Here is a 144179-nt window from a genome sequence, read left to right on the forward strand (position 1 = left end):
TAGGTGGTATACATCTTGAACGTCATCATTTTCCCTTTCGCATCATCAGACTGCATTCATGCAGTATTCATTATGTATTGTAATAATAGAATATCTTTTAATTACCTGACCTCCACGATGACGTCATCACCTATCTGATTCTAACAAAGCGTATTTTCTTACCCAAGAGTTTTCAAATACTAACGATGAGGAGTGAAATAACTTGAGCGTAACTGCTTATTTAGAATGTAAATATATTGAATATTTGATAAATAGTACAAAATAATAAAGTATAAATATGTTTAGGGTGTCATAGTTTGTCGTAATGATGTTATATAATAATGCTTTCATAATATTCACTACTGGCACAACCATGCGCTTCTTAAAATACAAAGCTATAAAAAATGATTAAGTGGTTGCTTAAGCATTTACTAAACCAAGTGTTTCCAGTTACAAATTTAACTAACATGCTGCCTACAGTGTAGAGATTCTCACCTACGTATTCTTAAACGCGAGGAACAAAGGTAAACAATATACCAAACAAAATCTATGATTACTCATTCTACCGGGAAATTAGTGGTATGTAATTTTTAAAACAAAACAAGTATGGCTTCAATGGTTTAGGTTATTTTCGATATTGATGTCATATCCATATCTGGTCTAATTATAGTTACTGTACCGCATCATATCAAATCGTTTGTGATTGGTCGATATCTACTTACGTATGTAACCCTAACACACAGGTAATCCTTCTTCAGCCCAGCCGTATTTGATATATACACATACATGTCATTTATGTGAAGGATAGCACGTATTAGGGTAACGACCATTGTCACCGCTGTTGTAATTAATGAATGATAGATAGGTGCCTACGACTTCCTTCTCAAGGTATATGATATAAAGAGCCCGCTTTTAATACACACATATCAGTTTCACCATGTCTGTACATGTAAACTGGCTGACTTAGTGGCCTTTTTACATATGACTTTTATCTTGCAGTGATAGAAGAAAAAAGTGTTATCTAATAATTTATCTACTCATACTTTGCTACATTTATTTTAAAGGTAAGATTTGTAAAATATAATATGCATATAAAAGAAAGCATCAATCAAACTCGCATTTGCAAAATTTGTGAATATAAAATACAGAACGTCGTTTTATATATAATTGTAATGTATATGTAATGTTAAGCCTATGTTATTTTAATTATAACGTAGTGTTAAGTGACATATAATGTTAGTTGCTATCAAATGTGAAAGATAAGGGAAGAAAACCATTGATTACTTTAAAAAAAATAAAAGATAAAACAATATAACATTCATCAAAAGTGATGCCATATATTTATATATTGGAAGTAAAAAGACTCTGGTGCTGTTGTTTCTGACAATATTTTGATTTTTCATTGGTTTCAGATGCTGTGTTTAAGATGTGTGCTGCTTGTATTTATTGGATGTTTACCTTGTGTGATTGGCCAACAATTCCGAAGACTTCCGTTGGATCCATGGTTTGCGCAGTGCGCGAGAAAATTTTATAATAGATTTAACAATGTTGAGAACTGTGTAGGATTAACGATAAAACAATACTGTACCATGTCAGCAGAATGGAACAATATGCGAACAAGTAAACTGAGCAAAAAGTTTTTAATGCGTCATCCAAGGGCATTAGGCTACATTTCTAACATAAAGAAAGCAGTTGGTTCAGAAACAAGTAAAACACGAGTGAAGAGACAGGCCGAGGATATCCGTGTAAGGAAAGAATACAGGATGATGACAGATGAAGAGAGGAGTCGTTTCCATAGGGCTATATATAAGATGAAAACTACAATGGTAGGCCAAACAAAATTTACATTTTTCTTCTTCATATTGCTATATAAAATTCCTTTATATCGCCCCATTGGGACATATATATTTTTATCATTTAACGTTTAATGGCTGACTAAACCTAGCCGGGGTGTTATGTCCATTTATGCAAACCTTACTCTGTAAGATCACTTTACCATTTAACACGCACTTGACGTTTGTTATAGAAGAACTAAACAGCTGTATGATGCAGTTAAATTAATTCTGTCTCTATTGTATCAAACTCACAATTTGCATCGAAAGGTGATACTATTATGTCTTCTTTCAATCATTTTAAGAAAGTTCCATTAGAAAAATATTCAAATTCATTTATCTACCATTTTTCAGGAAGGAGATATAACACGATATGAAGCGTTTGCAGCTTATCACTCTGGGGACACTCAGTTTACTGCTCACGGAGGATGCAACTTCCCTGGGTGGCATAGGATTTACCTTCTCATGTACGTATTTAAGATTTATCTATCATGTACGTATTTAAATACTTCTTTAATTCATAAAGATACATTATTAATGAGTGTTCTTTTTATTAGGATCTTTTTAATAAAATCGAATGAGCTACAAGACGTCAGGTTATGACGTGATATTTAGATTGATCAGATGTTGTTTTATCATTTAAAGTACCTGCCTTATCTTCAGGAGAGAAACAAACGTATTTGTGGGTGACATCCAAAACAATGTTTATCTCTTATTTTTGTTTCTGACCATTGTGATTTTGTAGTAATATAAAACAATTGATTACAGGTTTGAAGAGGCGCTTAATATTGAGGAACCGGGGCTGGGTGGTATTCCTTACTGGGATTCAACGCTTGACTTCTATTTAGGCCCATTTGCGCGTAATTCCATTATGTGGTCAGGAGAATTCGCAGGAAACGGAAACGGAACCGTGACACAGGGATCGTTTGCCGGACCTACTTCCGAAAACGATCTTATGCGTAACGTAGGACTCTCAGGACAATTGCTTTCTGAAGACGATGTAAAAAACATTACAAGAAGAACAAGGTTTGGAGAAATCTGCGGAAACGCTGAACCTGAGTCTGATATCGAGTTTAAACATGGTCCGGTACATATCTTTGTAGATGGACAAATGGGGGTCATACGCACAGCTGCATTAGACCCTGTATTTTTTCTTCATCACGCATTTGTAGATTTTATTTGGGAAATGTTTAGAGAAAACTCAGAAAGCCATGGCGTAGATATTGAAACAGACTATCCACAAGAATTTGGAGATATATTCCATGCTCCGGATGTAAGACTTGATTTAGAGCCGTCTCTTTTTGTCATAGACTCACTGCAAAAGCGTTTTAAAGCCGGATATCGCTATGCTCCCCGACCAACTTGTGATGTTGAACTATGGACCTGTCATAGCAAATGGCTTAAATGCATTAACCATCCCACAGCTGGACCGAGATGTGTGCCAATTTTGATAGGAGAAGAACCAGTAGTAATTTCTACAACTACAACTACAACCACTACCACCACTACAACAACTACCACTCCAAGTACAACATCAACTACAACTACACCTTCCACCACGACCACTCCAACCACAACTACCCCCACAACCACAACGAAACGCCCAGATTGCCCCACTCTACCACCAAATCCTCATCCACCTTACCAGCCTCCTCGCCGTGATTATGACATTGATGATGGACTTAGAATCTTACCAACTCAGAACACATTCGGGGTCAATGGAGACTATGATACAGATCACTGGATGTACCTACCAGTAAGAATAACGGTTAGGAGGCCGAACGACTATAAAGCTTATCGCTCGTATCCAGTTAAAAAGGGCAAAGTTCAACAAGGTGGCAACGATGTATATTCTCCACAGCCACCACCGACTGAGGGAGAGAAAAAAGCATATAATAACATTGATCCAGGACAGCCAAAACGCTACGAACACTGTCAAACTTCCAAAAGTGGAGCTGGAGTTGTCTATGTTCAAACTGACGGCATTAGCTATGAGGGAAAATACATCGAATATGCTGTTGTTGATAATCGACTTGCAATTTCAGTGGCATTAGCCTATGTAGCAGTGAAAGATCCCAAACAAGGAATGTCAGAAGTCTTATTCACAGCTTACGATAACTGTGGAAGAGTTTGCCATCCATCGTGTTTAAATATGGACACGAGGCAGTATGAAAGATGTACCGGTGCAATGCGAATTACTAATCCAAGCTATATGTATACAAATGGCAGCTCTTATGGAGAATCGGTTGAGAAAGTTTGGAAGATTGGTAATGAATGTCCGCAGTTTAAAACTGACAATATCCACCTATCATTCTTCTGTGATTATAGTCCGAGATGGCCTTGGCCGGATGCTCTTCAACAGCCAGAAATCAGAATGAAAGTACCCCCAAGCATGAGGAGACCCCAGCAACAACCAGTGAATTTGATAAACCCTGCATTAAAACGTAAATATACAAATGAAATTACTGTAAACATTGATTACTTTTGATTCCATTTGAGTTCAAGAAATAAATGATGAAAAAATAAAATCAAAGAAAACAGATAATTTAAAAGTATGGACAAAATAACAGGGTTTTTTCATATCTTAAAGAAAAAAAATTCTTTTGATTCAAACTGCATTTTATAGAATTTCCAAAAAATGAAGTATTCAAGTCAAAACGATGTCTTATTAATCATATTTTAGTATATATAGAGTAAGGATACTAGTATCAATATTTCTGTAGTGACGTAGATCTTGTTAATTGATTATAACTAAGCAATGTGATTATTGTTTTATTTTTATTTTTCAGTCTGCAAACCCAGGGGAAGAAACACATTCACTTCGTGTCCAATCAGAAGGGAACAATGCAATGCGCCTTGTCATACTGGGGAAAGGTTTGCATGTACTGATAAATGCCATGTTTACTCGGAGTGCCAGGATAATGCCATATTTGTTCTGCGTTGCCAGAAGGGTTACAACTTCAATCCTGCGACCAAACGGTGCGATAAACATTACGTGTGCACCGTTCTCCCACCAAAACGGCAACCAACGTCATCAAGAAATCGTTTCCTTGGTAAATATCTCCCTCGTCTATAGTTTGTTGGCATGCTGTCGGTGTTCATGCTTTAGTGGACGTCTTATTTTAGAGTTGATGGTGTGGTGCATTTGAATTATGTATTAATCATTTCTGTTCCAATTCTTTGATGTAAAACGCTTTTCACGAGAAATTGTTTTTCTTGGTCAGGATTGCACAAATTTTGGTCGAGTATTTTAATTTTCTGAAACGGAATTTGACAACCTTTGGTTGACAGTAAGATTTAATTTAAATGAAAATTATTTTTATTCAAAAATAAAAATTATGTGTGTATCATGGGAAAATGTTTTACAATTTAACGGATTGACTTGTTGAATAACGGCTAAGTTCTACTAACAATTGGATATTTCTAGTAAATGCTAAAAAGCAATGGAACACCTCCTGACCGAGAAAATATCCTCGTGTTAAGGGTTAGTCACGTGACCCAATTGATAAGACGTATTGAGATTGTGACTCTCACCTGAATTCTAGAAAAGGTTTTATTGATATATGTAAAATAGCAAGCTTCTAATTCATATATGTATTGAAATCGATGTATCTTTGACACAAGATTTTAACTGTTTAATACAGTATTAAAACCTCGTGCAAAGCCATTTCAGAAAAAAAATATTTTCCTCCAATAAATGATGCCTTTTCTTTTAATCAGACCAAAATGTGTATTCTTGAAAAAATAACGATATCGTAGAATCACGGAGACATATTCAATGAAATTTATATCTAATAAGGTGTCCCATTCCATATGTATTTCAAAATATGACTATAGTGAGCCAAATTTGAACAGATGTTCTTCTTCTTGATCGAATAGAAACACGCATTTGATATAAAAGTAATAAGTGTTTTGCGAAATATTGATTCTTTTGGCTTCAGACATCTGGTAAAACAGTTAAAGTTTAAACCATCGAATAGCACCGTCTTTAAAGCAATGTCTTTAGATTTTCACAAGTCTATCTTTACATCTAATGTGTTAGTAACAAGAGATTAAGTTTGACGGTTAGTCTGAAAAGTAATGTGATATTTTACTTTTGTTTTCGTTGTCGAAAACATTGAAGAGTGATTGGATTTTTTCCTCTCTCTCTCTTACACGTATAACTTGAAATTTAAGTCGAAAAGTATAACATATATATTATAAGTATTATACATTGTGATATATTTCTTATATCAGTATAGAATATTGAATCATACGTTATACTACAGAGCATGATTTCCCCGCTGTGTTGATATGATATACAATTCATGTTTGTAATAGTACTCATGCTTGCTCTATGTATATCATAGTAACACCATAGTATATAAGTTAACGTTTCACTTCGTACAAATCATTTTACTTCAATCTATCAAACATAATTTTATTATTTCACTGAACATTACACGCTGATCGTAAACACTCGACCCTGAACTTAAATACTAGAACACGTTTACATTATAATACTGAACATTTTCACTAGAATACTAATTACTTTCACTAGAATACTGAACATTTTCACTAGAATACTGAATATTTTCACTAGAATACTGAACAATTTCACTAGAATACTGAATATTTTCACTAGAATACTGACTACTTTCATTAGAATATTGAACATTTTCACTAGAAAACAGATTACTTTCACTAGAATATTGAACATTTTCTCCAGAATAACAATTTTTTACACAAGAACATTGAATATTTTAACTAGAATATGAATATTTAGGCGAGGCGAGAACAAATTTCATAAACATATTAAAAACATGTAAGACCGAATGATATGAATACTTAATACTGACATGTAAGAAGATTTACTGGGTGGTCATTTAGTATCTACAATGAAGCAGAGTACCTGTTCTATTCAGCATAATTCATTGATTATGAGTAAAGGTACACTTATAGATAACATCATTTCATATTTATCTAGTCTTAACATGCTATTTTTATAGGTCCTCAAACTATCCGTTTAATATTCATATTTATATTTTTATTTTATTTTTTTAACTTTTTTTTTTCAACTTGGTATTATGTGATATTTAAACAATAGTAGCTAATGCGTATCCATGTTAACTTTCATCAGTATTTGTTGTTTCAAACTGTAGAAATTAACAGTATTTTCCTTGTGATAAACGTATATTTGCTTTTGTTGTAAAGTGCAATTTGACGATATCCAAAAAATCCTATACAATATAGAAGTGCAATGAATCCATGTATTTATGTGATTATTTATTGAATTAGATAATATGTATATATGCTCTGTAATTATAGCAATTTTCTTTGATATTTATATACACTTCAAACTAAAAAGTATTTGGATCTATGATTTGACTTATACAAATTTACCAAATTGTTGACTTTGTATAAAGTGTGCATGTAATGTCTATATGTATAAATATCAAACGAAAATTGCAAATAAAATTTACAAATGTAATTAAGTTCCTTCCTTGACTTTTTTTCGTCGCGGTAAGAAAAAAGAACAATTTTATTTTATTCTCTCAAATATACTATATTAGCGACAGGTTTATGCAGCTAAAGCAACATTTTTATACATGGATTGGTTTTTTTTTTTACCGAAAACAACATTTATGGGTTTAAGTAATACATAATGGTTTAGCGCAATCGATATTAACTTATTTAAATACATACTGTATCTTTTATCTTTGGTAATTTACATAAAATAAAGGTGGGTTACATGACAAATTGCGGTATAATGAGACAGTGATTAAGAGGCTTAAAGTATGTGAATACATTTTGAAAGACTACAATTTATAAACTGAACAATTGTCCTCCAAAAAATATGCAAATAACGGTAGAGTGACGTTTTTGCACATTACGTCAAACGTTCCATCAATCAAGTCAGCGTATTGTTTTGTCATGTTGCTCCTTAAGGCAATTCGTCTAGAAATAGATGGATAATATAATTCACGTACGCAATATCTCCTATTGTACTACGTGCGTCACAAGCTTACCACAAGGTATAGGGCACATCATATGCAGGAAACAGACGAATGTAGGCTATTGGTTAGCTTAGCAATGCGCATATATAGCATTGTGTAATCTGAATAATGTTATCAATAATATGCATCTATATTGTTTGCTAATAGTGCCTGACTTAAAGCAAAATAAATATTTGGAGATTAAAAGCAAATACCTGAAAATTATCCGTTTAAATTATAAGTTGAATATATATGTTGAAAGATGTAGCTGGGCTAACAAAACTAGGACCAATTGTCACTAGATCTATTTTTCTTGTCTTTACCAGGAAATTGGTGTTGGTTTTTCTAACTTTTTAACCGCAATTGTTACGTTTTTCTTACTTCCTTGAATTATTATTATGATTATTATTATTGTGTTTAAAAACAATTTCATTTTGAGCAACTCTTATTTAAGGAACGGAGCAGAAACATTTGATAAATGTTTTGCATTATTTGCCATTTATTATCATTAAAACCATATTGTTAGGTTTATATGTTACGAGAAATGCATATTCAAAGTAAAGAAGAGGAAATTGTCACACTCTGTATTGCGTATATATATAAGATGTGCATGAACTATCAATAATTACGTTACATTATAAAACTCTTTTTTTAAAGAAATCTAATTAGGATATAGTCATAGGAAATAGTGTAATGCTAACCGAGATATATACCTTTAAGTAATAAATATTAGTCAGTTTTAAAAAAATTTAAAAGAATGCTAACCGAGATGTATACATTTAGTCATTTTTAGAATCGTTTGAGGTAATAAATATTAGTCATTTTTGAAATAGTTTAATGCTAACCGAGATGTATACTTTTAAGTAATAAGTATTAGTCATTTTTAGAATCGTTTAAGTAATAAGTATTAGTCATCTTAAAAACAGTTTAACAATAATCGAGAGATAAACATTTTAGATATAGGTATTCAATGTGTTAACATAAATGAATATAAAATAACATCGTCTACTTTGTAGAAATCTCAAAAGCATAGTCCGTTGTTATGTAGCATCTACACCATTAAAACAAAGCATCCCCCACCACGTAAAGATAATACGACTCCATTGTTCTCACCAGATGTACAATGTAGGTTTGTGTTAATTATTCGACACATACATATGTACCTACTTATTAATTAATATCTCAATGTAGTTTTGGCATGTGTATCTTTTGTACCATCCTTCTATTATAGTACGTGAGCTTGAAATATTCTATAAAATGTGTCTTGCATGCATAACTAGGTATACAAAATACAATTGTCAATGACCTGGGCCGTTGGACTTCACTCTGACATATAAATTGATCATTAATTCAACATATAGTGACGTCATTCAAACACTTGACAAGATGTGTTTTTATGTATAATCCATTTGTCTGTCACGTAATCTGTCGTTTAAGGTCTTATGAAGTCCAGTGTCGTCATGCATGATTGTATACTAAAGAGGATACGGTTGTTTTGCTAAATTAATTGTGTTTACATCGCATTGTCCGCAATATACTAAGAAACCTTTTTTCCTGGTTGGGAATCGGGGTCATCATTATCAGTTTTATATTTCTTTAAAAATACTTACATAGAGTTTTATTTGTATTTTCTAGAACTCGCTCGACTCCGACGTCTCCGTCTTCGTCAGCAGATGAATAGATCTAACACTCAATCAGAACCCGACCCACATGCAGGCAATACTCGTGATCCACACCCAGGACTCGGCCGTCGTACACGTGAACAACTTAACCGTAGCAATCGCAGAGACTGGCGATCTAGAAGACAATGGGGATCGCGAAGTGGTTAACACTTTTCAACCAATGAAATCCAAAAAAAAACTTTAAAGTTTGTTGTTTGAGAAGATAAGTTCAAGTCTCAGAAAAATGCACTTTAACTACATTGGTTTTGTTTTTAAAGGGCATATTGTTTATCCATATGTTTAAATCAATTCCTGTTTTGGAAACGGCATGGTTTTATATGAAGCTTAGGTCAAGTTTGCTTTTATAGTAATTTAATCTTTGGGAGAGCTACTAGTCAACTTATGCTGTGTGGACTTTCATTCCGACACACTGTTTTAAAGTCACTTGAGTTTATTTCTTTACTTGCGCTGCTTCATTTCATATGTAAGTATGTATGTAATGGATTTTTTGAATAACAAGCTTTTTATACTCCCCAGTATGTTATATGGATTATTCGTGGTCACTATAATTGTTGATAAGGGGGAATCAAATGAGCATCTGTGATATATAATCTCACTTGCTGTAGTGCTGATCTATGTTAAGGATACAAAGAGCCGTACGGTGAAATATATCTCTTTAAAAAAGATTTCTAGACTACAGAATCCGGTGCAATATTTTCATAATTAAACGTGTCTGTGCTTTAATATGGCGAACTTAAATCCTTTATAATGCATCAGATGATATAAAACCAGGCAAATTATTATTTGATGTATAAGGTGATATTCATTAAGTCCTGTTTATTTGAGAAGTATTTTTGAGATTAGTACGTTTTGGAGCAATTCCTGTGAAATGCATGATTTAATAATACGACTGTTTGAAATTATATTGAAGTTGCACACATCTATAAATTAAGAAATAGACTATAGTGAAATAATGCAACTGTTTGAAATTATATTGAAGTTGCATACATTTTTCAATTAAGAGATAGACTATAGTGAAATAATGCAACTATTTGAAATTATATTGAAGTTGCATACATTTATCAATTAAGAAATAGACTATATTTTATAGTGAATAGACTATAGTGAAATAATGCAACTGTTTGAAATTGTATTGAAGTTGCATACATCTATCAATTAAGAGATAGACTATAGTGAAATAATGCAACTGTTTGAACTTGTATTGAAGTTGTATACATCTATCAATTAAGAAATAAATAGACTATAATGAAATGAATGGTTGAAACTGTCAAATACACGATATTATAATGCGACTGTTTGAAATTGTATTGAGGTTGCACGCATCTATAAATTAAGAAATAGACTATAGTGAAATAAATGGTTAAAACTTAAAAACGACCATTTACTCAAGATTTTATTTCCAATCTTGAGTTTAGTTCTAAGCTGCAATATATAGACTGTAGATGATTAAATAATGGTCCCATAAACCATATGTGCAATATTTTGTTTTTTCTTCTTATGTTGTAAGTGTGTTGTGTATATATGTGTACATATTATACGATGTAAGAATATTTCGTTTATGAAATAAAATGAAATTTTATTTTCTACAAATAAGTTGGTTGTTACGACAATATATGAACTGTTGAACACAATGAAAGGCGCTGGTCAGAGTGATGAAGATTGGTTTGAGGTTAAGTGAAAGCATAATGCCATTATATGTTCGTGCGTTTTGTTTAAAAAATCATTCTCACTAAAATGAGAAATATGTCTTTGATATGTGTAATTAGGTCAAATCATCAAATAAAAATATTTAAAAACAAAATGTTGTTTTCAATTCGATCCAGATCCTGTAAAGTATACGAATTTGACGGTATTGTTTTATTAACAATTTATAACGTTTGTTGCAAAATATTTATCTAAAAATGATAAAAAATTTAACAGTAACCTATTTTACTGTACAAGTAATATATTGTACGATCTTTTCCGCTCGATATATGTACATTTTATCTCGTTAAGGTTTTTTTTAATACACGAAACTTTGTCAATGTGTTTGATTTGTTGTGCAACTTTCCATGTGTAAGTTTTATTATAAAGTTGGAACGTTAACCTGTTTTTATGAGTTTTCTTTCTTTACCATGCACCTTTGTCTTAAAATATACATATTCTTGTCATATTCAAACAACTAAATATAAATATAATTGTTAATTTTACAATGCAATTTTCACCCAACTTACATACATTTTCCGTTCTAATCTGCAAAGAAAGCATGTCCTTGTGCAAATGGTTCGCTATCTTGCAATGATTACGTCATCAGCAATTAAAACAAGACAGAATATTGACATGGAAACGAAACTGTAAATCTAATTCAAAACCGATAACAAGATGGCAAATTGCGAACCAAAAATATAGATTGCGTGGAGACCCTTAAAAAGCTATTTTGCCATTTGGGTCCATAATGCACGAGTAGTTTTCTTTAATCACGGTTGCTACCTTGATCGCAGCAGTAAAATGGCACTGTCTCCCTAGCAAACCTCCCTAACGAGTCATAGAATCACATGACAGCTTTATGATGGAGGTCTATATTCATTTATACGCAAATATAGTGTATCTATTTCTGAATTATTATTATTTAAAGAAGCATTTCACTGGTATGTTTTTGTACACTCCTTGGAATTAATTTAATTGTTTTTATTATTTGAAATTAAAGATGAAACATCGCCGATAGCGTATACATGCCACAAAAATGTATACAATAGCACACATCGTATAGATATATTTCTTATTAAGGCTCATCAATCAAAAGTATCACAACGTCCTAAAATGGTCGCTTATAGCACCGAAAGATACATACGAAATACAGAGGAAAAGTACGATACAATATTCACTTTGGATTTAAAAAGAGGCTAAACCTTTTGGACGATGACAATAGCCTGAAGTAACTTTTGATGGTTTTGTATGTGTATATATATATATATATATATATATCGAGAAAAATGTTCGTGTCCTTGTAGATTTGAATATATAAAAAACAGGCAAAATTTAACGACAAGCTTTCTATCAAAAACACAAACAAAACTTAACGACAAAATTTCTATCAATAAAACAGACAAAACTTAACGACCAACTTTCTATCAAAAACACAAACAAAACTTAACGACAAACTTTCTATCAATAAAACAGACAAAACTTAACGACCAACTTTCTATAAATACAGACAAAACTTAACGACAAACTTTCTATAAAAAACAGACAAAACTTAACGACAAACTTTCTATCAAAAACACAAACAAAACTTAACGACAAACTTTCTATAAAAAAACAGACAAAACTTAACGACAAACTTTCTATAAAAAAAACAGACAAAACTTAACGACAAACTTTCTATAAAAAACAGGCAAAACTTAACGACAAACTTTCTATCAAAACAAAAAGCAAACAAACAAACAAACAAACAAACAAACAAACAAACAAACCAACAAACAAAAACAAACAAACAAAACTTAACAACAAACTATAATTGCTTACAATCGATCATAATTACTCTTTTTGTAGGCAATGTAACATCTTTAAGATCTGCCTATATAACCCTTATTAAAATTACGTACCGTATTCTTTTCAAGAAACACTCCTCTTAAGTGTCTCTAATACAATCAAGTACTCTCATAGAAATTATACGTAAGCGTACAATGTACGAGATTCGTTTATTACTGTGGCATTGAAATGTTGTCTTAGCGCTGTGATAGCATATCTGGCAAGATTTGGTGTGGAAGGGTTCGAGTTCGTGAGTTTAAGGCCCAAATGTGTACATGGCCTGATTCTTCTAGTTCACCATTTATTTCTAGGTAATGCATACAAATGTATATATGCCTTCCAGCTATAAACAATGTTATTTTTTTTAAATAAGCGTCAGTGTCGGTCATACGATCAATATGTGTTATTTGTTATGTTAATTAGTAACAGTGTTGATCCCATTCATTCAAAATGACGAAATATGATTAGTGACGTGGTGTTTCACATGAAATACATCTATCAATGTCAGTAACACTTCTAGGATGTAAATAATTTCGATCATTCTTTAAAATCGTAAATATGCATAGAGTAGCCAGACTCAATCAACAACATGTCCACATTTACCTAGAATGATGTATTGTTAGCGAATCATACATGACGAAAGTAGTGTATTTTAAGCAAACAAAAAATGTTCGCTTTTAAAATGACATATACATGTTCAAAGTATTACTATGGAGACCTTTTGATGACATAATTCTCATTCCGTTTTCATAAATTCCGAAACATAAAATATTAGCTTTAGGCTTGTGTTCCTATCCCAAACTACACGAATAAAAATGTATGTATACTAGAATGAATATTGAATAAAATATCGTTAAACTATTTTTTTAAGTTATTGATACTAATGGCATTCTTTAACGGACTCTTTCTTGTGATAGATCACTACGCTGTTATCATTACGCAGGTTTTAGCCAATCAAAAGCGACGTTACAAACAGTGACGTCATTTTCAGGTAATGAATAATTATGCTGCGTATAGGTCTTGGAAAGAGACAAGAATACACATATCCTATTACCTACAGTATAACGTAGAATCCCATGTCTGGTTTCGGATTTGCTTTTATGTCCACTATCATGGACATTGAACGTAGTACATTTGTGAACAGTATATACCGAACATACAATAATGTATCTAGAGCTGTCTTGTCCTTTTAGCACCCATCAGAATGAAAATCCAGAATGGAAGTCAACGAAATAGAAATTGATCTATATATAGTTTTCACTTCTTTCTTGTTGCACATTTCTTTCATATAGATATTTTTACTTCATGGAGCTAATATTTCGCGGTTATCCCAGTCGGAGTTTGTTGGCGGTATTAAATTTCGCGCAACACCGCCTTGTATACATTCTACAGTAAAAAGGAGAACACTTTTTTTTTTAGTCTGTGTTTTTATCTAATACAAATTTATGTATAAATACATGTACTAATATTTAATTCACGATATAAATTTTCGCTGGGTATTTATTTTCGTGCTGTATCTACTGACCACGAAATCAAATCTTAGCAAATATTATCAACTATACAGTACTTTGATTCTGGCAAAGTGTTTAGCGTCCAATATGCATGCATATGTTCGTATGTGCTTTTCGCCTAATAATACCTAGCGTCTTATTCGTGTTTGGTATACTGTTAGTATAGTGATGCATTATCACTGGTGTCTTGTGAAAATAAAGTTTGCTTTTCCTCAAGATCCAAGTCTTGTGATACAATAGTGCTTGGTCCGCCATAGCCCGAAGGTTTCATAGCATCAAAAGTTTTTTTTTTTTCAAATATAACGATGCTTGGCCCGTCTTAAGCCAAAGTAAATACAACAGTTTTTGGCCCGTCATAGGCCAAAGGAAATACAATGCAGTTTGGCCCGTCATAGTAATGCCCATAGAACTGGTATTTACGGGTTCAGCTTGAATTAAACGAATTGGCGTTAAGGGCTGATTTCGTTGTCAGTATAATGTGACAGATATGGTCATGTAACCGTGTCCATGCTTCGATATTTCAGTGAGATTGTGATATATAAGACGACGTTAGTGGGTTTCATCACCATAGATACCGTGTTCACCATGACCTTTACTGTTGTGAAGACGCAAATCCCCTAAAAACAAACAAGCTGTCATCGTTCTACAAATATTAGACAGAATACCATAATTACAACCAATGTTTAATGCAAACTTAGATTCTAATAAACTCTGGCGACGTATCTACATTAGTGTAATGTTACCAGTGCAAAATGCGGTGAATAAGATGAAATCAGAGTGCATGGAAAGCTACAATTACGGGCTTGTGAATTTAATGTTCTATTTTTGACAAGTTTTAACTTGTTTCACTAACCTAAGGAATGCTAAAGATTGATTCCTGGCAGCTAATATATGGGCTAGCTTGTTTCACAATCTGAAACTGGTGTAAGATTCTTATATAAGCATAAAGGAATAGCTTACCTGTTACCAGTCTTCGAGATCTTCATTTTGATATAGGTTTAGGGCTCCGCAGATCCATATGGCTCCGGTAGGCGGAAGAAACAACCAAGAGAGACTTTGATGACGTTGTCCTTCTAGTGTGAATTCCGTCTACTTTTAAATCGATTGGCAGATCATACGCCAGTAACACTGTCTGGCAGTTTTCCAAATTTTGACCACTCTTCTAGAGAAGCTTTATATTTCTATAGTGATGATCAGCCTTTAACTGTTGTCCGAAACAATTGTTCTTGGTCACAGTTGTCCATTCCATTGAGAACCATGTATAAATATTTACCATTGTATGGCACTGCCACTATATAACCCTACCAATTCAGTTGCGAGTTCACCAGCTTATGAACTGTCAACTGAAATTTGAATTTGAAAATTTCAAAAAAAAAAATCGCACGACAAATAAAAAATCGCAGATGGTAAATATAAGCATTGAACAGTTTTCAGTTGGCATTCATAGTCAATATGAATGCCAACTGAAAGCCGTTTAATGCTTAAGTATCCATACAATGTATTTTTTTTTTTTTTTTTTTTTTATTAGTTCCAGACAAACATATACATCAATACTCTCTTAATTATACAATGTATTTGATCAGCACGTTGCCCCCTCTAATCCAATGTTGGAAGACCCAACTCTCTCGGCCTGTTCGGGTAACTTCTTTTTCTTAAAACTTTTTACAATTTTGCTGTTCAACGCTGTATTTACGAGGGTTGTGCTATCTTCCTTGGTTGTTAGTGGTCATGCTGGAGAGGCATGCTCCAGATGAAATCTTACAACAGATTTATACAAATTTAGAAAATTGTTTTGTTCATATTTGATTGAACGCATGCTTACACCTAGAATACGGTTTGCCTTTTTGGTTGCAATATTGATATGTGAACATAGACGATAGTAACTCCTGTGTCCTTGTCCTCAATTTATTTCATTATTCCCGAAATTGTATTAACAATAGTGTGTGAATCAGAATTGGAGATATAGATATGTTTACGCTTGTTTGGGTTGATCTTCAGCAAATGCTTTTTTTTCAGTTTCTCAAAGTGCACCTGTAGTCATTTCATCTTCCTCGTTGTTACTCACTGCGCAAAGTTAGGAATAATCGTCAAAACAAGTGGAGTTGTTAACACGTTCTGGTTTGTACAAAGGACACATCAGATATCAGCACCTTTCAAAATGAAAAAGCTAGATACTGTTTATAGATAATTGAATTATACTCATATATTTACCATATGCCTATAACACCAAGTGCACTTCTTTTTTTCGTTTTTTTTTTTTTTTTTTTAATTTTCAAAATTGATGAAAATGGTAAGGCAATATAAATATAAGTATTGAACAGTGGATTTAATGTTGTTAAAGTCGATATGGCAGTAAGATGTATGGTGGACAAATGCAGCACAAGAACCCTAACGGGTTGCTATGCCATTTGCCCACCACGCATTGTTTAAATGAGTACTGGTCCCAGAATACTATCCGGGGGTATTCTACTTATGAATTCAGTCCAGTTGGAGGCCATACTGTTTTCCATAACTGGTCGCTTCCTATCTTTCAGAAAATTATCTTTCCATTTCAGTATATGGCCTGAAATGCCATAGCCTGGAATATGGTTATTCATCGCTGTTGGGGACCCAGATCAAACGCTGAAAGTCAACATATGTTACATCAACACTTCTTTTTTGTTCAACCCCTCGGTCCATTTAGCTTTTACGTCTCTAAGTTGGTGGCATATGGGAATCCCTTTCTGAAGCCATATTGGTGTTTCAAAAAAGTCTGCTGATTGGTTGATCAATCAAAACTTTATGTTTCTTTCCAGTGTATAACTGTAATGTTCGCCGACTTTCAGACTTTTGGTGTTCTTGATTCGATCATTTATATTGTTTGGAGAATTGTTGATTGATAAAGATATTGTCATAATTTCTTATGTTTCATGGAAAATTCGGGGTGAATTTGGTTTGGTTCTTGAAATTTGTTTGCTCTGGATTTGTTTTTCTCAAGAACATTTGCTCTCCATTCGGGTCGGTTCTTATAAGGATAAGGCTTAACATTGTGCTTGTTGGTTTCCTCGCGAATGTACAGGTATGGCAGATGTATTTTCTTTGATGAATACGCTAGAAAGAAATTGTTAAGATCCTCAGCTTTTATGATGTCACTCGAACAAATGTTACCCTCATCATCTTCCAGTTCTCAATGGTTTCTCTTATTTACGTTTCGATTGGACGTATTACAAAATGATATGTTGCCTTGTTGATAATTATTCTGTTTCCTAAATGTCTTTTCAGTCTGAATGACTGCAGTGATGGCTATTCTATTTAGCCTTGTTATAGCAATATTTATTTTTATATCAAATATATATTTCTAACTTACATGTAGCTAGATGTAACATTATAACAGGTATGTCCCTTAAGCTTATGTTCCCGTCCTTTTCGCACCGTCTCGGTGATACTAGCAACCTTTTGTTTCTAGATCTTCATTTCGCGGCTCAACTTTACTCTGTCCAACTCCTCTACAATTGCTATCCGGCGGACTCTCAACTTTCGATGTTGTTGGTAGTACGATAGGTCGAGATTTCTCCACAGTCGAACAATGGTACACCCGGTTACGTATAGTACGGGGACAGATAAACTGTTGTGGGTATCTTTTTGGTTTGTCGGTGCCAATTTTAATCGTGAACTCAACAACTCCTTCTCGTCTTTTCGGTATGATGTTTTTTTTTCGCCCACAGCTGCTACATAAGCATTTGCTCTGTCTTCCTTGTCAGATATAACACAAGCGTCACTGTATATTTCGAGCGACGCCAGCCGCATTGTCTGTAAAAGACACGCCCTATCAGGTAACATATTACAAGGAATATATATATGAAGTCAAGGTCACCAATGCGGTTATGATCTTGAGCAATCCATCTTCGTTGCTTCTTACGCCTTGCCGTCATGGTTCGTTTGCCTGGGGCGATGTTTATTACGCGTTCTTGCACATTTAATTCAGTCCTAGGAATGGTCAGAAAACTTTCACCGGTGCACTTTGTCTCGGCAGTAAAAAGAAAATGTCAATATTAATGTCTACTGTAAAGTGCATCTTAAATGAGATCTTTTGCTTCTGTTCGACAATTTTCAGGCAATTATCACGGGTGTTCATGGAACAGTAAATTCGGGTCGTGTAATTTCTTTTCGTATGTCACTTTTAACATAATTGATACTCCATGGAGCGTTTTACATTGGTGGCGCCAAAGGCTTGCAACAATTAAAAAAGAAACCAAACAAACAAACAAACTTCCGGGACTCGTTTTATAAAATCTCATATGGAATCACTGAATCACTGGATGACATCGATCTAAGTCTCGAGTGACTTCTGTGATGGAATGGAGACAAGTAGGGCAAGCCGTGTTAACAAAAAATGTAATCCCATATAACGTCATCGTCCATATTATGACGTCAAAATTGATTTCTGACTGGCGCAGCTAATGAAAATCGCTACATTGTAATACACTAGTGACAAAATTACATGGACGAATTCACTGTATAATATCTTGAAAACTCATTATAAGTGCCTGGTTCCAAAACGCAAAAAAAAATAAAAATATATCATCACCAAACACTCATGCCATCATTGCTTTAGCCATCATCGTCGACATATAGAAGAATTCAAAAAATATCCCTACAGTATGGCGCGGGAAGGATGTCATAATCAAATATGTTTGCCTATTTTTGCCTAGGCAGAAATAAAATATTGCCTAGGCAAAAATATTTCTGCTTAAGCAAAAATAATTTTGCCTAGGCAAAATTCGATTTCTATTCTATTTATAAAATTATTATTGCCTAGGCAATAATCGAAACAAAATCATTTTTGCCTAGGCAGAGATAATTTTGCCTAGGCAGAAATATTTTTGCCTAGGCAAAAATATTTAATTATGACATCCTTCCCGCGCCATACTACAGTGCTTACTACAAATAGGCCCATACAAGTTACCTCCCTTTGTTTGTATTTTGTCATTCCAGTAGCCCAACTAGAATCATAGTATAATGTAAAACTTCTTTTTTATAAGAAATTTATCATTAGTTTAACATTAAAAATCAATAAAACTGGAGTTGCGACAAATAAAATGGCTACCCATGTGACATATATGGTACCAGTAAGCTTATGGTCTCAAATTGCTGGTCGGCGCGATCAATTTGTCTCGCCCGGATATTAGGATGCAAAAGATGGCGTCTTCCATGAAGTTCTCATGCTGGATTTGGCATTGTTTGTGAATATTTAGACACTGTTTATGAACACATAACGATTATAAAGACGTCATTCGTGTCTCAAGAGCACAATTTCTCCAACAAACGACAAGGTAAGGATTTTAGTGCAAGTGGACACACATTTGCAAGAGCCGAATATTAGGTATCAAGTCTCATCATCTGATCATTGCATGCCGCCATCAGTCTCCGTTATGACAAATCAAACATTTTAACAACTAGACAATTTAACAACAAGAGTGTTGCATAAAAGTTCATTTCAGGGACACTTTTCATTGTTTCTTTCTAGAAAAAGTAACAATGGCAGGTTGAGAACTTCTCAGTTGAGAGGTCTGTCGGTCTCATTTCAGTCTGTCAGTCAGTGGCAGGGTGGCGGGTTTGATCTCTGATGGAGACACAATTCTCCTTTTCCTGTTGCCAATACAGGTCCAATGGTTTTTTTGCATCCTCTCAACATTTGTCTGCTGGTATGTCATCAATCAACAGCCACTGATCTTGATGAAAGGGCTCTATCAAGAGAACTGTAAATGTTTTGAATATATCCAGTATGAAGAAGAACATGTATCGCCATGCATCTGTATTGCCAACAAGAAACAGATAATGTATAAATGATATTGGATAATTAATTAATCTAACCAGACTGAACACACAAGTCTAATTTAAATCAAATCACAACTGCAGTTATCTGATTGTTTATACTGTATCTGCGACAACACAGAAGGTAAATAAAAAAAAAAATGAAATCAACACTTGTGCTTACATACAGAGTCCGGACAGAAGTATTCGGACAAAATGGCTGCCGTAACGCCATGTGCACATCTTGCTAGAAAAATAAAACTCTTTATAAAAATGATATGTGTTGTGATACTGACCTAATATTTGGTGATCTGACCCTTGGACTTCCGTACTTCCTTCAGACGCGCGGGAATCGATTGGTATAAGCCTTGAATGTATTCTACATCAATGCTTTGCGAACCAAGCCTCCGAACTGGATTTATCCATTTTTTTTTGCGCCGCGCGAAATTTAGCAGTAAATATTACGATGCGTTTGTCCGAATACTTCTGTCCGGTCTCTGTACATTAATCAAAATTATGTAGTCTTAATTAGAATGCATAACAATACATACTATCTGTACTATATAGGCTATCAATGGAGCTGTCTGGTTGCCAGCATTCATCAGTGATATCCCAGTCCAGTTCTGCTACAAATTTACAAATCTATGAAATTAATGACACTGAAATAATTATTTCAAAGTCTTGAATATTAGCTACATTGTTTAATTGTTAAAAAATGGTGCGTGCAAGGCCTATACTTTTGTTTTCACCAGAAAGTAAAAATCTTGGCTGTAGAATTTTTTTCTTCTTACAAATTCCAAAGATCATTCTTTCCAGGGGGTATATAATGATGTGCTTTTGATAAAAAAATGCTCATGTGAACAATTCAGTCTGATCTCATTTTGGTACTGAAATTCAGAAAAACCAGAAGAGCCCTGGTAATTGGTGACGTCAGGGTGTTCTTAGATAAGACAAAGTTCATATGAGCTTGGGTGATATTACCATAAATGGATCTACTTCATATTCTGAACTTTAAACAATGCTTATTTGATGATATAATTTGGATACAGTTAATTGTCACATTAAATATTTACTGTAACTTTTTAAGTGAAAATAATTTCACAAAAGTGAATTACATTTAAAGTGGAATTTACCCAAAAAGGAAATAGGAATAAATACTAAAGCAGCTTTGATTAAGCATCTTCTCTTTGAGTCAAAATTGAAGCGTTGGTCCCATGGCCATGGGTTAGCAGAAATTATATCTGGTTGATGTTGTACTTATACGTAGTTGTAATCTTTATTCATAACATGCTATATGTTCTTGGTAGGTATTGAGAGCAGTCATTGATGACATTTTGTTTTGTTTTTAGGATTAATGAAGACTTCCAGAGTGTGAGATGTATGCACTTTTCAAGCAGACGCACCCTCCCACGGGGATCGAACACTGCGTCTACTGTAACTTCTTCAACACATCTGAGAGAAATCTTGTCATAGCAGCTGTTAACCAGCTGGATGTCTACAGACTTATTCCAGAAGTTGATGTAAGCTTTTATTAGATTTTTATCAGTGAAATATCTAAAATTATTCATTCTATTAAAGTGATACTTTTCACTAGTTAAAAGTATCAGTTTTTCTGATGTTCTTCACATCGCTTTTTCTGATTTGGCCTATCAAAACACTGCTTACAAATAACAATTGGGAGTTTGCAGCTCGAGTGAAAAATATCAAATTATTAGCCTCACAAGTGAAATATATTTGGTATTACTGAAGACACTGTAAGATATCATCTATATATATTTATTGTAAAAAAAAGGGAATGAAATATATACAAAATCTTTGAAACTGTTCATAGTATATTCTTACTGTGAAATCATCATTGTAACAAAAAATATGTGTATATTTATATGTGTAGTGTGCACATAGTCATCAAAGTTATCAACTTGATATAAAGATATGCAATTATAATTTTTTTTTTAAACTTATATCGTATGAATGGAATTGAAGAATGAATGATGTGAGATAGAAAAAACAAATGAGATCAGATGAAAAGATAATGAATGAAATTTAATTCACATTAAGAGACCTCTTGTGAGAGGTTCCATTCAAAATTACTAGGAAAACATGTATGCTGTCATTGCTGTGATCATGATTCAGTCTGAAATCTAATATATTTGTACTTTTTGGAAATGCAACATGTGACAGAGATGCTATTTGATTTTCCTTTTTGTTGTTGATATTTGTGATTTGAATTTTAATTTAAGAAGACTATTGTTTGTATATATGTACAACAAGTTTCCATTATATAAGCTCTAAATTCAGTAACATACTCTTATGTTATTCTAATATTGATTTTTTTCCTGTATTTTAGGACAGTGAAAACCCTGAAAAATGGACAGGTTGGTAACATTGCATATATACAACATAATTCCTTAATATATGTATACTAGGTAGAACATTGGACTGATTTTGGTTCAATCTCTACCCAGTGTGTTTTTTGTTTTCCTGAAATCACAGTGCTAGCCATCAACTACTACACGGAGACTCAATTTCAAAATGGCTGTTGACTGTTGTCTAGCAAACAAATAAACAAGATTCTTTACCATGAGGACTTTTCATTCCTGTAAAGAATCTGCAACAAATATTTATGAAATTAAACATATGTCCTAATGCCTACAGGCTACAGATCCGGACATAGTTTGATAATGGTTGAGTATGATCAGGAGCTTTCTTATTAGTCCCCTACCAGTGAAACCAGGGGGACTATAGGTTTCCTGTCTGTCTGTCTTTTATGTATGTACATAATGCCAAAGTTTTTCAGCGCTCTCTCAGCGGATTTAGATCAAACTTCACACAATGATAAAGGACAATAATATCCATATATCCAATATGTATTCATGTTAAGTTTTACTTTGTAAGGGTATACTACCAAGGAAAATGAAAAGAAGACAATGCTGTTTTTCGTTAATTCATTTGTGTTCCACCATTTATGATCTTATTGCACCATGTATGCAGACTTTTATTTAATTTGATCTAGCCATATGTATCCCTTGTGATATCTAAGGTCTCACCTGGAAAGAGCTAGCAAGTACTGTAAGATCATGATTTCCTCGTCATTATCTAGCTTAAATTTGTTAACACTTTTAATGAAAATGAATGTTTTATTATCATACAGAGAGCAAGCGAAAACAGAAACTGGAGAGTGTGGCAACGTTCAGTCTGTTTGGAAATATTATGTCCATGCAGCATGTCAAACTTCCAGGAGCTCATCGAGATGCTCTGCTTCTCAGCTTCATGGATGCAAAGGTAAAGACTTGTCAACTGATAATACAACACATAAACGACTAATGTCAATAAGTCCCCTTCCCTAGCGTTTTTTTTTTTTTGCATTTAGTTTGGGGAGGGGTTATTTATTAAACCAACTTTAGCTTGCTATTTTAAAATTGATTGTTCTGTAAAAATGAAGAAGGGGCTTATTTGTGGGCAGGGGCCTATTGCCTGAATGGTACTCTTAATCAAGCATTAGGATGGTAGGTAATCCAGCTTCATAGGTAGATAAAGAAAGTAAATTGTTTATGTATTTTAGGTCGCTAATCTGAAGCGACTTATATATTCTTATCACTTCTTGTTTATCATCGGTAGTTGTGTGCAAACAATTTAACTGTTTTGACTCGAAAAATAATCTTCATATGTCATGGGAATTATATTGGCACACTCAAATTATAGTGCATTACCAAATTAATACAGATTGGTGCGAATATACTTGACACTTTTAGCAAAGATTTTCTTCACGAAAATCTCTAAAAGATGTAGATTTACAGTATACTGTGGTTATTTACAGCTTTCTGTGGTGGAGTACGATCCGGGGACACATGACCTCGTGACAACTTCCCTCCACTACTTTGAGGAATCTGTCATGAAGGTAGGTTGTGAGCTATATACCATATTCATCATTCATACAATAAGCCTTGGGGGAAGGGGGGTGGGGTCAACACATAACCTTTGTCACAAATACAAAATGTTGATTATAAGCTGCATGGCTTTTCCTGGGGGCCTTTAAGGACCATTAATGGGCCCAATTCCTCATTTAATTATTTCATATTTGACTAAAATTCCCAGTTTATCAGAACTTCAAATCATCATTTCTCAACAAACAAATGCAGTCATATTGGGTGTTTGTGTAGAATTTGATTGCACTGTATTAGACTAGTAAGTAAACCACATTATAAAACATTTTTGTAATTTTAGAATAATTATATGTAGCTAGTCAAAGGGTAAGGATGACCATAACAACATCATACTGGGTCGATCAGCTTTAATCAAGTAGTTGACTAGTTTTGACACTTAGGCGCGTCGTCTTACAAGTGTCAAAACTAGTCAACTATTTGGTTAAAGCTGATCCACCCAGCACAACGTTGTTATTGTCATCTTTACCCTTTGACTACGCAACTTTACAGCCAGACTCTTGTATTCCTTGTGAAATCCGTCGGCTGGGTAACACAGAACCACATAGAACTTTTTACGTGGACGTTGGATCTCCCATCTCCCGTATATATGTAGCTATGTTTAGTACTTTGAGATAACATTTTAACCTTCGGTATACAAATGTAGGATGGTTTCTCAACAAACTATGATATACCAACAATTCGTGTGGACCCTGATGGGCGATGTGCAGCCATGTTGATATATGGAAATCGCCTGGTAATTCTGCCATTCAGAAGAGATGCCTTGATGGAGGAGACAGACAATGTAGTTGGAGCAAGGTAAGTTATAGAAGTATATATCAATAATTAGAGAACCACAATGCATATGCCTAATTAAATAGAGCATTAGACTAATGCTACTGAAGATCAGAGTATGTGCTTCAGTCTTTGCGGAGGAATCTGTGTTTCTCAGGAAACTGAGTTCCTGGATCTGGACTGTCCTGAGATCCTGGACTGTCCTGAGATCCTGGACTGTCCTGAGATCCTGGACTGTCCTGTGATCCTGGACTGTCCTGAGATCCTGGACTGTCCTGAGATCCTGGACTGTCCTGTGATCCTGGACTGTCCTGAGATCCTGGACTGTCCTGAGATCCTGGACTATCCTGAGATCCTGGACTGTCTGAGATCCTGGACTGTCCTGAGTTCCTGGACTGTCCTGAGACCCTGGACTGTCCTGAGACCCTGGACTGTCCTGAGATCCTGGACTGTCCTGTGATCCTGGACTGTCCTGAGATCCTGGACTATCCTGAGATCCTGGACTGTCTGAGATCCTGGACTGTCCTGAGTTCCTGGACTGTCCTGAGACCCTGGACTGTCCTGAGATCCTGGACTGTCCTGTGTTGTTGTGGCAGTGTCCTGGAGACTCTTTATCCCATTTGTACTTGAAATCACGAGACTGACCTCGTGGGAGGTGTTGAAAAGGTAGCTACCAATTACTTCAGGAGACTCCGCCTCAAACTGACCCTAGATGTTCAGATGGGCAATAAACTCTTGACAGTTAAACCATGATGTAAAAATCTTTATAAAATATAATTTTGACTACCATTGCTGTCTCTGTGAGAATTTATTTGAAAAAAAATACGAATAATTGGTATATTGGAATTGAACCTTTGTACCTTATTCAAAAGTTTTTATTCCACTTTTATTGAATTGACCAAACAAAATTTAATTTAATTTTAATTGGCTTTTTGTATTTAAAACATTATAATGTGAACTTTTAATTGCATTTTATTTGGTTGTAGTGTAGTAATAAAATGTGCATTTAATAGCAGTGATTTGATTCCATTCTTAAAAGATATTTTCTCTGAATAAAAAATTGATCAATTTGGTCAAATGGGACCTGTTTATAAATAAATATCTGAAAAACAAACTACTTTACATTAAATATTCATTCCCTTATCTACACGCTAAAGTGAAATTTAATTTTTTTTTTTTTCTAGTAAATCACCTATCATGTCCTCCTACATCATTGACCTCCGACAATTCGACGAGAAGATACCCAATGTGAAGGATTTCCAATTTCTCCACGGTTACTACGAACCTACTGTCTTTATTTTATACGAACCTCTTCAGACTTGGGCTGGGTAAGTAACCAAGAAAGTATGAACAGATTTATCTGCAAAATATCCCCTTCACACAAAAAAAGCCCCTTCTTGATTTTTGCAGAATCAGCAACTTTACAATGGTTAGCTGAAAAATGATTCACAAGTAAACTCTCCCGAAATTTTAATATTGAGCTTTAACATTAGTGAGGGGCTTGTTTAAGGATGGGGCCGCGGTGGCCGAGTGGTTAAGGTGTCCCGACACTTTAACACTAGCCCTCCACCTCTGGGTTGCAAGTTCGAAACCTACGTGGGGCAGTTGCCAGGTACTGACCGTAGGCCGGTGGTTTTTCTCCGGGTACTCCGGCTTTCCACCACCTCCAAAACCTGGCACGTCCTTAAATGACCCTGGCTGTTAATAGGACGTTAAACAAAAACAAACAAACAAACAAACAAATGTTTAAGGATAAATATGGCAATATGTGTTTTTTTATAATTTGAATAATATTTGTTTATGTCTTATAGATTTCATAATAAATATTTTTCAGACATTGGGTCTATATAGCACTATTTTGATTTGTATTATGTTCGTGTTGAAGTCAGTAATGGTTGCCATCCATGTTTTATTGACCAATCAAATGCTGTGTTGCATCTCAAATTAACAGGAATATATAAAATGATTATTTTCAGACAGTATTATAAACAAACCTCAAGGTAAGTGTTAAGTATGAGGTCAGGAATACATGAGTCAAATTGTTTATATTCTGTTTTTGGTTTACAGTCGTATAGCGGTCCGAGCCGACAGTTGTAGCATCGTTGCTATCTCATTAAATATACAGGAACGAGTCCATCCCATCATCTGGTCGCTAGCTAGTCTACCCTTCGACTGTCACCATGTCATGCCGGTACCACGCCCCATTGGAGGGGTAATGGTAATGGCTGTCAATTCCCTGTTGTATCTTAACCAGAGCGTGCCACCGTATGGGGTGGCCCTCAATAGTATCGCACACTCCAGTACAGCATTTCCTCTCCGTAAGTATAAATCTTATTTCTGAATTCTAAAGAAACATCACGTTTATTTCTATGTAAGGCAGTTTTGATCCTGACAGTAATTCCAGAGGTCTCTGTCATTCCAAATGGGTTTCTAAGACACGTGACTTTACAGAAGACACACAAGTGATCATGTCAGTAGAAAGATTAAAATTTTAACTGGTGATTATTAATTCAGGAGTCTTAGACAAGAAGTTTGTAATGATAGTTCATGCAAGAAGTCTTGGTTTGCTGTCAACGTAATGGCTGTTGTATTACTGTATCGAAATGCTATCTTTATCAATTAGAGCCCTGCATTAGCATTGCGAGTTTTTTTTATAATTGTCATATTTGATGCGTGTTTCAGGACATTCTTTCAGATGTCCGAAATCTAAAAATCTTTCACATGGATTTTCATTTGTTTTGGGAATAACGTACTTGCAACCACAAAATTTACATAAAAAATAATGTCATTTTGCAGTACTTAATTTGTTTTCAGATAAATTCCAAATGGGATTCATAACAATATATCACATTTCACTACCATGCATTTCGTGAAATAAAAATCAATATTTTGTATACAAACAGGATCACAGGAGGGAGTAAGGATCACACTGGACTGTGCCGAGGCTGCTTTTATGTCCTATGATCGACTCATCCTGTCCTTAAAGGGAGGAGAATTGTAAGTTCTATGTTTAATAAAATATTCCTTCCAAGTTCATCCTCAGGGGAGGTAATGGTATAATATTACGTGAGAGTTAACTCGCTCTCTCAAGGAAGATAATAGTAGGATGTGACGTTGTTAACTCTCTTTCAAGGGAGATAATTGTCAGATTTGACATTGGTAACTCTCTCCCAAGGGAGATAATTGTCAGATTTGACATTGTTAACTCTCTTTCAAGGGAGATAATTGTCAGATTTAACATTGGTAACTCTCTCCCAAGGGAGATAATTGTCTGTTGGGATATTAGTTGACCCTCTCTCCCGAGGACGATAATTGTCGGATGTAATGTCAGTTAACCCTCTTTCTCAAGGGAGATATCTAAAACTTCAGTTTAATCATATTCCTCCCTAGTAAGGTTAATTGTGTGCTCAGCAATTACTGCATTATCTTTCTCAAGGGAAATAACTGTAGGTTATGAGTTTTATATATTCTCTCCATCTAGTGGAAAGATTTGTAAAACCTATATTTTGTTAGTCATCAGTCTGAAGTAAGATATGTTGGTTTCTTCCTCTCAATGTTGGATGTTGTTTGGAACAGGTATGTGCTGACGTTGGTCGTAGATGGAATGCGCAGCGTGAGAAGTTTCCACTTTGACAAAGCTGCAGCCAGTGTCTTAACTACATGTGTAAGTAAAAGAGAATTAAGATAGTCGTAACATTGATATAAAAGTGAGCAAGTTTTATATCTGGAAACATATTGTAAAAGCTGTCGATTATTATTTGGTTACTTTTGTATAACAGGATTGAAACTCGTCCTTGTTGACACGAAAACTATTCCATGATAAATGAACGCACATGTACCAGATATTGTTATGTTTAGAGTTAAATTTCAAAGTGTTGCATAAGGAGTTTAAATTTCAAAGTGTTGTATAAGGTACAAAATAAAAAATTTAACGTAAATCATCTCCCATTTTGATGTATTACAAATGTTATTTCCTGAAATGTGTGTGCATGGACTTTGTTTTTTGTTAAAATTCTGAGAGTAAAGAATAGTCAGCAATTTATTTTTAGATAGGTCTTACTGGATCCATTAATCTGCATGCCAAATATTACTCAAGGGCCGTACTTGGTCCTACAGTTACGACTGGTTATGTTAAAGCACTCATAGTTTGTCAAAGGTTTTATTTTCATGACAGAAAATACCTTCATTAATTTCATTACAGAAAATGATCAGACTTTCCCAATAGTTTGCTTTAAATATTTATATTACAGATCATATTCCTATTGACTACTCTAGGATGATTTCCTAATATCACAAATACATAAAAGGACAGGAATAAATGCTTTTTATGCTGTTGTTATTTTATTTATAAAGGAAATGAATAAAATTTGATAAATGACCAAATTTCATACAAACAGATGTGTGTTTTGGATGATGGTTACCTGTTACTGGGGTCACGTTTGGGGAACTCCCTACTACTACGATACACTGAGAAGGTGGCCGATAGTGACCAGACCGAGGGAGAAAACAAGGTAAGACACCGGAGATTAAATATTGGGTGATTGTAATTAGGATATCAATAATCTGGAGATTAAGTATTGGGTGACTGTAATTAGGATATCAATAATCTGGAGATTAAGTATTGGGTGACTGTAATTAGGATATCAATAATCTGGAGATTAAGTATTGGGTGATTGTAATTAGGATATTAACTCTGAAGAATTTTATTTTGATTATTAATTTATTGGTAGTGTTTCTAGGTATTAAGAATGATATGATAATATCATTTTTAGCTCACCTGGACCGAAGGTCCGGTGAGCTTATGCCATGGTGCAGCGTCCGTCGTCCGTCCGTCGTCCGTCGTCCGTTGTCCGTCCGTCAACATTTGCTTCAAATCGCTACTAGTCATCAAGTTCTTATTGGATTTTGACCAAATTTGGTCAGAAACATTCTTGGCAGAAGGGGATCAGATTTTGCATAAATGGTGACTCTGACCCCCAAGGGGCCTGAGGGGCGGGGCCCAATAGGGGAAATTGAGGCAATTCCTTTAAATCGCTACTAGTCATAAAGTTATGAATGGATTTGAACCCAATTTGGTCAGAAACATCCTTTGGGGAAGGGGAACAGATTTTGCATAAATGGTGACTCTGACCCCCAAGGGGCCAAAGGGGCGGGGCCTAATGGGGAAATAGAGGTAATTCCTTCAAATCGCTACTAGTCATAAAGTTATGAATGGATTTGAACCCAATTTGGTCAGAAACATCCTTTGGGGAAGGGGATCAGATTTTGCATAAATGGTGACTCTGACCCCCAAGGGGCCTGAGGGGCAGGGCCCAATAGGGGAAATTAAGGCAATTCCTTTAAATCGCTACTTGTCATAAAGTTATGAATGGATTTGAACCCAATTTGGTCAGAAACATCCTTTGGGGAAGGGGAACAGATTTTGCATAAATGGTGACTCTGACCCCCAAGGGGCCTGAGGGGCAGGGCCCAATAGGGGAAATTAAAGCAATTCCTTTAAATCGCTACTAGTCATAAAGTTATGAATGGATTTGAACCCAATTTGGTCAGAAACATCCTTTGGGGAAGGGGAACAGATTTTGCATAAATGGTGACTCTGACCCCCAAGGGGCCTGAGGGGCAGGGCCCAATAGGGGAAATTAAAGCAATTCCTTTAAATCGCTACTAGTCATAAAGTTATGAATGGATTTGAACCCAATTTGGTCAGAAACATCCTTTGGGGAAGGGGAACAGATTTTGCATAAATGGTGACTCTGACCCCCAAGGGGCCTGAGGGGCAGGGCCCAATAGGGGAAATTAAGGCAATTCCTTTAAATCGCTACTAGTCATAAAGTTATGAATGGATTTGAACCCAATTTGGTCAGAAACATACTTTGGGGAAGGGGAACAGATTTTGCATAAATGGTGACTCTGACCCCCAAGGGGCCAAAGGGGCGGGGCCTAATGGGGAAATAGAGGTAATTCCTTCAAATCGCTACTAGTCATAAAGTTATGAATGGATTTGAACCCAATTTGGTCAGAAACATCCTTTGGGGAAGGGGAACAGATTTTGCATAAATGGTTACTCTGACCCCCAAGGGGCCAAAAGGGCGGGGCCCATTAGGGGAAATAGAGGTAATTCCTTCAAATCGCTACTAGTCCTAAAGTTATGAATGGATTTGAACCCAATTTGGTCAGAAACATCCTTCAGGGAAGAAGAACAGATTTTGCATAAATGGTGACTCTGACCCCCAAGGGGCCAAAGGGGCGGGGCCTAATGGGGAAATAGAGGTAATTCCTTCAAATCGCTACTAGTCATAAAGTTATGAATGGATTTGAACCCAATTTGGTCAGAAACATTCTTGGGGGAAGGGGAACAGATTTTGCATAAATGGTGACTCTGACCCCCAAGGGGCCTGAGGGGCGGGGCCCAATAGGGGAAATTGAGGCAATTCCTTTAAATCGCTACTAGTCATTAAGTTATGAATGGATTTGAACCCAATTTAGTCAGAAGCATTCTTTGGGGAAGGGGAACAGATTTTGCATAAATGGTGACTTTGACCCCCAAGGGGCCAAAGGGGCGGGGCCCCATATGGTAAATAGAGGTAATTCCTTTAAATCACTACTAGTCATAAAGTTATAAATGCATGTTGTAAACTCAGAGAGTCTGGACTTCATTATTTCTTTAAAGCAGTTGGGATCCCCACGATATAACCATAAATAGCATTGTTTGAGGTTAACAAACAAAAGGAATTGAACATGAACATTATTTTGACATTTGGTCAAATCCAACCAGGTGAGCGATACAGGCCCCATGGGCCTCTTGTTCAAGAGGTTCAATGGCTTTATATATAAATTTACTGAAACTTTCTAAAAGGTTCAATGGCTCTGTATATAAATTTACTTACCGTAAATATTCGCGTATAGTGCGCACTTTTTTTCAAAAAGTGAAAAAGACCACTGCGCACTATACGCAAGTACAAGCCTTTTCCCAGTCAGAATGAATGTGATTTGACTGAGATTTGTGATCGTTTCCTTTCACAGCAGGATTGATTTAATACTTATATATATATATATAAAGCATTTAGAAAGTAATAGTTAACAAATAATCAAAGAAATGAATAGTTATTTTGATGTTTAATTCCTTGAAATTGTGTATTTATCAGCAATTACGTGGATTTATCTAAGTCGATCGCGATCGTGAGCCACACGTTCCGTACACATACGATCTCACTTGAGCATGTTCCCGTATTCAGGTCCAAAACGATGTATAACATCTCAATTAACATCAAACAAAACTTGAAATGATATAGCAGTACTTAGTTATTTCATACTTCTAAATTAATCATCTTATTAATCCAGAGTGCTGCCAGAAACTGATAACGTTCAACTTGTTTATTTACGGAAGCTGTAGCAGCACGCATGCGCAATTAGGCAAGGGTAACACTAATGCCTTGATCTCATGCGGCAGTCACTGACCAACTGGCCATATAAAATACGATCTGACTGTGAAAACTACCGGGGTACTCTTATTTATTGTCTGCACTGTAGATTTATCCATTACATATGTTAATTCATTGACATAAAAGTTGTGACCAGCACGACGACAGCAGACTTGTTTCCGTACTGTATACAAAATGGCGGCCTGTGTTACATTACGTAGCAGTCAGCTTACTAGTCAATCTTGTTATAATTGAGCTTAATTAGCTTTGTATGTTCGTGGACAGACAACACTTGTAAGAGATCATACCTGCGTGAAAATCACAAGGTAATTGAGGGTAGGATTAATTATTTTGTTTGTACAACACCGTAGATGGCACAACTACAATTTGCAAGCTGACTAGGCCTGTTGCGGTATAATGTAAACAACCTGTCAATCCAATGTGTCAAATCTGACCGGTGATTCCAATTAAATGTGGTAAATAAGCTTTCATAAGTTACAAATTCCTATCATCTCATGCTTTAGAATTCATCTAGATTTCTACCACTCAGTTGAATATTGAAAAAAAAAAATATTTTTTTTTGAAAATGAACCTCAAAAACGTACCTGCGCACTATACGCGAGTGCGCACTATACCCGAATATTTACGGTAAATGCTTTACAGAATTTGACTTTTGCTTTTTAAGACATCAGACAGCTTTAAAAAAAAGAAGGTTTTTGTTTGAGTATTGATTGACTTTGATATTTCTTTGTTATTTCATTGTTTGATGATATTTTTTTCCAGTCAGAGCCTCCAACAAAGAAAAAGAAAACAGATGGAACAACAGATATGGGTGTGTATATCATGAATTGAAATCCCAAAATATTATGTCATAAAGTACTGAGATACAAGGAACCATTATTGTCATAAATTGAGATATGAAAATAGAACATGGGGAATACTTTATGTCATAAACTGAGATCTCAAATAGAACACAGGGAATCCTTTATGTCATAAACTGAGATCCAAAAATAGAGCACAGGGAATCCTTTGTCACCAAATAGAATCTTTACCTATTATGTATGAAGGATATCTCATATCACCAAATTAAGAAACAAATTTTCAGGAAATTTATATAAATTTAAGAAAAACTTTCAAAATGGCTCTTGTTGAAAGATTAATTTAAGTAACTCGATGTCATGGTTTCCTGGTCCTACTTTAGATAGGTAAGTTTTACATCATCGGTGATACAGGCTGTTTTAGGTAAAATAATGATTTTGTAAACATTCTGACTCCATTGTTGATAGACTTCTAAACTACAGAGTAAAACATTATGATTACATGTTTCCTAAATTTATGATGAAAAATATATACTTTTCTTAAATCATTGTTTTGTATTTGGGCAGCTTCAGACGTGACCCAGATTGAGAACCTGTACGACCTTGAAGTGTACGGTAGTGCTGAAAACCCTTCTGGAACCATGATCACTAGCTACTCATTCGAGGTAAAATATTTAATTTCGTGATCAATGGACTTATCTCGTGAGCAGCATTTGAACAATTTTCTTTATGTTTCAGAGTTTAAGGTACCCCAGGTTGCCAGTGTTACATAATACATTGTATACCCCTTGACGTGAAGCAAATTCTTTCTAACTTTGCAAAATGCATCCTTATCTAGTATTATATGTTGTAGTTCCATTTCACATTTCATGAAATTTGGACAATTTTTTCTCATACTTGCATTCTTATGCAAAACTGCATTGTGAAAAAAGATTTTCTAACATTATGTCAAGTGTATGTGAGAAAGTACGCAACAGTTTCTTTCTGACTTTGCATAATACATCAATACCTTGTTTTGTTGTGCCAATTGCATTCTGTCAAATTTTGATTATTTTTTTCTTCTTTTTTTTTTCTGAGTTATTCCACTTTTTGTGAAAAACTTGAAATAATCTGTTGTGATAGGTGTGTGACAATATTTGGAACATTGCACCCTGTGGACAGATTGTGATGGGAGAACCAGCCTTCTTGTCTGAAGAGTTTGCAGGCAATCCTGATCCTGACCTTGAACTTGTGACCACATCTGGATATGGGAAAAATGGAGCCTTGTCTGTTCTTCAGGTAAAAATGGAGACGTTACATACATTTATATAAAACAAGATAGAATGTGTTTGTTATGAACCAGGAGAAATGGAATTTTATTTGGTATAGACATGATAAGAATTGTTGTATAATAACAACAGATAATACAGACATGCAAACAGAACCATATTTTTAACTCAAAATTAATATGAATGCAAAATATGAACAAAGTATAGATTTGCATGGAGATGCTTGAAGTAAGACCAGGTAGGCACCTTCTTCATCGACGACACCTTCCATACAAATCTAGGTCAGTTCTCGGTAAAGTCGCATTCTCAAAACCAGAACTGGGTAGGTGACAATGGAACCAACAAACATACAACATATTGTTAAAAGGACATTTCCTAATTCTTAGAACTAAATTGTGACTGTGTTACTTTACATAAGCATGGGTTTGTAACAAATGCATAGATATATTTTACTGTAAGTTTAATTTGTAATTTCCACAGAGGAGCATAAGACCCCAAGTTGTGACGACATTTGAGCTGCCAGGCTGTGTAAATATGTGGACGGTTAAGGGAACCCTTCCAAACGAGGCGCCGCTGAAGGTTAGTGAAGTGATCGAGTCATGAGATCAAAACGATCAAAACATTGAATGTTTGATAGTAAACACAATGACAGATCATACTGAATAATTATGGGTATTTCCAAAACATAACCATATTTATCCACAAATAATCCCTTGTCCAATAATCTCCTACTTAAATTCATCAGCTCTAGCTCATTCTGCATCTGTCACATTGTAATATATTTTGTTGTTTGTTTCTTAGAATTTCTCTTATCTGCAGAAGTGATTCATTTGGTACAAATGTGGTATAACACACGTCTGCCATGAAGTGGTCAGAGCCTTTGGCTCTGTTTAGCTCCATTTCCAATAATGGCTGTTATTGCATGTTTCAAATACTTATATTTTCAAATTCTATCTTATTTTGTAAGAAATTTATATCAAATCACCTGTTGAAGTCTTTCATTGAGAGTGAACAAATGTCCTAAATGTAAGATGTCCTTCATGCAATCCTTGTGTTTATCTGATAGACGTCATCAGCTGATCAGGAGGAAAAGACGGAAGAAAAGGAAGACGGGAAGGAGGAGAAGGAGGAAATACAGAATGGCCACGCCTTCCTCATCCTCAGTCGGTCTGACTCCAGCATGGTAAGGACACCAACTTGAAGTGTCCAATTTAAATCACTGATGTTGATTTAAACTGACTGTTGGTTTAATGAGCTATTTTATATTATTAGCTCACCTGGTCCGAAGGACCAAGGTGAGCTTATGCCATACCGTGGCGTCCGTCCGTCGTCCGTCGTCTGTCATCTGTCGTCCGTCTGTCCGTCAACAATAGTCGAGTTTCACAATACCGTATTTTTCCCCGCGAAAAAAAAATCGAAACCAAAACGAGGCTATACATTCCGGGTTTGGTAAACAAAGATGGCGTCGTCCACCGTCAAAGATACTATCTCTCCAAACTCCCTATCTGATTTCAAGACATTAACTGTCAAACAACTGAGGTCTTGGCTGAAGAATGAAAGAGCAAGCATAGACGGTAATAAGGCAACTTTAGTGTCAAGATCATTTGCTATTTTCTCTTCCAAGTCACTGAAAGCGGCGGAAAATCCTACCGGCACGACTTTTAACTCTGTCAGTAGCGATGTGATAGGCAACACGTTCTCAGATCTTATGTTATTTGCCGGCGACGTTGAGTGGAAGAATGACTTAAGGACATTACCAAACACAAATTTTCATCAGATTTATGAGTATCTGGTCGTTCAGACGAAGAAGTTCGGCAATTCCATCATGAAAGGAACGGCGTACAAGAAGGAGAGGGCGTATGGCTTCTTCAAAGAGGGGCATGTAAATGACGTCAAGATTGCACACCGAAATGATGGTATGGTTTTCATCAGGGCGAAGGTCGTTGCATCAATGAGAAAAGTCCGATACAACGTCATCACTGTGTTCTTGGCCAATGGAGATGTGAAGTATGCCGCTTGTGATTGTCCAGCAGGGTAAGTACATGTGTACACTACTACATTGTATACTAGATGCCCTCTTATGTAATAAGCTTAACGTTATACATGTGCATGTTATATTAAATAACTATCAGCTAGGGGGCATGAGTATGGTATATGTGCAACTATTCCAATTAGTTGTAATATATATTTTTTTAGAAACTGTATTGTTTCATTTTATTTGATTTACAAAATTTATACATGTATCTATCTTAAAGTGATTTGTTTTATGTACAGTACTATGGTAGCTAGTAATATATAGCCTTATACATGTGGGTAAGTTAGTATATGGGATGCTACAGTTTTCTTTTATCAAATTATAATCCTGAACTGATCTCTAATTTTTGTTTATTTTTGTTTCAAAAGGAGTGGTATCAATGCAGAAGGGAAATGTAATCATGCTGGTGGTGTTCTTTTCTATGTTGAGGACTTCTGTAGGAAAGGTTTTCATGAGGAGTCAGAGCCCCTTACCTGTACCTCAAAACTTAGCCAGTGGGTAGTACCAAGAAAACTTAATGTACAAGCCAGTGCCCTGAAAGACATGACCATCCACAAACACAGGCATGGGAATGATAACATTAATGATCAGATGTTAACTGTCTCCAGTTATGATCCACGTGCACCCAAGGACAGGACTCAGGATTTGCATGCATTCTGTACACTCTATGAAAATTTGGAGCAGGATTTTCCACATTCAGGTTTCTTTCTGTTTCATTCAAAACCAGATTCACAGAGTCAACTTGAAACTGAGGAAAGTATTCCAGTGTCAGAATTTGTGGATGTATATACAGAAAATACCTTTGTTCCAATTTACAATAACACTGACAGAAATAAAATAATGGATTACATTAGCTTTAAAAAGGGAATGCATAATGTTATTGGTGATGGTGAATCTGACTAAATGGAAAGAGCCGTGGACATATATATGGAAAAAGATGTGTCATATCTTAACTTGCATGAAAACATTATTTCTGCGATAGAAGTTGAAACAAGAAAACAGTCAAAGTCAGATATTTGGTGTAGTTTACATGATATTGTTCTCACATCTTCCAATTTTGGAAAAGCAGCTAAATGTTCCAAAAACCCAGAAAGTATTCTGCGTGCTATTTTGTATAGTAATATATCAGATTTACCTGCTGTGCGATATGGCCGTGACAATGAAGAAAATGCAATTAAATCATATATTGATAAAATGGAGAAAAGTAATAACCCAGTGACAGTAGAGAAGAGTGGTATTATAATTCATCGTGAAATACCGGGACTTGGAGCTAGCCCAGATGGAAAAGTATTTGATACAGTTTGTCAGGAGTTTGGTGGACTAGAGGTTAAATGTCCTGTGTCAAAGGCAGGTATGACAGTTGAAGAAGCTTGTGATCACAAGGGGTTTTATCTCAGAAATGACTGTGGTAAAATTCATTTGAAAAAAACTCATGATTACTTTTATCAAGTACAAGGGCAGATGTTTATTTCTAGCTTGGAATGGACAGACTTTGTAGTTTGGCTAGGAAAAGAAATATTTGTAGAGCGTGTGAAGTTTGACTCCAACCTCTGGCATTCTCACATCATGCCTAAAATACTTAACTTCTACACAAAAGTGTTTGTTCCTGAACTTCTCACACAACACGTGAAACACAGTATGCAAAGCTAGTGGTTTGATATTGCATGCCTTATTGTCATTACGTATACATTGATCACTTCTGATATATATATATATGTATCAACTCATTTTACTGCAACATGAAAATGTAGTATCAACAAGGTATTAACCTTGCATAGGCTAGAGACCAAAATATGTACATTGTACATCCGAAACATTTAGTCTTAGTGTTATTTTACAATCTGACTCAATATATATTTAGTAAGCATGGGTTCAGTTACATGGTAATTAATTAAATCACACATTACTTTGTGAAAGTAACATAATCGTAAAAAATATTTGTATTTTAGATCTGACATGATACATGTAGAGTGAATTAAAATATTTGTGCAGTTTAGATAATTTAGCACTAAATGTACCAGTGCAGTCAGTGCTTGTGTCTTTTGGTACCTCATGATGTTCAAAACTCCTGATTAGACCATAATTACACAGTCTTAAGTTTAATATTGAATTTTTGGGTCTGTCACACAAAGAATTCCTGGACAGACTATTTTGTCTAGGGAACAATATGAATTAATTAATTGTTCTCACATACATGTGTATGTACATGTAAAAGACTTGACCGTATAATTTTAGCTTTAATTATCTGGCCAGGTATATATATATATGTTACTTTCATATGCATATAGTAAGTAAGTCATTATAATTTTTCTCTCCATCGCCTTCCATTGTGCAATAACTAACACTTAAGTTACAGGTAAATTCTATAAATAAATTAAAAACCCTTTCAAGATTTTTAACATTCAAAGTAGAAGATAAGAGAATATGAGAAGTTTATATTAGATATTTATGAATTTGATTTGTTTTATTTAATATCAGTAAATAATGTAGAATGCAATTAAGTAATTAAATGTAATTGGGCTATATATCCATTTTGAATGTAATTAATTCAATTACAATTCCACGAATTTTCAATAACACATTACATTCAATTGCTTGAAAAAATTAATGCATTGCCATCAATTAGTAATTATTACCATATGCATTGCATTTTATAATTACCTGATGCTTGATACCTATACCGAGTACAAATTCATTAATTTTAATAAGAAATCCATTGTGTTACCAAATTAATATGACCAATCACCATTATATATATCTTGACCAAGTATACAGTTTTATAAAAATGAATACTCAAATATCCATGTGTCACAACTATTTCTTTGTGCAGTACTTGGTGATTACTTGAGGAGTCAAACATCTTTATCTCGATGTAACTCGAACTGATGAATGGGTTACATTTGAGAATGTGTTATGTAGCCAATATGCTGACTTATCATGATTGAAATACTAAGATAAAGAGGTTAAACTGTACTTAAAACATTTTGAAATGTAATAAAAGGACTAGTACAGAAAGTTTATCATGTTTTATTTCTTTAATACATATATATATCACTTAATTATGTAACAGATCAGCAGTGGTTTTGGTCTAGGTATGTAAATGTACACAACTGGAACTGGAAGACTATGTAGGAATGTTGGACACTATAACTGCCTGGCCACATAATATACTGTATTTGACCCAATAAGTGTCCAGTGCTTCCTAAAGACCCACCTTTTATATACAGTGACTATGGATTTATAATGGCAGAATAGCATAAAAAGTCGAGAGAATAATTCCTAATTTACATTTTAAATTCAAACTTTTCCTGAACCTATCAGCCATTTGTAACTCTCATGTGTGATGGAGGAAGCAAAGGAGGGAGAAAGTTGGTCAAAAATGCACACACTTTCACAATTTGTCCAGCAACATGAGCTAAACTGAGTGGCAATACACCGTCCAATAAATGATAATTTTTAATCCTCCCTATTTCTCTTTCTACATGGATTCGCAGAGAAGCTATTTTCATGGTTTTGTCCACTTCCTCAGCAGTAAACTGACTCCGTCCTCCTAGAAAAGGGGGTATATTTAAGGAAACGCCAGAGGGAAGAATGTTTTCTATGTCAAAACCCCTATCTGCCATGAGATTGTCACCTGGTTCAAGTAAATCTAGCAAACCAGACTTAATAGTTATCTCTTTGTCACTGACACGTCCTCCCCAAAGATCGGACACAAATGTACAACACCCATTAGGGTTCACTCCTATTAGAACTTTGAAAGTATTATGATGTTTGTACGATGACCATGTTTGCGACTGGGCAACCATGGATGATGGGACTTCTACATACATTTCTGTACAGTCTATAATCAATCTTGTTGTATCATAATCCTTGAACTCTGGTGGCATGTTTTGTCTGGTCATATTTTGGGATGGAAAGGGGAATAACTCCTGAAGTTCATACAGCAAAAAGTTTATCCAGGTTGTAAATAATTTGGACAAGTGTCCTTGAGAAAGGTGAAACCTGTCGGACAAATCCCTTACAAACAAACCAACTTTCAAACGCACTAAAACAATAAATAGTTCTTCTTTTCCAGTTAATGCACGCTTTTTCCCAGGTTTTCTTTTGTTTTCCTGATAAGCTGGAATAGAGTCATCCACTTCATTTCGGCCTCTCCAATAGTTCAATTTTTCAGTTTTCTTTAAGATATATGCATAAAAAGAGTTAAACACTTTAGCATCAGGAAAACCAGTATAAAATTGAACAGCATCCTTATCGTCCTCTATTTTTTCAAATGAAAACTTGTTGCCTTCAATTTCATTTTCAAGCTCTGCGATGTGCTCTTTTAAACAACATATTTGTTGATTTAATTTTAAAATTTCGTTCAATAAATTGGACTCGGACTGCTCATGATATTGATGATCAGCAACTGAACTGGGGAAATCCTGCTGGCTGGTCTGACAAGATTTGTCAAGTGATGTGTAATTATATGTTGCTTCTGTCTGACAGGCAATTGAGACTGAACATTCATGTTTTAGAACCTGTAAAAACAGTTAAAACTATATATATCATAAGTGCAAAAAAAAATACAGATGAACATGACCAACAGAACATGTAATTGGCATTACATACTAACATACTCTATCAAGTATATAATGTAATTTTAACTAGTTTAGTTGTTTTTTTCTTGGTTATACATGTAGATTCTATCATTGGAAGGTCATTTCATATAGAGTAAAAAAAACAATCTCATATAAACTTGCATGTATGCACAATACTATTTAGCTTTATTCATAACATGTAGTAATCAATTGATGATATTATAGGGTAACTTTATACTTTAATCATTAAACAATATTTACCTTATTATTTGTTTCATCTTCAGGTAAACTTGTACTTTCTTGCAATGGAAAGTAAAGCCGCTGCTTTGGTGGTTTTCTCTCGGATCTTTCCTCTTTCCATACAAATATAGATGGCTCAGATGTTTCTTTTAGGGTCCACTTCTTCGAAACAAGAGAAATATGAATGTCCTTAGCAGTAAAATGTTTATCACAGATAACAGTAGTTGGTTTTAAATTAAATCCATCACGACCATCCTGTCTTTTAATTAATGAACACCATCTATTCTTTAGTGCTGGAGATTTAAGGACACGAGAAGGAATGCGAAAAAAATGATGTTGTGAAAGTTCATTTTCCTTGGTATAAGTTCTATTAGAGCAACCAAATACACAACACATTGCCCCTCGCCCTTCCCAAGCCTTAGACTTCTTTGCTGAAGACCTGGAAGCCATGGAGATCTGTAATGAAATCATGGACAAAAATACAAATGAGGGTTAATTATTACCTTTTTAATTATTTTTAGATAAATTTATGATGATTCAATATCATATAATTTTTGTATAGAAATCTAATTATATAAGTGGTTAATCAGTTCAAACTTGTGTTTCCAGTGACTCACAGCTGACTGTCCAAATTTATTTAGAATTCTCTGACAGTTTATCTATTTTCAGATTATATACATACTTCTCCAGCGTTTTGTCTAATGTATTCAATGAAAACTTCATTTGAAGCGCATAACTTGCTTGAAGCATCGCAAGCTTTAGCGACAAATATAATGGCGAAAACGAAATTAGAAACCTCGTAGACTAGGCTATCTATTTTTAGATTAAAGTAAGTAAGTAATGCAATATCAAATTATCAATATTGTGTGATATTACACGAATAAGTTAATAACTTAATGGGAAAATAATCACTGACACACTGTAACAAATTAATGCTCAAGAATAAAAATGTTGCGTAAAAAATGTCGTATAACGAAGACATCAATACCACAACACAAGCCCCTGTGTCGACTAACGTCACGAAAGACTCTAGAAAGTTGAGTCGAATCACAGAAAAATACAATGAATAGACGTATAATGACCTTGTACATACCGTTAAACAAGTATCAGCACACAAAGATCGTAGATTATTACAGCATCTGTCACTAAAGTTGAACTGTCAAATTGTAGCTGGATCTTCATCAGCTGATCGACTATCAAACCCGGAATTGATAGCCTCGTTTTGATTTCAAATCAAGAACGATAACTCTGATTACTTCTATACAACCGGTATCGTGAAAGGGGACTATTGACTTCTTCTTCATAACCACTGATCAGAATTTGACCAAATTTGGTCAGAAGCATCCCTATGGGTAGGGGACTCAAAATTGTACAAATGATGGGGCTGACCCCCCAGGGGCCTGAGGGGCGGGGCCAAAAGGGGTCAATTTGGCTACATTGATATAAACGACTTCTTCTCTGAAACCGAGCAAAGGATATTGCTCCTATTTGTCTGGAAGTATCACTATGGGGTGGGGATTCAAAATTGTACAAATGGTGGTGCTGACCCCCAGGGGCCTGAGGGGCGGGGCCAAAAGGGGTCAATTTGGCTATATTGATATAAACGACTTCTTCTCTGAAACCGAGCAAAGGATATTGCTCCTATTTGTCTGGAAGCATCACTATGGAGTGGGGACTCAAAATTGTACAAATGGTGGTGCTGACCCCCTAGGGGCCTGAGGGGCGAGGCAAAAATGGGTCAATATAGCTATATTGATATTAACGACTTCTTCTCTGGAACCGAGCAATGGATATCACTCATATTTGCCTGGTAGCATCACTTTGGGGTGGGGATTCAAAATTGTACAAATGATGGGACTGACCCCCTAGGGGCCTGAGGGGTGGGGCCAAAATGGGTCAATATAGCTATATTGATGATACCGACTTCTTCTCTGAAACCGAGCAATGGATATCACTCATATTTGCCTGGTAGCATAACTTTGGGGTGGGGATTCAAAATTGTACAAATGATGGGGCTGACCCCCAGGGGCCGGAAGGGCGGGGCCAAATGTGGTCATTTGGGCTATATTTATAAAAACAACTTCTTCTCTGAAACCGAACAAACGATATTGCTCATATTTGCCTGGTAGCAACACTATGGGGCGGAGATTCAAAATTGTACAAATGGTGTGGCTGACCCCCGGGGGGCCTGAGGGGCGGTGCCAAGAGGGGTCAATTTGGCTAAATTGATATAAACAACTTCTTCTCTGAAACTAAGCAATGGATATCACTCATATTTGCCTGGTAGCAACCCCCTAGAGTAGGGATTCAAAATTGTACAAATGACAGGACTGACCCCCAAGGGGCCTGAGGGGCGGCGTCAAAAGGGGTCAATTTGGCTGTATTGATATAAGCGACTTCTTCTCTGAAACCGAGCAAAGGATATTGCTCCTATTTGCCTGGAAGCAATCACTATGGGGTGGGGATTCAAAGTTGTACAAATGGTGGTTCTGACCCCCTAGGGGCCTGAGAGGCGAGGCAAAAATGGGTCAATATAGCTATATTGATATTAACGACTTCTTCTCTGAAACTAAGCAATGGATATCACTCATATTTCCCTGGTAGCAACCCCCTAGGGTAGGGATTCAAAATTGTACAAATGACAGGGCTGACCCCAGGGGACCTAAGAGGCGGGGCCAAAAGGGGTTATTTTGGCAAAATTGATATAAACAACTTTTTCTCTGAAAATAAGCAATGGATATCTTTAATATGTGACTGGTAGCATTCACTTTGGTTAAGGATTCAAAATTGTACAAATGATGGAGCCAACCCCCTGGAGGCTGAGGGGCTGGGCCAAAAGGGGTCAATTTGGCTAAATTGATATGAACAACTTCTCTGAAACAGCTCATATTTTTACTATTAGCATCCTATTGGGGTAGGGATTCAAAATTGTATAAAGGAAGGAGCTGAACCCAGGGGGCAGAGGGCAGGGTCAAAAGGGGCCAATTGGTCTAAACAAGATCTTCTCTGAAACTAAGCAATGGATATCACTCACATTTGTGTGGTAGCATCCCTATGGGGTCGCGCCAAAAGTCAATTTCATTTCATGGATTAATGTACCTTTTGGCATTTTTAGTATTAAAATAAAACCAATGTACATGTACCCATATAAAATGCTTATGATATATATTGACATAGCAATACCAGCGACAAATATGCTTAAGCATCATTCTTGTTTCATATCTCATGAAACCAGGTGAGCGATACAGGCCCTCTGGGCCTCTTGTACATTAGGTAAATATCCATTCTGAGACGAACTTGGTTCTCTCAGCGATCAGATTCCTTGATCTTCATCTGCATAATGTCGTTGATATAAAAAAAAATCATAATATGTGCGTTATTCATTTCATGCGATGTATAAAATTACTTCCCATTTAAACTTTTGTAAATTTTAAGATGCTGTACTTGTTCATGATGTTATTTAATATCTAGGCTGTTCTACTCTGTCATAATTATTGTTTATTACATCTATATACATTCAGTAGGTCACATATATTGTATGGCCTGTATAGATATAAATAAATGGCATCACATGCTTATTTAGGTGATGATAAATGTATGCGGGTCAAAACTTGACTTTATTTTGTGGAAATGAGTAAAAAGCGTTTTATTGATTTCTACCTTTGCCTTCATGAGAAATAGATTCTTCACCCCTTTCTATGTCCAGCTGAGTTTATTAAACTTGTTTATTATCTAATATGACAGACACCTGAAGGCTTATATCACACCGAATTATTAAACAATTTTGGGTGATCGGGAGGCACAGTGGTAACACACTTGCCTTTCACCTAGGCGGCTGGGGTTCGATTCCCCGATCGGACGTGAAAAGATATAAGGTCACATGCCTGATCACGTGGGTTTTCCCCGGGTACTCCGGTTTCCTCCCACAGTAATACCCCTCGCCTGCTTACATCCGGGCAAACAAGCGTGAATAATATAAGTTGATATATAACTTGTTTTGCAATTGCTATAAAAATGAATAAAGTTTACATTTTTACACTTATCAAACATACTTAATGAATTGAGTATTACATGGAAACTTGTGTGAGATCCATCTGACTGTATATACAATACTGATAGATGGGAATTTCTCAGGCTAATCCATATCTGACTAATACTCTTCCTTCTCCCAGTATACTTCACAAATATTGAAAACATTTTTTTTTTATTTTAGATCCTTCAAACAGGCCAAGAAATCATGGAGCTGGACCATAGTGGTTTCAGTACACAGACGGCCACCATCTTCGCCGGTAACATCGGGAATGATAAATACATTATCCAGGTCTCTGCTACAGGCGTCCGACTGCTGGAGGGAGGTAAGTCCTTATTTGTAAATCTTTAATGTTCCAACTGATAAAACGATCATAAAGGATTGTTTCTTTAATGTTTTCTGTGATTCCAGTCTTCATTTATCACTATGCTTGGTTGAAATAATGGAGAAACCAAACTTCTGTTGGCAAAATTGTTAAAATACATGAGATACTTTAAAATGGCTGCTCATTCTCTGAAGTGAGGACAGCTAAATTTTTGGATAAGATTTAAAATGATGTATGAGTTGATAATGAAAAAGTGAATTTAAATAAATCCAATACTTATGTGATCACTATATGCTGTATATATTTTGTAATAAAGCACCCAACCCTTGTTATGAAACATTTTCTTCAGGTTTGTAAGTATGAGTGTGAATAGGCATATTGAATATATCATCAAAGTTTATTCTCATCTGACCTTTTCTGCCGCTCTGCTCTCCATATATACCATATACAATTAAATCATGTCCAGCTCCTGTGTTACCTGCTATATTTAAAACATGTCTAGCCTCTGTGTTAGCTACTGTATGAAATATGTCCAGCCCCTTGTGTCATTCTGTCGTGTATCTGTGTTTTACAGTAAAACAAATCCAGCACATCCCGGTCGACATCGGCTCGCCCCTCGTTCACTGTTCCCTAGCTGATCCGTATGTACTACTAATGGCGAGTTCAGGTCAGATTGCCATGCTGACTATGAAAGAGGACATCAATGGTGTCCGACTCGTCACCACTCGGCCATCAGTATCTCAGGTATGTTCATATTGGGTTAGAGAGAAGAATGGGAGAGTCGAGAGAAGGAGAGTTGAGAAACCACACATATTGATGTTTAGCCATATTAAATTTATTTCCTATTTATTCTGAACCCATTTCTGCTAAATAAGAAGTTCTAGGAGTTGTCACTGTCATTCAATTGTTAAAAAAAATTATGGATTGAAGAAAATTTCGATTAAATGCACTTTTTGAAAAATTTGATGATTGGGTGTATGGTATTTAAACAATTGATTTATTTATTATTTATTATACCCCTCCCCAACACACTAAAGGGTGGTATATAGCAATCACTTTGTCTGTGTGTACATCCAAAGGCATCCATCCATGCAAAGCATGTATACAAGATATCTTATGTACCTCTGGGCAGATTTAGTTCATATTCACCATCAAATTCTTCACCTGATTAGAATTTGGTGGTCATCGGTCAAGGTTAAAGGTCAAAAGTGCCACACATGACCACTTAGAATAAGCTTGTGTACAAGACGATCCTTGACAGATATTTTTTTTTTGTTGATGAAGGTGCTGAAGTAACTTCAATACCTCTAAAATGTTCTAGACTACTAATCCTGTTTTTGTATGAAGATCGCATTATTAATTGAAGCTGTCTTACTTCAGCACTCCCGACTCCTGACCCTGTGTTTGTATAAAGATCTCAGCGGAATGTTTACTACCATGACAACCAAGACAGATGATGAGGAGGAGACAATTACAGATACAAAAGACATGAAACCCTCAACAGAGAAGGCTTTCACACTGGACACAGAGTAAGGATAGACAATGAAGGAATTCAGGTGACCTTGACCACCAGCAGTAAGGTCATGGTCACAGTTCACAAGTTGGTGATCAGAATTCAGTCTAGTGGTGAAGGTCTTGATAGTCTGTGAAAGTGAGATAAAATAGTGAATAAAAATCAAGGTTACAGGTATCTCAAAGATAAGAAAGAGAGGCTTGGAAGTCCAGGTTAAGAATATTCAGTTGAAATGGAGTAGAATGTTGAATAATAAGGTCCCAGAGTTCAGTTTCATAAGTATTTCTTAACTTAAAATTGTCCATTGGAAACAATTACAGAATTTAAGCAAAGTTCCTTAACCAAGATGAAATCCAATAATTCTGTCTTGTGGACTATTTTAAGTGAAGGGATTTATGTAAGTGAAGGAACGTTACTGAAACCAGGGCCAGTTGTTTGACAACGTATCTGATTTCATTTCAATAAATGTTATTGTTTGGAAAACATTAGAACTACATGTATTTTACCAATAGACAACAAGTTTGGAATAATTCATCTGTGATTTTAATGGATTTGGTTTGGTTTTGATTTGTATTAGTTAATGTCCTATCAGTAGCTATGGTCATTTAATGATGGCCTCCCCTTCGTATAAAACGCATGAGTGTAGTGTATGTATGTGTGTTTTAATGGATTTAGAGTGATTGGTATTGAATTTTCTGCTTAATATTTCACTTTTTCTCTTCAAATTTATAGAAACATTGATGATGAAGATGAACTTTTATATGGGGAGACGGACACTTCCGTATTCACATCATCGTTTGACGTCAGCATGCGGTCGGAATCTGAGGGGTAAGAGGAGTGTATACTGTACATTTTATCTTATTACTGGCCCGTTCTACCATGTAATGTGGCTATGTCATAAATATCGTATGTGGAATACACTATTGTTATGTTACAAATTCTTTATGACATCACAACTAATATATGATGTTGCACAATTTTCCTTAAAAAACATACTGTATGATTATAATTTGAAATTCACCTAATATAGAAATTAATTAGAAAGTTTTCGCACAATGCATATTGTCATAAATATCAGTTTTGTGATAAACAGAATCTTAGACCCTTGTCTATGTCAAATGGAATTAATTAAATTAGTTCAATGATTTGATATGCCTTTTGAGCTATGTAATAAGCAGAATCATAGACTCTTGTCTATGTCATATGGAATAAATTAAATTAGTTCAATTATTTGATATGTCTTTTGAGCTATGTGATAAACAGAATCATAGACTCTTGTCTATGTCATATGGAATTAATTAAATTAGTTCAATAATTTGATATGTCTTGAGCCTTTATGACATAGTCACTTACGTAAATTCTTAATCTAATTGATGGAAACATCCAAAAAAAATCTTAATTTTTTGAAAATTAATAAGAAATATTGACTGAGAGAATGGCTCTAAGTATATACTGTATATATGGCACTTTGTCTTGTTCTTAATGCTTTCCATTTGTCAGTGAAATGTACGTATAAATCTGCTCTTGTCACCAACATTTTCACTGCTGTCAGAAGTAGTTCTAAAGCATTTAAATCTGTTAATTAAATATAAATTAACGTAATATAAATGTTATATTTAAAGGCCAAAAAGGGAGAATAAGAGCAGCAATATCAACCCCACCTACTGGGCACTTATGTGTCGGGAAAATGGTGTACTGGAGGTAGGTTATTACAGGAGTAATATCAGTCCCACTTACTGGGCACTCGTGTGTCGGGAAAATGGTGTACTGGAGGTAGGTTATTACAGGAGTAATATTAGCCCCACTTACTGGGCACTCATGTGTCGGGAAAACGGTGTACTGGAGGTAGGTTATTACAGGAGTAATATCAGCCCCACTTACTGGGCACTTATGTGTCAGGAAAATGGTGTACTGGAGGTAGGTTATTACAGGAGTAATATCAGCTCCACTTACTGGGCACTTGTGTGTCGGGGAAACGGTGTACTGGAGGTAGGTTATTACAGCATTGCTTCAAAACTCATAATAACTTTTTTATTAAGACAATTTTCAGTATTTTCTGAGATTTTGAAAGAAGAACTATCTTTGCATGTATGTTCATACTTCTGCCATTTTAGCATTTCTTCAAAAATTTCAGGGAAAATATCAACGAAAGATTATCTTTCAAAAGCATCAGACTAGTTTCACAGCATATAGCTTCCTGAGGTGATGATCTATCAAGTTTGTTCCAATAAATACTGATTACTCATATATTGGTCAAAATTGTTGAAAACTTCTCAGGAACCGTACTTACTAAAGTTGTGATACTTATAATTCAGCTTGCGGGATGAAATTATGTTATTTTACTTTTAGAAGTGACCTTGAACTACAATCATGCAATACAGGCCCCTTTGGCCTTTTCTATCTTGTTAAATGTGATGTGAATAGATCTGTATAATGGTTTCTGTTACAGATATACAGTGTGCCGGATTTTAAGATGAGCTACTATGTAAAGAATTTCCCAATGGGTCAAAAGATCTTAGTGGACAGTGTCCAGATGACAGATAAAGTCAGGTAAGCACTGGTCAGCGAGTCAGTTTGACCTACATTTTTATGTGAATTTAGGGAAGAGGTTTGTGATTTCTATTGAGATAATGGAACTTGATATTGTACCTTATTCATATGCTGTAAGCTTTTAGTCTATTTTCAAGACTTTTATTTACCACTGTCTATGTGTTTAGAATATAACCAAAACCTGGAAAATTTGTGGAGAACATCATAGTTTTTTTTTCATTATATCTGTAAAACAAATACATCCAGATACCTAGAAAATTGATGGAGAAAATTGTAGGTTGTTTAACAATTTAAAAAAAAAATATACACCCTTTTTGCTTCGAACTTTTGATAAAATCAAACAAGTTTATATCTTGCAATTTTTTTATACTAATTCAGTATTGGTGTCTCATTATAAAGTCAAAAATCTAAATAAAACATTTAAAATGTTGATTTAAGTTCAAATGATAAAACTTTGGTTATTGATGTTTGATATTATTTTCCTCAAGTTAATGATGATGATTGAACTGTAAATAGAATATTCTTGTCAACCTCATACAAGGTAGATAATTGTATATTGTTACCTCTGTCTATAGTACCAGTGGAATGGGAATGCCAGGAAGTGAGCGGCAGGAGAAAATTGTTGGCGACATGCCAAATATTAAAGAGCTGTTGATGGTCGGCCTGGGATACCGCAACTCTCGATCTTTCCTGTTTGTAAGTTGTTGTTTTTTTAAGGTTTTTCAGTTAATTTGGGCATAATTAAAAGAAAAAAAATTGCATTTAAATTTATTATTGTGTATTAAAATCAAAATTTGATAAGTTCGCTTTGTCTTTTTTATAACAGGCTAGAGTAGATGATGAGTTTTACATCTATGAAGCATTTCCTTTCCACCAAACTCCTGTGGAGAGCCACCTGAAGCTTCGTTTTAAAAAAGTCCAGCATAATGTGATTCTCCGGGAGCGACGAGCCGGAAAGTACAAACGTAAGACAGATCCAGATGACGGAGATGAATCTCAACAATCTACAGATACAACTATGCTTCATTACTTCAGCGATCTGGCAGGCTACAATGGGGTAAGTGAAAGTATACCAGTGGCATCTAGACAATAATGAGTTACATGAAAAAGGTATGGTAATATATATCAAGTGATTTGACAGGCTACAATAAAGTAAAAATGTACCACTGGCAGCTAGATGATGACCGAGGTTATGTCAGTAATATATCTATTTAACAGATCAGAGGACTGCAGGTTTAATTCATATTGTAACACATAATTAATAGACCTTATAATCTTCAGTACCCAGTATGGATGTAATTTCTTTATCATTTCTGGAATATATATGTATGATATAGATTTTACCTGAATAGCCCAGAGTTATATTAAAAGATAGGGAGATTTTTATCGGTGATCAAGGCAGGCTACATTCGACACGAGTGTGTTATCTATATTTTAATAACTAGAGGTATACTGTGTCAATGACGTAGTGTTTAGTGTATGTCTTCAAAATAAAGTTGGTAACTAACATATTTCTCTATACTGTATCACTAAGTATGGCATTTATGTCTTCTAAGTGATTGGTTTAACTGTGTATTGTTTGACATCCTGTAAAACAGCTATGGTTATTTAAGTTGGGAACTTAATTAGATTTCTTTCCTTTTAATTTGGTTCTTTGGTTCTTGGTTTCAAATCCAGCCTGGCTCATTGCATCAACACCTGTCCTGTAGAACTATATGACATTACTTGTAGCTGTTTCTACACCTGTCCTGTATAATTATGTTAATACATTACTTGTACCTTTCAGGTGTTTATTTGTGGAGCGTACCCTCATTGGATATTTATGACAACCCGAGGCTGTCTCCGTATCCATCCGATGGGAATTGATGGCAAGGTCACTTGTTTCTCACCTTTCCACAACATTAACTGTCCCAAGGGTTTCCTCTACTTCAATGGCCTGGTAAGCATAGACTAAAAACAGAAAAAAATTCTGAAATTTTCAAAATTAAGCTTATTGATGTATATTAAAGTGGATTTCCAATGGTTGTAAAATAAATCACTATAGTCTGTATTAAACTAAAATTAATGGTTTTTAACAGATTAGCTTGTTGAGTATAAGGGATAATATATACAATCCGTTTTTTCAAGCCAAAGAAATTTTACAGGGTGGTGGTAAAAATGTTTGTATTAAAGCATGCAGTGACGTTTACAATACTTGTATGTGACAAACTTGTTTTGATATATTGAAGTGTTTAAGTTCGTAAAAGTAGCTTTGGTGTATTTTCTGTTGTGGTTCAAAGGGAGAGCTGAGAATAAGTGTCCTACCCACCCATTTGACATATGACGCACCATGGCCAGTGAGAAAAGTTCCGCTACGCTGTACTCCTCATTTTATAGCCTACCATCCCGAGAGCAAGGTACAGTATATCATTAAATCTAGCCTGAACTGTAATTAGCCTAGTTCATATACATCATATGGCATGTCTAATAATACTATTTTTGTAACCCTGGTAAATACTAGCTGCAATATACAGCTTGGCTAGGGAGATCTTCTCTTTAGCTTGATCGGTTGAGCATAAGACTAGTAAGCCAGAGGTCCCGGGTTCGATCCCTAGCAGAGGCAGTGATTTCAATTTAATTAATCATGCGCTCTGTTACATTTTGATGCCATACAGATGTAACAAGATTTTCCTTGTGGTGTTGTCCAAGTTGAAATATGCTTGTCTTAAATGGAAATCAGTTTTGAAAGTTTTTAGTGAATTTCTCATAAATATGAGTTTTGTAATAATAGACTCTTTAATTTTTGTTCAGCTTATCTAGACTTAGAATCATTTGATATGGCACTTGCCGGAAGGTTTGTGTCGTATCAAATTATTGAAATCAGTATGACTTAGTGATATTCATGTTAGATCCTCTTCGTCTGAAATGTATGATATATACAAATTTACCAGCTCTAGAGGTAACCACTGAACAACAGAATCTGCCTATAGGACCACCTCATGAACTTCTACACAGATTTGTTTCCCTATGAGTAGGTACTGAACTTCTGTACAGATTTGATTTATCTAGGAGTTGGTACTGAACTTCTGTACAGATTTGATTTATCTAGGAGTTGGTACTTAACTTCTGTACAGATTTGATTTATCTAGGAGTTGGTACTGAACTTCTGTACAGATTTGATTTATCTAGGAGTTGGTACTGAACTTCTATAGAGATTTGATTTATCTGTGAGTAGGTACTGAAATTCTACACAGATTTGATTTATTTATCTTTGAGTAGGTACTGAACTTCTGTACAGATTTGATTTATCTGTGGGTAGGTAGTGAACTTCTAGACAGATTTGATTTATCTGTGGGTAGGTACTGAACTTCTGTACAAATTTGATTTATCTGTGAGGCCGGGATTACATGTATGTCTATGCAAGCCCAACTCTCTTTGCTTTTATTTAAAACAATTGTCACAATTTCAATGCCACATTTTATCAGTAATATTTTTTTTTTCAGATTTACTCAGTAGTCCACAGTGTACCGGAACTGTGTAATTTCCTGCCTAAAGCATCCGAGGAAAGAGAGTTTGATGTTGTGGAGAAAGGTTAGTATCCCAAAGATCAAAGTGAATAATCAGTAGTTTGGATTACTGTAATTGTACATATTTTAGTGGTAATCTTATTTTAGCGCTTTTCACATTGGAAGTATTCCGATAAATTATGACTGCACTAATTGCACTTTCTATACGCAATTTCTAAATAATATAGTTTTTTGCATGTCAAAACATCAATGCGCTAATCTATTAAAGTTCGGAAATGTGCTTCAATTTGAGTATGCCAAATAAAGTAAGTTTATGGTGTTAAACAAGGCTGTTTATAATTTAATACAGATGAGAGGTTTGTGTACCCCAACCTGAAGCGGTTCATTGTATGAATGTTGACTGTTTATAATAACAGATGAGAGGTTTGTGTACCCCAACCTGAAGCGGTTCATTGTATGAATGTTGACTGTTTATAATAACAGATGAGAGGTTTGTGTACCCCAACCTGAAGCGGTTCATTGTATGAATGTTGACTGTTTATAATTACAGATGAGAGGTTTGTCTACCCCAACCTGAAGCGGTTCATTGTACAGCTATATAGTCCCACATCCTGGGAAGTAGTACCCAACACCAAGTGAGTAATCTGTGCAGGGAATAAAGCAGATTTGAAAATGAACGCCAAAAGTGACATCACAAAACTGACATTTGATAAAAAGTCTTATGATTTTAAAACAGTGCTGGAATGTGGCAACAGAAAGAGAGAAAAATTCAGTAAATATAATTTATGTTCTTTGTATGCAATGGATATATTATCTTAATAATGAGTTGATTGTCTGAACACACATGTCTGAAGTCTCATCTTTGGATTTCTAAAGGATAATATAGAGCTTGTCTAGAGCTTGTCTAGAGCTTGTACTCTTGGGTTGTCTAAGGATAATCTAGAGCTTGTCTTTGGGTTGCATAAGGCTTGTCTAGAGCTTGTCACGGGGTTGACTAAAGGCTGTTTAGAGACCAACCAACCAATTGTTTTCCCATAGACCTTAGTGTTAACGTTTTGGATTATTTCATTCAAATTCTTGAATTGAATATGACGATTATGGTTTATAACAAAAGTTTAGGGTCTGATATAACACCTAATCAAAAAAAAAAGTTGGGTCCTTCAGCTCAAATTTTCTCCAGGGTAGCCATTTTGAAAATAAGTGAATTTCGCAGTAAAAATTCTCAAAAATTTTAAATGTTTACCTGTTTACTATTATTACGTGAACTTTTGGGAAAAAAACCAATCGGACTTAAGAAATTTATATCAACATTTCTTATTGATAGTTACCTTTCAGGCTACATATCTATTTTCTCACTTCATAACATACTGGCCAATCAGTGGCTGCCAGACATTTTATCCTTGGCTCAACGTTCTATACACAGGAGCTGTTTCAAAAATATATTTTTTCAATTGGTTGGTTGTTCCCTATAGAGCTTGTCCTGGGGTTGTCTAAGGCTTGTCTAGAGTTTGTCTAAGCCTTGGCAAGGAGTTCTCTAAGGTTTTTCTAGGACATTGAAATTTTCAAATACCATTCTTTAAAGACAAATCTTTTTCATTCTTTAAATGATTCTTGGTATATTTTGAAGGATTGAATTGGACCAATGGGAACATGCCACTATAATGAAGTGTGTGTCACTGAAGTCGGAGGGGACATTAACAGGTTACAAATCCTATGGTGTGATTGGGACGACCGTGTGTTATGGGGAGGAGGTGCAGTGTCGAGGCAGGGTAAGTGCTATAGGGAGGAGAGGTAGTCTAAATAACATAGCAATAACTGTAATGTGTTGAAGGATAATGGTTGACAATAAAATAGCAGATAAAATTGTATTCATTATGGTGGATAATTCAAATAAATTTTCAGCTGTCTGTCATTTGTCCATCCTAAACAATCCTTGTTACCGTATAGCCACTTATTTCTGCAGGGATGATATTTTCGCTATATTGTGAATCATTGATGTGGTCGCAAAAATTTGATCCATGGAATAATAAGACTCAGATTAATATTAGATATTCTCTTATAGCCAGATCACAAAATTTTGATTTGTTAAAATTATTTCATTTTGAATAAAAATCGCGACATTTTTATCCGTGAAAATAAGCAGCTAAGTGGTATCTCTATTTTTTCAAAAATACCAAAGCTTTATTATCAATTCTACCATGTTTGCTATGCAACGCCAGTTTTGATTGGTTTAAAACCATGTATTATTTTCCAATAACACACGCTGGTGCCAATAATACACACTGGTGCCAATAATACACGCTCGTGAGTCACGGCTGTTACAATTTTATATATCTAATATTCACACAATCCATATAGGGATACTATAGCCGAGTGGGCTAATGGGTTAGTCTTTCATTAAATTTTTATCGCGACGCGAGTTCGAATCCTACGGAGGCCCCCCCCCTTTTTTTTTTTCTTTTTTTTTTTTTAATTTTCAAAATCAATGCCATATGATAGATGCTCTTGATCGTAGTACTGTAGTGCCTGTAAAGAAATGTATATTTCATCAACAAATAATGCAATACTCAAGAAATGATTACAAGGTTTTCCCGGGTTTCTTTGCTGTTTTTCTATTAGAAAGAGGTTGATCTCGAAACTAAACAGTACATGGTAGAATAGAAATAAACTTTGACTCGTGTATTGTTGCAGGATATACAACTCGGACTCGGATATTTTGCAATTTTAATTAATAACTCAGGCCTGCGGCCTTCGTTATTAATTTAGTTGCAAAATATCCTCATCCTCGTTGTATATCCTGCAACAATACACGAATCATCGTTAATTATTTCTTAAATAATTAAGAGGAAAGAAGAAAAACGAAAATAAAAGATCAGTCTCGCATAGAACAAATTAAGATTTTTCATTGGCGGGCACCAAGATCCCTCCGGAATCTCTTGTTTTAGAAAATATAAGGTCGTTTTCATTAATCATGGTTCAAACTATTGGAACATTTACATCAGAAATGTTCCTTTATGAAATAAATATTGACATGGTGACCTTATTATACTTATTGCGAACATTGACAGATGAAAAAGACTTTCCAGACATGCATAACATTTGCTGGTCTGTAAGATTAAATTTTTGCATGGAATGTTTAAAATTGATAAACCAGTTGGTCAGCATAAACAAAGGTATCATGTATTGTAATTTTAAGCGATGCAAGGCTTGTTGACTTGCATACCAACAAATGTATATTTTATATATTTTAACAAGAGATTTGATTGGTTGTAGATATTGATCTATGACATCATCGAAGTCGTGCCAGAGCCAGGACAACCTCTCACCAAGAACAAAATCAAGGTAGGAAGTCGTTCCCGAACTTCTCATTTCGTATATCATCTATAAGGTTCAACAAATGTTAAAGAAAATCAGGAATTCCTCTTTTGGATACATTATGGAAACAACTGTATACAAGAGAAGTTGTATGATAATAGATTATATTATATTTCCTGGATTTTGTGTCAGGATAAGGAGATAAAGACTGCATCACTGTATAGTTGTACGGTAATGTTTTTGCATGGGATTAAATTTTGCTGTGTTCACGGTTATTAAATGTAGTTTAAATCCTCAGCTAATATCTATAGAAACAAATGTATAGAATTGTTAACTACAGAATTTTACAAGGTGCAAAATTTAACACCTGTAAACTAGTTTGGACTGGGACAAGCATGAAATGTAAGCCATATGAAATTTAACACCTATACAGTATTAATAGGTTAATATTTTCAATGTTATGAAAAAACACTGTATATTGTGAAGGTTGAATATTATATAAACCTTCATTTAACTTATATATCCATTTTCTAGGTTGTCTATGCTAAGGAACAGAAAGGACCAATCACAGCTCTTGCTCATATCTGTGGTCTCCTGGTCACTGCTATTGGCCAGAAGGTAAGTCATGTTGGACCAATCATAGCTCTAGCTCATATCTGTGGCCTCCTGGTCACTGCTATTGGCCAGAAGGTTAGTTATGTTGGACCAATCACAGCTCAAGCTCATATCTGTGGCCTCCTGGTCACTGCTATTGGCCAGAAGGTAAGTCATGTATGACCAATTGCAATTGTAGCTCTAGATCATATCTTGCCATCAAGGCATTGCTATTGGACAGAAGGTAGGAAATAATGGACCAATCGTAGCTCTAGATCATATACGTATCGGCCATTGCTGTTTTATCAACTACATTATTTTTGTTGTATGTATTGCTAATTTAAGACACGAAAAAATCCAATACAGAGAAGTGATAGATTTCAGCACCAAGAGTACATATTACCTTGGAGTAGGAATTCCTACTCACCATGGTTACTCTCTACGGGTCCTCTGTAAGGACGCAAGGGAGGTAACTGAGGAGTACCCGTCTACTATGTAACTCCAGTTATTGTTATACATATAAATGTACTGAATGAGAGGTTGAACCATATTAAGACATTGTCCTCTTTCCATGCATAAAAGATACACAAAAGTATGAAGTTGGGATACATACTGATTTCCTCTCTTTCTAGCTCTACATCTGGCAGTTTAAGAATGACGATTTGGAGGGTGTGGCTTTTATCGACTCCTACATCTACATCCACAACCTTGTTACCGCGAAAAACCTCATCATGGCATCCGATCTCCTAAAGAACATCAACATCTATCGGTACCAGGAGGACTTCAAGGTTCTATCACTGGTCAGCAGGGTAGGTGTCTAGGTCACAGGTTAAAGGTCAAATGTCAAGTCAAGTTCAAGGTCAAACATTCATACAGGTGTTTTGTGTATCATTTTCAGTGAATTTATTTATATTTTGGTCTTTTGGTTTTTGGTGTAAAGAGCGATTCATTCCGATTCATTTAATTTACTTTCGAATGATTTGGATTGTATTGATAATAATTTCAGGATGTGAAACAATCGGAAACTTACGCAACTCAGTTCCTCATCGACAACAACTTGCTGTCTTTTGTGGGTAAGTCACTAGTGGTCTCAGTGATTAGTATAAGTGGGTTTTTCTATCATAATTTACCTTATTTATCCTCAAATAAGCCCATCCTTTATTGTAAAAGTTAAGTGCCATATTTATCCTCAAATGAGAATCCTCCCCTAGTGTAAAAGTTGAGTACCATACTTATTCTCAAAAAAGCCCCCTCTGCAATGTAAAAGTTTGGTATTAAAAATTTCGAGAGGGATTATTTAAGATCGATGAATCTGTAAAAAAAATTAGATACAGTAAAAAATTTGGATAGAATTATGACCCAATTTATTTGATTTAAAATAATGACTTTACATTATACCAAGATTTAGATATTTTAATTCAATTGTGTATTATGTGAATATTTTGTGTAGATTTAAAAGGAATAGAATCTCTCACTCCTGTGAATTGTAGACAAGGAGACCCCTGGTGTGAGAATTTGTCATATTCAAAAACCCAGTTCCTAGGGTTGGAATTTCTCTGCCTGCATCACCCTAGAGTGATTTCTTTTTCCCACTTTTGATACCAAATGAGTGTATGACCCATGTTTAAATGGTGAAGCTAAGTCAACACCCATCAACATTGACACAGGAAACAATGAAATTAATGATCAATAAAAAAAAAGGCATGTATTAAGATATTTTTTTCATTCTGTCTAGTTAAAAGGTTGAAAACAATTCAAATATGAAACAGGTGATTATATTTTGGAATTCTGTTTAAAAAAAGAAATGTTTCTATTTTCAGTGACAGACAGCCTGAAGAATATTATAGTTTACACCTACCAGCCAGAAGGTAAGATACTCCATATTTTATATCATGTTATATTATTTTGTATAAAAGGACCTTGAGGTTTAGGGATTGTTAGACTTCCTTAAGGTTCAGTTTGCCTAATCAACATTGAGGGCTAGAGTTTGCTAAGTCGACCTTGAGGTTTAGAGGTTGCTAAGTTGACCTTGAGTTTTAGAGTTTGCTAAGTCGACCTTGTGGTTTAGGGTTTGCTAAGTTGACCTTGAGGTTTAGAGTTTGCTAAGTCGACTTTGAGGTTTAGAGTTTGCTTAGTTGACCTTGAGGTTTAGAGTTTGCTTAGTGGACCTTGTGGTTTAGGGTTTGTTAAGTCGACCTTGTGGTTTAGAGATTGCTGAGTTGACCTTGAGTTTTAGAGTTTGCTAAGTCGACCTTGTGGTTTAGAGTTTGCTAAGTCGACCTTGTGGTTGAGAGTTTGCTTAGTCGACCTTGTGGTGTAGAGTTTGCTAAGTCGACCTTCAGGTTTAGAGTTTGCTAAGTCAACCTTGTGGTTTAGAGTTTGCTAAGTTGACCTTGGGTTTTAGAGTTTGCTAAGTCGACCTTGTGGTTTAGGGTTTGCTAAGTTGACCTTGAGGTTTAGAGTTTGCTAAGTCGACTTTGACGTTTAGTTTGCTTAGTCGACCTTGTGGTTTAGAGTTTGCTAAGTTGACCTTGAAACTTAGAGTTTGATGAGTTGATCTTGAGATTATGTATAAGGAATATACATTAATTAATAATAACTGACTGTATCTGAGAGAAATTAATTTTTGATTCTATAACTTTTTAACAGCCAGAGAAAGCCATGGAGGCCATCGGTTGGTACGGAAAGCTGAGTTCAACGTGGGATCTCATATCAATACAATGTTCCGTGTACGATGTCGTCTCCGGGAACCAGGCACTGACAGGAGGATGACGGGAGCTTCAGAGAAAAGGAACATCACCTATTTTGGTAAGTACAGAATGACTGTGATGTTCAGTCCATCAAAACATTTGTCAACATCATATAAATTTTCATATTTTCTTTTTGTTTTTTTATACAGAGCCACTGACTGATATAACACTGCCATGTTGTCTATATTACATAGTGTTAGATATGGTCTCTGTCACTCAGCTGATGGAGTGGGTCAGTGTGACTTGTACATAGTGTTAGATATGGTTCCTTACACTCAGCTGATGGAGTGGGTCAGTGTGACTTGTACATAGTGTTAGATATGGTTCCTTACACTCAGCTGATGGAGTGGGTCAGTGTGTCTTGTACATAGTGTTAGATATGGTCTCTGTCACTCAGCTGATGGAGTGGGTCAGTGTGACTTGTACTTAGTGTTAGATATGGTTCCTTACAATAAGCTGATGGAGTGGGTCAGTGTGGCTTGTACATAGCGTTAGATATGGTTCCTTACAATCAGCTGATGGAGTGGGTCAGTGTGACTTGTACATAGTGTTAGATATGGTTCCTTACAATCAGCTGATGGAGTGGGTCAGTGTGACTTGTACATAGTGTTAGATATGGTTCCTTACACTAACAGCTGATAGAGTGGTCAGTGTGACTTGTACATAGTGTTAGATACAGTCTCTGTCACTCAGCTGATGGAGTGGGTCAGTATGACTTGTACATAGTGTTATATATGGTTCCTTACACTCAGCTGATGGATTGGGTCTGTGTGGCTTATACATAGTGTTAGATATGGTTCCTTACACTCAGCTGATGAAGCATGCTTCTATGCCTCAGTGTATAATAGCTGGGGCACTCGACAGGAATGTGTTTTCCATGTTCTTTCATATTCATGGTGCTCAGCAAATTGCAGTGGTGATTGTATAGAGAGAAAAGAAAAACAGAGGGAGCTGTGTAAATGTAATGATGTGGCTTGTACATAGTGATAACAGGGATTGTTTTGAGTTACCAAATGGATGGGTCATTTTCAAGAAAAAGAACTATCTGTAATATAATTTATTGGCCATTTATAGAAATTTAAAGGATTTTTCTGAATCATGTGGGTCATTCAGGAAAATTGTGGGCCAATGGCCCCATGGCCCCCTCCAAAATGATCCCTGTGATAGATTTGTTAAGTATGGTCTCTATCACTCATCTGACAGAGCATTCTTCTTGATTCAGTGAGTTAATCCCTGAGACAAAGGTATATTATTTCACCCTGCATGCAAACAAGGAATTTTTTTTTTTTTTTTTTTTTTCTGTTTTAACGGCATTTTTGGAATCTATTTGAATAATTTTGAGTTATCATTTTTTTCAGCCACATTGGACGGTGGTATGGGCTACCTACTCCCCGTGTCTGAGAAGGTGTACAGACGTTTGCTCATGTTACAGAATGCCCTCAATACACAGCTTCCACACCTGGCTGGCTTAAATCCTCGAGCCTACAGGTAAGAGGGAGAAAATGACGAGCAGTATAACTGGAATTACTGTGATCTGAAAGATCTTTCCTGCATAAAACTGTTGTTTTTTTTAAATTATTGATATGTTTGTGATGAATCCAGAGCATGAACTTTGAGATCGCTAAAAGTACATCAGATCAAACCTGAGAGTTACCTCCCTTTTTCATGGATTGTGTACTGCTTCAAAAATATACGTGTACTTATTACAGACAAATGATTTATATCACATGTAGAATATCTTATTTAGAATTCTACTACTGTATGTGCATTGAGATACAAGACAAAAGCTTTGGGAACTATCTGATGGACAGATATTTATTCTGGTAACAAGCTATTAAGAGCTGCACTATAGCTGAGAACTCAGAGAAGAGATATGATTTTTTTACCCATTTGGTTGAGAGAGGGGGTTTCTGATATCTGATAGATTCTTGAGACTCCAAGCAAGACTTTTCACTAGTGTTTGGCAATTCCATCTTTTCATAATACAGAGTTATATGCTGTTGTGAGCAGGTATTGGTAATTAGGTCATTATTTAGAGAGGAAGAAAAATTATGTCATTTTAACACAAATTGATGACATTACTCTCACAAACTGAGGGTAAGATAAAAAATTGTTTCACACAGGGGAATCTATGGATAGATCTGTTCAAGTTTACAGAAAAAAACTTTACTACTGGTTAAATACATCTCTAAATAATTCTGCAATGTGTCGTTTTCCGAGATTGGTACAATGACAGTTATGATTATCATGGGGAAAAATTGTGACACCAGTACGGTATAATAAAAATCGCCTTTTTCCTTCTGTTTTGTTAAGGACATTGAAGCAGTCATGTCCGGAGCTGAGAAACCTACAGAAAAATATCCTTGACGGAGAACTGTTATGGAAATATCCAAACTTGAGTGTCATGGAGAAAACAGAAATTGCCAAAAGAATCGGAACATCAGCTGATCAGGTAATTTGATGAAAATTTATTATCAACACTAATGGTGGATGTTTGATATCCCATCATACACTGCACAGTATGATAGATTTCACATACAGACTTTTTGAACTGAAAGTGAGCAACGTCGCAATACATTATTGGCTTCAGAATATATGATCGACATATCTCTCGCACATTTATCTCAATTGCCTTATCACCTTTATATGAATGTATTTTTTTCAAGGATATGAATCAAACAATTTGTTTAAAATTATAATGTTTAGTGTCTCCCTCAATTTGCGCAATATCTTCAGGATTTCCTTTGTAACAATCTCAATGTAAGGAAGGGAAATCCCAGAGTATCATTGTAAGACTAAATGAAGTATAATAATATTTCATTCAAGAGATAGATTTTGAAAATTAAAAAGAAATCTTTCTTTGTAGATTATTGAAGACTTAATGGAGTCCGACAGATTGACAGCACACTTCTGAGGATTAAATATGATAATTAAACTGATATGTCACAAGGACGAAGGAAGATCACCACAACCAAAATCTGGGATATAAAAAAAACCATTTCAGAAATATCATAAAGTACACAAACGAGTAAACAAACAGGGAATGAAACTGGAAAAAATTGTGATTGATAGGAATTAAGTTTACTATGTGAATGACGGGACTTGTTTATAAATTAGTATTGAAGTGAAAAATCTAAATCTCAGAATTGAGATAATCTCCAATTTTAAAGAAAACACTGATTTCAAAACATTTTGTAAAATCTGTTGTTATAGCAACAAATTCATTTCATTTTCATGCTGCATTTATTGATCTGCATCATCATCTGTCATGTATTTATCATTTCGTAGTGAAGGGTAGCCCGAGTTTTCTCTGGCCCTGTCACCATATCTGGTGTAGGTGACAGAGCCAGAGAAAACTCGGGCTAAGTGAAGGGGTGAATGTATGAATGACGAATAATTGAGAGTTGAATTATGTTCATCCATGTTTTTTTTTCCATATTCTAGTGCTATAGGAAGATGTTACTGTATATCACTTACATTTCAAGTGGGATTTATTTTCACTATAATACTTGAGGAGAGTCATTTGCAAATTCAAATCCTTTGCAATTATTTGTACGAAAATAACACCTTTGGATGGTGCCATATAGGAGTCTTATATATTCTGTGACTCAATATTCGCGAATTTAACATAATTTCTTTATCAGCATTCGCAAAATCATGTATTCGCGATTATGTCTGAAGAGATAAGTTTGCGAAATAAAGTATTCGCAAAATCTTAGGAATTTATAATGCTGTTTGAAATTTCAAACCTTCTTAATTAAAAAACTAATGAATTTTTATGGCATACCTAACAATTGTCATGGTATTTTTGTCATCTTGCTATGAATAATTCTATGGTCATGAAGATATTTTGTTGAAAATTTAAAAAGGAGACATGTTAATATTTATTATACATGAAAAATCTGTCTAAACATACAACATTCAGTAATGTCTTGTATGTGTTTGGTGAGAATTGTTAGACAATGTAAAAAGAGTCCATATTTTTTCTACAGAATGGAAAGAAAATGTTGGTATGGTGAGGTATACATGTACTTTGAATTCAAGGAATCATGCATTTGTTAGTAGATATCTGTACATAAAAATGTCAAGATTTTTATCAATCAAAGATTGATTCATGTATTTTACCATGTTGTTATACATTGTGCATGTAAATAGAAATAAATATGTCAAAGTATTGATGAGTTTGAGTTTTGTAACCATTTATGAAAACTTTAAGTGATACCTGTATCATATTCCACAGCACATGAAGTACTCCCCACTTGAAATGTTTGTCCGAGACTTGTGTGGTAGCTGGCCCTACGAACAAATAAGAGGCCAAGAGGGCCTGTATCACCTGGATATTTCAGCAATTGTGACAAAATTCTATAAATACTGTAATTATTTTTCCAATTTGAATTCTGCCTCCCAGTACTAAGAAGAACATATCTTGTCCTTTTTATAAAGTTCAACTTCTTGATTTTTAAAAATTATTTATAATGTGTTGATTTTAGATGTCAATTTGAAATGATATCCAAGGAGGATTTTAATGTTTGATCTCTGTGACCTTGAAAATAAGGCCAAGGTCTTTCATCTCAGCATGCTGCTTGCCCAATATCATGATCCTGATTTCTTTTGGCTATTGAAAAGAAGTTGTTTTTAACCTCTGACTGATAAAGCAAGTCAATGTCTGTCATTTGAACAAACTTGGTAGCCCTTCATCCCAGCATGCTGCTGGCCAAAGATCATGACATTGACCCTTGATTATTAAGAAGTTGTTTAAAGGCTTAACTCACATTTGCATCCGTGACCTTAGATAAAGTTCGAAGCCATTTATTTGAACAAACTAAGTCGCCCTTCATCCCAGCATGCTGCTGGCCCAATACCATACCATTCTAGCCTCTTGGCATTCAAAAGAAGTTGATAACATATTTGACCCCTGTGACCTTGAACAATTAGTCATTCATTTGAACAAACTTGGTTGCCCTTCATACCGGCATACAACAGGCCAACTACCACCATCTTAAGCTATTTGAGTTCTTAGAAGAAGTTGTTTGAAATATAAAGTTGACAATACACAGAACCAAATCTAGATATCTAGTGAAGATGACGGAACCATGGTATACGGTCAATTATGAGCTAATAAAATCACCATTTCAGCCCTTATTTCTTAAACCGTCCACATTTCTTAAAGAACAACTCTGATAAAACAAAAACAAAAAAACGGTAAAACTGTTTAACCGTAAAACCGAAACTGGTCCTGTTGGAGATATAAAAGGAACTACCATTATATCACAACCGGGGAGATAACTCGTGCCGTCTTGGAGAAAATGAAACGGCAAAAGTAAATTCAATTTATCATCGTCCAGTTGGCATTCCTTTTGATTATGAATACCAACTGAATTTAAGAGAAAACATACAGTTGCATTCACTTGATATCATTGGTATTTCACATATTTTACTAAGAGAATGCATGCAGATTTAGATATAATATAGATGTTTTTTCTAACATTATTCAAGGAACTTACATGGTCATTCAGTATTATTCTCACTCCGGCCACAGGGACATGTAACAAACGTATGGCTTTGTATATATGTTTGAGTTTTCTGTTTTTTATAAAGTCATACGTTAGTGACATGCCCCTGTGCTCCGACGTTGAAACGCGGGAATTCGTCAGTCATAACATCATTCATAAATAAAGAATCTCCATTCAGTTCGGGTTATGAAATTTGGGGTCTCAACTTTGACCTGCAAGTGAATATATCTTAAGATAATGATGCGAGACAGATGCACAGTTCGTTATAAACGTTACCGCGAATATCGGTGACGTCATTTCTGGAACAGTCTAACGTCATTTAAACGTTTGCTTCCTGCGATATTCTCACGTTATACGGGACGGGTAACATTGCACGAGTCAAATTTCAAAATAGTAATCCAATTGCGCCCTCAGACCCTAGCCCAAAGAATGCAATTTTATGAGGTTCAGTTTCATCATTATTCCCGAACTTACGGAAACTCCTTAACATAAAATTTTCCACAGAAATGCATTACAGAATTTAAGGAAAGTTCCTTAGCTAAGATCTTCTAGTTAAATCCAATGATGCTTTCTTATGGAAAATTTTAAGTTTGAGGAACGGTCCGTTTCCAAACTCTGTTGTATAGTTCATAAATTAAAGTTGTCGGTACGCATTGCTTCTCCCATTTCTAGAGAGATAGAAAGATTATAGGTTTTATGAAGTTGCAATACAATATTCTATATTGTAAGATGAGGATGCGACACCTGCTCACAACAATCAGGATAAACTAAGTTAGACCTATTTAGTCACACATATATATACATTTCCTTTCTGTTTAGCAGTTCAACCAACTTTCCATTCGATTTGAGATTCCCTGAAATACGGAAGATTCCATTTACCTTTAGCTTCGATATCATAAAGTGAAAAGTTGTTCCAAAGCTACAATACAGAAACTTGAGACAATTACATCACCATGAAAATTGCATTTCTGATTAAGATATAAGTTGGCAAAATGGGTTTTACTTAACCGAATTCCATTGTTCGTAATATTTCTGTCAAAAAGAATCAAAAGTGGGGCGATGGTTTCAAAATAGTCGATGTTTCATGGAGATTACAAAACATTTATAGCAATATATTTTATGACTTTTTCCAAGTAAGAAAGGCGACATTTTTCTGTTTTGAAAGCATGTTGCGCAACGGGGGTTGTTCCAAGCACATACATGAAAATTGCATGTACAATATAATTTTATCAATATCATAAGTTTCCAATTAACGGCTATATTTTATAGACTAGACAGGGAGAGCACTTGAGCTTGCAGACGTTTGAGACTAACATAATCTAGTTACATAAACATGGATTAATTCTCAATCAACTCAATTACGTTTAACTTTTAGTTTTTAATATGATACATTATTTACATACTCATCATTCAAATCAGACCAATTTTCTTCTGTACCCCATCTAAAATAGTTACTTCGTCTGCAAATTCGTCAAATGGAGTACAGATTTTCAACGAATTACAGGCATAAACAATCTTCATTCTTTCCATTTTTGTTGTCTGATAAACAGAAAAACATTGCATTCCGGAAATCTTCCTACCATGCACGCGCCGAAAATTAGTAATTACTTCACATGTTTTGCATGTCGGCCATGCCAACCGGCAGTGATCTCGAGACAGGAATAGTAAAAGCAGACATTTCGTGATAAATAACTGCAGTGCTATCGGGAAGTAAACTGGTTTAGGGAGGTATACGTGTAATTTTACAAAGAAACTAGACTTAGTGTTTACGATTATTATGTAATTGAACCAATAACTCCAATAAACTCTCCGTCAATGGAAACGTTGATGTCCTGTTGCGTCACACAAAAACCCGTTTACGTAACTCTCAACACGTGTAAAACGTAACAAATTATCGCAAATGTTTTTGTCTCCCTTTTTATCGAGATGTTATCGGTAATATAGAGGTGCTTAACTATAGTCTTGTTCCATTTGTACTTTTATAATAATACCTAGGAGCATGCACCAAACACGACAGTATGAATGTGACAGTTCACGGGGGCTTACACAGAACGTGACAGTCCGTAGGGGCTTACACTGAACGTGACAGTACATAGGGGCTTACACTGAACGTGGCAGTACGTAGGAGCTTACACTGAACGTGACAGTACGTAGGGGCTTACACTAAACGTGACAGTACGTAGGGGCTTACACTGAACATGAGAGTACGTAGCCCTGGCTTAAACTGAACATGAAATTACAAAGGGGCTTACACTGAACGTGACAGTCCGTAGGGGCTTACACTGAACGTGACAGTACGTAGGGGCTTACACTGAACGTGACAGTACGTAGAGGCTTACACTGAACGTGACAGTACGTAGGGGCTTACACTGAACGTGACATTCCGTAGGGGCTTACACTGAACGTGACAGTCCGTAGGGGCTTACACTGAACGTGACAGTACGTAGAGGCTTACACTGAACGTGACAGTACGTAGGGCTTGCACAGAACGTGACAGTCCGTAGGGGCTTACACTGAACGTGACAGTACAAAGGGGCTTACACTGAACGTGGCAGTACGTAGGAGCTTACACTGAACGTGACAGTACGTAGGGGCTTACACTAAACGTGACAGTACGTAGGGGCTTACACTGAACATGAGAGTACGTAGCCCTGGCTTAAACTGAACATGAAATTACAAAGGGGCTTACACTGAACGCGACAGTACGTAGGGGCTTACACTGAACGTGACAGTCCGTAGGGGCTTACACTGAACGTGACATTCCGTAGGGGCTTACACTGAACGTGACAAGCCGTAGGGGCTTACACTGAACGTGACAGTACGTAGGGGCTTACACTGAACGTGACAGTACATAGGGGCTTACACTGAACGTGACAGTACGTAGGGGCTTACACTGAACGTGACAGTACGTAGGGGCTTACACTGAACGTGACAGTACGTAGGGGCTTACACTGAACGTGACAGTACGTAGGGGCTTACACTGAACGTGACAGTACATAGGGGCTTACACTGAACGTGACAGTACGTAGGGGCTTACGCTGAACGTGACAGTAAGTATAGGGGCTTACACTGAACGTGACAGTACGTAGGAGCTTACACTGGACGTGACAGTACGTAGGAGCTTACACTGAACGTGACAGTACGTGGGGCTTACACCAAACCAAACCAAACAGTACGTAGGAGCTTACACTGAACGTGACAGTACGTAGGGGCTTACACTGAACGTGACAGTACATATGGGGCTTACAATGAACGTGACAGTACATAGGGGCTTACACTGAACGTGACAGTACGTAGGGGCTTACACTGAACGTGACAGTACGTAGGGGCTTACACTGAACGTGACAGTACATAGGGGCTTACACTGAACGTGACAGTACATAGGGGCTTACACTGAACGTGACAGTACATAGGGGCTTACACTGGACGTGACAGTACGTAGGGGCTTACACTGAACGTGACAGTACGTAGGGGCTTACACTGAACGTGACAGTACGTAGGGGATTACACTGAACGTGACAGTACGTAGGGGCTTACACTGAACGTGACAGTACGTAGGGGATTACACTGGACGTGACAGTACATAGGGGCTTACACTGAACGTGACAGTACGTAGGGGATTACACTGAACGTGACAGTACGTAGGGGATTACACTGAACGTGACAGTACATAGGGGCTTACACTGAACGTGACAGTCGGTTGGGGCTTACAATGAACGTGACAGTACATATGGGGCTTACATTGAACGTGACAGTACATAGGGGCTTACACTGAACGTGACAGTACATAGGGGATTACACTGAACGTGACAGTACATATGGGGCTTACAATGAACGTGACAGTACATAGGGGCTTACACTGAACGTGACAGTACGTAGGGGTTTACGCTGAACGTGACAGTAAGTATAGGGGCTTACACTGAACGTGACAGTACTTAAGGGCTTACACTGAACGTGACAGTACGTAGGAGCTTACACTGGACGTGACAGTACGTAGGAGCTTACACTGAACGTGACAGTACGTGGGGCTTACACCAAACCAAACCAAACAGTACGTAGGAGCTTACACTGAACGTGACAGTACGTAGGGGCTTACACTGAACGTGACAGTACATATGGGGCTTACAATGAACGTGACAGTACATAGGGGCTTACACTGAACGTGACAGTACGTAGGGGCTTAAACTGAACGTGACAGTACGTAGGGCTTACAATGAACGTGATAGTACGTAGGGGCTTACACTGAACGTGACAGTACATAGGGGTTTACACTGAACGTGACAGTACATAGGGGTTTACACTGAACGTGACAGTACATAGGGGTTTACACTGAACGTGACAGTACATAGGGGCTTACACTGAACGTGACAGTACGTAGTGACTTACACTGAACGTGACAGTACGTAGGGGATTACACTGAACGTGACAGTACATAGGGGCTTACACTGAACGTGACAGTCCGTAGGGGCTTAAACTGAACGTGACAGTCCATAGGGGCTTACACTGAACGTGACAGTCGGTTGGGGCTTACACTGAACGTGACAGTGTGTAGTGACTTACACTGAACGTGACAGTACGTAGGGGATTACACTGAACGTGACAGTACGTAGGGGCTTACACTGAACGTGACAGTACGTAGGGGATTACACTGGACGTGACAGTACATAGGGGCTTACACTGAACGTGACAGTCGGTTGGGGCTTACACTGAACGTGACAGTACGTAGGGGCTTACACTGAACGTGACAGTACATAGGGGATTACACTGAACGTGACAGTACGTAGGGGCTTACACTGAACGTGACAGTACGTAGGGGATTACACTGAACGTGACAGTACATAGGGGCTTACACTGAACGTGACAGTCGGTTGTGGCTTACACTGAACGTGACAGTACATAGGGGCTTACACTGAACGTGACAGTACGTAGGGGCTTACACTGGACGTGACAGTACATAGGGGATTACACTGAACGTGACAGTCGGTTGGGGCTTACACTGAACGTGACAGTGTGTAGTGACTTACACTGAACGTGACAGTACGTAGGGGATTACACTGAACGTGACCGTACATAGGGGCTTACACTGAACGTGACCGTACATAGGGGCTTACACTGAACGTGACAGTACGTAGGGGCTTACACTGAACGTAACAGTACGTAGGGGCTTACACTGAACGTGACAGTACGTAGGGGCTTACACTGAACGTGACCGTACATAGGGGCTTACACTGAACGTGACCGTACATAGGGGCTTACACTGAACGTGACAGTACATAGGGGATTACACTGAACGTGACAGTACGTAGGGGCTTACACTAAACGTGACAGTACGTAGGGGCTTACACTGAACATGAGAGTACGTAGCCCTGGCTTAAACTGAACATGAAATTACAAAGGGGCTTACACTGAACGCGACAGTACGTAGGGGCTTACACTGAACGTGACATTACGTAGGGGCTTACACTGAACGTGACAGTACGTAGGGGCTTACACTGAACGTGACAGTACGTAGGGGCTTACACTGAACGTGACATTACGTAGGGGCTTACACTGAACGTGACATTCCGTAGGGGCTTACACTGAACGTGACAGTCCGTAGGGGCTTACACTGAACGTGACAGTACGTAGGGGCTTACACTGAACGTGACATTACGTAGGGGCTTACACTGAACGTGACATTCCGTAGGGGCTTACACTGAACGTGACAGTCCGTAGGGGCTTACACTGAACGTGACAGTACGTAGAGGCTTACACTGAACGTGACAGTACGTAGGGGCTTACACTGAACGTGACATTCCGTAGGGGCTTACACTGAACGTGACAGTCCGTAGGGGCTTACACTGAACGTGACAGTACGTAGAGGCTTACACTGAACGTGACAGTACGTAGGGGCTTACACTTAACGTGACATTCCGTAGGGGCTTACACTGAACGTGACAGTCCGTAGGGGCTTACACTAAACGTGACAGTACGTAGGGGCTTACACTGAACATGAGAGTACGTAGCCCTGGCTTAAACTGAACATGAAATTACAAAGGGGCTTACACTGAACGTGACAAGCCGTAGGGGCTTACACTGAACGTGACAGTACGTAGGGGCTTACACTGAACGTGACAGTACATAGGGGCTTACACTGAACGTGACAGTACGTAGGGGCTTACACTGAACGTGACAGTACGTAGGGGCTTACACTGAACGTGACAGTACGTAGGGGCTTACACTGAACGTGACAGTACATAGGGGCTTACACTGAACGTGACAGTACATAGGGGCTTACACTGAACGTGACAGTACGTAGGGGCTTACGCTGAACGTGACAGTAAGTATAGGGGCTTACACTGAACGTGACAGTACTTAGGGGCTTACACTGAACGTGACAGTACGTAGGAGCTTACACTGAACGTGACAGTACGTGGGGCTTACACCAAACCAAACCAAACAGTACGTAGGAGCTTACACTGAACGTGACAGTACGTAGGGGCTTACACTGAACGTGACAGTACATATGGGGCTTACAATGAACGTGACAGTACATAGGGGCTTACACTGAACGTGACAGTACGTAGGGGCTTACACTGAACGTGACAGTACGTAGGGGCTTACACTGAACGTGACAGTACATAGGGGCTTACACTGAACGTGACAGTACGTAGGGGATTACACTGGACGTGACAGTACATAGGGGCTTACACTGAACGTGACAGTCGGTTGGGGCTTGCACTGAACGTGACAGTCGGTTGGGGCTTACACTGAACGTGACAGTACATAGGGGCTTACACTGAACGTGACAGTACATAGGGGATTACACTGAACGTGACCGTACATAGGGGCTTACACTGAATGTGATAGTACGTAGGGGCTTACACTGAACGAGACAGTACATAAGGGCTTACACTGAACGTGACAGTACATAGGGGATTACACTGAACGTGACCGTACATAGGGGATTACACTGAACGTGACAGTACGTAGGGGCTTACACTGAACGTGACAGTACGTAGGGGCTTACACTGAACGTGACAGTACGTAGGGGCTTACACTGAACGTGACAGTACATAGGGGCTTACACTGAACGTGACAGTCGGTTGGGGCTTACACTGAACGTGACAGTACATAGGGGCTTACACTGAACGTGACAGTACATAGGGGATTACACTGAACGTGACAGTACATAGGGGCTTACAATGAACGTGACAGTCGGTTGGGGCTTACACTGAACGTGACAGTACATAGGGGCTTACACTGAACGTGACAGTACGTAGGGGCTTACACTGAACATGAGAGTACGTAGCCCTGGCTTAAACTGAACATGAAATTACAAAGGGGCTTACACTGAACGCGACAGTACGTAGGGGCTTACACTGAACGTGACATTACGTAGGGGCTTACACTGAACGTGACATTCCGTAGGGGCTTACACTGAACGTGACAGTCCGTAGGGGCTTACACTGAACGTGACAGTACGTAGGGGCTTACACTGAACGTGACAGTACGTAGAGGCTTACACTGAACGTGACAGTACGTAGGGGCTTACACTGAACGTGACATTCCGTAGGGGCTTACACTGAACGTGACAGTCCGTAGGGGCTTACACTGAACGTGACAGTACGTAGAGGCTTACACTGAACGTGACAGTACAAAGGGGCTTACACTGAACGTGACATTCCGAAGGGGCTTACACTGAACGTGACAGTCCGTAGGGGCTTACACTAAACGTGACAGTACGTAGGGGCTTACACTGAACATGAGAGTACGTAGCCCTGGCTTAAACTGAACATGAGAGTACGTAGCCCTGGCTTAAACTGAACATGAAATTACAAAGGGGCTTACACTGAACGCGACAGTACGTAGGGGCTTACACTGAACGTGACATTCCGTAGGGGCTTACACTGAACGTGACAAGCCGTAGGGGCTTACACTGAACGTGACAGTACGTAGGGGCTTACACTGAACGTGACAGTACATAGGGGCTTACACTGAACGTGACAGTACGTAGGGGCTTACACTGAACGTGACAAGCCGTAGGGGCTTACACTGAACGTGACAGTACGTAGGGGCTTACACTGAACGTGACAGTACATAGGGGCTTACACTGAACGTGACAGTACGTAGGGGCTTACACTGAACGTGACAGTACGTAGGGGCTTACACTGAACGTGACAGTACGTAGGGGCTTACACTGAACGTGACAGTACGTAGGGGCTTACACTGAACGTGACAGTACATAGGGGCTTACACTGAACGTGACAGTACATAGGGGCTTACACTGAACGTGACAGTACGTAGGGGCTTACGCTGAACGTGACAGTAAGTATAGGGGCTTACACTGAACGTGACAGTACTTAGGGGCTTACACTGAACGTGACAGTACGTAGGAGCTTACACTGGACGTGACAGTACGTAGGAGCTTACACTGAACGTGACAGTACGTGGGGCTTACACCAAACCAAACCAAACAGTACGTAGGAGCTTACACTGAACGTGACAGTACGTAGGGGCTTACACTGAACGTGACAGTACATATGGGGCTTACAATGAACGTGACAGTACATAGGGGCTTACACTGAACGTGACAGTACGTAGGGGCTTACACTGAACGTGACAGTACGTAGGGGCTTACACTGAACGTGACAGTACATAGGGGCTTACACTGAACGTGACAGTACGTAGGGGATTACACTGGACGTGACAGTACATAGGGGCTTACACTGAACGTGACAGTCGGTTGGGGCTTGCACTGAACGTGACAGTCGGTTGGGGCTTACACTGAACGTGACAGTACATAGGGGCTTACACTGAACGTGACAGTACATAGGGGATTACACTGAACGTGACCGTACATAGGGGCTTACACTGAATGTGATAGTACGTAGGGGCTTACACTGAACGAGACAGTACATAAGGGCTTACACTGAACGTGACAGTACATAGGGGATTACACTGAACGTGACCGTACATAGGGGATTACACTGAACGTGACAGTACGTAGGGGCTTACACTGAACGTGACAGTACGTAGGGGCTTACACTGAACGTGACAGTACGTAGGGGATTACACTGAACGTGACAGTACATAGGGGCTTACACTGAACGTGACAGTCGGTTGGGGCTTACACTGAACGTGACAGTACATAGGGGCTTACACTGAACGTGACAGTACATAGGGGATTACACTGAACGTGACAGTACATAGGGGCTTACAATGAACGTGACAGTCGGTTGGGGCTTACACTGAACGTGACAGTACATAGGGGCTTACACTGAACGTGACAGTACGTAGGGGCTTACACTGAACGTGACAGTACGTAGGGGCTTACGCTGAACGTGACAGTACGTAGGAGCTTACACTGAACGTGACAGTACATAGGGGCTTACACTGAACGTGACAGTACATAGGGGCTTACACTGAACGTGACAGTACGTAGGGGCTTACGCTGAACGTGACAGTAAGTATAGGGGCTTACACTGAACGTGACAGTACTTAGGGGCTTACACTGAACGTGACAGTACGTAGGAGCTTACACTGGACGTGACAGTACGTAGGAGCTGACACTGAACGTGACAGTACGTGGGGCTTACACCAAACCAAACCAAACAGTACGTAGGAGCTTACACTGAACGTGACAGTACGTAGGGGCTTACACTGAACGTGACAGTACATATGGGGCTTACACTGAACGTGACAGTCGGTTGGGGCTTGCACTGAACGTGACAGTCGGTTGGGGCTTACACTGAACGTGAGAGTACATAGGGGCTTACACTGAACGTGACAGTACATAGGGGATTACACTGAACGTGACCGTACATAGGGGCTTACACTGAATGTGATAGTACGTAGGGGCTTACACTGAACGAGACAGTACATAAGGGCTTACACTGAACGTGACAGTACATAGGGGATTACACTGAACGTGACCGTACATAGGGGATTACACTGAACGTGACAGTACGTAGGGGCTTACACTGAACGTGACAGTACGTAGGGGCTTACACTGAACGTGACAGTACGTAGGGGATTACACTGAACGTGACAGTACATAGGGGCTTACACTGAACGTGACAGTCGGTTGGGGCTTACACTGAACGTGACAGTACATAGGGGCTTACACTGAACGTGACAGTACATAGGGGATTACACTGGACGTGACAGTACATAGGGGCTTACACTGAACGTGACAGTCGGTTGGGGCTTACACTGAACGTGACAGTACATAGGGGCTTACACTGAACGTGACAGTCGGTTGGGACTTACACTGAACGTGACAGTACGTATAGGGGCTTACACTGAACGTGACAGTACGTAGGGGCTTACACTGAACGTGACAGTACGTAGGGGCTTACACTGAACGTGACAGTACATAGGGGCTTACACTGAACATGACAGTACGTATAGGGGCTTACACTGGACGTGAGAGTCCGTAGGGGCTTACACTGAACGTGACAGTCCGTGGGGGCTTACACTGAACGTGACAGTACGTATAGGGGCTTACACTGGACGTGAGAGTCCGTAGGGGCTTACACTGAAGGTGACAGTACATAGGGGCTTACACTGAACGTGACAGTACGTATAGGGGCTTACACTGGACGTGAGAGTCCGTAGAGACTTACACTGAACGTGACAGTACATAGGGGCTTACACTGAACCTGACAGTACATAGGGGCTTACACTGAACGTGACAGTACGTAGGGGCTTACACTGAACGTGACAGTCCGTAGGGGCTTACACTGAACGTGACAGTACGTAGGGGCTTACACTGAACGTGACAGTATGTAGGGGTTTACACTGAACGTGACAGTACGTAGGGGCTTACACTGAACGTGACAGTACGTAGAGACTTACACTGAACGTGACAGTACATAGGGGCTTACACTGAACCTGACAGTACATAGGGGATTACACTGAACGTGACAGTACGTAAGGGTTTACACTGAACATGACCGTACATAGGGGATTACACTGAACGTGACAGTACGTAAGGGTTTACACTGAACATGACCGTACATAGGGGCTTACACTGAATGTGATAGTACATAGGGGCTTTAGCTGACACGCTACATCTCCTTGTGAAAGTCATAATGGATAAGTTGATTCATTACAAAAACCCAATAAAAGACCAAAAAATGTCCAAGATTCGGTTGCAAAAAGATCCCATTGTTGCGCTGCCTCCATAGATGTTTCTGTAGACAAAGGGTATGTATATAATGCGTGTATAATCATTATCATATTCTGTCTTTAATGCCACTTTAAAACCAGCAAATTTCAGTATCTGTAAACCGATATAGTTATGAATCTAAATTCAGGATGAGAGATGATAGGCCAACTCATTTCCGTTCATTTTTCTATTCCATGCATTATTTTTATGTAGATATCTATGATTTAAATTTCATGTTGATGAGGTCGTCAATGGAAATTTGACAGTTTAGTTTTTAAACTAACGTAATTCAAACCATACCAGCTGTGGATGTCATTTTTTAACATTTGAAAATCCGCCTTTTTCCCTTCACGGAATCGTCATGGATACCTCGACATTACAGGTGTGATATATTCATGATGTATTGGATGATTCCCACCTGAGCACACCTGGATGTCACACCTGGGTCAGGTTTATATACAACATTCGTGCCACACTTCAATTTTGTTGATGTTTATTTCAAGAAGAAAACTATGCTAATGTTGTCTGATTCGTTTGGACACGAACACAAAATTCACCACTTATACTTCAATTAGTTCTGTATACTTCAATTAGTTCTGTCTGAATGCTTCATTAACGTTGCATAAAATATGGAATATAAATATGAAGTATTGAAAATATGAATGGAATTATTGCATTTTGACGAACTTTCGGGAAAATACTACAATATAGGCGTTTTATGAAGTATTGAACATAAACATATGATATTCAAAATATGTTTGAAATTGTTGAATATTGACCCGCCATTGAGTCCCTTGTGCCTTTATCGCTAAACATAGACAATGCAATTTTAACTTATGACATTAATGAAAGATGAAAGATTGTTTATTTGATTATGCTTAGTAGGGGTATGGAAGAATCGAAGATGTAATTCATCCTCAGACAATTATCAGCAGACAAAGAATGGGTTTCTGTCAACAAAACGTTAAATTAGAACTATAATATGTAAACCAAAAATATATCAAGTCCCGGACTCAATGGAAACTCTAATCCTGATGTATAAAGTATAATCGGTAGTCTATCTAAATCTTGTTGGAAGATGTATAACTTTTTAAAACCAGAAATAGCAGTTTCCGATAAGTCGGTCGTTTATTCCTAGGAGGAAACATGTGATGTTTAGGATGAACGATAAGGAGATGTTCGTCAGATCAAATCTTTTGATATTTGGGGCATCGAGTCAAAATTCTGAATGAAAATGTGTACACGGCATCTCCTACTGTTAGGAGAACATTTTGCGATACCGGGGCAAAGGATCTACACCGCGAGAGAGGCTAGCTGTTCGCTGAAGCACTATTAGTATGTCTGGTTACTGCAGATCGTTTGCTTTTCGCGAGAGCTGTATATCTTCGCGTCACATTGTACCGAGAGCTTTAAAATACTTATTCAACAATTATGTGAATCATTATTTACGAACTTATAACCAAACAACATTCGTTCTTTTTGCTCATCAAAATAATTTGATCACAAAGAACTTGTATACACCATAAAAATGCAATCGCGAAAACTCACATACAGATAGTGTATTGGTAAGCGACGAACCGACAAAACTTACTATCACACAGACCACGTGTATACTAAAGTTTTTCTTTTTTTTTCTTTGAGTGACTCAATCTGTTCCCTTGTCAGGACAAAACTTTTGCCCTCAATTATGGGTATCGTTACACTCATTTTTGTAGGCGTTTATCAATTACATCTGGTCCATTTGATACAGTGCATTATTCATCATTTCCTATTTACAGCAGTGCATGTTGAGATAATTTTCCGTTTATAACTCAAAGCTTATTTCGCCCATAAGGTATATTTCATTTCCTTCCTGGTATAATGCATCGCCTCCCCAAAAGCATTTTGTCTCGCTTGGCAGGTCAGCGAGTTTATATTCATATAATTACGACGTATTAGCACAAATTAATGCTATTTATATACAAGCATTGTGTCTTATGCAAATTACGACGGGTTTATTTCATTTTTGAGATTGATAAAAATAAAATTGACGCATGTTTACGTTCACAACAGGAAATTGATTTTTTTTTTTATCTCATCCTCATTTTAATCTTTATAAGGACGTAATGCCAACTCAATATTGAATAAAACTGTTCAGTCACTTAATGATGATTCGATTGTTGTCACTAAAAATACGTTTGTCATTGAAAAATAGAAAATATGTGTTAATGAATTGGGGGAAAATTAACATTCATAAGTATCTTGAGCAATCGAGAAATTCCTTGCCAACCTGCACGTAATCTGCAATATATATATAGATAGTTAGTTGTGGGCACGTGAGTGTAAGTATAAATAGTGTCTCATAAGCCAAATATGGCTGGGTGTTGATGTATTTTAGTGTTTTAATGAAACCAGAGACGTATATACCTGATATACAAGTCTCTGGTGAAACTATGCTTGTTTTGAATGTATAGTGTATGTATCAATACGTGACACTTTAATAAACATATCTAAATCTATAAATAGTATTCCATTTATGCCAAGTTACGGTATAATTCAAAAATACCTCATCATAGAGTTTTACCCGACAGGTATATATTTTCTAATTTTATATGAAGTATATACCATATATATATTTTTATTTTAAAAGTAGTGTTTACAAAATCTTACATGCGTTACTTTATAATCTGTACTTGACAAACAGGTACATGTACAACTTATGGACTTTTACCTGCCTCGGTACAAAAGGCGGTAATCAATTTTTCACAGGTGAAGTCTCGAGTACTGTGTGTATTATTATCATCCGGGATATTCCACATCGACAACGAGGCGATTCGTATAACACAGACATGTTGTAAACGTCCTAGCTTGTAGTGTACACAGCCGTCTGCGAGCCAAAATTGCTGTGAATCATAACAGATTTGACTATGATGGCAGCGACTTCTCTCGTCTGTTCTGACAGCCCGTGAAGATGTACAGTATATGATGTGCTTCTATATAAGCAAGTGAATATTCATTTTCTCGGAGGGAATAGTTTTTAAAAGTGGACCGAGCTCACAGTCAAGCGTCTGAGGGATGTCGGTAAAATAAGCTCACCTGAGTTGATTAGACTTACACTCAAACTATGTAGACATGTATTTACCTGGATTTAAGGTGTGAAAATCTGAAATAAAGGAGGCAAAGATGTCGTCTAGACAGGTAAGTTACACTTAGATTAGACACAGCATGTCATGAATCTTTTACATGATTATGTGCATACCTCGGGGACGGTTTAAATGTATACCTGTTCATGTAATAGAAAAATGACCTTACAGTTTACACAGACAAGGAAGAGCACGAAGCATTCACACACTTCATATTTATAATGTGGAGGAGCACCTGTTTAATATCTTAAGGTCTTAAATTGATATTGAAACAAGGTATCAAATTATGAATCCAATTAAGAATTTAATTGGAAGATTCCATGGATGATATACTCTTTACAGCAAAACATTACACCATGTTTACCCAATTCAAAGTGTACACCCCCCCCCCCCCTCCCTCTCCCTCTGTTTTCAGATCTCTCCCCCTCCCCTTAACTTTGACTTGCGTTATAATGGGATATATAATTGGTAATGTGAGGACAGAAAGCTATGTTTTAACAATTTCCATTATAAAAGGTCAATAACATGTGCTTCAAATGTACTTTAAATGTGTTCATAATAAATATATATTGTTAAACCTTTTTATTTTAAGAATAGAATATCTATTAAGTGACAATTCTATAACACATGACATAAATACATATACATTTTTCTCTCAAAAAATGTCTTGTGTGATGTAAAAATTATAACAATATCCATTTTCTTTCAATTTGAACATCACAGGTATCTTTTTTATAAATGTCACTTAATAAGGGAAATGAAGAATGTCCTGATAGCCCCCCCCCCCCCCCCCCCCCCCCCCCCCCCCAAAAAAAAAGTTTAGCTTGACCACCAAACCAATGGGACTAAGAATATGACAAGTCAAGCTGACAATACTTGATGATAAAATATGTACATCAAGTAAGAACTCTTAGTGCATTCAAACTGACAATGCTTGGTACTGACTGCATGCTTACTAATACTTATATACACGATATAGTTACACTGTTCAGTGTGTGTTTACTAATACACAATCTGGGGCTTAATTCCAATTAAATCTGGCACAGACATTCAAGTGATGTGTCAAAGTTTAAAATGATTGCATTAATATGCTGAAAAATATTATAACCTTTTGTTGTACTGACAGTTGAACAAATTTCTTGAACAGATTGATAAAACAATTAACAATGTTGGTACAGTGAAATTTGTTTTTTATTTGTCAAAGTTTGTTAAAACTAGACTCTTTACCACTAAAGTAATTAGTCATATATTTGACACTGGACACCTTTTCACTCTTCCTAGATCATGCCTCTATGTCTCCCCTCAGGCGACATGTATAACATTACAGGGTTTGTAACGACTAACGAAAAGGCTTGTCACTTGTGTAACTGGTCCCATAGAAAATTGATAAGGATTGCCTATTAATATCAGTTGTAATGTGACATTAAATCATTATTATGGTCACTTCCAATTTACCATGTCCATCCTGGTGTGTGTATACCTGATAAGATTAAATGTCTGGACAGATTAATGGGATCCATGTACAGAACGTGATATACAGACACCAGTTCACAAGTTTAGATATACATTTGTATTTGTAACATTGTAGGACTGCTATTTTTCTCTCAAGTATAACTAATTTCTCAATATTTATGATGAAAAACTTCCTTACTGTACCTTAATATACCGGTATATCAAAAACAAATTCACAGATGAAGTATCACAGTTTTATATTCATGAATCAGTATACAGACACCAATATGTCCTGAGGAAGCCCAGTCATTGGGTGAAACTGGTTGACTTATAAATAGATGGACAACCAAGGTCTCCTTTGCCTGTTGAGATTGACCCCCACTTATCTGTTATTGTATATATTTATAAAATCAAATTTAAAGTTGCTATGATCTAGTGTATCTTATGTAGAATCCTTCAGACAAGAAAAATTTTTTGGAAATTTGATGTTTTTTCTAGGATTTTCAGTCTTATTTGTGGGGAAATTGTAACTTAAATGTTGTCAAATTGTTCTGTGCACAATACAAAAACAATTTGTTTATGAAATCTATGGATAACGATAGAACACCACCATTAGATGAATTAATATTCTATTTCTTGTTTCCTGGGAAAATTTGGAGAGTAAAATTGTCATGTTTGGTAAGCACTGCAGGTGGCTCTCTATAAATACTGCATACCAGGTATCTATCAGGGCTTCCTGTAGACCCTAATTATATGTAACTAATGTAAGTATTTTCTCCTCAAATGAATCCTGGGATTGAAAGGACATGTCTATTTGAATATATATATTGACTCCTCAGATTTCTTGAAAATGTGGTCTTAATTGACTCCTAAAATTGCTAAGAGTCAAGGGATGTCCTGTTTGTGTTTAGATTATTACATACGCATGATTCAATATTCATGTGCATGCTCATGGAAACATCCTGTACATTTTAAAAATTTCACAGAAAAAAATGCATTAGTCATGAAAATGTTCTTGATGTTTTTTCTCCAATTACGTCTACATTTAGTATTATACAACTGAAGAAGATGTTCCTACAAAATGTATATATATAAATATATATGTATCCTCAGAGGTTCTCGTTATTTTAGAAAAAAACCTTAGATAAAAAATCTTTTAAAAAAAAGACAAATTTATTTTTGAATTACATGGATGTAAAACGTCCTGTTTTCATCAAAGAGTACTATAAATATATCCGGTAACATTTCATTTTCGTGTAATGTTTGAGCTTTATATTTTTTTTATCAACATCAAAGAGAGGTCACTGATCAAATGGCAAATCAACTTTGACATAAAAGGAGGAAAATTTAACAATAAAGCTGTGAGGAATTAAATTTTGTATTGATGAAAATGAATTGAGAAGATATATTTATAAACATCTTTTCAGGAAATGATATATTGCAAAAATGTGTCTATTCAAATTTTTGATAGACGTGCAGAATTTTCATTAAGTTGGAGACCAATCAATTTGGCAGAATTTCAGTTTCCTTTCAAGAATGATGTGCTGCATATATATGTATTGCTAGAGCTACCATTTGAAACTGCCAAAAGTTATTTCAGAGTTTTTATTCGAAAAAGAAACATTTTGTGAAGTTAACTGATAAATTACAGTAAACAGTCTGAATGTTTTGCTGATAAAGAGATAACCAGGGAGACCGGAATGGTATTTAGTTACCGATGGAGATAGGGAAGATACAGACATATCCTTAAACCACTGGTTCTCCAACTCATCGGAGGAGCCACCATTGTACCAGTCAAGACAGGCTAATCATTAAACCAGAAAGCTCTACTATTTTTAAACCAGCAACTGCAGTTTTTTATAGCATTATAACTATATTTTTAGAAAAATTACATAACTAGGAAAATATTTTCAAGTTTTTGTTTTTTTATTTCTGTAAAGTACTTGGTTTCTGTTGGTAAGGAATGCAGAAGAAATAATTGTTTCTTTTGATTGTTGAGTGTAAAACTGTTTTTAATGGCGGAATGATGCTTCGCAGATGCCTAAATAATTAGGGTGGTTCACTGGAAAACTACTGATTTTTCACCAGGCTATAGGGTACCTGCTGCACAAGAGGTGTAAAAAGTAGTCGGGTTGATAGATCGTAGTACACAGCTGGGTATACGTAGTGCAGAGGGGTCCTATGTAAGGCCAATGAAAATATAGATCTGTTTCCTTTAACTTCTTCCCCTGCACTACATTTTGTGAGGTTTTCTTGAAGCAACTTTTTTGAAGTTTGTAAAAATTTCGTGATTAGGTAGATTAAAATTTGCCTACCTGTATAATTGATAGATTTTAGGGTCTTTTAGACTTCAATCGATATCATGACCTACAAAATAGTTCTGTGTAATTTTTACTTAAATTGTGTTCACAGAAACAAATATTTTTTTTGCATTAGTCTAGCATTTACACAAACCTCAGAGGGGCTACAGAATACATTCAGTACAAATGTCTTGAGGAACACTATATCTCAAGTCAGGTAACTCTGTTTACCTGTATATTGCATCAGATGTTTCCCATGTCCCAAAGGATCCAGGTGATATTACTAAGGTCATTAAGTACATTTAGGAGTCTGGAATAACAAAATCTCTCACAACCTACAGTATTTTAAGTAGAACTTATTTCAAAAAGTCTGATTTGATTTTTTAGGGTTATATACATTTTGGGACATTTTATAGATGTTGGTGAGTTGGATTGGAGATCCGAGATGCGTAGTTCGATATGCTCCCGACCTTCGACAGTTTGTGTTTTTCGGAAAGATGAAAAACAGGCCAGTCTGTGTTTTTTGTGTTTGTGTTCTTGGGCTAGATATTCTGCTCTGGATGGCATGCGACAGGCCTCCTGTATGTTGTTCATTGAGGTAGTCACCAACTACTACAAGGAGACCCTGCCTCAAAATGACCCTGGCTATTCATGGTACAATAAACCCAGCAAACAAACATACCTTGGATCATAATGTTGTTATTATTCCTTAATACATTATACTCAGTTACTAGTGCTCTAAAGTGTATGGGTTGAAAACAAGTGTCTCTTAAAAACTCATATGGTGGAAGGTTTTGCCCTAGAAGTACTATATATCATGTAACTTTACCTTTATACATTGTACCTAAAACCCTTTCTATAGAACCTAGTAAATCATGATCCCAGCCATAAGTACTTGTGACACATTGTCAGTGTTGTTTGTTTGTTTTTCGGAGCCAACAAAAGGCCCAATGTATATACAGGACTAGTACTGTGAGGTTGTCCAAGTGCCAAAGATATACACCTTAAAATTTCTATACTATATTATATTCTTGACATAGAGCTGGAAAAGCACCCAGGACATCAGGGAAATGTAATCAAAACTATTGAAAGAATGCTTTCCTCATCCATAATACATATTTTTTTTAATTTTCAATTCAGCACAGTATGTCGGATCTTTATTAATGGGTATTCATCAATTTCATTAATTGCCTATTTCAAGTTGACATTCATTTGCTCTATGAATGCCAAATGAAAACAGCACGTTGCTTGATAAATAGACTAAAAAACATAAAACATAAAGAATGATATTAGAATGAAAACAATTTAGGTTTCTATTTGTGTGTGGACTAGGTGCCCTAAATCGTTACTCAATTATGAAAAAACACCTACAGCCTGTTGCTTTATCAAATGCATATAATATCATATGCATTATGTTGTGGTATGTAGTTCAAAAAATTCCTATCAAAAATGGTTCATTGCAGCTTTTGTTCCATTCAAGCTTGAAATGATCAAGATTTATTCCTCAGGTTACTTTGGTGCAAGATAAGAACTAAGAAAGGTATACATGGCTTCGTTGTTCTCAAATAGGACATGTGACCCACGATGAACTGTAATTATCGTATCATCAACAACATGATTTTGTATATCTTCGACCAAAAAAAAATTAGAATTCTCATACCAAATATTTCATTCATTTTGGCCAGTAGTTATGTATGATTGTGTAAGTCTTAACTTATAAAGCTGTACAGAATACTGAATTGTTGGTAGCTATAGTAGGTCCTTAAAAGGGTGTGGTGAGTCAAAATGACCTTTTGCAGAGACCTACAGCTTCGTTTTGAGATTATGCACTGATAAGTGTAATCATAGGCCATATACTGTTATGTAGGTCTCGTAACTCAGCCAAAAATGTCTTGTGTACAGACTGTACGCAGTATCAGGTGTGCACAACAAACATCCACAATCTAAACTTTGCTTTGGCTCGGAAATCTTAGATGTTATGGATAAGATCGGGTAATCCATTGTTGTGTGTTTTTTTCGGTTTTTAGACTCGATAGTCTTATAATCTTACTGGCATTCCCATAACGGTCTGGTTTCTAACTGACCTGTCAATCGAATAATTTAATGATCGTATGGATTGTGCGGAGTGATCCGTGGTCAAAGTTAAGTCTTTGATATTGAAATTCAATTCTAAGTATTGAAGTCAAGGTTTTCGTAACATTATTTGTTCAGCCAATGAAAAAAAAGTAATAAATTTTTTTTTTTTTTTACTTTAAAAAGAATTCCAGTTTAACTTTGTGCTCTTTTAACAGTTTTAAATGTGGATCCATTAAACAGACAGGATAAAATCAAACAAATGTTTTTTTTGCATTTACAGATTTTCTCAGAACTTTATGGTTGTTATATCAAGGAGATTAAAGCCTGTCTGTCATAAAATAAACTTTATTTTAGGCTATTTAAGTTAAACTCTGCTCTGTAGGGTTGATTTTAAGGAAATTAAAGTCAGGATGAACATGTAGTTTTTATGTTTACGAGTAAAAGAAGACAATATTTTTTCAGGTTTAAGACATAATAAGAAACGTAATCCTGTATAAAGTCTCGCATGTTCACTGGCCATTTTACAGCTCACTGTTCATGTTGTGTGGTTTCCCTATGATCTCACGATGAGACAGTGGTTTTGTGAACCAAGTAGGTTAGACTTGGTCCTTGTAATGCGATGCTAACAATGCTTGATCAGATTAGAAATATAACCTGTGTCACAAATAAACAATATAAATGTTATTTATATATGAAAAAATTAAATAAATCTGGGGCTTAAAATGATCATGTCAGGATGACAAGGGACAAAATTTGTTTTGAGAAATTTATAAAATTAATTCAAGCTGCTCAACCCTTTTACAAATCAGAGCCCCGTAGTGCGCTAGACAGATGGTGACCCAGTGTAGCATCCCTCAACTGATTGTCCAAGGCCCCTAGGCATGGTCACTTACGATAGCATCACCATAATTGGTCAAAATCTGCCAGTCATCCCAGGGTATCAGTCCAAATCAAGTTAATGGCTTCTGTCCCCTATTCCGCTGTCACACAGGGTCATTCTGAGATTAGGGGGCTAGGATCTGGTCAAAGATAGCCTCTGATAAAGAACTCTATGATCGGTTTGATCTTTGATAGCATGATGCCATGGTCAGTCAAGTTTGAGATACAATACCAAGAATTAGCTGTAACAGTTATTAGGTTTGGAACACATGTAGTCTTTGTTTTGAGATGTTATGAGACAATGCATATACACGATGATCACAGATTAGAATGATTGAGAAGGTTGATTGTCTGATTAAGCCGATTGTGAAGGTTGATTTTCTGATTAAGCCTTGATAGTTTTGATCTCGGCTTTTAATACCCTGGTCCAGCAATCATAGAGATTTCCTAATAATCCAGCAACTAAATTCGTCTTTTTAAGAGCAGTTGTTAGGTTGGATGTAGCTACATATTTAGATTCATATCAGGTCCAGTTTGATATTAAAATTAATGATGGCCCAAGACAATTTGATTAGGGACTGACAATAGTTTTCATATCCTCAGCGTCGGTCAATCCAACAGCAGTAGAAAATACACTATAGTGCTGTATTAATTTTCTGATAACACAAGTTGCTAGTCTTGTTTGACGTTATATGACTGGTCATTGGTTTTGATTAAATCTGATAGTTTTGATGTTGGGCGTTCTGATTGTAGTGTTAACAATAAACTCCATCTCTCTCTATATATAACACTTCCATGGTTTGGGTGGGACACAGTATCCTTTGTTGTTTTCACGCCTGTTTTTCATTAAATCAAGATCTTTTGTTGTGAATGATCAATTTTATGGAAGCCCTGTTTTTTCAGATAATTGGCAGTACACTGTTGGAGTGGATAATATTGCCCACTGTCCAATAATCAATATTAAATCTGCCTCTGTTTATACATGCAGCTATGATTTGAACTACCCTAGACTTGTTAAACTATTACAGTGACCATGGCCCTTAAAGAGAAATTAAACATGCATGTGTTTTTCTAAAAAGTTACCCAATTGGATATTAGACAAAGTAATGATGTAAATTCTCTAATTGAAACATATTCCTTACCATCTTTACCTAGCAATAAGCCCATTCTTATAGAGCTATAGAGCATATAGTCTGAGCCATATGTTGTAAAAAATTTCAACTACTGTAGTTTTAATGTCCTTTAATAAGCCCAGCCCCTTAATTACTGTTGAGCCAGAAGATATGTGTTGGCCCCCTGGACTTGTATTTACAGAATAAATGCAATAATGTTAATACGTTAACTGCCAACTTTAAAAAAAAAACCTCATCTTTACAGACTTAGATGTATGGGAATGAGACAAAACACTTTCACTGTACAAATAAATTTAGTCCATCGTGATTGAAATTCAAATTTTGTTGAGACCAAACTCGACTGATTTTTTTTTACAATGTTATAAGTGTTTTGAACCATATAAGGTAAGGTTATTTGGGAGCGCTTCGCTCGGGAATGTAAATAAATGTAGTTGTCGTAAAGGGCACCACTTACACACACTTGAATTACGAGCGGCCGACTTCCTGATGGGCTCGTATATATTTGCTGTTGTTTTTCAGTCTGTGACAAACTAGCTTCCTGTCATTTCACACCAGATAGATGCGAGTTTAGGTAGAGATTTCACACGCATCCAACATTTTATAATTTGTGTCTAAATTATCTCCCTTTCCTCTGTCTGATTTACGAATAAATTGTGCTCTAATTATCTTCTCTTTTCTCTCTTGTTTCTGCACGTTATAGTACTCTTTTCTCTCTTGTTTCTGCACGTTATTACTATACACATCATGAATCATAATGAAATTTCATTTTAAATGTTCTCGGATGATTTATTGCGAATGTCGAATATTTCTGCCCATGATTCAAATTTAGTAGATTGTTGCTGTATATAGAAGAATGGTTTCTATATATTGTGAGGTTTCTTTAGTCTACATACATCATATAGAGCTAGACACCTACTATAGGTGTATATCTATATGCATGCATAAGCATGAATTAGTATGAAAAGATATATTTCCCGAGTTACTTCTGCGACATTGAAGGTTTTCCAGATATTTCAACAAGAAATGCAGATCAAATAAGAAATTTTGAATAATGCATATATATATATATATGCAAATGCAAAATACACTTCTGCAATGCACATTATAGAAGTTAAAAGATATGGACAAATTACCTGTGAATTCCATGAAAGTGACTCATAATTATTAGTAACATGTAAGATTATAGTATATTTGTATAGACGAATATGACTAAGTGGAATATTCAATGGCGGGATGTAAACTGATTTTTCAAGGCAGATCATCTGATGTAGTCATATGTACCTGTAAACAAAAACATTCTATATGGGTGGTACTGTCCTGTTGACATATGTCCAAATATTTCATAAGTGTATGTTGTTGTTGTATGATAATATTATCTCTAAATCACTAAGTTTCCCCACAAATCGTTCTAAATTTGAGTCATTAAAACAACATTTTTAAAAAGAATTTGAAAAGTTTATATGAGAAGGATATGTGGAAATGTACCAGAACAAAATGTCACCTAGGTACAAATGTATGAGTACCTGGTGTGAGACAAAAGATCGGATATAGGTGTCTTACCACGGACAGTTTGTTTCAGACGGAGGAACATTGTCACGCAAGAAATACAATACACAACTACTCGTACATACACACCAGTACATTATCAAAAAGAATTTCATAAACAATTTTTTTTCGAGTTGACAATCAAACTATTGTTTATCTGTCTTATGGGTGACCTGACAATTATCGGTGGTTTGAATATTGTGACTGTTCAGATTGTGTGTTTTGGAGGACTTCAGACTCTTTTCTGTTAGGTGGCCGGGGACTTTAAGGTGTGTGTAAAGTTGTCAAATCTGACACTGTTTTTTCTGTTGCCTCAGTACTGTGTACACCTTGAGACCTTTTGGCAGATAATCGAAACAAAAACAAAAAATATGTCCAAACTGGGTCAGAAAAACATCAACAAAATTGATTGATATGGTTTTAAATGTTTACAAGGAAATCCTTGACATTTGTAAAATATAAGTATGAAATGTCAACAAATTTTGCGCCATATTGTGTGACTTTGAAAGAGTAGTTGGTTGTATGTAACCAACCTTTTGCCAGTTGACGTGACTTTAATGTCAATAGAAGATTTATAGCGTTGGATAATTCTCCAGATCAGTCGAGGGGAGAATCTCACACCAGGTGTACACAATCGTGTGAATAGAATCATTCATCATTTTTTCGGGGGATTTGATGTCTGGTAATATAAGGATGGACAGTAGATTCATTCAGGCTTTTAATAGCTAACACTGAATACTGTGTAGGCGAATAATACTCAACAGATGTGGATCACAAGCAGCGTTCATTCAAGATATGGTCAGTCTGTATAAAATAGGTGAACACTTTATAGTATTGTGGGGGGATGTTTAAATTCCAGGTCTAACCACAAGAAGATTGCACAGAGATTTTGCGGAGATTTTGAGATTTTGCGTGGTTTGTCCTGATATACACAGGAGGAAATCAAACACATGCGCCAGACAAGTACTTTCTATATTTATATCCGCACTTGACTACTATACAGTATCACATTCTTCTTATATCATTGTTGTATCTGTTGGCCCTGTTAAGTGCATGTACTTTTTATAAGTCGTTGGCACTGGACTTGCGTTAAAAAAAATAAAGAACTGCGGTGAGCATGTCAGGAAGTTTGTCTGAAGTACCAGTACATAAATATAATACGCACTACGGACAATTTATCCTGACATATGGACGTCCAGACTTGTTGAAGACAACTTGTGTATGCATGAAAAAAACCTGAAGAAGTTCAGAAGTCTTGATGTATACCAGCGAGTATTCTTATCCACACTGTGTAAAAAATAAGGAATACCAGAACAGTTGGTTAGGGTCTTATCGTGTCAGGACCGATGGTTCTATCCCAAGGATAACTTCCGTAGGAGTTCGCTTGCCACTTTGATGGTCACAGGTGCCTTGTCGGATTGAACAGGGATGGTGAGAGCTAAGATGGGCAAAAGTACCCAGAGCAGAACACTTTTCCAGGTGGGTTCTATAATACAATATATCTCAACTTAAATACCTTTCCAAGTTTGCCTGGTCCTAGGATTGCCAATCATTCATATGTTGAGAGTTATATTGTATGCACTTTTCCAAGTGCTATTTTGTAGATGCATTTTGAAAATTGACAGGTGTGTTTGAAATTTAGTATTTATTTTTAAACTAAAAAAAAAAAAGAAAAAATACGAAAACAAATAAAACTGGGGGAGTCGACGGAAACAATATAATCCACTGTCAGTGTTGAGATGAGGTAAATACAATAAGCATTTTGGTGGAAAATTATAAATCTAAATCAATATCTTTTATGACTGAAGAGTTGGGTTATAATAGTCAAAGTAAACAAAAAAAGGAAGACAAATACTGCGGTCTGCAGATATCCGACCTAAGTTACAAATAGCTTAAGTTTGTTGATTGTGCATGTGGTAGAGGGGTGGTCAAGTTTATATTTGGGGACACCCATCCCTGGTTTATAGGGCGGTGAAAGTCATGAGGTTAAGTAGGTGTAATGGTCAGTATTTGTGGCCCGAGCCTTACACGAAGATCTAGGTGTACTAAGGCTTCTTATCCTAAGTGGCAACCAATACTTTTGTATCCTTCAACTTCCAAATGTCTGTCCAGCTAAGTACTTATAAGAGGCTTTGCGATATCTGTTACGCTATTTTGTACCCGTGTTAGATTTTTATACCTGTCTGGTAATGGCCATGATTGGTATACAGGTAAATAGCAAAGAAACAATGCTATCTTGGGATTATGAATAAATAATCTACAGTAATCAGATTGTGTCTGTTATATACACAGTAAGCACTTAATACCAGTATAAATTTTCTGGGTTCACCAGAGGTACGAGGCAGGGTGAGGTGTTTGGGTCCACTATATGTAGGCTATGATTATGTATACAAATGTACATGAGTCGATGGCATGTTGAGGTATTTTGATCCAGTCTCCTTATATACTCAGCTTAGGAGTATTATATATATATATACATCTTGGATACATTTAGTGGAGTCCTGCCATTTGTAACTTCACAAATTTAAGACCTATAAAAAGGATATTCTTGACCATTATGATTGAAATAAAAAATGAAACTATGGATATATATATGAAAAATGTTCTGGGATAAAATTGAAATCAGTCAGAAAAATGTTTCAATGTTAGACATTGATACAGAAAAAAATTCATGGAATATTGTCTTAATTTTTGTTTGAAATATTTATATGTATACAAAAATTTAGTTTGAAATACAAGTGCATTTTAGTTTAAACCATATTTCATTACATTTCTTTACATTTCATACATTATATACAGGAATATTAATCGGATTCAGAAAAAAGTATATGAATGTATACTAATGTTAATCCGTCTCCTTGATTTTACACGAATACAAAATATTTGATGCTGTCATGATGTAATAAACTTCCCATATATGCCTTTACCCATTTGTACAGCTGTGAACCATATAATTAACATCCATGTTACTATAGTTCCAACATACAGCACCACAAGGTTCTATTTCTGTACCTTCAAATTTGACACCATGTGAACAAAATGTATGAGGTAAGTTTGGAAACTGATGTGTATGGTGATAACGACTACTGTTTATCGTTCTAAATATGGGAGCACAAGTTCAAGGGTGACTGGGTGGAGACATTTAGATGTGTCCATGTACCTGTACCTACCAGGTATACACATGCCCCCATACTGTGACTTGGAGTGTGTGTTTATCTAAGCTATGTGTGTTGTTTGATTTTGATATCCTCACTCATAAAACAAAGTTCATGTTTCCAGACAAACTGTTGGCGGTTTTCTTAATATCGGTGTTTATTGACATAACCCTAAATTCTGAGGGCGGTTTACGTCACACAACCCTGAAAATTCCGGAGCGTATTTACATCGTAGGTTTACGTAAACACCAGATGTCCAGTGTACATGCTTAACACGAGCTTGCTGACAAAAATAGAAAATGTCAGTAATCTAGTTTTTGTAGAACATGCTGTTTTCATGTTTCAGCTGGTTGTAAAGGTGTACATGATAATATTTGTCAATTTTTTATGATAAATTGACAATATTATAATCACATGAGTGGTTTTTATTATATGGACACTTCGGATGATTGGTTTATTTGTTTTGTGTTTGTCACCTGAAAGGAGGCCGAGTTCTAACTTGCACCTGTGATTATAGTGGTCAGTCCAACACACCTGTGGTCAGTTAATGGTCACTCAATCAATAATTAACCTGTCAATTCTATCAAGAAGAGTAGGTTTACCTGTGATTACCGATTTTCTTAACATTTTTCCTGAAATAAAAGTAATTAGGATCTATTGACAAGTGGGATCAATTGAGTTGATTTCCTCCGTTATCAGTTTGACCATCAGATGAATTACTACAGGTCATTTGAATGTTTAGCTGTTACAGATAACAAATGGTCATTTTGAACTGGACATTGATTTTTCAAGATCTCAGGAGTTACCTGTGCGTTAAGTCTGGTTCCCTTTCAGGGTCTCAAAGGTTACCTGTGGTTAGTTCAGCTGCCCAGGTGACACAGCGATTTCCCTTAGGCTGTTGATTGGATAAATGGTGATGTGTATAGTTAGACACATGCTTGAGTCCCTAGGGAGTCGGTTTAGAACAGAAATACCACTGGTAACAGACAGGGACCCTAGCTACCTCCTTATTTATTCATTATATGTGTGTCATATGGTGAATCAGATGTTTGCACCTTTGATATCCTACATACTACCTGTTAACAGGTACATTTTATCCACTGTTGTTTACCTGTGGTATGTAACGACACGGGAAAGTAAAATATTGTGCTGGCGTTGCTTAAATATCTATGTGAATATTAATGTACATGTGCAGCAGCTTATTTGATAAAAAAAAAGAAAAAAAATAGAAATAATAATTTGTGTAACATGATATGTGTACTTAAAATATGATGTATGTATGTAGAATGTCGTCAGAAACTCTTACACATATATCATATGTTGAATTTATGTTTTCTCATTACAAATATTATGGAAATGGGAAATATTAATCAAGTTTTTTGAGAGAAAAAAAAATTGATGTTTTGCATTAGCATTTTTGGCAGGTTTTCTTACATTAAAAATAGGTCTAGAAAACTATATATTGATGAAGATTGATATTAATTTGATAGGGAGTCCAGGAACTTTAAATTATATGGATAATAAACAAATAATTGTTGTGTAAATTATTTATTGTCCTTGAAAGATTCACTTTTTTGCCTCATGAATGCAGCATAAAATCATCAAAAGCATAATGAGGATTAGTCGTGGAACTTCGTTAAAAGTTACATACATTAAATTTTCTTAAAAAGAAAGTGCTTACTTTGTGCAATTTAGAAAATCCTGTCAATGTAAGGAATGTTTAGTTTGTTGGCATGATGTAGGATTAAGTGATAAAAACTTTAGAGAAGACCTGCCGGCTTATCTTGACATGCAGTCACACATGCAGGCCGAATTTTCTTCCCGATATTCTATTTACATTATTATCTATCTGAATCTTTGAAGTATACAAATATTTGTTAAGTTAATCTCTTCTGCATTCACATAAAAACATTCTGACTTTATATTTTGAAGTGTTTTTGAGTTTTGGACAATTGAAAAAATTGATGGCATGTTTTTGGTTAGATGTACTTCTCAGGAGGTAGAGAGGATTTTAAGAGGATATAGAAAAGAACAAAAGAATATGTATTTTTAAGTCGACAGATATTTTTGGAGGTCGAACGGGACAACTGCATGTTGCTGTGGTTGGATGCATCAGAAGAGGAAGAGCAGACAACCCTGATGATTACTCTTGCCGAGGCATATCAGGCATATCATTCGGCTGGGCTGTCAATGAACCAGAACATGCCAGTACGGAATTTAGGCGAGGTTTTTATTAGCTGCCATTGATTATGAGGTTGTCTTAAGGTGGTTGTGCGTGTAATTCAAAGCCACCTGTATCACAGCAAAATTTTTTTAGCTCTGCTATCTTTTATGACGCCATTGTATTTTATATATTTATATCGCCATTGTATTTTATATATTTATATCGTGATATGGTTATCAATTATGGAGGACTGGAGGGATCTTATGATGAATTGTGCACACTTAGTTCTTTCATGTTTTACAGATCAATATTTCTGGCATGTTAAGCATGATCAGTATATACACAGGAGTAATAAACTTCATATATACTTACATAGTGGTACCAGGACAGATACTATACCAGTCAACCTTAAAGCACTTTCACTTTTTACCAAAAACTACAGACAATTATCAATTGTCATTTAAGGAATGACTATAATTGGTACTACAGTACAGCTCTGGCAGAGGCATGGTGGGGGTTATATTGGCAAACCATATCCCTTATGAATTTGCAGCATGAATGCAGTATGAATACAGTATGAATGCAGCTTGATTGAAGCATATGCAGCATCAAGTCTTAAAATCATCACCTTACCAAGTAATGGTTTTCCAATTGGCAGATTAGTGATGGATATCTATCTCTTTGAGGTAGCACACATTTAAAGAAATCAGCATTTCACAGGTAGAGCTGTCTTATAATGCAACAATATATATGCTCTTGCCTGCCACATCTGGGTGACAGTCAGGGAGATGAACAACTACATGTATTATATTTATTGGCCAGTCCTGAAGTAAGTTTTTTAATGAGATTGTCCATGTGAGTTCTCGTCTAGATTACCCCCCCCCCCCCCCCCCCCCCCTCCCCCTTATAGATAGGATAGAACTTTGTCATATGCATGAGGTTAAATTTAAATCTTAGTTCTTATTTGTAAGTACAAGGTTATGGAGGCAAGTACAACAAGTCTCTTACTCTGTACCTGCAGGGGTATGGTCTGCATCTTTCAGTGTTAGAATTAGGAATTAAGAACTGAAGTGTAATGTGCTATATATGATATGCTAGCACGGGTGTTGATTTTTAATACATAATTTGTAATATAATGTCTTGTGCTTTCCTTTTATGAGCGATTTTAGTAATGCATATTTCTGACGTGACTTGCAAATCTTTCTACTTGTGTATACAAATTTATACATGACAGAACAATAAAAGAAGTAATATGAGAAATTTAATGTTATCTGTTTATAATGTGGAGTATGTGGCAGCATATGCGTAGATGTAAAATAAATACAACATTATATGAACATGACGACTTAATTAATTTAATTCTATCATCAATATGCGCCACACAAATGTATTTTGTTACATGCACTGTTATGCTAAATTAATGGATTTGATATCGATAATATGCAAATGAATATGCAAATAAGATTGATCACTCATGATTATAATTACAAAGAGGTATTCTTAGGAAGAGGCTGTCTAACACTTTAGATTAATAGACGACTTCCTGTTATCCAATACAGCCTCTTTTTGTCGCTTTGTATAGATTAATGAAAGCTAAATAGAGATTCTGAGCCATATACAGTCATAGTTAAAAAGTTTGTTTTTATTCAAATGGTTCACAACTGATTCTTTCATTGGTAAACTTTTGAAAAAAAAAGTTTTGATTTAAACGAATTTACAACAGATTTTTTCACAGGTCAATTATTTAAAAAAAAAATGTGCAAAGTGAATGATACAGTATCTGTATAGATATATGTTGGTCTGCAAGGACATAGACTGGCCCCCTGTCTCTATAAAAAAAGAATATCAAAATTATAAATAAATTTAAAGAACTTTATGATTTTGGTCCTATAGCTAGGATATGTCTGAGTCTTAGTTTCAAACTAGGAGATAATCTAGTATAAGAATTTAGCTTGGCAATTCTTAACAAAAAAACTTGGGTCTGGTGGCCAGTCCGGCAAGGAAACTGCTTGATAGAAGTCAAACCATTGTACACTGCAAAAAATAATAAAAAGTCCTCATGTAATTGGTTTTGGTTTATTTTGTTTAACATCCTATTAACAGCCAGGGTCATGTAATTATGCACAGGCCAAAATTAGTATAAATATATATGTACACAGGTCATAAGATATATCAGTCCTTAGTGCCATTTGTACCTGTTAACCATTTTTCTGGACTTCAAGCAATATAGTACTGTAGGGCAAAATCCATTAAATTTCACTGCATGTATATAACAGGGCTGGTTTAGTAATACTGATAAACCTGCTGTCTGGCAAGTGAGCTGCAGGTAATGTCTTAGCTGATAAATATATACCTGTAGAGCGTTTACCTGTACAAATGACCTTGTCTATATAGAGTAAATACTGGAGACAGCTCTAGAAGGTATAAATTATATGTCAGAACAAAAGATTCAGGTTGTTCATTTTCTGTTGGAGTGGCAATGTAGATCAGACCGTTTGGCTGTTTTTGTATAAATAGGGGTATGTTTACCTGGTGTAGGTATGAATTTAGGTCAAATCAATAGTTCACAAGTTTATATACCTATATATGAACACAAAAATAATTAACAGAGAGTTGAAACACTGTTGTCTTTTATTTTATTTCCACGATTAATGACTAATGCAAGCTTGCCAACTTTTTGGAATTTCCTTAGGGGAAGATAGTTGCAGGTGTTCAAAACGTCAAGCTCCTGAACAGTACATTCATCGCCATCTTTTTGACAAACTGACTCCATAAAACTACATATTTAAAGCCGCTCTGTCTGATAGACTAACTGAAGATGATAAATTATGAATAATTAAGAATTTATAATGGTAATTAATTCATATGTCCCAAAATTAGGATAAAAATTGTGAGTCTCCCTCCTTAGGCGAGTTGACAATTTTGGACATTGACCTCAACAGGAGATGTTAAAACAACAACCAACAAGAGAATTGTTTTCTTCCTGACGTTTTGTATTTCTGGTACATATTAATTCTGATGAATGTGGTATTATAACACTTTATCATTTTGATCCTGAAGAAATATTCAAATCCGGTCCGACTCCAGGGATTGAAGCAAGGAATCGTTGATCTAAGAGGTGATTGATCTTTCCAGAAAAAGCCTACATGTATTTAAGTTACCAAATTGACCTAGTCAGATTGTAATAACATGATTTCTCAAATTTCCACTGAAAACCAGTCTATTATCTCAAAGTTATCATGTGGTTGTCTCAACTATGAAATATAGACAAAGATAAAAATAATGTGAAGTTTGGAAGGATTCAACCCCCTGCTAATTCTATGAATCTACAGGATATCAGTGCTGTTCATCTAGGAAAGAAGCATCCAAATAACCATCTGACAGCTGTATGCCGGTTAGATTCGTCCAGGTCATACTGTTCGTACTATAGTATGGTTGATTTACCTGTTATAAACCATTTTTAGGAAATTTTATTAATGTGTATATAGTAGGTGGGAGATCCAATGTCCGTGTAAAAAGTTTGGTGTACATGCTTCTGTGTTATCCTGCCGACGGATTCCACAAGGAATACAAGAGTCCGGCCGTAAAGTTTAGTAGTCAAAGAGTAAAGATGACCATAACAGCATTGTTCTTGGTAGATCAGCAGTTGACTAGTTTTGACACTTAGGTGAAACTTACAACTATTTGATTAAAGCCAATCAAACCAGCATGACGTTGTTATGGTAATCTTTACTCTTTGTATATTCATTTGATGTATGGTGTAATGAAGACAATCGGTTATTCCCGAAAATGATACTTTATGCTGTCATCATCAGCCTTATTTTAGTGAACAGTAAAATTTCTAGAGGTTTAAGAAATGAATAATTCACACAAGAATAATATTTGCAGTAGAAAACAATACAGAACTGAAATTAGCATTATACTTAAATAAGTTCACCACTAAAAAAGGCACACTTGCAGTATGATTAAAAACGGAATGAGATTATACAAAATTTGTACAATAAAAACAGTTTGAAAATCGTCAAAAAATGGTAATAAAATGGTTACATTTATCTATATCTGTTTCAAGAAAAACATCCCGCTGTGATGTCGGAGTCGATAACTTTTGCTGATTAATTTATGTGAATAAAATCCTAAAAGTTCCAAGTCAATAAAATGTTCACATGGTATGTTGTCATCGTGACGTTGATCCATTGTAAACATATAATGAGACAATAACTAAGGCCATCAGTCCATTTGGTCTAATGAGTGCATTGAAATAGGGTCATTAGTATGTTTGAATGGTCAGTCACAGTTGCACAGAAGCTTGAATTAGTCCATGATACAAAAGCATTTTTACGTCAGAACTACTGCTGTGGTGACGGCAGGGTCCCTTTAGGAGAACTCGGGGATGTTGGAAGGTGTGAAAGCAGGATGGCTTGTCTTCTCTCATCAATTTCCTGACGGTGGAAGCCATATATGACTAATAGGGCGACTAATTGAGGATCAGCGGGAGGGCGATGCTCGTAACAGGGCACTAACAAGTCTGTTATTAGCAGCTAATTGATTAGCATAAATTACAGGTGTGAAGATTATGAGGCCATGATGAAATCCCTGTTGACTTTCATTGTAACACACATGAAATGATGTTTTTGTTATATTTACCTCAGGAAAATTCACTCCTGTCATGTTGGTATGTACCTGAAGTGACCTTTATGTGGTAAAGGAATGTCTGTATGCAGATTAGAGAAGTTCTGTCCTAATTAATACTCCAGAGTAATAGCTGGAGTAAGTTGATAGTTGATACCGAGAATATTTTTTCTCAAGTAGCATTAAGAGTTTATGATTTCACTGATCTTTATCTGCAGAGAAAATAGTTAAAGCCACAAAAATGTGATACAGAGTTCTTTAAGAATTTGATATATAATGTATATGTCTTCAAGATGCTCCGTTCATAATCTTGAGATAGTGTATATGTCTTCAAGATGCGTTCATAATCTTGTTGTATTGGTCCGTAATTTGAATATCTAGATTATCTGGGATTTGAATATCTAGCTGGTCTGGGATATTTGAATATCTAGATGGTCTGAGATTTGAATGTCTAGATGACCATGGATTTGAATGTCTAGATGGCTAAATACAATTTTTGATGAACAGTCACCAAACCTAGCAAACTTTAACTTAAGAAGGTTTCAATGTATTGTCTGTGTCGATAAGTGTTTTAGGCCTATACAGACCAGATTGTCTTTATACACATGTAGGAATGCAAGCACATGTTGTATTCACACAAGTTTTTAGACAGGGATGTATAATGTTTCAGGGTTAAAACATTTTACAAGAAGCCACATCAAAGGACACACAAAGACAGCACATTCTGCCCTGAGGCACATTTAACACAGAAACGTTTGTGAATTAAAGAAAAACGCAAAAATGTTATGGATTGACTCCTGTGGCAGATACGTCTGCTCATACTTCTGTCGCCTAGATAATCGAGGACGGAGATAAGACCGCTAAATACATCATTTGTTACAATAGGCATAAAAATGTCTTGACTTACAGCCATATATGGGCCATGTATACTTTGTGCAAGTCTCCAAACTTCACAACTCCACATAACACACCCTTGAAGTGTGGAAGTTCTCTGTCAGCTTAAGGGTGACCTACTGAAGACGTTTGACAGGGTGATCTGTTTTGACACTATACACCTGGAATCTTGTAGGAATAAGGTCAGAATCGGTGATAAAAACTCCAACAAACATCAAGTTTATAATGTCGTTGGATTCATGTTTCTTCTCTTTTCGTTAAAAGTTAGAAAGAATCAAGGTTAATGGTATGAATGTCGACAATTAAGATCTAGAGATCTTAACGAAATTTTATTGAAATGTGATTTGAATTCATTTTCTGATTCTTTGCTCATCAACAGCAAAATTGATTCTAAATCCTTCCTAGACAAACTATAAAAAGAAATATAACAATATATGCAATGTAATTGGAGAACCTTGCTTAACACCATGGCTCAATTGGTAATGATGAGAGAGAATAGTTTGATTTGTTTACTTTTAATCATTGAGAATATATAGATATGACTTAATTTCTTTTAAGTTTTCTTTTTTTACTCTTTGACCGTTATATCAATTACATTTTCAACTGATATTGATTCTATAAAAGAAGATTTTTTTTTGTGGTTGATTCATGGGTTTTTTTCCCCCCAGAGGTCTTTTAGTCCTACATCAGAGTTTATTAAGTGCCTTTGTGGAGAAACATCGATGTCTATCATTTCTAATGTAACTGAAATATGTTACATCTTTATACATAAAAGAAATTACGTACACATCTTTATTTGTCGTATTAATGGTGAAGATATTAACGGTAAACATTTTTTCCATTGATGGTGTAGACGGCAGTAGGTGCAGAATTTGTATAGCACCTATATGCAGTGAAACAACCATCATATAGTTTGGGGGATGGGTTAGGGAACATCACAAATACCTAGGTTATTTATATGTGCCCTAAAAATATTTGTATTTGTTCATTAAAAAAATTTAAATTGAATTCTTTTTAGAAAAATTGCTGAATGTCTAAGAGACATGCCATAGGTGATGCCAAAAATGATTTAAGACTTAAAAGTTAGAAGTGGTTGCAGTTTTGGAGCGATTTTTTGTTGTTTTTAATGTCTTATCTTTTGACGTTTGAGTTCTGGCCCAAAGAACTTGTAGCAGAGCATGAAGCTCTGAAATTATCTGTTTCAATATACACTAATTGGATTCTTATGTTCCAGAGATGACTCATCCATCTTCTCAGTGAAATGTTCATTAGATTTCTGCACACAAAAAAGCAGTTATACCTATATACATACATATCGGGTTGAGGCATGCTAACATTGGAATGCTTATGTTTTCTTAACACAATCCAAAGTATTGTAGTTTTATTAATTGTTCTACACTCAATATGGCATGGCGCCTAAAATTGTCTTGGAGTAAACCGCCTTTGTTACATAAGTGTGAAATACAAGTGGTTGTGCTGAGTGCAGAGTTTCCAGTATCTATATACAATGTATATAAAAAGTTATTTTTGTTTTCCTTTGTGCTGTGGCTATGTATAGAACAAGTTATTATAGATCTTTGCTATTTTCGGCTGATGATGCTGAAACAGATTTTGTGCGGTAAAGAACAACTGTGTTGAAAAAAGAAAACCTGGTGTTGATTGTTGAAGCAACTGTTGAACGCAAATCTCTCTCCACAAGCATATGATCTAAACACATGATCTAACTTGTATATCTCGTGATGAAAAGTTTTCATTTTTGATAGAAAGTCGTTAAGTAGATGTTGGGTATGCATATGGTGCAGAAAATTAAAAAAAAAAAAAAAAATGCCAGTGCTAATGGGGATACATAATTATATATTCGATAGTGTAGAAAATAAGGAAAATCATTTCATATCAATATTATATCTGAGTGTGTTTATTTTGGTGTAGATATATATAGTTCATTTCAAACTTTTAATTTTCATTGTAAAATCCATAATTTGATTTATTTAGGTCTTTTCTGTATCAGTAATGTCTGCAGTAATTGCACTTTTGAGTAAAAAGCAACTTCAGCTAGGTGAAGACTTAAAAGAATGTTGGGGAACTTGACCTACCTTTTCTGAAATGTCAATGTTAATTTTAGTGTACAACTGTTGTGAAGTAAACTATTTCGGTGTAACTAAATAGCTTAATTGCAGTTTTTTGGTCTATTTAAAAGTGGTGTAGCTAGGCCACTTGGTGTGAGTGGCAGATAATTACAAGGTAGCTCGCTGCACATGTCTGCGAAGTAAAGAATGTAACGTAAACATGGACATGTCCGATGATTGACAGCTACGCGTGTTTACACATGACAGATGGGTACGGTATAGCTACGCTGGCTGAAGCATTGTTGTATAGAGGCTGTTATGGACGTCTCTTTGTGATAGGTGTACGGAAATACCCATGCCATTGCCTGAAAGTTTCAATGCATGCAGGCATATCAGTGATGCAGTTCTCCATTGCTGTTTGTAGTTTGAGAGGATTCGCTGCGCCTTAATCAAAGACAAAGCATTATAATTCTAAGCCATTTCCTTTACTAAGTGCTTCATTTAGTTGCCATTTTGAAAACAAAAATTAATAAAAAGTTCTCCTTTTAACATCAAAAACAATATCACAATTTTTCTATAAAATGTTTTTGAAAAGTTGATTGAGAGAAATTTTTACTCACGCAAACCTTGTCCAATCTGTTTATAATAATTTCAGTTAAAGTGTTAAGAGAAAATATTTTCTCTGGTAAAAAGTGGTAAAAAGTATGTGATGATATTTCAATTAACATCCATGACGAACCATGTTTCCACACATTTGACATTTGTAATTTGGCCTTAGTAATTCAGTAACCCATTCTGTGGGGTGTTGTATGATGGCATTATCTGATTCATACAAAGCTTTTGTCCTGTCAGAACTAACATACCAATGTTAGAACTGACCATTCAGTCACATAGAGAAGACAGGTACACCATACAATCTCTGTTCTGTCGGGGAATAAGTGTACGTCAATTGACCAAATTTCTTCCTCTGGTCCTTTCTATTATCCATGTTTTATTACCTTTTAGTCAATTTTGTTTCAGTTATAATCCTGATAATTGGACGAAAATTGTTCTAAGGAATTCTGAATCTGTGATCCATTGTCTATCATTAAGAGATTTTGACCAATGCAGATTATTGTGTTGTGATATTTCTCGGTGAAATTCAATCTTGTGTTATATCCGTACTGCCAGTGACATTTACTATTTTCACATAAAAAACGGCAGGTTGTCATTTTAATAACCAGGATCGTCCCATTTATGACTGTTATCAGCATTCAGTGATGTAGTTATAGAATCCCACCGCAGCCACCGATTATACTTCCTTTAAATGGGCCTTATTGAGGAAATGGTGAATTACATTCTGTTGGACAGATGGCCATACTATAGGAGTACATTATTGGTGGGAGGAAAAGAGGAAACAAAACACTGCACAATTAATGTAAATATACCAAACTGGCCCAGTTATGTTATCTGTAGGCATTCCCCAAAAGTTGCAAGCAGGCGGTCCATATCGCTCCTGCCCCTGACCCAGTGTTGGATGAAGTTCTTATCAAAAGTTTGTTCTGGTGATGAGGTGCTGTAACAAAACCCTTCTCCAGTTACTAAATCATTTAGACAAAAACCCCTAAAGCTTTTCTTTCGGGATGTTTAATGTCAGACTCGGTAGGTCAGAATGTTTATGGAATTCATATTAGTTCTTATTTAGGTTCAGGGTTCATTGTACCATGTACATGTTCATCCTAGGATGATATAGGTAGGCTAATAAAATCATTTTTGCATTTATTAGAACTAAACCGCATCTCAATTATAAAATCATGAAGAGGCCTATGGACCCAAGATTAAATATTACATAAATTCAGGAAGAAATCAAATTGTTCAAAAAACAACAACAAAAATTAAAAAATCAGAATTTGTCAGACAAAAACAATACAAATATGATTTAGTTAATGTGTTATTTGGGGAGGTAGAAACTTTCGGTAAAGTAGACAATTTCAAGATCAGCTGTTGTACATGTGCAGGCCTTGAGATGTATCTGCTATAATGTGGCCATATGGACTGTAAGCTATAGATTCCATGGACACTGCTTGGTGCCTGTGTTTGCTTCTATATTCATCTTACCCCAACAGTTGTTGCTGGCCAGACTTTAAACACAGAAACCATCTTAAGACTTTAAACGTGGAATCCATCTTTGGAATCATTTGTCTCTATATGCGTCATTATCTCTCCAGCATGAGTTTGAAGAGGCTGCACAGACATTTTCTGCTGCTGTTCTCTGTGAAATGACACCCATCTTGACTTGCTTCCTGTTTTTTATTGCCCATGCTTCCTCTTCATCATTCCTCCCCTGAGCAACCTCATCACCCCAAATAAAATGTCTCTCCCTGATATTCCCTCCCCTGAGCAACCTCATCTCAATAAAATGTCTCTCCCTGATATTCCCTCCCCTGAGCAACCTCATCTCCTCAATTACATGTCTCTCCCTGATATCCCCTCCCCAGAGCAACCTTATATCCTCAATTACATGTCTCTCCAGGGGATCCCCTCAAATATCCCCTCCCCTGAGCAACCTCCCCTCCTCAATAAAATGTCTCTCTCCCAGATATCCCCTCCCCTGAGCAACCTCACCCCCTCAATAAAATGTCTCCCTCCCTGATATCCCCACCCCAGAGTCAACCTTATATCCTCAATTACATGTCTCTCCGGGGGATCCCTTCAAATATACCCTCCCCTGAGCCACCTCATCTCCTCAATAAAATGTCTCCCCCTGATATACCCTCCCCTGATGTTTAATGTGTGTGCTCATTAAAATCAGACTTCTATCTCTTTAAACCTCTGTCCTGTTCAATATTGAGTCTATAAGCACCCTTCTCCATTCAAAACCATTAGCTTCAGTATGTAAGATTATTAACACCCTGCCTCAAACACTTCTACAGACACCTCCACTAATACACCAAACTATGGGAGCCTTCACATGACTTTCCTAGGCTTTCTCTGTTGCCAAGTTTCTGTTGTATCTGATCTGAACAGTAAAATATTCAAAAATAAAAATGTCCAACCAATTTCTTTTTCCCTATATAAAACATGTTCATCCTTCTATACAGCTTACCTATGTATTTACCTATGTATGCACTCCTCCCCTATTTTCTACCAATATAACCATGTAAATTAACATCCATCCGAGTCCTATTCAGGGTGAAGCACCCTTCCTATTTAGATATATTCAACCTATTTCTCTGTATTTCCAACATCAGCCTATTGAAAAACACATCTCCATAATAACACCCCTCCCCATTCAAAAACACTTAATTCTGACCATATACAAACATCCTTCATCCACTTCCAGCCCATCTTACCGGCAGACACCCTGTTTCACCCTCCCTGCAAACACTCCTGCTTTATAATTATCTCCCTCCTGTACCGCCTGTCAAAACTCTGTGTAACCCCTTACCTACAGGTATTCATCCCACTTCAAAGCCCCTCGGATCTCTCTCCTGCGGACCCCCTTGCACGTGTGTTAAGTACAGGTCTTATGGTGAAGGTTTATACAGATTGGACCAAATTAAATTGTGTATTGGTTCCATTTTCCAATATGTGTGTTAATCTCTACTGAAGACTTAAACAGAGTCGACAGACCACTATTACTCTGTATAACATCTGGAACAGACTGCTGACAGATGCAACACAGAATGATGCTGTTGTAATGTTAGATATATGGGTTAAACCTCCCAATTTTGATCTGGAAAACAAGCGTTTAATTTTGTCTAAGTGGAAGAAATCTTTTGCAGAATCTAAAAGTACCTATGATAAACTAAGTCAGTGTGTAAATCTTGACTATATTTTAAGCTGGTTGTTCGTAAAACGAAATTGTGCAAAATTTGAATATTGAATTCAAAAGTAAATCCTCTGGATGAAAACTCATTTAAAGTTGAGTCGACTTGAACAGGACGCACGTGTGGCGCGCCCGTACCGGGAATAGAAAACCCATCTGTCGCATAGCCCAGTGCATCCTACCAATAGACCACCGTGTCGCTATTTTAGGCAAATACTATATATCTATTTTTTCATTCATAATTATTCTATGAAATATAACCCCCAATTAGAGCAGAAGTCAAAAAGCATATATTAGACTGAATTTAGTAGGTAAGGCTTATTATACTCTCTGGACAGGTAAATAAAGTTCGGATTTTTACTGAATTCTAATAGACATGGGAAGGCATATTAGCAGGCATGAGTAGACTGGCATGGTTTTATTGTTTGATAAATATGGTATATATATTTATAGCATGGTTATTCTTGTCATTTACAGTAAGTTTGACCTATTATAAGTGATATGTTTTGTTGACCTCTTCCAAGTGGCATTTTTAGGTCATTGCCCCAAATTTCCCATGCCCTCCTCAATTTCTATATCTTGAAAATTGAGGTGACTTGGTATATGATTAAGATAACATCTAATCACTGTTGTACACCAAACACACTGCACAAACTCATAATTATCGGAGTTAACAAACCAACATAGTCCCGAAATTCGCCACGCACCAGAGACTTTCGGTGTCATCTGGTATTGACTGAGAAAAAAAGAAAGATAGATTATTAAAATCCAATTACCACCATTTAGCAAATGGTTGAACTTTGACAATGTTAAATAGTGGTTTAATGTTTTGTGTACAAATACCTAATTTACGAAAATGGAATAATTTGTGTTTTGCGGGTCAGATGATGTAAGCAATCAGCATTTTATTTACCGCATGTACATGTGTATGTAGTGCTAAAATGATATGAACACCTGAGCATGCTCAGAATATGGCTTAATTTGACAAAGAAAACTGGAAAACATTCCACAGCTTTCAAAAATGGCCCCCGAAGAGTATTTGAAATGTTTAAAAATCTGTCAAACTTGCCTGTTATTGTGGATGTCAACCCAGGCATATGGTGTTTTTGAAATGTTGTTGGAACTATTAGGAGGTTTTATTTGACCAGAGTTAAATATTCAAGTTATAACCAGCTTAATGAAATTCTTGGAATTTTAACAAACAGTTTGTGTCTTATTAATACGTTGTGAAGTAAAATTAATAGAAATTATTGAATATTTCCAATTGAAAAGGTATGATTATATTAAAAGAACTACAGAAAATGAAATTTAAAAATTTTCACCAGTTGAAAAAAAAAGATTATAAAAATCGGACTCAGACTTGCAAGCTAACCAAGCTTTGGGCAGTGTTGACCTTGGTCATTTGTCACTGATGGCTGGACTTATCACAGTATTGGTCAGTCTGTATTTGACCACAGGCTGTGTTGTCTAGTCCAGACAATAACAAGGTGTGTATTCACGACCAGTTGGATGTCTCTGAAGCAGAAAGTCTATTTTCATTATAACTTACTGTAGTGGGGTTTCTACTGATTTCTGGTCGTAAATATTGTGTTTTTAATGTTGCATCATGAATGGTGTAAACCGGTCCTGAGGGTGTTTATCGGTAGTCTTTACCTGATTACATGTTATTTTTTAACAATTTCAATGTTGATTGTACACATCCATATACAGTATTCTGTCTGTGATTGTACCCATCCAATATATACAGTATTCTGTCTGTGAAAGAAAATGTGTTAGTGGATCTTTATGTAATGTAAAAACCTTTGAAATATTAAATTATAAAAAAAATTCAATGTTGATGTTTTAAAAGTTTCAAACTCCTTTGATTTACTGAAACTGAAGAAAAAAGGTAAAAAGTTTGATCTAATAAAAAGCAATGTCTATATAACTGTCTGATGAGAAATTGTCAAATTACTAACTGTTGGACCAAATATTGAGTAGGTATACAATACGTATTGACTGGATACATGAAAGTCTCCAGAGGCTGTGTAACCACAAGTTATATAATAAAAGAATTGTCATCTTTATCTCAAGCAGTATACACTGTCTGAATACCAGTTCATACACAAGTATGTCAACAAATTGAATCTCCAAAGAGCTATGGTAGCAGTTGTAAATGATGTTATCTACATCAGCCCTGCACATATCAGCCTTTGACAGGAAGTTGAATGCTGTGATTGAATTAATGAATGTAATTAATGAGATACATGAATTAATCTGGTTTACAAGGCTGGTATATGGTTATGATTTAAATCTGGTTTACAAGGCTCCTATCCCGACCACATCTCATCTAGATTGATATGCGTGCAGATACTTCATTGTTCATTAACACCTGACAAATTTGTCAGTAAATTTTATAATCCTATGGCAATTGACAGACTGGCATTTACTACTTAATAAAATGTTCTCAAGATATGAGATATGAACTGAAAGCAGAGTCTTTTTTTTTAAACTGCAGATCAGTCTTTAGATATAGCTCTCTGATGAAAATTGGGTGAATGTGTCAATCACGCCAATGATCTTCGATCCAAAAATAGTAACCTAATTGTCATGTACCTTCATCAGAAATGATGTCGCACAGTAATTAATTATAAATCACAGACAAACATTCTGGCACATTCGGTACAGAATGTCATGTCATATGTAATATTGTTTCTAGGCAACATAGCTAATGTATACTCTTCCCTATTATACTTACAGAGATAAGAGTCGTTAAAAATAATATTTGTTGATAAGTAAGTTTTGAACTGATCCCTAAAGCTGATTAGGGGTCAACTCTGAGTAGTATCCCGTGACCTAATTGAGAGTATAGTTCTAGACCCAGATTTTTAGGGGAGATTCGGGTTGATGTATCCTTATTGAGAGTATAGTTCTAGACCCAGATTTATAGGGGAGACTCGGAGTTGACGGTTGGTAATCACTCAGCTAGTCGAGTGTAAAGGTTGAATCATCCACAAATATAATTATATTGTTTAGGTGTCAGGATCATCAGTTTAGGCCCGACAGGGAAAGCAAGATATGTCACAACTGTCCAACTGTCCATAATTATCTTGTACACTATGTAGGCCAACTGGGGCCAAATGTGGAAGGATCAGAGCTGGAGAAGGTTGACCGCTTCCTAACTGAGTCAGTGGGACACCCATCGAGAAGATAAGGGGAACACAAAGGGTGGGTGTATCACAACACTAGCCGAGCTTTCAGTGTGTGGGTCTAGGCAAGGTATTCCAGACAGCCGTCACAATGTATAGTCTCACTATAATGGAAACAGGCTTCAATCCGAGGGATATGTTAACACTTCTGATTCATAAGCTATGAAATACATGGGATGTGGATAGCGGTGATTTTACTATTTCTGTTTGGTTCTTGATTTACGTGGTTTAATTGTCATAACTTGATCGGAGCTGGTCTGTTATGTGGAAGTGTTCATAGTTGTCGCAGAGAGAAAAATCTGATTGGAAACAATCGTTCAGTTACAAACATGGATTTGGAAGATGGATTCAACAAACAGATTGGGAAGTTCTTATTTAAGCCTTGTCATATGTCTTGATATTTGGATTTAATTAAATGGAGAGTGTAAGTATGATTTTTTTAATCGTATTATATGATATTTAAGCACAGGACACATTAAAAGACAGTTGTTTACATATTTTACAGGGTTTTAAGATTGCATTACTATAGATATATAAGCTATATCAAAAAAGATACAATTATATATAGAAATTGAATATATTCATAGATGGCAAGAGCCACAATTGTCCTTTTAAACGCTAGACATCATGTCTTCAGGCAACCAAGGAAAACATCTTAACAAGTGTATCAGGATTAATAGACAAGTTTGATCTTGGATCAACAAATATGTTTTTATGCTTGTGTGAATGTGATATATAAGCTTTGATACTATCGTATAGATACCTGTAGTCATCAGAAACCTTATGTGAGAGATTCTACGTACACATAACGATTTACCTTCGACCAATTATCTCTTAAGTCAATATTATATTATCAAAATAAGTGTCATGTTTGTGTAGCGTTGGTAATATATTTCCCAAGTCATTGATCCCTGCTAAATTACTAGGGCATTGTACTTTGTAGGCAAAAATAGCTTTATCATGCGGCTAATGTCCATATTTCAGGTAAATATTGAGTAGTACGCCATCGGAAAAATCTATCAATTACCAGGCAGTGACGACATAGCTAGTCCTTTACTGTTTTTGTGTAATTATAGGTGGCTGTAAGGTATAGCTAACGATATTGATTGGAAATTGATGAATATGACTAACAGTTCTATAAATAATCTAGATATGATGTATTATGTTGTTTTTTCTTGTGCAAATTTGGATTAGTTACTGTACAAAAGGATATTTAGAGGTGGAAACATTTTGTAGATTCCTCTGTTCTAAATTTATTTTTTCATATTTTTGTTTTGATTGGATATCATTTAAAGATCTGATAGATGCAGCATGCTTATTTAATCGGGCAATAAGCGCATGCCTGGAAATAAGCTCACTCCTGTCTCTTGCAGTTCAATGACATTGTAAACAAATAGTATATGTAGCCCTACCCTAATCTGAGTAAAGCTTCCCACTGGGTTTACTACAGTATAAATACAGGTAAATCATTTTCAGCCCTGTATTACATCCTCAAAGTAATGTTATAGACGCCCTTATGATATCATAGGGAGTCGTCTCCTCACAGTTAGGCTGTGGGACGATGAGTCTGGTACTTGTTATCTGTGTGCTAGTCTTTATTTAGTCAAGTGCAGTTAGGGAATCGTGATGGCTGCTTTATATAATCTCATACAAACTCGTCCCAACCTTCAACTCAACTTAGACAACATGACAACATCTATCAGACAGTGGTTGGTGTTTGAAGGGCGTTTTATTACAAATTACTTGTTTTGATGTTTGCCATGTTCAAAGCCACCCATTAAAGATTTCTGTCGCTTTTATGCTGTAAAGGGTGCGGAATTTATGGTTACGTCCACTATTGGTATCAGAGAGACTACAAAAAGGAAAATGGCTGGACTATGATTTTTGTTGAGTCCAACGTCCTTAGATGTAGATTATGATCTAAAAGATGTCGCCATTCCCTGCAGACACAAATTCTGTATGAGTGTATTTTTTTTTTATAAATAATCAAAAAGTGCTTATTCTTGTTTGTGTAAGGACATACAAGCCTAAACCTCCTTAGGCAATATATTTTGAATAAATGAACAAATTCAATCGATCATGATCACGGTTTGTTTTGTTATGTCATTTGGAAGACGCAGAATAAAGTTCATGGTGCCAAAAGTTGGGCAGTCACCTTTGAATGAGTTCAACAGGAGACAGTGTTATTTAGGAACACCTAGGAATTTTAGTTTTATTACCAGTGATTAAGGAGTCAATTTCTGACCTTTACTAAAATCAAATATTTTATTGATTAATGTGCCAATCAATTCGTTAGGGGCAGTAACTCTTGTAAATTATGTCAGATCCACATTGCCAAATTCTGTATGCAAGTAATTTTTTGATGGTGGACTGTCCAAATAGACAGAGTTAAAGCCCTTTGTTCTTTTTGATTACAAAAATTAATTATGACTAGAGTTATGACCCTTAGTTGAGTTTGATAATAAAGTTTGTTATATACAGAATAAAGGCTCTTAGTTCAATTTAGTATAAATGTTTGTTAAATACAGAGTTATGACCCTTAGTTGAGTTTGACAACAAAGTTTGTTATATACAGAGTAAAACCCTTAGTTCAATTTAGTATACATTTTTTTTTGAATACAGAGTTATGGCCCTTAGTTAAGGTTTGATGACAAAGTCTGTTGGAATATGACGGTGTTAGTATTTCTCATAACACTTCAAATTATGTATAAGTGTTTGAAGTATTTGTGATCAAATGGTCACAGGCTATTAGTTATATACTTCTGTAACGAATATCATGTTGTCTTCCCTGTCAGTTTGGTGTGTCCTTGGTTTCTGATAAGACTGGAAATGCACAATAACATCATTTTTAGAATTTTTTAATTTTCTTCACCATTATGTGCTAATCATGTAAAAGTTGTTTAAATACAGAAGCCATTTAAGTAGTATAAAGATAAACATGTCACGACGAGATTTATTGGTGAACAATATATTCCTTGTAAATAAAATTCTGTTTTGAGAAATGAATGATGAAATTATGATATACATGTTGCTCTATCCATTCATGTCGAGTGACACATGCTGCCTACTGATGGGAGCGTGTGACCACCGCCAGCTGTAGAAGCATACGTGATCCATACATATGGGACCACTTCACGTCACAGTCAGCACAAATATCTATTTTATCACCAACCTATTCCATCACAGCTCTTCATATTAACTCTATGATAGCTTAGCTACATAATATTTTTTTCTCATTTTCAACCACTTGTTGGTCCATGCTATCTATGCGGGATTCTTCTAACATTACTCCATATGTTATGTTTTGATTTTTTTAAAGAAAAGGGGGGGGGGTGGGGGGTGGGGGCAGGGTATTATGATAAATGGTGATAAGTACACACATCTCAGTATTCACCATCTGTTCAATGGATCTTTTTATCAATCCATCCGAAAGATAATACATTTTTTGAAAAAGATGGAAATTTATGCCGGTATTTGTCTAAATAATACATATGATACATTTCATAAACTGACATAATGACATAATTAGTATTTGAAATCACAACATACATCTTGATATATAAACTACTCAATTTCAATCTGACACAGATAATTTTATATAGAAATTCTGTTTATCTTGTGGTATATATCTAACAGTGGAAGCATATACTTTCATTAATGATATCAATCACAATTTAGATATTTATACTATTGTGTTTCAACGTGACATATGTTATTATATATAATTTGCCCACTTATTCCATTCTATATCATTCTGTATAGATACATTATGAGGGCGGTATATTTGATCCTGTAACCTCAGTTATCTGCCCCTGCTATTATGTTTAATTGAAAACTTAATTCAAAGCTCTGTTAGCTTAAAGAATATTTTCATGTTTCTGTTTTCAAAAATATTGAATCACGCATTAGATAACAAGAAAAGGGAATTAAAACAGAAAATTAAAATGCAACAAGCTAATACAGAAATAAAATATTTCTACATTTTTCCCATTTCAAAAAAATATTGAGTCAATTGTCTTTCAGACTGACATAAAGTTTAGTTACATTAACTTGAATCGTTAAAAACATGAAATGAAAAAAACCAACAACATATTTTTAACATTTCATATCATTACCCTCTTCATTTTACATGTTAAATTCCTGAAGAGATTAAATTTCAAGTGAATTTCGTAACTTATTATTTTCTTGTTTTATTCATTAAGATGACAAGGCTTGGAGTGTTTTAGCCTACCATTGCCACAATAATTCAGTTCCTGTGTAGGGGGTCTAACTATACATTCAGTTTAGTAGATAAGAACTCTACACTCTCTGATAAGCACAATCAAACTGTCCTCTAGATTTATGCTTTTGTTGAGATATTTTAGGAGTTCTGATAAAAAGATAAAAAAAATGTCAGAAAGGCTGACAAATTTATGCTTCTCTTTGGTATTTTTGGAAGACCTAATAAGTTAATTGATGATGAGACAGAAAAGTTGTAGATTTATTTCAGTTTCATTTGGAAATCCACAAATAAAATGTGAATGATAAGGTATAATTAAGTAAAATTTGTGGATGTAAGAATTGGGCCACTTGTTGTAGTTTGTATTTGTGTTTTGGTTTTAGCGATGTATAATGATATATAGGTATAGGGTGTGTGTTTAGGTTGGAGTGTAGTCAACTCATTATACACAGGAGTACTATGGAGTGCTCATTTGTCAGCCAGATATAGAACATAACATTCTCCTTCCTGATATACATTATTAAATAATTGACATTTCTTCAGTGCAACTTTACCAAAATAGCTATCTGATGTTTATAACAGTCAACTGCTTCTTCACTAATGTCAGTTATATATATAATAATTCTTGTCTAGATGCCAAAGTCACATGTCATTACATCAGCAATATTTCCTTTCATAAAATAATTAAACTTTCATATTTTTTCAAATTGCAGGAGAAGTATTTTTGTTTTGTTTTTAAAGACTTAATGGCACCTTTATAAATTTATAGAATAATTCAAACAATTAACCTGTCAAAATTAAAAAAAAAATTACTCCTATTGCAACCTACCATGATTAAGTTGTCGGCTGTATTGTACACGAGCCTGAACGTCTGGCTCCAGACGAAAGTCTTTTTACTGTTTTTATGCTATCAAGTTAACCTTGTAATAAGATAATTGTAAAATGAGTGGATTTTATGGTGTATGGATTTGATCCAATTAATCAGGATGGTCCCAACAGTGGGAGATACGTGTGTAGAATATATTGGCTGTCTGAGACGATAATTAAAACCACTTTTTCTACATACCCCTAAATTGAATTACCACTTGAACAGACTTGATGTGTAACAGAGTATGAGAGCATTCTCTTTGAGATTGGAGCTTTATAAGTAATCAGTAGGCGACCAGTACGTGTTTTCCTCTTTAGAAGTCACATTGACATTATAGATAGTATCGCTTATCCACAGAATTTTACAGTTGTATTTATTTCATAAACATTAAACCGATTCCGTGCGTTTAAAACACAGTCATATTATTAGGAATAAGATTCAAGAGTTTGGTATGAATGATGTCTAACAAGTCTGTTTTGAAAACTTCGTTCGGGAGGTTTCGAAAATGTCTGTTTCTTTTGTCAAGCAAAAAGTACAATAGCTAAGGGTCGGAGTTCTGACCGCTGAAATCGGCTCACTACCCAAAATAAGCAGAGTTAAGTTTTCTATTAGCCTTTAATTGATTCCTTTCCAAAATTTCCAATCATATCACTTATAAAGGGCCTAATTATGGTTACTGGCACTCGGCTGATGGAGCATATGGATCAGTTGGAATTGGTGTGTATTATTAATACTTGATGACCTGGGCTTGATTCCTGTCAGGGCGTTGGCCAGGATTTTGTTTTCCACTGTTGTTCATCACTGTTAAATTGATATAAAATTGCACGGAAACTTTTGTTACTTTAAGAAATAAACATATTGCAAGTGAAATTGTACTCTACATAATTACAGTACACTAATGAATTAATTTAGGCGTAAATAACTTTAAAAAAGAGAAAATCTAAAAGTCATTATTACTAGCCTTCATACCAGACTTATGTTGTCGGAAAAACTTATCCAAGATTTTCACATGACCTTGAGTTTGATACATATGACTCGGAACTGTGACCTTGATTTGATCATATGACTTGCCAGTTGTTGTTCACGCCCAGTCTTGTGTATAACATTAATTATTTGTAACATATCACATGTTGACTGTATAGATATCGTGGTATCAAACTATTACATATCTTACTTACAGCAGCCTTAGAGTAAACCCTCCCTGGAGGGCATTTATAACCATATGGCTATACCCTCTCTCTCCAATAGACCCTCACTGACCTCAAAGGCCAGTCTATAGATAAGTAATCTATGTCTGGGATGAAATCCCTATGGACCACATCCAGGGACCCAGAAAGGTCTCTTGTGGCCCCCTCCCATCAATGATAAGAGGAACAGACATTAGAAAAGCTGAGCTAATTATTTAGTCAACAGGACCAATATTTGTATACCCCCTAGCCAGCTGAGTTAGGTCAGAAAGACTAATATTTAGTTAGCCTCCACTGGGAGGTCAGGTGCGGATATGCACCCGTCTCCCTGTAGTACACACATAGTAAATCGTATGGATCACTTCCAGGACAGTCAGCTGAAAAATATTTCTTTTTTCTGTTTTCGTATATAGTAATGACGTAACATGTTAATTACACCAATATACCAAGAACTGCTATCACAGCTTCTAATTGTTACACGCATTTAGAAAGGAATGCACGTGGATATATACCTGTAAAAAGTGGATGCGTAAAATGCGAACGAGCAGAGCGTAGAATGCAGTTATTTTTGGCAGCGATGCCATGTTTATAAAGTGATGTAACTTACGAAGCCAAGTATTCATTGGTGTTAATCGGACAAATACACCTGACAATTTTGTCTGTCATCATCGTCATTTATGCCCACAATCCAGCGCCCTCCCATTTCACCTCATTAGTGCTCCACTCTTCCTTCTCAGTCTCGCTTTCCAGCCTCCTTCCTATAAGACTTCCTACCAATATGAACCTCAAGCCTTCAGCTTCCTACAACTCTGTTTGTTGGAACACACAGCACGCTTCCTACACTCACTCCAACTTTCATATATATAACATATGTACAAAATATTGTACCAGGTTAAATAAAACGAGTTGATGTTATTCAAAGTTTCATTGCAGCATTACTATCCTATCATAAAAACACACACCACATACATGCAACTTGCAGACAAGGGAGGCCGTCCTTAAATGACCGTAGCTGTTGATAGGTCGTTAAACAATTCTAATTAAACCAAACCTAAACAAAAATCACAAAAAGCAATTTTCATTAAAAAGAGATAAAGAGCAAAGCTGGTGTTTTAAAAGTGTGTTGAAGTAAATTCAGGTGTACTTTCGAATTTTGTCACAAATTAGAACATCTGTAACAGTATAAATAGAATTCATTTGTAATCACAGAATTGGTATACATGATTTATTTTTCCATTGATGAGTTACCTCAAGCGTAATGTATGTAATTATAACTGATTTAACGAAACATAATTGAGACATTGTAGAAGACCTCTTCAAGTTGAATATGTTTATTTATAGTACCCCCCTGTATGTTATGGATTGTAGGCCATTTATCTTGTTTAGACTTTATCATAATTAGTTATAGATGTAGTTCGCCTTTTGATTTTGTCCCCGTTTATGTCTTGCAGATATTAGCTAAGGCTGTTTACGACAACTATGCCGAAACACCCGATGAGGTGGCATTTCGTCGAGGCGACGTCCTAACGGTGTTGGAACAGGACACCGGGAGGATTGGAAGGATGGTGGCTATGTTCCTTCCGTGGAAAACAGGGCATCGCCCCGGGCAACCGATTGAAGCTGATCACGGGGATGCATGATAAAGGAGATGTAACTCTGGATAACAGTCTGACAGACAATTCAAGCTTCGATACTGGCAAAAAGGTAAATACTTTACTTTCAATATTCTAGAAGTATTGTAAAAGGATTGGGTCAGTGTGGCTTGTACATATAGCATTAAATACGATCCCTGTCACTCAGTTTTCATGGAATGTTGCTTATTTTGGCTTTATTGATAGTGCCGGGGATTAATTATCACTAGTTTCACTTCCTGTTTTGGCAATCCACATGAATATACTGAGGGTCTGTTTACGTTTGAACTATTTTGATAATATGCGTGTTATCATTATGTTAAAACGTATTACAAAATTCATAGCCACCCATCCTCTAAGTCTAGTTTTGTTGTCTTAGAAGTACTGTACCACATATATAGAGATTACAGACCTTATAAGGTATTACGGGGGTGTGACACGGCAGCATAAAACCACACTCAATAGTTAGAAAGTTGTTAGGAGCACTGATCACTGTAGTGTATTTACATTTACCTGTCAGGTAAGTCGTTAACAAGCTCAGGTACGGACTTCTTATTCCAGGTGCGTAGTAAGATTGTCATACACACCTTTAGGAAGACCCACAATGTACATGTTGACATCGTCGTGTCACCTGGAACCCATCCTTACACATTCTCAAAATTTATGTAATACAACTGCTCCTTTATTGGGCAGACAGTTTCATGTTTCATTAAAGAAAAAGACGCAGATGTTTTAAAAAAATCTATGAAAATATTATTTTATGGATTATTAATATGGCGTAGGTGTATTGTTAAATTTCATTGATTGCATAATTTTTATGAAATCTGAAGTTCTTTTATCTGTTTTTCTACAAATGCGCCAACAACCATATGAAAAGTAATTTTTCAAGATTTCATATTCTTTATAATTTGTTATTTAAAGAAAGTACTGAATTAATTATTGCATTTATCAATCCAGCAGAAAAGTAAAATATGTATTGGAAAAAAAAAACACCCCATTTTCCATGGAAAATTTTCCATAACCTTTTCTCTGCCATTTGTAATCCTAACAATGTCTTTGTATCCTTCATCAATATTTGGATAAGGATGGCGGGGCTATTTGTTGTGCAGATTGATTAGTTCTGTAATTCCATCTTAAGTCTTAGGACCCCCACATGTCCTGGTGTGTCAGAGGTTCCAGACCTTTCAGACTACAGTTCAGTCACAATGCACATGCAGACAACAGATAAGCAGATTATTAATTTGTTTTCTGGTCCGATTATCAGGTATTTCACTTCCTACTCAAACACAGCTTCACTCTGTTAAAGCTGGTACAAGAGTTCATGATTCTGAAAAGTGCATGACGGTCGAAGAGACAATGAGGTAGTTACAAACGACACATAACATCAGGTTTTACCTTTACAAGATGGTGCTAGATTATTTCTGATGAAGATGAAGGCCATCAAGCAAAGTATCGGCCATAAAAAGGTCGCGAGATGTCGTAGATCACAAAGATTACCAGCTTCTTTCTGAGGCTGTCATTATACAGATATGACAAAAGATACTTTTAAGACTTGTACAATAAGACAGACGTAACCTTGCTCTTCACACACATTAAAGATAACATGTGTAAAATAGAAAGGCGACCAGTTCATCTGTGGTTTAAGTTTATTTTACAGCAGTTTGATCAAGGCAGGAACCTATAAATTTTTGACTGTTATGAAACTCATAAACAGTTGATCTGCCTGCCGAGTATTCGAGTATTCACCAACTGTTTTAGATGTATCAATGAGGTTTAGGAGGTGTTAGGAGAACAGCTGTTCTAGGTCATTTAAGGACATTTTCTGTTGTCAGACCTTGAGTACTGTACAGATGTCACACAGATACTGTTTTACCTGTTAGTAGATCTTTGACACAGATATCACGCGCTATACCCTTCGGGCAAAGCAATGAACAAAATCAGGGAATGAAACACTAGATTTTTTTACCTCATTTTTTATCACAGATGAAAATCTGTTTCCATATGCCTTCAAGGCGCAAAATGTTGGGATAAGAATTAAGTTTCTATTCAGTTTTCATCACAGGTAAATTTTGTGTCCGAGACTGTCGGCCATGATTTGTTTGATGTGGTCACATATTTTTACTATAAATAGATGTATCGAATTAAAAACAAAAATGAAAAGTTGATGGTATCATATACAAAAATTGTCCATTATGACAAGACAAACTTTGGGTTCAATTGATACAACTGATGGTTTATGCCAGACAGTGTGTAGATTCCAAAATTATGAAAAAAAATCATTAATACCCAGTAGTTCATTCTTTTAAATTTCACTCAAATCTGAAATGATGATTTTTTTTGTTAAACAGGGCATGTTATTCTGGTTTCATCATGCAGGTAATTGTTTCTTGTGTTGTGGTCGATCTGGAAATAAACATTGCTGTGTATGCAGAATTTGGCTGCAAAATAAAATCTCAACCAGTTTTCTCGCAAAATCTGTTATGTAATACACATTCTTTCGAGAGAAGATGTCAGAATGATCCCTTTCAAATAAGACAGCGAGTGATTTATTTCGTGTGCTATCTTTCCAAGTGCTGTCAAGGTGGAAGTTTATGGTATATTGAATTTTGTCCAAAATTTCCTAAAAGCAACAGGACAACACCTTTGTGAGATATTTAAAACGGAGATAAGGGTTTGGGTATTACCAGTGATATTTTGTCAGTATGCAGTGATATGACAGATCGACCTTCCATTGTGGGCAGGGTTCCGGGTGGGCTTTGTATTTGATTGTTGGTTGTAATGTACCCAGTAATTTGAAGCCTTGAGGAAGGGATCTACAATACGTATGTCACATTGTGACAGTCGGTCTTCTTTAGCCTGCTGAGAAGCTTAATAATATACACCTTGGAAGTTCGAGCGACAAAACACACCTCAGTAATGTTGACTGGGTGTAGTGAATCTACCCATACATATACACCCGGAATTCTGTAGAGGTAGACAGTACAACAAGTGTTTAAATACTATCTACTGGTCAGACATTTTCCTTATCATAACCGCCAGTCAAATTGAAATTTAATACTACGTTTGCCTTTGTGTACAATTTGTATTGTAATAAACTTATCAGCTTTGTGTGTTTTGTAGGGAATTTTGACTTAGTGCTCCAAAGATCTGATTAGGGTTCACTGGGACAATCGTGTCTATAGTGATATACTATATGGCCTAGTTAATACTACATTACACTCAATACATAGTCAGTTCCTCAGAATATTTCTTATTCGAAAGCTAACTAAAAAATGTTTCTCATAATTTTTTACCTCTGACTTTAATTGTTTTGAATCCAAACCGTCTAGGCTGTTGTAGCAATTTTCAATACTTAAGAAAATTTATCTTTTTAAACATTTCTTTTTTTAGTTTAATTGACATGTTCTCATCATGATCAGCGATCGTTCAAAACAGACAAATTTATAATCATTCGTTAGACTGTATATATACCAAAGTAGACTGCAAAAACAAATTATCTTTAAATAACCTTAATGAAAACAGGAAACTTGAAATTTTGTCAGTGTTGTAAATCTCCAGAAAACCAAAATCTTTCCAGAATTTATCTGTAGAGATAAAATGGAAATTGAAATCCTGTGCTCTGGCAGAAAACTTAAATAAAAATAATCATTTTGGCTACATAACATTATACATGCATATGGAAATAAGGACATTTTATGAACCTGTTTTTAAATTTTATATATTTGCCTGTCTGGGTTGAAAATAGAATTTGGATAGATCAACCTTTCACAGGTGGAATGCAGCTGTTTGCTCTTTGGATAAAGATTTAAGTGCTATGAAAATCTCTAGCTCATCCACCCATCTGACTAGAAATGGATATTTTATAAACCTAAACATATTCCTGTTGGATTTCAAATGCAAACACAATTTGTTCTCGATGATAAAAAGCTACCCCGCTCCTTTACTGATAAGAATATGATCTCAGTATCTGAGTATGGAAAACAAACATGCACACCTGTTGCAAAAAGGCTTGATATTTCACAGATCTAGTTTATTTATGATAGACATCATTTAATCATTTGAGTTCAGGGTTTATAAAAGAAACTTAATTGTGCATAATTCATCCTTATTTTATAAAATCGCCATCTTGTATGATTGGATGGCCCAGCTGGTAACACACTCTCCATTCACCTGACGGCCAGGGTGTGATTCCCTCATCGATCCATGGTAACCGGCCTGACCGTGTGGGTTGTCTCTGGATATTCTGTTTTCCTCCCACAGTAAGATCCATCATGCACTTTTCCATCCAAGGCAAACATAGTGCTTGTTTTGTAATTGTTGCAAATTTTAAAGTTTTCTGAAGATTATGAACTGTATGTATTGTATATAAACGTAGGTAAATATAAAGCAGAATATATTTGTAGGTCAAACACCTGGACATTTAAATGAAAGAGATCATACTAAGGAAATCCATCGCCTATCATAATCAGGGAGTCTTATGGGGCATTATCCCTTCACACTGGCAACATATAGGTCAAGTATAGGACAGTTTAAAACAGGAACGGTTTGTGACATAAATACTGATAATGTCCACCCTTTACACTGTCAATATATAGGTCAAGTATAGGACAGTTTAAAATAGGAGCGGTTTGTGACATAAATACTGACAATGTCCACCCTTTACACTGGCAATATATAGGTCAAATATACGGACAGTTTAAAACAGCAACGGTTTGAGATATAGGTCAAGTATATACGGACAGTTTAAAACAGCAACGGTTTGTGACATAAATACTGATAATGTCCACCCTTTACACTGTCAATATATAGGTCAAATATACCGACAGTTTAAAACAGCAACGGTTCGAGATATAGGTCAAGTATATACGGACAGTTTAAAACAGCAACGGTTTGTGACATAAATACTGATAATGTCCACCCTTTACACTGTCAATATATAGGTCAAGTATACGGACAGTTTAAAATAGGAACGGTTTGTGACATAGATACTGGTAATGTCCTTTACACTGTCAATCAATATAGGTCAAGTATATATATAGACAATTTTACTAATTAAGTATGGCGATATAGATTTTAATTCCAGCAATAAGCCAATGCCTGGTAATAAGCCCACCATTGTCTATCATGTAGTTTACCGTAGTTAAAATGCGAACAAAACAAAAAATATTTCATGTTCTGTGTTTAAGCTCACCCGATCAAAGTTAATATGTTGGCCCAGTCAGGGGTTATTTTAGGATAGGTACGGTATTGGTAAACGGATACAGACCAAGCAACCCGGAAAAAACCCTGATGATATCCTGATGTAACTTCTATGGTGTAGTCCGTACTTCTCATTCTGTGATAGCAGACACTCCTACATATCTTATATGGTAATTCTATAGGATTAACATATGTGACACACCTGGACTACACAATATTAATATGAATTTTGTAAAGCTCTATACAGCTGGTATTTGTCTGAATATGTAACAAATTTAATTCATACAGATATGAGAGCTATACCTATAGACATTTATCTCAGCAAAACAAGTTAAGGGTTAAAATTTCATGCAGGTTTTCGTGAACATTTGTCATTTTGGTGGTTTTTTTTATGTATCCTCATGTTGCTTGTCTACAATGGGAGTTTAGAGTCAAAAGAACGCATATATCTTATGGTAATTCATGGTGGCGTCTCATGCTTGTTAGAGAAAGCTGTCAAGTCGGTTTGAAATGTATTGCAGAAAGCGTTTGGAGCTATTCTTTGCACCACATTCTTTACTATGTGTGAGTGAAGCAAACATTTTTGGTTTGTTTTCTGGTATAGTATTTTCATGCTCACAAAAGTGGAAAAATGGTGTCAGGGCCGTAATATAAAAGCTCTTGGATGTCAGAGATGATCACCTCACCTCACAGTAGTTTCTAGTTCTGTTTTGTGGTATTGAAGTCAAGGCAATGTGATGTAACATGGCCAAACCTTTGTATCATTGTAGTGTACAAGGTCTCGGGGCAGTAATGGATGTTTCCTGTCTATTGCGAGGCATTCACTGTTCACAATGGCTGCTGTTGTACTTTCTCTTCAATGTCGGAATAAATTTTGTGAATCATGATCTGTAGTGTGTTTGCCTCTAATGTCTCATGTACACAATGCTCATTATTATTTAGTAAAAAAGCTTGGAAAGCATGGAGTGATAATAGGCGTTGAGTGTGTTAAGATATAAGTCGGTTACAAAACAAGATTACATGGGGTTATTTAGAGGTTGGACGTCAATAGAAATGATAAAATGAGACAACAATATGGATGAGAGTCAAGAGCTTCCTTTCTTTCTGACCCGTTTCTTTCATTCTGCTCTTTGCTTTCTTGTATTGAGTCTGTCAGTCACTTGTCCTCTTATGACCTTGGCTGGTCAGTCACTTGTCCTCTTATGACCTTGGCTGTTGGAAGACCTACCTCCTTCTTTCTGAAGAAAAAAAATCAGATTTGAAAGCCAAGGATTACTGGATATAGGTTTTTTTAGGTTCTCAATTTTAAGAGGTCAAATAAAAAAACATGTGGGTTTCTTCTTTAGAATTAGATCAAATTTTAGCTGTATCTAAGATCAGCATATGCCTAGAGTTACACCTTAAGACACTAGATGAAGGTCATAGTCATATTGAAGGGTGAAAGTGAGCCACTCAGGGTAAAGAATTGTTGTAGCTTCTTTGATTCCAGGTGTCAAGATATCAGTATTCTAGATGTAAGGTCAAGGTCATGTACATGGTCAAACAAAATTTTTGTTAAGTTTCTCAGGACTGCAGATTTGATTTAAGGTTTTAGATATTATTTGGTATGTTTATTCTAGGGTTCCAGATGCAAGGTCAAGACTGTATTGTTTGGCTCATGGTCAATATTTTTACTGTAAAGTCTTATAAGATTGATCAGAGATTAGAAGAATTAGCGTAGATCTGATCATTGTAGTAGGTATTGCGGTCATGGCTGCAGGCATGAAATGATTGTGTATGAGATGCACCATGTAGATGTGGTATGTAGTTTGTGTAGGACATGTAACAGTCCCATATAATCTTATTTACTGTCACTGACTGTCAGGGCAGTCGAGTGAAGAAGGTGGTTGTAATGTCTAACATTGTCTATACATTATACACAACCCACCCACTTCTACTGTCAACTCCTATAGCTATATATATCAGTCATACGGCTACCCAGCCGGCTGTACATCATCACAACAACCACAGGATTTTGGAGTTATTATTATCATACATATTTAATGGGCGCAATATTTCACCAGCAATTTTGAAGGGAACATTTCAAATTTTAACGATCGTTTCATAATCTGGTAACTTCTGACTAAAGTGATTACACACCTCCATACACCTGTTCAACAACTGACAAGTCAGTAAGCCTATAGCGCCTCCCCGAGATCCTTATCGGTTCTGCTAGATAAACCACACTCCAAAAAGCACCTCTTTATAGATCCGAGCAAATAATACATTTTTTTACAGCGAAGTAAATTTCCAAATGAATGAATCTTCAGTCAGGAAGATAAGCTCTTGAGATGCAATAAGTTCCACTTGAAAGATTTCATCTTGACTGGCTGTTAAACTCCAGACAGAAGTATTTTTTCAAGTGTTATTGTTTATGTAACATATACGGGAAACTTCAACTCTAATGTTCCACAGAGAAATTCTAAATGCCTGAAGTATTCCTCTTTATGAGTTCTGTACAATCATTTTATTCTCAGGTTGACTGGTTTGATAAAGATTATGCAAATCTATTTCTATCAATATTAACATGAAATTGTCTAACATCTGATTTTATCGAATCCACACACACCAATATGTAAACAAATGTATTGTTTAAAGAGAGTATTTCAGTAATTGTGTTTCAAGTGCACATATTTTCCCCTGGGAACGTGAAGGAAGAGATCAGGCTTGACTCATCTTCAGAGGAAACTAGGTCAAACCAGGATGGGATCCGGTAGAGATAAACAATAAAAAAATCATTGATGAATTAGTTTTTATTGTAGGAAGCAAGATTGAAGTATTATTGACAGATAAAAAAAAAAAAAAAAGCTGCATGATATTTCATTGCTTAATTTCTTGGTGGTTCTATTTGACTTTCCGTCAAATTGTTTTTATGACATCATGGTTGGTTAGCAACTGAGTCAATAATTGTGCGCGGGAAAACATGCACAGCTGCGTATCATCGTCAAGGCGATGTCGGACCTCAGGTTGTGTATTGGGTAACGGAGTAGGGGAGGACAAATTATCTGTGTTGTTATTGATTTTCATAGAATTATTAAAAAAGTAAAGAAATAAAAAACGGCAGAGCAGCGATATGGTAATTGCTTCTAAGATCATAAGATGCATTAGGAGAGATATGCTGGCATGCTCTGCTGGGAAAAGATAGACTAGATTTGTTTTGCATGCTGGGACATAGTTCCAGTTTTGCAATCTTGCCATAACCTGCCCGTTAGATTTGACGTGACTGTCTGGGCGATTGTAGTAACAGTATTCTGTCAGGACATGGTCCATATTTCACATTTCCAACACTCGTTATGATTGGTCGGACCTCCCCTTGGGACTTTCTAATTGGTTGTGGGCGGTTCAAGGTAATACTGCACTATATTGCCTACATGCAAGCTCCTCTGCCGTTTGGATTGATTTTGGAATTGAATTGCACGCCAGGGAGGTAATTTAAGTAATAACAGATATGATTTGGTTGGAATTATTGGTGTGAAATTATCATATAAAGGCGTGATCCATGGAAATACATCATTTCCTCTCCGGCATCTATACAACTCTGATAACAACACGAATCCCCTTGGCTGCAGATTTAGATACTACAAGCTTCTCACTTTAATGTCTTAGTCATTCTGATATCTGTATTGTTTCATGAGACACATATAAAGCATCACAAAAAATAGCTAGCTGTCTACTACAGAATCGTGTCAAGCGTTTTTTTTTAAGGCGATGCCTCCTATATTTGATAATTTTGTAAACTTTATTTGTTTTACAACAATTGCAAAACAATTTATATCAACTTATATTAATCACTCTTGTTGGCCCAGATGGAAGCATGAATGGTCTTATTGTGGGAGTAAACTGGTCTGATCGGGGAATCAAAACCCGGCCATCTACGCGAAAGGCAAGTGTGTTACCACTGCACCTGACCACCAAATTTAGATCTGATATTTTTCGTTTCGAATGAAAATTTGTTATAACTCATGAAAATGATATATACCGGTATTTCTTTGATCAAATAAACTGGGTATCACACAAACTACAATGAGATTTGATCCAGGTTTTTGCCTGACAAACTCCGAGTGTGTTGCATTCATGATCATTCATTAGTGCAATTGCAGTTTTATCTTAAGCCCTTTGTTAGTTGTCAGCTTCCAGCAATCAGTAGTCTGTGTCGTTCACCTGTACCTGTGTAAGGTCTTTGATGTTTACCTTGTACCTGTGATACTGCTAAGTAGACTTTTGATGTTTTGGCTCCTTACCAGGTGAGCCCTTTGGCACAGGTGTATATCAGCTATGATACAGTGCCAGACAGGGTGTCAAAGACATGTACCATTATTTCAGCTTGACCTCTGAACTGGGAAGATGACCTCTGACCTAGGGCTGTCTATGGTATCAGTATAATGCTCTTTTAATTCAGGGTTAGGGCAAACGTGGATTACTGTTACTTGTAATGAAAAGGTGATGAAAAAGGATACATCACTTTATATTTAAGTGGATTTTATTCTGCATGCATAATATAATGCAACATCTTAATAGGCTTAAACTGTTGAAGCTGTCTTGTGGTTCAATGCATAACCAGTTACTGCACATGTAACAGTTTTCATTGACTGGCAGCTGACTATTGTGCAAAATAAAGATTGCCAATATTTTCCGCTGAAATGTAGCTCTTCTCCTGTTTGGCCCAAAATGACCGTTATCGTTCAGATGCGCCATCAAAGCCATGCAAAAAAATCAAAATAAAATCTTCTGTATTGAAAATATGACCCATTCAGAGTCTTCTTTCTGCAGCCTCTAGAAAAGTCACAGTGTATGTAGTTTTGTATAAACCTTGGGGTTTCTTGGTTTAACTGGAAATATTTACATTGTTGTCAGTCATTTTGAAGTTTCAGATTAGGTATATCCTGCAGTAAATTTGTTCTAGAAAAGTTCTTAGTTGAAGAATGTTTGGTAGGTTTATCACGCTATGAACTGTATGGGTCGTTTTCAGGCAGTGTCTCCTTGTAGTAGCTGGTAGCTACCTTAATTGGGAAACATCACATGCTATCGAGAGTAGCTTAATTGGGTAAAGTAACTTACCTCAAGGACACAAGCACAGTACAGGACAGTCTGTGACCTCAGCTTCCTGAGAAACACAAACTGTCCTGGGTAGGACTAGGTGCACTAAACAAACCTCATCTCACCTGAGGTTGTGTTTTACCAAAGTTCTATCAAGTCAGCTATCACTGAGTCCCAGCCAGACCAAGCTTTAAACACAACTGTGTCATATGAGGTCACAGTCAGATTTACAGCTCAATCATGTGGGGAAAAAAATGTTGGTAAAAAATTGGTCTTGCAAAAACCATTTCACTGAAAAATTGTTCCAAGTTGATAAATTATTTTTACAGACTCGCTCCAGGAGGGAGTTTTGTTATTGTAGTCAGAATGTGACAGTGTTTTATTGTACTGTACCCTATAGACACCTAGAGCTATGTCTGAATACAATAACTTTTAACATCGTGGACAGAAAAAATGTTGTCTAGTGCTGTGTTACAGCAGTGATGTTTTTATATTCTCTAACAGATGACCACTGTTTTGTGACAATGAAGGGAAGTTCTCCTTTAAAGATCACCACATAATTTACAGCATAATATCATATACTTTTGTGACAGAACGACTAATATGATACCCTTTAAAAACTTGTTGTTTCCTGCTTACGTTGGTAATTTGATATTTAAATTTTAAGGCCCGTATATTATTCAAACCAGAGTCGTCTTTGTATATTATGACATTTGTTGCCCCTACCCAACCATCCACACCCCTTTAATTTGGTATCCAGCACGGTGTGAAAAGAGTTCATTTATTGAAAAAAATAAAAATGCTGTGTCTGCTATCTTGTTGTTGTTCCGATACACTATCCTACAATAACTATTCAACAATAAGCCCATGTCTGGTAATAAACCCAGCTTTGTCCATAGCAGTTCATTTAAAATTCTGATAATGTAGTATTTCATTGTCCTGCATTAGTCAAGCCCCCTCCCACCTCTCCCCCCAACTGGCAATAAAAATGTGTGTGTTGGCCCTGGCCTCATTATAGTGATGTTCTATTTGAAGTTTTGGTTTACTGACACGTTTATCCACATCTATAATCACATAATCATGGATTACCAGGTGTGATTTAATCAAAGGTAATTAAAGTAGAGATAACTCTTTTTAAACTTTGTCTCTACTCTGTCAGAAATGACCCGACAGATCGTCCTTTTTAACACACTTCACCCACATAGCTGAAGTACCCACGGACATATAGTTCTGTGTGGAGGTACATCTGTACAGATACATGTAAGTGTACTGCCCCCTCCCCATCCCTCTAGTCATTCCTATATACCTACATTGGTTTATATACAGACATACCGATCATACATAAGTCATTATAGCTTCCACTACAGGTGGTTGTACTTGTCATCCATCCTCTCTACTCGGATAATTCATCCCATCTTTCCTTCAGTCTTCTTCGTCAGTCAGGCATGTTAACTTTATTTGTCTGACCGTCTTTCCCTTTCCACGGAAATTATACACATTATTTAGGTATACGTTAATTATAAAAGAGATAAGGTCGTCACTCAAGGTCACTGCTAAAGGTCAAAATCAAAATCTGGCTAAACATTAAATTTTCTTATATTTCATTGTTTGTGGTAATTGTTCTTTTTGCATGATTTCAGTTTAAAGTCATTTGAGGAACAAAAATAGCTTCAGATGTATATAGTTCTGCATAGGGGTAGTATTTTGACTTCTGCCAGCATCTGTATTACTTACAAAATTTATTTGAAGTGTCAGCAGAGTTTCTTTGGTCCTCACTGATAAAAGAATAAAGCCAGTCTAATATACTATCATTATCTACTGAAACTGAATGGAGCCACTTTTGAAGACCATGTGTATCTCAGCATTTCCTGTATCGTCAGTTCTAAATAACACTTTAATTGACTTGTTAATTACGTAAATGTGTTTTTCGTGTAACAGTGGTTAGAATGTCTCTGTATCAATGCAACAGGAAACTTGACTTCTGATTCTCATCAAGGTGGCTCAACCAATATATACATATTTCATTGCTGTTTTATTAGTTTTGTGATATTGTCAGTACGGCCATTTTTCACCTGTGACGACATGCTTGATTTATAAGCCTATGTAGTCGAAAAGCCAAATGTTTAATTAAACCTTGCAACATTATGATTTAAATTAAAGAATACATATACCAAAAGAAATGTCCATATCTTATCATCTGTTGAATAATATCTTAATTTAACAAGGTAAACTTCATCAACATATGCAAAACATATTAGTTAATTATCATATTGAATTTTAATTAGCACCAGATGTTAATTTTCAAGATCTTTGAAGCATCTGTTTTCAAAGTTAAGCTGGCACATTGCTAAGGTTTCTCACGGAAGCATGTATCCAGAAATGAAATGCCTTGTCTGTGGATTTTTACATGTCAAGGAATTCTGGCATACAGTGTACGTTGATACATTTCAGAGGATTCTGGGATACGCTGTGGTCTTTTGAAACTCAATTGCTTTGACTTTTATGTGTAAATGGCATGTGTACATGAACACCAGCTCACAACCTGTGCATCATCCATTGTTTTCACTTAATTCAGACTGAAATGTAGTTCACTTCCTTGACCTATAGACCTTTTGTGTCCAAAGTGGCTCACAGAATCAGTTTTATCAAACTTTAGAATCATGGAAATATCATTTTCTCAATATGTTTTATGATCTTTGAATAAAGTAGTGAGAAAATGGTAAATTTTGCTGCTAAGTCTTTCTTGATGATTGCAAATTTTCTGATTCATGGACTAAAGTTTCATTCCTGCTGCAGTTGAGTATTAAGTAAAATCTCATTGTTGAGACCTAGATGGTCATGAGATGACCATTATTTCCTTGTACAAGGAAATCCTGTGTCTTATCCAGAGTGTCTGGCATCTTTATCAGGGTTTGTACTGGGCATTTCATAAATAGGGTCCACTGGTAACGTCCTTTTCAGATAAAATGGGGTCGCTGTGAATAATTTGAATGGAGCTTCCAGATAAAATGGGGTCCCGGTGAATAATTTGAATGGAGCTTCCAGATAAAATGGGGTCCCTGTGAATAGTTTGAATAGAGCTTCCAGAAAAAATGGGTCCTTTCAATTTTCTATGTTTCAAAAGGCTATTGGGATGGCTTCAATGCAAACCCTGTTATACAACATTTGGCACACTGTGACATAGAAATTACCCACAAGTTATACACAAGGGAGGTAATTCAGTGAATTTTGATAATGAAAAATAATGTTTTATGTAATTTTGGCACAATTACGTGCAAAAGAAAGAGAATCTTTTACCCATACTTGGTAAGTGTTCACACACTTTTCAGTTTTTATCACAACTGTTTGAAATCTTCTGTCAGGAACATTTAATTTTGTTAGAGAGCGCTACAATGAGGCCCTGACTGTTTCCAACAGTTTCTTTATAACCCCCTGTAGTAATGTATATGTAGGTGTGATAACTACCTATAAACAGTAATGACTGGTGTGAGATTTATTGGCCGTCTTCAATCATCACCGACTGACTGGTCTACTTTTGTCCTTTACTGTCACATTTATGATGGGATATGTTCTTCTTTGACTCGGACCGTGACAGTTTGTTGTCTTCCCGCCACGTCATCAGACGGATTGTCGGGTTTTATCTGAGTGGAAACACTTTTGTCCAGGTTTTCTGGAAAGATGGGACCCAATTGGTCAAGATTTCACAAACAAAAATATTTGAATTTTCTGATTTGGTCTCGATTTCGTTAAGGCATGTATAACTAAAAGAAAACAAATCTGCCCTATATTAAAATTTTTGGTATACAACTGTTCAAGTTTTACTCGATTACAAATAATATTTTGTATTTGTGTAATGTCAGAATTATTTCAATACATTAAAGAGCTATGGAATGCTCTTACTTGAAAATTTTGTTAAAAGGAAGTTCTGAAGATGCAAGTTAAAAGTACATCTAAGCTGCTAGTACTTCCAACAGAATGTTGGATTTTCTGATATCTGTGTGGGGGTGTATTGTAAACAAAGATGCCCTTTAGATTCCTCCACAATCCTCCCCCTGACCATCTTGTGTATGTATAGTATAGGTGAGCAAGACGATTATGACCTGATCATGTATACACAAATTGTACTTTGGTATATTTCAAGAAGAAATTGTATTTCTATAACATCCGCTCCCTGACAGTAAAACGCCCTCCATCAGTCCCCATGTTGGATCGTCATGTCCAATGTATATTTGAGGTAAACCATATTTTACAGCAATTACCTGAACTTTTCTATTAAACCCACCTTAATGTATTACAATCAGGTTGATTCACTGTTACTGTAGGTCTCAGCTTCCGGTCCAGAACACATTATATATCGAAGAAATAATGTTGGCCATGCCCCGTCCATCTGGACATACCCCTAAAATTAACATACAGTATGTACTGGTCAATTCAAATGAGTTGAATGGTCAGTTCAAATATGAATAAGTTGAATAGTCCTTTCAAACTTGAATGAGTTGAATAGTCCTTTCAAACTTGAATGAGTTGATTAGTCCTTTCAAACTTGAATGAGTTGAATGGTCAGTTCAAATTTGAAGAGTTGAATAGTTCATTCAAAGTTGAATGAGTTGAATAGTCAATTCAAACTTGAATGATTTGTATGGTAAGTTCATTTGTTAATAAATTGAGTAGTCAATTCAAATTCAAATGAGTTAAACTGTCAATTCAAATTTGAATGAGTTGAATGATCAGTTCAAACATGAATGAGGTAGCGGTCAACTCAAACAAGTTGAATAAACTATTGAATCACTGTCAGTCTTTAATGAGTCCATAGTTAATTCACTCCTTGAGAGAGATTAGTTGAATGGTATATGATGTAAAACAAATTGATTTGAATGAAAATTAAGTTGTTAAATGGAACTCAGATGGATTTATTTAGAATAGGTGATTTTGAATTCAGGTGAGTTGATATGGTAAATGTAACAGAGATTTGATTTTATGTGGTTTTTAAATACTCAGTAACAGATATTCAATTTAATTTCTTTTATGTGGCCTGATACCTATGTAACAGAGATCTAATATATCATGAAACAGAGATTTAATTTTATGAGGCCTATATTATCCCTGTAACTCTGACATCCAACTTACCAGTACAAATCCTCTGCCAGATCTTCTCCTTCCCCCTAAGGATTTAATAGTCTTACATGGATAATGGACCACCAGTTTATCTTTGGTCTATATTCATCCCAACTAATGACAACACCAAACTCAAAGGACTTTTAATCTCCTGTGTTTGTTTTTAGTTACCAGATTTTTTCTCTATCAATGTTCCATCAGCAAATGATAGTCCGGTAAGAAGGGCTAGGGTGAACACAGAAATATTACGGAAATACATTTCGTTTGAAGTCTAATTTTATGCATGTTTGATCTGTACTTTACATCAGGTGGAAAAGCTTAAAAACAAATACAGTGCAGAATTTGTATAATTGGAGTGGTTTAATTCAATAATAGATATTCCTTCTGGTGGAATAAAAACTGTTTATCAGCAGCTACAGGTATTTAAGCTTCAGTTTCCAGATTTATAGCACCAACCCTCTGGGGAATGTCTCAATGTAGTGCTCTATAGATAAAAGCCATGTCTGTGTTTTTGTGACTAACATCACCCACAGAAACAACCAATCAGATAACAGCTTACTCAATCTGTTTCACAATCTACCAATCAGATAACAGTTTACTCATCCTATCTGGTCCAGTCTCAGACAACTGGGATGGGAGCTCAGTTACTGCCCCTTACAGGGATCTCTGTAGGAAACTTCCTGTGGTTCAGATATTGGTGTAGGTAACTATTTGTATTTATAGAAGTCTATATTTCTTGTTTATCAGTAGGGAACATGACATCTGAACAGGATGTGTAAATCTTTGTGGATGTTTTTACAAGTTTACTGGTTAGCTGTCTTAAAGAACATATCAGATGAGATGGAGGTGATAAAAGGTGACCAGTTTAGCTTGACTCATTCTATAGGTCAGGTTTTCTAGTGCTCATTACCTACTGCCACAGACGGTCAGGTGTTCTATTTCCATCTTCATTTCTTCTGCTTCCTTTGTCAGAAATATGCTTCTGAGTATCTGATTTTGTAGACATCTACTTTTGTCTTACATTGGTTTTTCTGCATCAGGTACTTCTCAATTTTCTAGACCGGTTTTTCTGCGTCAGGTACGACTCAATTTTCTAGACTGCATCTCTGTTACTCTATATCCATTTACTCAACTATCAGCCCATGCCCAGTAATAAGCCCGCCATTGTCTCTTATTGTTTAGTAATATTACTAATAAATCTAGATTCAATGACCCAGTAATATTACTAATAAATCTTGATTCAATGACCTGAAATTCATTTTGTAGGCCCATGTCCTCCTTAGAAATTCCACCCCTTTAGAAGTAAGAACTTCATATATACTGTTTTGTCTGGTTGAGCTATACTGCTTCACTCCTTATTTTCAACACTTCTTCTGCTTCCCTAAAACTTGTTCTGAAATAGCACTGTTTCTCATAATCAGCATATAGATGATAAGATGTTTTACAAATGCTTCTCTGTGCCACTTGAAGACTTCAAAATATACAATCAAAAATAATTGTGTAACTTTGTAACATTTTTTATTTGTGTGGTCTGCTTAATATTTACACAGGAAATATATTTGAAATTATAAATTTTCCACATTTTCATGGGATTTATGGATTTTTGGGAGATAATGGTTTCATTTATTTACAGCTTAATGACTTATAACACCACCGAAAAGTAATTGTGAAGGATTATGTGTTTTGAAAATAATGATAAATTGCATACAGTGTTATGATTTCTTAAGTGATAAAATAATAAACGAGGATTTCCGAAAAAAAATAAATTCCCATGAGTCTTTATGTTCATATCTGGATCTATAAGGATAATGAAAATCTAGAACTCAAGACCGTAAACACTTAATAAATATGTCTTTCCTTAAACCCTAACCTCAATCTGAGGGAGAGAAATATGTAGAGTTTATGAGTGTTAGATTTGTACAATGTCATAAAACGTTTGTTATTTATATTAGGTCTGATACAAAATAGCATTAGGATCAGGATATAAAAGGTTTAATTCACCATCAAGGTGCCCACCCTTATCAATTTGCAGCATGGACTGCAATGCAGCATATGCTGCAATCATGCTGCTTTTATGCTGGCATCATGCTGCTAGTTTCACAGCATGATTGCAGCATGTGCTGCATAGCAGCATGGTACCATGCTTCTGTACAGCATGTACTGCAACCATGCTTTAAAAATTGAGGTAATTGAATATCTGAACTCTATCATGCTGCAATCATGCTTTGTCGACTTAGTTAATTTATCATATGCACTGTATCATGCTGCAACCATGCTGCAATAACTTTGCCAGTTTGGATATCAAATCATATCATGCTGCAATCATGCTGTGTGGACTTGGTAAATTTATCATATAAATTGTATCATGCTGCAACCATGCTGCAATAACTTTGTCATTTTAGACAGGATATGTACCATGCTGCAACCATGCTGCAATAACTTTGCCAGTTTGGATATCGAATTATATCATGCTGCAATCATGCTGTGTGGACTTAGTAAATTTATCATATGAAATGCATCATGCTGCAACCATGCTGCAATAACTTTGGCATTTTAGATAGGATCTGTACCATGCTGCAACCATGCTGTATTAACTTTGCCATTTTAGATACAAGCTGTACCATGCTGCAATTATGCTGTATTAACTTAGTTAATTTAATGAACTGCACCATTCTTTCATGTATTAACATGAATTGTTTAAGTTGAAATGTGTATATGCTTGGCCATTCTGTATTAGCTTAAAAGGGCATTCCTTTGTTCGGACATCACAAAATTTCTGTGGGTGAAATGTAGGTCCAAGCGAGGATCCAAAATCTAGGACCAAATTTCCCAGGTACCAAGATTAACCTAAACAATTATTAATTAATAAAATAAGATACAGAAAATTAACAAAAGTTGGTATTAGATATTTTAGTATCTTTTTTTTTAAATTTTAAATAAAATAGAGAAAATTTCCAGGTATCAATGGTGATAACAAAATAATTTTTAAAAACATGTTTGTGTTGCAGAATTTCCTTTTTATACTTGATCAGTACCACACATATTTATTTAAAATTCAATAACAATTATTTTAATTAAGTATTTCGTTTATAAGTATGTTCTTTGTTAGTATAACGGTTCACAGCTTTTAAATGTGATATTTTGTCAGCTTTCACTTGTAGTTCTATCTCAGAAGGAATTAACTTAAACATTGATGAATGTTGCAAGTTAGTACATTCGTGTGACGACTTAAAACTCATCCCTATAAAAATTTCATTCAAATTTTCAGAGTTTAGATCGTTTTTTGAAGAACCAGTATCTTGACTTTTGCTTCGATTATACACTTTTTATCGGAGATAGAATCAGTCACTTTATCCAAACACTGACATAAACCAAGACGTTGCCATTTACCATGCACCAGCTTACTACCATGGCCAGGTAGCCATACATGTAACATGTTCGCCAAAACAAAATCGGGGTCACTCTACCAACAGTTACACATGTGCTTGGAATATCGCTTTTAATTCAATCAAATAAGATTAAAATCACCTGCTCTTTGTCTTTGTATCGCATACTTTCTGGATATATGCGGTGTTAAGATTACATCTGATAATAGCATATGAAATCACGTCGTGTTTGACACAACATTCATCGCTATAAACTCCAATAAACATGTGTCGAACTTATGTTGTCACTCGGACGCTTCCTTGTAAAACGTATATTGAAGTTAAGCGCTGTGATGATCTCGACGTCGACATGAGTTTACTAACAACAGACGATATTCCCGTACTTTAATCTGAATTATTTGAAATCGTGAACATAAAAAGAAAACGTGCATTGGTCGGTTCCTCGTCTGAAAATACATCCATATTAAACAATAGGCGTATGACAGACGAGGCCAAAACCTCTGGTCAGATTACATGTTTATCGTTCGGTTCACCTATGACCTCGTTTGTTTACCTTGCTCCCGAGATGTGACGAGAGTGCTCCTCGAGCTCGTGCGATCTAAATGTGCACGATACAAGTATTAAATACTGTAATATTTATCTTAAAAGTATGACACAATAGAAGTTTATGATTTAAAATAAAAAAACACGCACAAGTAAAAATGAATCGTGTTAATCTCTGGCAGTAAAATATTTATCCCATGATGCAACACACACGAGTTTAGCGGGAAGTCTGATAGCCATGTTTGAATTCACCGGATGTTTATTTCCAGAAGAAAAGTATAAACAAACACGACGATAGCCTAAAAACGAAGTTTGTTTCCCGTCTTACTGAAGAAGATCGACTTACTTCAAGTTACAGACGAATGAATATCAGCTTTCTCGTTGTTTTTGACGACCGATGCATATTTTTACCGACAAACATCGTTACGAGACAGGGTAAGTTTTAATTATATAATCTTCTTCACGTTCTGACATCGTTTCACATTATACGGCGATGAATTTGATATAGATCTATTCATATCAATAATACCTAATTATTTATTTTTCAGGGTTTTGATGATTAATTTATCACAGATTACACGGCCGAAGGAAACGCAGTACCGATCCATGTGTTACAATCGTAAGTTTTCAATTTTATTTATTTATTATTAACGATCTTCGGCCCGACTTAAATTGCATTTTTTCCCCACTCACACAACCCTTGTTATGATTATGACGTACATACGTATTCACAAACAATGGTGAGGAAAATGTGTGTTTTGGATAATGAAACCTTTCGTGAAAGATCTTTACCTCCACATTTTTTGAGGATCGATGTTTGCAGATTATTGCATCAAATTGAAACGATTAAATGAAATAAGTGAATTAAGATGAATTATAAGTAAGTAACATTGTTTTATGTATAGTATATTGCAGTTTCACATTGATATGAACTGATGGAGAATTCGGGAGTAGCTTGATTTAATTAGTAATTAAGTCATCCTGGCAAGTTTTATTTTGTAGCTTTGTGTGGCTGGCTTAAATTTTCTTGATAAAAAGGCTTCCAAAGCAAACTTAATGAAAATGATAGCAAAGTGATCATGAAAAGTACATAAGTTAAATACATACATTATCTTCAAAAACTTGACAATTATTCTAATTTTGAAATAAAAGAATATTCTAAAAGTCTTTCTTTCTTCCAACAGAGACTGAGTCTTCATGCAGTACATTCTGGAATGAGGAACACCGCATGCATTGTGGTCCAAATTGATGGCATTGACTTAACACAAAGCAGAAAGGAATGAAGAGAAATTAAGAAGTTTATGTTTCACATTAATTAAGATTATTTGAGATATGTTATCTGTCGAGGTATACAACATTTCCTTTCATAATAAAAGTGTAAACATTAATATATATACAAAAAAAAAATCATGTATATAATCTAAAAATCCTTGTTATTTGTTGTACTAGCAAAAAATATAATATAGTCGTCTCAAGCTTGGTTGTATTGAAATCCCCGGGGACAGTGACAGAGATATATCACTACAGTATGTGCTACATATCAAACAACACACCATTGTTCAAATTGTCAATCAACATTTCATTTAGTCAGTATTTAGAATTGATTCCAAAATTATGATAATCTTTTCACAGTTTATTAGAAATAATGTTAAATTCGATAGAAGAAGTCTTCGACTGTTGCTTGTTTTTGTTTATTTTAAGTTCACAGACACACATGTAAACAGTTTCCAGTACATCTGGGCTACTTCGAGGAAACTACGTATACTGTCTGAAATCAGTCTTGTGCGTCGGTGACAAAATGTATACATATCCTACTATAACTCTGCTGGAAAATATTATTTTGTACTGTTTTCCTACTATTTTAGAAGAAAAAAACAGAATTATAAATACATACTGTAGTATGTACTGACATTGAACTTGTATATCTTGCTGACTATTTTTGTTGAAACAAACCACTTCTAGCTAGGATGAATTGATATTAGTTGTATTTGAAAATTGTACTAGAAAAAGATAGCTGTGTTGTGTATGTGATGGAAGTTTTGAGAAAAAGAATATAAGAGGCTAATAAAATAAGTACCATGGGTAAATTAGAATTAAAATTTGTTTTGTCACATTCTCATTTCATTGATAAGTTTTAAATGTTTGAACTAGAAAAAACAGCCTGTATGAAAAGTTTTATACCATGTTAATTACCAAATAAAATGTAATACAAAAGTATTCTTCAAGTTTTTATTGCATGATTTTCATTGATTTTGTAAACCATGCTGCCATGAAGCATGATTGAAGCATGATCCCAGCATAATTTGCATAATTGAAACATGCTGGGATCATGCTGCAGACCATGCTGGGATCATGCTGCAGACCATGCTGGGATCATGCTGCAAACCATGCTGGGATCATGCTGCAAACCATGCTGGCATCATGCTGCAGACCATGCTGGGATCATGCTGCAGACCATGCTGGCATCATGCTGCAAACCATGCTGGCATCATGCTGCAGACCATGCTGGGATCATGCTTCACAGATCATGCTGCGGCCATGCTTCCTTAAAGCATAAATGCAGCATGATCCCAGCATAATTTGCATAATTGAAACATGCTGCAATCATGCTTTAACTAGTAAGAATATATAGTGAGGTAAATTAGGCACCATGCTGCAGTCATGCTTCATTCATGCTGCAATTCCATGCTGCATTCATACTGCATCTATGCTGTGATCATGCTGCAAATTCATAAGGGCAGGGAGATGGCAGATATGACTTTAACTTTGATAATGTTAATGGGGGTTTTTATACTGGAGATAGAAGTGCATGTCAGCATCCTCTGATACAGATCCCAGTGGAGGCTATATTTAGAACAGCAGAAGTCATCAAATAATGTTAGACTTCGCAGCTGATAATACACTTATAAGATTGGTTAGTTTGAAAAAAAAAAAAATTGTCTGAATCAACTTTTCGTGTTTATCATCTTTAACGAGATGTTACAGTACTAAATGTCAAGTTACAGTAAACTGACAGGCAAGTATTCGGAGTTTTGTGATTTTCTTATCAATAAAGATATACAAACACAGTACACAAATTAGCTTGAATCTTCAATGTTATTTGTTTTTCCCTGTAATGAGGAGTTTAATGATCCCGTTAATTACAATTGTTAATTACCCTGTAATTAGATGTCAGGGAAATTGCAGACATCTAAATAATACCTGATGCTAATGAAATTCCACTTTGTGGGTTTATATGTACAATTTTGACAGGAAACAGTTTATCATTTATAAACTCGGAAATGTGTTCTCTGATTTCATTGGCCAGGTAATGTGGGCTTACGTAAAGTATGATGTCACAGCTAGATTAGCGGCCAGGTGTCACATCGAGTTTTATCATGTCCTATTGCAATATGTCGTAGACAAAAAATATGATATAATTGCATCATTGTCTGAGGTAAAGTTCATAGTCATTATGATAACATGTTTTGATGTGAACTTTAAATATCAGAGGGAAGGAAAGTGTTTTATTGATCCTGTAGGGAAAATCACAATTTATCGCCAGAATTTTTTTTCATGAAGAAATTTAACTTTAGTACAGGTTGTGCATGTATGTTTTTTGAACCATATATTTTTCAACAAATTTATAGAACTTCAGAAAAACAAAATCAAAACAAAGGAAGAGTTACATGTTTTACAAATTTCAGGACAGTTGAGAAAAGCGAAATTATTTCATGTTATATTGTGAACTTAAGATGGTCGATATGGCCTCTAATTGGCTGAAATTTAGATATGGTCTAATTTGAATCAAATTCAGTTTGTACAGGAAACAATTTTAGCCATCATATTTATAACAATGGGAATGGGTTTGAAGATTTAACTGTAGATTTTGTCATTTGTGTGACACAATGCTCTCTACTGAAACCTAGGGTGACATGGCCCGTCGGAGCTGCTGGACATTACAAGTCTGATCGAGATATACCTGTTAGAATGATGATATGATAACTTTAATACCTGTTAATGTGTGTAATTATCACCTGTATTTGGGGGATCTCTGATAATCATCAACCCCAATTAAGTCCACAATAGCGACTGTCCTGGCCCGCTTTGTCGCCATAACCCCCCACTAACATAAACCCCATACAAGGCGTTCTGGCCTGTCGCACGTACCCACACATCATGATCACGACATGTATCTACTAGTGTCGAATAAGTCACTCAGTGGTATTGATTTAAATAATTGACACATCTTTTAATATATCATTTGATATACTTATCAACATTATTAAGTTATGACCTGCGGAACATGGTTGATCGAGTACATAAGTACCGGAAGATCGGGGGCTTTTATTCATATAAGTTTTCAGTGACCTCTACTGTCAGTAAGAACGTCTTTTGTGATGGGTGGGACTCACTGATAATATTTTTTTTTCTCCTGAAACAGTTGACCTAGCTTCACAGATTTAGGTTCAGGACTGTTCAGGTTTACTATCAGGTGGTCAGTATGGCCTCTTCCTATTGAAGTCTTGACAGTGACCATTATGACCTTTGACCCTACCTATATCCACTGTAAATCGGAGAATTAACACTAGGTACCTGTCCATTGTGATCAACAGTCTTTATCGTTGTAATTCCTTTTAAATAACCCAGTCCTCATTTCCTCCTACAGCTGTGGGTTATTATGTCTATAAGTGGTCCTAGTACAGCGCTCCTAAGTTTTATTACAAAGGATTACCTGGGCCAAATTATGTCAGATATTTCAATAAACGATGGCCAATTCAGCTACCAATGTAATGAAGGTCTTTAAGTAGAGGTAAACAATTCTCATACTTGTGTAATACTACGGCCAGTATAACAATACACGCTGAAATTCCTGCCCAGAAATTGTCACACTAATTACGTTTGTGTTGTTTACTAGCTAAAGAAGCCTTTATTAGTCATACACAGAGGTCAAAGGTCGACTGTGTCAGCTGGGTACGGATCCTGGTACTAAAAACCTCCTCATGGTCGCTTCGAGGAGGACCAATAGCAGGACCAATCTGGTTCAAGAGGATAATGGTTCCTTCATTTGAAAGCTTAGAGAAAATAACTTGGTAACTAGTGAAGGAAAAAATCAATATTGTCTCTGACAAATTGTGTGTGAATCACAAGATTTGTCATAGAGCAGTCATTCTTATTGAGAGCCAATTGCATGTGTACTAGATTATTGGTAGTGTGATGATCCTCTGGTCTGATGGTACAGGCTAAATTGTGTATTTACAAGTACTTTGACGATCGTCTGATCAGTAAGTCTTAAGTTTTATTAAGTTCTTGTAGATTTTTGGGCGTTCCTTTTTACTTCAAGGGTCTTAGATATTAACGCATTGAACAGGATAGAATGTAATATTTTTTTTATACATACAACAAAAATCTAACAAAAATCTATATTTGGGCGAATCCATACTAGATCCACTTGGTCATGGATAGTATTTATAATCATGTTCATAAATAATTCCAATGCAGTGTGTATGGTTTTGCTTGTGACAATTCAATACATCAATCATGTCTGTTTCTATATAGAGTTTCCTAAAAATAGATACCAGGAACATGTTTTGTCGTTTGTTTATCAAATATTGTGGCAAGTTCACCGTCTGTCCTGGGAAATATGAATTCTGTTTTAAAGATTAACAGTCCCTAGTATTTATTACAAATTCTAAAACTATTTTCTGATAAAAGTAAAAATTTATCCATATCATAAAGTTTATAATTTCTTAATGAAATCTAATTTAGAGTTGTCAAAACACCAAAACTCCAGCATATAATGAAATATAAATTATTCGATTATCTGATTTCTTGATTTTACCTGTAGTTAAACTAGAAGATGTCTGGAAGAGAGCTTGATTGCCGTCTTTGTGTTGAATGAAAATTTAAAGAACAAATGCATTAACTTCATTCCCTGATCAAATTACATGTCCATCGACACTTGCCCCTGGATACACCATGGTTGTGTTGGGGGACTTTGAATTAAAGGTTTTCTTTGTCAATATCCATAATAATGATAAAAGAACACAATGGATATTGATGTCTCCACTCGGTGGAGAAAATCGAGCAGTTCGACTCACTATGCCAATTAATATTTTGTCATTAAAAGTTGGCTATCATTTGGCGGTTAGACAGATGGCTGATAGAAGTTGTTTGACTATGCGGTAAATGTCCTCAAATTTTGAGACCTAAATAAACTTTCGAAAATGACTATACATACAGTGATTTTTAGCAAATTTTTATTTTATGTATAATATTGATCAGTGTCTTGTAAGGTTGTCACATTATTAGATATTATACAGGGAAATCAGATTCAGGGTGAATTAGCTCTTGTTCATTTTAAGGTCACAACAGGGCAAAATAGTTGTAGATTGTATTGAAGGTGAACCAATTTTTAAATAGTGATACAAATGCAATATTTGTTTAGAAGAACTTTCATGTTGGACAAAACAACAAATTGTTTTCAATTAATTTAATTATTATCAAACAAAATTGGATAAAAAAAAATTTACTATTGGAAAATATGAAAATTATCTGTATATTAAAAAAAATTCATGAAAATTATCTGTATATAAAAAAAAAATTCATCAAAACTTTAGGACGTTTCTGTATGTTCGACTTGAATCGTTGATTCAGACTTTTGTCGTGTTGTCAAGACATGGTGAAATATAGCTAAAAGAAAACCACATTTTTACTTGAATTGTCGAGTGTTCAGAACATCAAAGCAGAGAGATGACTCCTTGGAGACATGGCGTCAATCATGGAGACTACCCAGTTACGTCTGCTTTTTGTTTTAATGAAAATGCCGTGAAATTCTCGGCTACCCTGGTATAAGTCATCGATAATACAATTTCTGGAGGGTGTCCCCTTTTTCTTTATCAGAGATGACTAATTTCAGACTTTTGTCTGATTTCAGCCCGTTTCAAAAGTTCTTGTTGTCAAAGTTATTCTCATAGCAATATAATTTATTAATGAAAACAAGAGTACCAGCCTTTTTGCTTGTAAGCAAATTTTCATCCTTAATGCGATACTTAGAAACAGGATGATGACGAGATATTTCTGTATCGGGTTTAGCCTTATCATTATGAATGGTGTTCATATTGACTGGGGAATTTAGCCTAATCATGCTCTTTCAGACAGCTGAAAATGATTCCTGTATGTTCCGAGTGCTGAGAACATATTTTGTGCAGCAAGATTTATCATCAATCTCGCCTTCTGATAAAATAGTGTATAAACAGTCAACACAATACACTGATTGTGTAGAGTGACAAAATCAACAATCACCCCTGTATTTGATTTATCTTTATAAATAAAATGAGTCATGTTTTAAGCACAGAATATCAAGTTCAATTTGAATTTAAAAAAAAAAAAAATAAAATGATGATGCGGATTGCATATTTTATCTAATGTAATACATACTTTAGTCCTGACAGGGTCCAAATCACTGGTATTTTAAGTTTGTCATTTGTCATTCAATTCACTCTGACAGATTCTGATGGATATGTTTTGGACAAATGATTATGCTTGTCTGTCCGTCTCTGACAAATATTTTGGGCAAGATTGTCTGTTTGTCTGTCTATCTGTCTGTCCGTCCGTCTGACAAGTATTTTGGGTAAGAATATGTTTGTCTGTCCATCTGTGTGAGAAAAAAAAAATTGGGAATCGGCAAGAATATATTTGTCTGTCCATATGTCTGACCAAATGTTTTTGGGAAGTCAGCAAGGTTAGTGTTATGAAGGGGGGGGGGGGGGGGGGGAGGAGGGATGGAGGGTTCAGCACAGGTGTGGGGCTCCCTGCCACCTGTTATCGGTGTATCGTTAACCTACCATACACGAACTCGTTACCTTTTTTCCCTCATCGATGAGTCATTATAGGTGAAGAGGCATAACACAGAGATTCCACATGTGAAGGGTTCTTATGATGCTGTAATCCTGGTG

General features: G+C 35.9%; 4 protein-coding genes and 1 long non-coding RNA gene across 8 annotated transcripts in view; 4 read left to right on the forward strand and 1 right to left on the reverse strand.

The window, feature by feature from the left end:
• Positions 1-909: 909 nt before the first annotated feature.
• LOC117337538 lies at positions 910-11553 on the forward strand. Its single transcript, XM_033898562.1, has 6 exons — positions 910-1043; positions 1392-1805; positions 2166-2278; positions 2580-4255; positions 4601-4864; positions 9422-11553. The coding sequence occupies exons 2-6, from the start codon at positions 1392-1394 to the stop codon at positions 9613-9615; spliced, it is 2661 nt and encodes an 886-aa protein (XP_033754453.1). The 5' UTR covers positions 910-1043; the 3' UTR covers positions 9616-11553.
• Positions 11554-19652: 8099 nt separating this feature from the next.
• LOC117337528 (cleavage and polyadenylation specificity factor subunit 1-like) lies at positions 19653-64116 on the forward strand. Of its 2 annotated transcripts, none has more exons than XM_033898548.1 (38): positions 19653-19801; positions 21632-21802; positions 22630-22657; positions 23434-23564; positions 24100-24180; positions 24870-25021; positions 26182-26325; positions 27065-27315; positions 27901-27994; positions 28574-28661; positions 29395-29508; positions 33202-33250; positions 33804-33901; positions 34359-34514; positions 34985-35083; positions 35571-35687; positions 45573-45714; positions 46289-46458; positions 47095-47243; positions 47960-48055; positions 48850-48928; positions 49677-49777; positions 50353-50473; positions 50604-50834; positions 51564-51716; positions 52057-52173; positions 53260-53347; positions 53834-53918; positions 54911-55052; positions 56557-56625; positions 57133-57216; positions 57825-58001; positions 58199-58265; positions 59013-59060; positions 59842-60000; positions 61301-61430; positions 62256-62394; positions 62809-64116. In XM_033898548.1, exons 2-38 carry the CDS (start codon positions 21659-21661, stop codon positions 62854-62856), a joined length of 4341 nt encoding a protein of 1446 aa, XP_033754439.1. In that variant the 5' UTR covers positions 19653-19801; positions 21632-21658; the 3' UTR covers positions 62857-64116. The 2 variants fall into 2 exon arrangements, with proteins under 2 accessions (XP_033754439.1, XP_033754440.1); XM_033898549.1 differs by having other exon boundaries at positions 33810-33901.
• Positions 39551-42633, reverse strand: LOC117337529. The gene is made up of 3 exons (XM_033898550.1): positions 42453-42633; positions 41381-41815; positions 39551-41059 (listed from the first exon to the last, which is right to left on the reverse strand). Exons 2-3 carry the CDS (start codon positions 41807-41809, stop codon positions 39857-39859), a joined length of 1632 nt encoding a protein of 543 aa, XP_033754441.1. The 5' UTR covers positions 41810-41815; positions 42453-42633; the 3' UTR covers positions 39551-39856.
• A 15309-nt stretch (positions 64117-79425) lies between the features above and the next one.
• The window catches only part of LOC117337074 (breast cancer anti-estrogen resistance protein 1-like), a 70682-nt gene continuing 5928 nt past the window's right edge, over positions 79426-144179 (forward strand). Inside the window, exons 1-2 of one of the 3 annotated variants that reach the window (XM_033897859.1) lie at positions 79426-79784; positions 116744-116996. In XM_033897859.1, the coding sequence (XP_033753750.1) occupies positions 116925-116996 (72 nt within the window). In that variant the 5' untranslated portion in view covers positions 79426-79784; positions 116744-116924. Of the gene's footprint in view, positions 79785-89897; positions 90594-109050; positions 109443-116743; positions 116997-144179 lie in introns of those variants that run through there. The other 2 variants (XM_033897861.1, XM_033897860.1) reach the window with 2 other exon arrangements.
• LOC117337076 lies at positions 135990-138158 on the forward strand. The gene is made up of 3 exons (XR_004534749.1): positions 135990-136677; positions 136791-136861; positions 137427-138158. It is a non-coding gene; the product is annotated as an uncharacterized LOC117337076 (long non-coding RNA).

Source organism: Pecten maximus, chromosome 11, assembly GCF_902652985.1.
Source record: "Pecten maximus chromosome 11, xPecMax1.1, whole genome shotgun sequence".
NCBI classification, from domain to species: Eukaryota; Metazoa; Mollusca; class Bivalvia; order Pectinida; family Pectinidae; genus Pecten; species Pecten maximus.

What these genes read in the sequence shown, in the direction of transcription:
- LOC117337538 (XM_033898562.1), top strand. Translation starts at nt 1,392, where the DNA reads ATGCTGTGTTTAAGATGTGTGCTGCTTGTATTTATTGGATGTTTACCT. An exon ending in CATAGGATTTACCTTCTCAT is followed by an intron (nt 2,279 to 2,579) that starts GTACGTATTTAA and finishes AATTGATTACAG; the next exon opens with GTTTGAAGAGGCGCTTAATA. An exon ending in GATAAACCCTGCATTAAAAC is followed by an intron (nt 4,256 to 4,600) that starts GTAAATATACAA and finishes TTTATTTTTCAG; the next exon opens with TCTGCAAACCCAGGGGAAGA.
- LOC117337528 (XM_033898548.1), top strand. Translation starts at nt 21,659, where the DNA reads ATGTATGCACTTTTCAAGCAGACGCACCCTCCCACGGGGATCGAACAC. An exon ending in GACTTATTCCAGAAGTTGAT is followed by an intron (nt 21,803 to 22,629) that starts GTAAGCTTTTAT and finishes CCTGTATTTTAG; the next exon opens with GACAGTGAAAACCCTGAAAA. An exon ending in TTAAATCCTCGAGCCTACAG is followed by an intron (nt 61,431 to 62,255) that starts GTAAGAGGGAGA and finishes TGTTTTGTTAAG; the next exon opens with GACATTGAAGCAGTCATGTC.
- LOC117337529 (XM_033898550.1), bottom strand. Translation starts at nt 41,809, where the DNA reads ATGGCTTCCAGGTCTTCAGCAAAGAAGTCTAAGGCTTGGGAAGGGCGA. An exon ending in AAGATGAAACAAATAATAAG is followed by an intron (nt 41,060 to 41,380) that starts GTAAATATTGTT and finishes CTGTTTTTACAG; the next exon opens with GTTCTAAAACATGAATGTTC.